Source organism: Phyllobates terribilis, unplaced genomic scaffold, assembly GCF_046119375.1.
Source record: "Phyllobates terribilis strain yellow unplaced genomic scaffold, ASM4611937v1 Scaffold_11__3_contigs__length_659146591, whole genome shotgun sequence".
NCBI classification, from domain to species: Eukaryota; Metazoa; Chordata; class Amphibia; order Anura; family Dendrobatidae; genus Phyllobates; species Phyllobates terribilis.
Window position 1 is genome coordinate 508,032,016 of NW_027362771.1, and position 144,179 is coordinate 508,176,194.

The following is a 144,179-nucleotide window of genomic DNA, read 5'->3' on the forward strand; positions in this document are numbered from 1 at the left end:
CCCTGAGGGTTCAGTCGCCACAGAGGTACTGCATCTCACCCAGAGGTGTGGCATCTCACTCTCAGGTAAGGATAGAGTGCTGCCCGGGACCCTAACACCTGCATCCAACACATTCCACTTCAGTGGGGGCAGGGCGAGATTGCTCCTAAGGGAGAGCACAGTCCCTGGTCCCTAGCTGAAGGGTGGAACTATGAAGTGAGTGTGGGTGGAGGACGTAGTTCAGGGGAGCACAGGAAAGGAAGTGATATAAAAAAGGGAACCATCTTGAAAGGACAGGTCAGTGAGAAGTGAGATCAGTCAGAGGAGGAGAGTGTGTGGAGCAGGAGCTCTGCTCAGGAGGAGGGCCTAGTTAGAGGCCCAAGGCTGTGAAGGAGAGAGGAGCAGGAGAGAAGGCTGCAGGAGGAACGAGGGGATCCTAGGGGTACGGGCAGTGCTGGAGGCCACCCGTATGCCCGAATCTGCAGGAACGTGGAAGGATCAGGCCGCAGAGAGGGGACCGGCCCCTAAACTAGTGGAGAACTACAAGGCTCAGCTAGAAACCGGAGGCTTCTGTACTTTTAGGGTGCAGTTGCCACAGCCACAATTACATCGCCAAAAAGGTGGTCACAGAGGGTCCAGGGGACTGCAGGTCGCCCGACAAGACCCGAGGCTGCCAGCTTGGGACACTGATTGTGAGGCGCAGGGCAGGAGGGTGAGAGCCAGCGCAGGAAGACGACTGAGAAAGGCACACAGAAAGGGGTCCCGTTAAGTGCTCTTGAATTACCTGAGGGATTGCTGAACCCCTCTCTGAGTAAGCACAGGACGACGTGGGAAGTTACATCGGTACCTGTAACTTGGATTGCAACAACTGTGAGTAAACCTTGAGGACTGCACCCCACTGTCTCCGTGAATTACTGTTGCTCCATCACCCCCTGCACTACACCGCAACATCCATAACAACTCAGCACAGCCCTGGAGCTAAGCTCTACCTGTGGAGAGCTGAACCAACTCTGCTGCATTTACACCAGCTCCAGAGGACCTGCTCTGCAGCGGCAGCTCCCTTTAGCCGCATACCACAGGTGGCGTCACGAACTTTATATAAAAACTCTAAATCCCCTGTAATATTCCCCTTTTTATTGACCGCCCTGGGTCACGGATCGGGTCACCGCCACTGTGACATCTCCCCTAGCAACGACCGGCCCGGCACCGAGTACCCCACGGCCCAGGGGGCGCGTCACATACATACAGAGACATAGTATAATGGACCCCACACAGCCCTTCAAACAGTATAATTGGCCTCCACACAGCCCTCCACACAGTATGATGGACCCCACACAAACCTTCAGATTGTATAATTGTTTGCATACAGTATAATGGGCCCCCACATAGCCCTCCATGAAGTATAAAGGCTCCCACATAGCCCTCCATATAGCACAATGGCCCCCAAATAGCCATTCAAATATTATAATGGCCCCCACATAGCCCTCCAATTATTATAATGGCTCTCCAAATATTATAATTGTCCCCACACAACCCTCCATATAGTATAATGGGCTCCACAATGCCTCCCATAGAGTATAATGTACCCCATAGTCCTCCATATAGTATAATGGTCCCCATAGTCCTCCGTATTGTATAATGCACTGCCAGTCGTCCTCCATATAGTATAATGCACTCCCCATAGTCCACCCGTAAAGTGCAATGTACCCCCATAGTCATTTATAAAGTATAATGTGCCCCATAACTCTCCATACAGTATAATGCACACCCATAGCCCTCCATATAGTATAATACACTCCCCATAGCTCTCCATATAGTATAATGCATACAGTATAATGCACCCCATAGTTCTCCATATAGTATAATACAGCCCAGAGTCCTCCATACAGTATAATGCACGCCAGATTCCTCCATATAGTGTAATGTGCACCTAGGCCTCTATATAGTATAATGCACACTACATAGTTCTCCATATAGTATAATGCATCCCATAGTCCTCCATATAGTATAATGCATCCCATAGTTCTCCATATGGTATAATGCACTCCCCTTAGTCCTCCATATAATATAATGCACTTCTCATAGTTCTCAATATAGTATAATGCTCCCCTCATAGTCCTCAATATAGTATAATGTAGCCCCCATAACGTGCACATACATTGCACATATACTAACTTATGCTCCAGCTCATTTCCTTGGTTTTGCTGTAGTTTCTTGTACCTTGTACAAACAAGGGCATGTTTGCCAAGTACCATATGTTACTACATGTACTATTACTAATTACTGTACTTATTTACTTACTATAGGGTTAATAAACTTCCATTTTTACTCAAAATGTTGAATAACAGTTCTCCAGTCAACAGTTTTGGATAATGTGAGTGTCCTTCAAGGTGCTGAGCTCCAGTGCGATGTCCTAACTCAGGGTCAATAATATAAAAAACACTTGTTGGGAATTACAAATATAGAACAAACCCTGTTAGTGGTTCCTGCACTTCCAATAAATCTGTACATGACATTTGCGTTATTAAATATCCCAATGACATAATTTTTCCTTATGGCCACATAATTTATAGCTCAGGTCTTCAACTTGGCAGGATGGACAACACCTTGATGTTGTCCAAAACAAGAACTCCAATTACAGAAAACCATTAATAAACCTGATGATGTAAGAATAGATGGAAAACTAAACCACATTCTAAAAGATGCTTAACCGAAATAAATTGTGGTTTGGCAGGATTAGATGTGGATAAGAAGACACATTGCATCCATAGATAATGCAGGAAAGTCTGAAGGAGGGCTACCAAGCAACAACTCTCACTCTGGTGGACCTGGACCATAGACTGGTCGATGCTTCCTCTTTGTGAAATCAGCTGTTTAGCTCTGGTTTTATATTAAAAGTGTTGTCAGTCATGAGAGAACCCTTTACAATTCTTTTACATCTTAGATTCTGCCTTAAATTTAAGAAAAGCAGCTATATGAAATGCGCGTTGGGGAAGCCAGGAGGGCACCTTTGTTCCTTAGTTACTATGGATAAGTATTTTATATTATATGTATACTAATTCCGGCAACATGGATACTTAACGGGTCTCTGCATGCACTACATGATTATTATAGACCTTCTGCACTTGCTTCCTATCTTCATAGGAAAATCTTTTTGGTGTATGTTGGGGCTCCTTGTTAACCATTTTTCATTCTATGCACATTGGTTTCTGGTTTCTGTTGCATATATATACAGGTGCATCTCACTAACTTAGAATATCATCAGAAAGTTAATTTATTTCAGTTCTTCAATACAAAAAGTGAAACTCATATATTATATAGAGTCATTACAAACAGAGTGACCTATTTCAAGTATTTATTTCTGTTAATGTTGATGATTATGGCTTACAGCCAATGAAAACACAAAAGTCATTATCTCAGTAAATTAGAATAATTAACAAAAAAGCCCTGCAAACGCTTCCTAAGCGTTTAAAAAGGTCCCGTAGTCTGTTTCAATAGGCTTCACAATCATGGGGAAGACTGCTGACTTGACAGATGTCCAGAAGGCAGTCATTGACACACTCTACAAGGTCCCAGAGTTCCAATTTTCATTTGGAAATCAGGGTCCCAGAGTCTGGAGGAAGAGTGGAGAGGTCACAATCCAAGCTGCTTGAGGTCTAGTGTGAAGTTTCCACAATCAGTGATGGTTTGGGGAGCCATGTCATCTGCTGGTGTAGGTCCACTGTGTTTTATCAAGACCAAAGTCAGCACAGCTGTCTACCACTTCATGCTTCCCTCTGCTGACAAGCTTTTTGGAGATGGAAATTTCATTCTCCAGCAGGACTTGGCCCCTGTCCACACTGCTAAAAGTACCAATATCTGGTTTAAAAACAACCGCATCACTGTGCTTGATTGGCCAGAAAACTTGCCTGAACTTAACTCCATAGAGAATCTATGGGGTATTGTCAATAGTAAGATGAGAGACACCAGACCCAACAATGCAGACGAGCTGAAGGCTGCTATCAAAGCAACCTGGGCTTCCATAACACCTCAGCAGTGCCACAGGCTGATCGCCTCCATGCCACGCCGCATTGATGCAGTAATTGATGGAAAAGGAGCCCGACCAAGTATTGAGTGCATTTACTGAACATACATTTCAGTAGGCCAACATTTTGGATTTTAAAAACATTTTTCAAGCTGTTGTTATAAAGTATTCTAATTTACTGAGATAATGACTTTTGTGTTTTCATTGGCTGTAAGCCATAATCATCAACATTAACAGAAATAAACAGTTGAAATAGATCACTCTGTTTGTAATGATTCCATATAATACAGGAGTTTCACTTTTTGTTTTGAAGAACTGAAATAAATTAACTTTTTGATGATATTCTAATTTAGTGAGATGCACCTGTATATGGATACATACTTCGATCTAAATGTGCTTTCCCCATACTTTATAGTGGACTATGTTGCTTCTCCTATTTTTCATGTTTCCTCCTTATTAGACCAATATATTTTATATGTTTTGTATTTTTAAATGTTTCAATAAATATGTATGTTTTAATTTGTGCCTGGTGGTTTATGGTTACTCCATTCTTTGGTGGTTCCACAAGTTTCGGTACAGAAGGCTGATTGTAGTGGAGGGCTAAAATATCTGCGCTAGTTTCTTTAGTTAGCCTCTGTTCTGAGAACCTCCTGTAAAATGTACATACACTGTGTGCACAATTATTAGGCAGTTTGTATTTTTGATTATTAATTTTATTGAACAGCTACAGTGCTGTCAGTCCATCCAAAAAGGTAATAAAACTGAAACCTGAATATTTAAGAAAGTAAAAGTGAGATTTTATCTTTCTGAAGAGAATATCTATGTGTGCAGAATTATTATGCAACTAAATGAAAAATGTAAATTTTACCATCTCAACTGTTTATTTTCATGTTCTAGTGAGAATAATAACCAAACAACCCAAAATGTACAAAAAAACATTACTGACATCTCTATAAAAAATATCAGTGACCAATATAGCCGGCCTTCTTTTCAATAACAGTCGTCAGCTCCATCCATTGAGTTTGTCAGTTTCTTAATCTGTTGACAATCAATTTTATGTTCAGAGAGGTGACTGTTTTCCTTCACCGCAAATCTCCCATTTGAGAAGGGCCCACAAGTTCTCAATAGGGTTTATGTCAATTGAGGAAGGGACCTTATCGTTATTCTTTCATCTTTAAGGCCTTTACTGGCAGCTTGTAGCATTGGCGTCTCTGCCCCCTGCCAGGCAGAGACGCCGTCCCTCTCACCGCCGTGCTCCCTGCCTGGCGTCCTCCAGCGCTCCTCTTCCTGCTTCTGCCGGCGTGCGCAGCTTCCCGGGCACTGTGCTTAGGGCGCACGCGAGTGCGCTCCCCCCCTCTTAAAGGGGCCGCGCGTGCCGCCCTAAGGAGTCCCCGGCCAATTGCCGGAGGTCCTCCCATATATAAAGCACCTCCTCCAATATGGAGGTGCCCGAGCAATAGTTGATGCACGTTGTACTTATCTCTGCTTCAGCCCTCAGGTCCCGCTGCTAGCCTGACTACTAGTCCTGCCCGCTAGCCTGACTATCAGTCCAGTCCGCCAGCCTGACTACTCCCCAGCCCGACAGTCTGTCTTCCGTTCAGTCCGCCAGTCTGTCTATGGGCTTTGCCCGCCTGCTTACCTGGAAGCACCTGCCTGTTACCTGTCTGCCTACCTGGAGGCTCCTTCCCGTCACTTGCCGTGACCACCTGACAGCCTACCTAGAGGCTCCCGCCTGTCACTTGCCGTGACCACCTGACAGCCTACCTAGAGGCTCCTGCCTGTCACTTGCCGTGACCACCTGTCAGCCTACCTGGAGGCTCCTTCCCGTCACTTGCCGTGACCACCTGACAGCCTACCTAGAGGCTCCCGCCTGTCACTTGCCGTGACCACCTGTCAGCCTACCTGGAGGCTCCTTCCCATCACTTGCTGTGACCACCTGACAGCCTACCTAGAGGCTCCCGCCTGTCACTTGCCGTGACCACCTGTCAGCCTACCTGGAGGCTCCTTCCCGTCACTTGCCGTGACCACCTGACAGCCTACCTAGAGGCTCCCACCTGTCTCCTGCTGTCTTTGCCAGTTCATCTACCCGGATATCTCGTCAGCCTGCCTGCTGTGCCCATCTGTAGTATCGGTCAGTCTCAGCCATCTGACCCGTGGGAGTCACCTGCTCTCTTACAAGGTCGTCCCCAGAGTAGCACCTGGTCCCTCTGCTCGGTCCCTCCCTGATCACGGAGTCGTTAACCGCCATACGACCTAGGTAGGTCCGAGTTGATACTTAGTTACGCCCCTCTGGGTCCCTCCTTGCACCGCAGCACAGAGGTTCCACCACCCGGATCCGTAACACAGCTAAGCAAAGCAGCAGAGACTCTGATGCTGTGATGGAGCATTGCCCTGCATAAATATCATGGTTTTCTTGAAAGATGCAGACTTTTTCCTTTACCACTGCTTGAAGAAAACGTCTTCTGAAAAGTGGCAGTAGGTTCGGAAGTTGATTTTGAATCCATCTTCCACCCATAAAGGTCCAACTAGGTCATCCTTAATAATACCAGCCCACAGCAGTACCCTACGACCACTTTGCTGGCATCTTAGTCAAAGTGGAGGTCTGTGCCCATTATTGATCCAGCCATGGAGGACACATCCATCTAGTCCGTCAAGAGCGACTCTCATCTCATCAGTCCATAAAACCTTTGAAAATTCTGTCCTCAGATATTTCTTGGCCCAGTCTTGACATTTCTCTTCTGTGTCTTGCTCAGTGGTGGTCGGGTTTCAGCCTCTCTTACCTCGGCCATATCTCTAAGCACTGAGCACCTTGTACTTCTGTGTCTTGCTCAGTGGTAGTCGGGTTTCAGCTTTCCTTACCTTGGCCATGTCTCTGAGCACTGAACACCTTGTACTTCTGTGTCTTGCTCAGTGGTAGTCGGGTTTCAGCCTTCCTTACCTTGGCCATGTCTCTGAGCACTGAGCACCTTGTACTTCTGTGTCTTGCTCAGTGGTGGACGGGCTTCAGCCTCTCTTAACTCGGCCATTTCTCTGAGCACTGAGCACCTTGTACTTCTGTGTCTTGCTCAGTGGTGGTCTGGTTTCAGCTTTCCTTACCTTGGCCATGTCTCTGAGTACTGAGCACCTTGTACTTCTGTGTCTTGCTCAGTGGTGGTCGGGTTTCAGCCTTCCTTACCTTGGCCATATCGCTGAGCACTGAGCACCTTGTACTTCTGTGTCTTGCTCAGTGGTGGATGTGACGCGCCCCCTGGGCCAGTGTTGTTTGGGGGATACCCGGATCCGGATCAGATGGGGGTTGTAGTCTCCGAGTGGCGGTGACCCGGTCCGTGCCCAGGGTGTCAAGCTCAGTGTGTGGCAGTCCTTATAGATGTTACTAGATGTTCTTTTATGTCGACTACGCCACCCGTTGAATTGCGGTCAATACGGCCGCCGCTGCAGCAGGGTCCGCTGAGGCTGGTGATGTGTGTGCAGCTCAGGTAGTATAACCCCCAACGGGAGGGGTATAGCCTCAGGGGGTCAGGTGTAGAGGATGGTGGTTGTGGAGGTGCAGTGAGGATGGTAATGAGACTCAGAGTCGGGCTGTGCAGTTCAGGGTCTTTACTTACTGCTGTTATGCTGGTCACTCCGGCCTTGAGTGACCGCCCGAGCCGTGCTGCGTCCACCAGGTCCTGGACTCGGCCAACTCCCAAGTAATTCTGGAGCGTGATCCTGAGCTCCCTTTCTGACGTTCCTTCTCTCTGGCCTTCCCCACCAGGGATCCACCTAAGTCCGGCTCCCTTGGGCCTCTTGTTGGTAAACCCTTGTCTCTGGGTTCCCTGACCCTATTCTTGGTTTGCCTTCCGGGTGGATTTAGTGGGTGGTCGTGGCAGATCCTGCCCACGACCTCCGGTCTCTGGCTAAGGATTAGGGCCCTCCACCAGCTTGGGATCCGGTACCCTTGTGCCAACTCTTCACCCGCTGATCTAATCTTGGGTTCTTGGAGTTCTCTCTTCTCCCCCTCTGGGTCCTTCTTTCTCCTCTCTCTCTCTGGGCCTTGGAGCTGCTCTTCTCCTCTGCTCTCTTCCTCTGACTCACTCTACAAAAGACTGACAGACTGACTGACCCTGATCTAAGATGGTTCCCACCTTATATACTCCCTCTATGTGTGAGCTCAGGTGACCAGCACCCAATGAGCTCCTAGCACTACCCAGACTGCTCCCCCTATCTGCCCCTACACTACTGGGATGTTCCACCCCCCCTCCCACTCCAGCCAGGGACAGACACTGTCGTACCTGCACATTTCTCTAGTGGGAGTACCATTGGTCTGTCCCCCGGAAATGGGATGTGTGTAGTGCATGCAGCCTACTGAGCTCAGTTCCACACTCCATCCTTACCCGGGAGTGGAATACCACACCTCTGACTTGAGGTGTAATACCCCTGTAGCAGCCGAATCCTCAGGGTGCTACATTCCCCCCTGGTAAATCACAGCACGTCCTCGGGCTGTTAAAGATAAAAACATCCAAAACATACAATTATTTTTCATAAACATCAACATATAAACATATAAAACATCATATATATATCAGCAATAAAACGTTTTCATAAATAACATTCTTGTAAACATTCCTGTCGCTGGTTCCTCCGGTCACGGTGCAACTTGTGACCGGGTAAAGTGCGACAGTCTCTTGAAGAAAAATGGTTTTCCCATAAAACCAGTAGGGGGCGCTTTAGGAAGCGCAACTATATACAAAGGGGATATGGCCGCTCTCAGTCCTCGGCCAGCTATTAGGAACTAGGGACACACGGGCATCAGTTCACACTTTGTCCCAACGGGGAACATATTTTAAATAAGTAACAGTTCTTGGTACCCTGACGGGCAGCTTTATACAGTCTCTCTCTACCGTACTTCAACGACGGCGTCCTCCTGCTCTTTCTTGTTGGTTGGTTTCAGATTCAGACCCGTCCGGGCCCTCTTGCTCCTCCTCACACCGCAGCTCCTCCTCCGTCAGGCGATGCACATGGAGGGCGTAGGGTCCTTTGGCACACTTGTGCCGGGTGAAGGTGACCTCGTCCCCTACATACAGGTCACGACCTCTGTGTCCCTCCGGCAGATGGCTTTCTACGTCTCTGCGGGTCACAAAGACGTCGCCGGGGGTATGATGGTCTCTAATGAAGCCCCACCCATGCTGCATGTTGAATTTTATCACAGTCCCGGTGGAAGGGGGACCATGAGCTGCACGGGGATTCCTCCTGGTCCGGCTCTTCTGCTCCGCGCTCCTTATCTGTGCTTGCTGTTCCCGGACCCGCCTCTCTCTCCGCTCCCTCTCGAAGACTTCGAGCTGCTGCCGGCAGCACTCTGCACGCTCCGCTGCGGCCGCCCGAGTCTCCTGAGTGAACCCCATGAGGTCTCCTCCGGTGGGGTCCCACTCAAACTGTGCCTCCTCCAGCGGGGGTGAGGTCCTCTTTACAGGCTTCGGAGCCGGAATCAGGGGCTCGCACATGGGCCTTGCTCTCTGGAGTTCCAGCTGAATGTACTCCTGGGGCCATACAAAGGGCTGCCCATCCGGGCACGTATGCTGGGCAAATAGATTTTCACCCAGGTGCGGCACTCTAGATGTTGAGGGCGCGTTGATGGTAGCGGCGCCCGGGTTGACCAGGCCTTGCGACCAGGCTTGGGGCACCCTAAAGGCAAAGGGCACCGTAAGAACGGCGGCGCCCTGGGTTACTCGGCCCTGCGACCAGGCCGGTGGCTCCGCGGAGGTAGGGGGCGCTGTTGGAATTGCGGCGCCCGGGGGTACTAGGCCTTGCGACCAGGCTGATGGTATTTCCTGCTTGGCCACGCTCGAGGTCGAGGCGTGTGACGTCACAGGGGTCGCGGCCGCGGTTTCCGGTTGAGGCCTAGTCGGCGGCGGTGACGATGCAGCGATGGGCACAGCAGGGGGAACTTCGGGCTCTGCGACGGGGAGCTGGGGCAGGCACGCGGTTTCCCGGCTCGGGGTAGAGACGTCCCCTTTACCTGCCTCCGTCCGTTCAGCTCCCTTCTCGGCGCCGTCTCCGGCCTTCAGTCCTCCTGCACCATCCTCAGAGGCGGTCTGTCTCCTCGTCTCGGGTGGCGTGCTCCGCTGTCGGGTTTCGGTCTGCTGGGCCATCTCTCGGCTCCACTCCGCCAACGTCTCTCGCTGTACCCGGGCCATCCTCCGTGCGAGGCTCTCCAGCGCAGTCTGTGCACACTCCCGGTCTCGGGGGAGCTGTGCCAGGACCTCCACTAGGCCTAGTGGGGTCGTTGCTTGCAGCAGGCTCCTGACCACTGGGTCGGTGCTGCCTGATTCTCCCTCCATCTCCGGGTAGGCTTTCTCTGGACTCCTCTCCAGACTTCTTGTCTCCGGGTGCGCTCTCTCCAGACTGCTCCAGGCGACACCCATCTTTGCTCTCTTGTTCTGTCTCCGCCCACATTGAGGGTGGTCCCGGGGCAACTTCAGTTCCAGGGGCAGTTCTCTTACGCTGATGGACACTTCCAGCATCACAGTCTCTGTTGGTGGGCGCGGTTTCCGCTTTTGGCGCCATTCTTCGACCTGGCCCACGATGGGAGGTGGCCTTTTGCCACCCTCTGGCACGCCCATAATGGCGTCCGCTCTTCCAAGGCGGGAAATCTTTGGAAATGGCGGGAATCGTCTCCCAGTGGCGGGAAACTCCATGGATGGCGGGAAAAAGCTGCAAATGGCGGACAACCGGCGGGAAACGACCTGTGATGGGGTCCGTTGGCGGGGACCCTCCGGAACCGGCGGGAGACTTCTTTTTAAGGTAACGGTGAACTTTTCTTCAGGCACGCAGTACCCGGTTGTTGCGGGCACGTAATCCTGCCGACTACGCCAAAGTTGACGCGCCCCCTGGGCCAGTGTTGTTTGGGGGATACCCGGATCCGGATCAGATGGGGGTTGTAGTCTCCGAGTGGCGGTGACCCGGTCCGTGCCCAGGGTGTCAAGCTCAGTGTGTGGCAGTCCTTATAGATGTTACTAGATGTTCTTTTATGTCGACTACGCCACCCGTTGAATTGCGGTCAATACGGCCGCCGCTGCAGCAGGGTCCGCTGAGGCTGGTGATGTGTGTGCAGCTCAGGTAGTATAACCCCCAACGGGAGGGGTATAGCCTCAGGGGGTCAGGTGTAGAGGATGGTGGTTGTGGAGGTGCAGTGAGGATGGTAATGAGACTCAGAGTCGGGCTGTGCAGTTCAGGGTCTTTACTTACTGCTGTTATGCTGGTCACTCCGGCCTTGAGTGACCGCCCAAGCCGTGCTGCGTCCACCAGGTCCTGGACTCGGCCAACTCCCAAGTAATTCTGGAGCGTGATCCTGAGCTCCCTTTCTGACGTTCCTTCTCTCTGGCCTTCCCCACCAGGGATCCACCTAAGTCCGGCTCCCTCGGGCCTCTTGTTGGTAAACCCTTGTCTCTGGGTTCCCTGACCCTATTCTTGGTTTGCCTTCCGGGTGGATTTAGTGGGTGGTCGTGGCAGATCCTGCCCACGACCTCCGGTCTCTGGCTAAGGATTAGGGCCCTCCACCAGCTTGGGATCCGGTACCCTTGTGCCAACTCTTCACCCGCTGATCTAATCTTGGGTTCTTGGAGTTCTCTCTTCTCCTCCTCTGGGTCCTTCTTTCTCCTCTCTCTCTCTGGGCCTTGGAGCTGCTCTTCTCCTCTGCTCTCTTCCTCTGACTCACTCTACAAAAGACTGACAGACTGACTGACCCTGATCTAAGATGGTTCCCACCTTATATACTCCCTCTATGTGTGAGCTCAGGTGACCAGCACCCAATGAGCTCCTAGCACTACCCAGACTGCTCCCCCTATCTGCCCCTACACTACTGGGATGTTCCACCCCCCCTCCCACTCCAGCCAGGGACAGACACTGTCGTACCTGCACATTTCTCTAGTGGGAGTACCATTGGTCTGTCCCCCGGAAATGGGATGTGTGTAGTGCATGCAGCCTACTGAGCTCAGTTCCACACTCCATCCTTACCCGGGAGTGGAATACCACACCTCTGGCTTGAGGTGTAATACCCCTGTAGCAGCCGAATCCTCAGGGTGCTACAGATGGGCTTCAGCCTCTCTTAACTCGGCCATTTCTCTGAGCACTGAGCACCTTGTACTTATGTGTCTTGCTCAGTGGTGGTCGGGTTTCAGCCTCTCTTACCTCGGCCATGTCTCTGAGCACTGAACACCTTGTACTTCTGTGTCTTGCTCAGTGGTGGTCTGGTTTCAGCCTCTCTTACCTCGGCCATGTCTCTGAGCACTGAACACCTTGTACTTCTGTGTCTTGCTCAGTGGTGGTCTGGTTTCAGCCTCTCTTACCTCGGCCATGTCTCTGAGCACTGAACACCTTGTACTTCTGTGTCTTGCTCAGTGGTGGTCGGGTTTCAGGCTCCCTTACCTCGGCCATGTCTCTGAGCACTGAACACCTTGTACTTCTGTGTCTTGCTCAGTGGTGGTCTGGTTTCAGCCTCTCTTACCTCGGCCATGACTCTGAGCACTGAACACCTTGTACTTCTGTGTCTTGCTCAGTGGTGGTCTGGTTTCAGCCTCTCTTACCTCGGCCGTGTCTCTGAGCACTGAACACCTTGTACTTCTGTGTCTTGCTCAGTGGTGGTCGGGTTTCAGCCTCTCTTACCTCGGCCGTGTCTCTGAGCACTGAACACCTTGTACTTCTGTGTCTTGCTCAGTGGTGGTCGGGTTTCAGCCTCTCTTACCTCGGCCGTGTCTCTGAGCACTGAACACCTTGTACTTCTGTGTCTTGCTCAGTGGTGGTCGGGTTTCAGCCTCTCTTACCTCGGCCGTGTCTCTGAGCACTGAGCACCTTGTACTTCTGTGTCTTGCTCAGTGGTGGTCGGGTTTCAGCCTCTCTTACCTCGGCCGTGTCTCTGAGCACTGAACACCTTGTACTTCTGTGTCTTGCTCAGTGGTGGTCTGGTTTCAGCCTCTCTTACCTCGGCCGTGTCTCTGAGCACTGAACACCTTGTACTTCTGTGTCTTGCTCAGTGGTGGTCTGGTTTCAGCCTCTCTTACCTCGGCCATGTCTCTGAGCACTGAACACCTTGTACTTCTGTGTCTTGCTCAGTGGTGGTCGGGTTTCAGGCTCCCTTACCTCGGCCATGACTCTGAGCACTGAACACCTTGTACTTCTGTGTCTTGCTCATTGGTGGTCTGGTTTCAGCCTCTCTTACCTCGGCCGTGTCTCTGAGCACTGAACACCTTGTACTTCTGTGTCTTGCTCAGTGGTGGTCGGGTTTCAGCCTCTCTTACCTCGGCCATGTCTCTGAGCACTGAACACCTTGTACTTCTGTGTCTTGCTCAGTGGTGGTCGGGTTTCAGTCTCTCTTACCTCGGCCATGTCTCTGAGCACTAAACAACTTGTACTTCTGTGTCTTGCTCAGTGGTGGTCGGGTTTCAGCCTCTCTTACCTCGGCCGTGTCTCTGAGCACGGAAAACCTTGTACTTCTGTGTCTTGCTCAGTGGTGGTCGGGTTTCAGCCTCTCTTACCTCGGCCGTGTCTCTGAGCACTGAGCACCTTGTACTTCTGTGTCTTGCTCAGTGGTGGTCTGGTTTCAGCCTCTCTTACCTCGGCCGTGTCTCTGAGCACTGAGCACCTTGTACTTCTGTGTCTTGCTCAGTGGTGGTCTGGTTTCAGCCTCTCTTACCTCGGCCGTGTCTCTGAGCACTGAACACCTTGTACTTCTGTGTCTTGCTCAGTGGTGGTCGGGTTTCAGCCTCTCTTACCTCGGCCGTGTCTCTGAGCACTGAACACCTTGTACTTCTGTGTCTTGCTCAGTGGTGGTCGGGTTTCAGCCTCTCTTACCTCGGCCGTGTCTCTGAGCACTGAGCACCATGTACTTCTGTGTCTTGCTCAGTGGTGGTCGGGTTTCAGCCTCTCTTACCTCGGCCGTGTCTCTGAGCACTGAACACCTTGTACTTCTGTGTCTTGCTCAGTGGTGGTCTGGTTTCAGCCTCTCTTACCTCGGCCATGTCTCTGAGCACTGAACACCTTGTACTTCTGTGTCTTGCTCAGTGGTGGTCGGGTTTCAGGCTCCCTTACCTCGGCCATGACTCTGAGCACTGAACACCTTGTACTTCTGTGTCTTGCTCATTGGTGGTCTGGTTTCAGCCTCTCTTACCTCGGCCGTGTCTCTGAGCACTGAACACCTTGTACTTCTGTGTCTTGCTCAGTGGTGGTCGGGTTTCAGCCTCTCTTACCTCGGCCATGTCTCTGAGCACTGAACACCTTGTACTTCTGTGTCTTGCTCAGTGGTGGTCGGGTTTCAGTCTCTCTTACCTCGGCCATGTCTCTGAGCACTAAACAACTTGTACTTCTGTGTCTTGCTCAGTGGTGGTCGGGTTTCAGCCTCTCTTACCTCGGCCGTGTCTCTGAGCACGGAAAACCTTGTACTTCTGTGTCTTGCTCAGTGGTGGTCGGGTTTCAGCCTCTCTTACCTCGGCCGTGTCTCTGAGCACTGAGCACCTTGTACTTCTGTGTCTTGCTCAGTGGTGGTCGGGTTTCAGCCTCTCTTACCTTGACCATGTCTCTGAGCACTGAACACCTTGTACTTCTGTGTCTTGCTCAGTGGTGGTCGGGTTTCAGCCTCTCTTACCTCGGCCGTATCTCTGAGCACTGAACACCTTGTACTTCTGTGTCTTGCTCAGTGGTGGTCTGGTTTCAGCCTCTCTTACCTCGGCCATGTCTCTGAGCACTGAACACCTTGTACTTCTGTGTCTTGTTCAGTGGTTGTTGGGTTTCAGCCTCTCTTACCTCGGCCATGTCTCTGAGCACTGAACACCTTGTACTTCTGTGTCTTGCTCAGTGGTGGTCTGGTTTCAGCCTCTCTTACCTCGGCCATGTCTCTGAGCACTAAACAACTTGTACTTCTGTGTCTTGCTCAGTGGTGGTCGGGTTTCAGCCTCTCTTACCTCGGCCGTGTCTCTGAGCACGGAAAACCTTGTACTTCTGTGTCTTGCTCAGTGGTGGTCGGGTTTCAGCCTCTCTTACCTCGGCCGTGTCTCTGAGCACTGAGCACCTTGTACTTCTGTGTCTTGCTCAGTGGTGGTCGGGTTTCAGCCTCTCTTACCTTGGCCATGTCTCTGAGCACTGAACACCTTGTACTTCTGTGTCTTGCTCAGTGGTGGTCGGGTTTCAGCCTCTCTTACCTCGGCCGTATCTCTGAGCACTGAACACCTTGTACTTCTGTGTCTTGCTCAGTGGTGGTCTGGTTTCAGCCTCTCTTACCTCGGCCGTGTCTCTGAGCACTGAACACCTTGTACTTCTGTGTCTTGCTCAGTGGTGGTCGGGTTTCAGCCTCTCTTACCTCGGCCGTGTCTCTGAGCACTGAACACCTTGTACTCCTGGGCCTCCAGGTAGGTTGCAGTTCTGGAATATAATAAGCTCTGGAGGATAATGGCTTCCTCGTCGCTTCACATTTGATTCTTCTCAATTCTTTGGCAGTTAATGTGCGTCTTTTTTTACTTAACACGTTTTTTGTGACCCTGGTGACTATTTGCAACAAAACTTTTGATGGTTCGTTGATTGCGCCCCAATATCTTAGTAATTTCTAGATTACTGCATCACTCTGTTAGACTTTTAACAATTTTTGGCTTTTTAGGGTCAGTAAAATCTCTTTTTTGGCCCATTTTGCCTGAGGAAAACAAGCTGCCTAATAATTCTGCACACCTTGATAAGGGGGGTTGTAGCCTCAGCTTCCCTCATTACACAAGCACACATCACCTGATCTGCTTCATCCAATAAACATTCACGTTTATACAGCGCAGAGGTGGAAAAATCTGCATTAAGATGATGATCTGGTCAAAATACTCACTTACCTAATAAGTCTGAACAGTCATAATGCCGGGGGGGTTCTCTCAAGCGGGATTTCACTTTGTTGGCAAAAGAAATGAGAGTCTTCTGCTCTGTGGCTTGATTTGAATCGGAACCAAATCATGCTACATTTTGGAAAGTGCATGAAAGGTATTCTAGCTGCAGTTTTCTCTAAGACATTATATGGGGTCTCAAGATCCAAACTGAATGAACTGATAACCAAAGTGGCTTTATTTTGGAAGCAAAAAGCAAAGGTCAGGCCAGGTTCACATTGCATTTTAGCCTATGGTCAGTAGCTCCATTGGGGCCCAGGTAAATGGGATTCAGACGTTTGCGTTAACAGGGCCATTGAATGTAATGATGCAGATAGAATCACTGTGTGCTCTGTTGGACATAATTTTTGGCTGTATTTGCCTATTTGAGGTGGGCTCCAAAACGCAGTTGATTACATCTCGGAGCCTACTTCAAATAAGCGGATACGGACGATAATGATGTCCAACAAGAACACACAGTGACTTTGTCTACATTATTACAGTGAATGGCCCCGTCAGCCCATACACCTAAATCCCATTTTCCAGGATTTCAGATGTAAACCCTAACAGAGCCACTGACCATACGCTAAAATGCAATGTGAACCCAGACTTCCTTACATCTCAAGATTGTGCTACTAGAAATCTTTTGCACGACTTAATTAGAAGACAAACTATACAGCAAGGGCCTTCAACACAGGCAGAATGATATTTGTTGTCCAAAATGTGCGGTGATCAATGATACAGCAAGTTGATTAGTGCTCATTTAGCTTCATTTTGGTGGGTTTCACCCATGCGACGTTCCCAATCTGAGTACAGACCACGCTGTCTGGAACGGTTGCCGGCCTACTGACCCGAACTCAGCAGATCCATAGACATATATGTAGTAGTGGAGTTCCGGCCAGGGGAACCCGGGGCTGGCCTGGACATCGCATCTGTATTTTTGCCATGAATGTCAGATGTGTGAAACTGGCCTCACATGTTTGTGACCGAACGATCGTTAGTGTGATTGCGTATTCTCATACAGTTGTATATATTGCTGGCAGCACATGCCTGTTTTCATTGGCCAATGTGCCGCTGACCAATGATGGTTTTAACTCCTTTACCACCTTGGCTTTTTTCGTTTTTTGCTCCCCTTCTTCTCAGAGCCATAACTTTTTTATTTTTCCGTCAATATGGCCATGTGAGGGCTGGTTTTTTGCATGACAAGTTTTACTTTTGACCAAAACAATTGGTTTTACCATAACGTGTACTGGAAAACAAGAAAAAAATGTCAAAGTGCGGTGAAATTGCAAAAAAAGTGCAATTTCACAATTGTTTCTTTTTTTTTTTTTTGCCATGTTCACTAAATGTTAACACTGACCTGCCATTATGATTCCCCAGGTCATTACGAGTTTGTAGATAACAAACATGTATAGGTTCTTTTTTATTTAAGTGGTGAAAAAAAATCCAAAGTTTGCAAAAAAAACAAAAAAGACGCCATTTTCCGAGACCCATAGTGTCTCCATTTTTCGGGATCGGGGCCAGGTGAGGGCTTATTTTTTGCGCACTGAGCTGATGTTTTTATTGATACCATTTTGTGGTAGATACGATCTTTTGATCGCCTGTTATTGCATTTTATTGCAATGTTGCGCCGACCAAAAAACTGTAATTCTGGTGCTTTGATTTGTTTTCTCATTATGGTGTTTAACAAACGGATTAATTCTTTTATATTTTGACAGATTGGGTGATTATGAACGTGGCGATACCAAATATGTGTATATTTGATTTGTTTTTATTGTTTTATTTTGAATGAGGTGTAAGGTGGGGGATTTGAACTTTTATACTTTTTTAATTTTTTTAATATTTTTAAAAACTTTTTTTTTTTACTTTTCACTGGCTTCAATAGTCTCCATAGGAGACTAGAAGTTACAATCATCCGATCACCTGTGATACACATAGCAAGGCTTCATAGCTGGGCGGCACTCATAGCATCCCGGCCATGATAACCATAACCATTGTCATGCCAACCCATCGGTGACCATGTCATGTGACATGGGAAGAATTATCGATGTGCTTCTGGTAAGTGCAAGTTAAATGCCGCTGTCAGAGACCAGATTCCACCCACACAGATCAGCTGTCATGTCCCCGGAAAGGTGCGGGCTCAGCGCCTGAGCCCGCATGGAGTGCAGGGATGCGACCTTGGCCACAAAAGAGCTTGTTTTCTTGGCTGTTAGTTGAACACTTAACATCTTTGCACTGGGCATTAGTCTGAGACTAAGGGCTTGTGCAGACGTATTTTCAACAAAACATTGGATCACACTCAAAACAATGTTATTCTGTGGGGCTGTGCCCATGCCCAATTTTTTCCCTTCGGACCAAGTCTGTCCGAGAAAAAAATCGCAGCATGCTCGAATTGCATCCAATATTTGGATCGTACTCGGCCATGCAAGTCTATGGGTCAAAGGAAAATATGGAACTGCACTCGGATGACATCCGATTTTCACAGACTGACAGAATGAAGAAGATGGAGAATTTTTTTCCCATCTTCTCCTCATTTCAGAAAATCGGATCACAATATGCTCACACTCTGATCAGAGAGTGATTAGCATAATCGGCCCGATTCTCTCAGATCAGAGAAAATACGGTGGTATCATCCTAGCCTGTTCTTAGAAGGTCTGTTCCTCTGATTTGGCCCATGTAAAAGGGTTTTAATAGGTGCAATGCTATGAAAGTCCTACATTGGGTGGGTTCCTAAAGCCCATTTTCCTCATAAGAAGGCCGCAATATTCTAAATACCAGGCGACTTAGAATAGAAGAGAAAACTGTTCACACCCAGCATTGAGCATTGGTTTTACTTCCAGATGGAGACAATACCTCAAAAGAAACATCAACCACAAATGAGTACAAAAATGATGTTTAATATCCAAGGGTTTTCTTTTAAATAACTAATATCCAGCCAATCACACAAAATTGCTATTAATTTAGAATACAAATAAATTAAGTTTTAAATATTACCTTCTCTTTCAGTGCAAGATATACATTAAAGTTACCATTTCTACAAAGTGACTGGTCATTTAGAGTAGAAAAGAGTCGTGGAAAACATTTAACATCGGCCGGTATTAAAGCTTTTGCAAAACACAAGTTGTAGGTCATAGCAGTACATTAATAATCGGGATCGGGGCTCATCATTGAATTTTAAAGGGTTTGCGCAAAAATAAAAAATGAAAGAAGAAATAAAACATTTATCAATTTGGTAATACAAAGACTTGTTACCTAGACATTATGGAGGAAGGTATGGCCTAAGTTTTCACAATGGATACTTTCATCTTTGGAGCTGATTTAGTAGGAATATTAGGGCCTTTCTTGAGATATATCAGAGTCCCAGCTAGTTTACGGCCACAACCCTTTATCTAAATATCAGAGTGATGGCAGAATGGCCTGTCGTGATCCCTTTGGCTACCAGCAGCCAGGGCACATGTTCCACCAATCCCCCCAGCCCACCCGGGATGTATTTTGGCATTGTTTTTTTTCACTATTATACCTTAATATACTTTTTAATTTGTTCCAAAGGTGAAGATATTAAATACAATCCTGTGAATAAATGTGTATGCAAAAATTAATTGAAAAATCCAATAACAGCCATGTGTCCTATTTATTGGAGTAAAGATTGCTACGGAGAATAGATTTCAAGCAGGTCCAGGTAATTCAAGCTATACGTCAAGTCAGTACTTAATAGAAGATTATGTCATTTCTGACCCCATTGTCTTTAAATAAAAGGTACAAAGCAAGCGGCCTCCTTCCCGGCTTTATGTAAGTATCAAACAATATAAACAGCACAGCATAAACAATTAGCAAATTATGGTTAATAATTAACATTAAAGAGGCTCTGCCATAAAATGTCACTAAATAAACCACATACATTATTAAATAGATCTTTTACAGCTGATGAGGCTGGTGTATTTACTTTGAGAATTCATCTTGGAATGGTTGTATTATGTTTTTTTAAAGTTTAAATCTCCTCCTCCCCTCTGCTGCTGAGATCTCACAATGCTCAGTACAAACTGCACCTGTGAGTGAGACTGGGTGGGCAAACATTGAATACCCTTGGACTCTTGAGGTATTTCATTCTATTACCGGACTCATAAAATGCTCATGTCAGGATTATACAGCCATTCGAACATGGATTCTGAAAGTGAGTACACCAGCCTCATCAGGTATATGAGGTCCATTAAGTAATGTAGGCAGTTCATAAAGGGAAATATGGCGACAGATCTGCTTTAAGATAAACCCTCAGTTCACTGGATGTTATTATTTTTCACGGAGAGTAATAGAGTAAATATAATGAAGGGAAAAAGCAGATGATGCTAAGCGGGTGTACAAGTTGTATAAGTATAAGAAGCCAAACAGATCAAAAAAATACTTCCAAATTTTTCACAAGTTTTAACTTAAGTTTTCTTAAACCCCCCTTTAATGAACTGTGACCTAAAAATATAGTAATAAAGAAAAGTAAGAACAATATTGTCATCCATTTCTAAAGAATATATTAAAGGGAATCTGTTAGCAGGGTTTGCTATGTAATCTGAGAGCAGCATGATGCAGGGGCAGAGTCCCTGATTCCAGGAATGTGTCACTTACTAGGCTGTGTTTTGATGTTTCAATATAATCAGTGTTTTATCAGCAGGAGATTATCACTACCGGACTAGGTGTCTTGTGCCTCCTGGTCCAACCTCACCCCCACAATTGATTAGCAGCTGTCAATATACAGTATACACAGAAAGCAGCCAATCAGTGATTTGGACGGGGTTATACACAGCTCAGCAGTCCAAGCTCTGCTAGATCGGCAGTAGAGAAAACTGTGATTCTATCACAACTGCTGCACCCAGTAAACTAAGTGATACATTGCTCGAATCAGGGTCTCTGCCCCTACATCATGCTGCTGTCAGATTACATAGCAAAAACTTGCTGACAGATTCCCTTTAAGTAGTGAGTGAATTTTATTCAGACAGTCTCGCTGCTTTGCCTGCTTGCGATGTACTGGTTTTCCTTTGCCGTGGCGTCACCACTTGACCCCTTTCACTAAGTACGCAATATCTAACTATTATACAGTACTTTACGCTGCAATAAACAAAGATTTGGCTGGAAAGAAACAACTAATGCAATTTTTTCTACCCGATATAACAAAGATTAGTGCAATTAAAAATATATGGTAGCAGAGTTATTTGTACTGAATGAAAAGTTCACAACCTAATTGCATTGGGTTCAGGCTTCCACTTATACTTTATTACATTAACTAAGGCAAATTTATACTTTGTAACCCAATGTTTTCCCTTATCTTTTTGTTTTCCTCATGTATAAGCTTTATACTTAACACAACCAAGATTAAACTATAGCAACCTCGATTCACACCTATCAATCTATGATTGCTAATGATTGAGGCAATCTCGGCTGCATGGTCAGCAATCAACCTGGCATTTCATGGCTGTGATACCATGAGATCTCCTACCCTGGCCGGGATGTCTTGTTCTTCTCTTATGCTGGCCATACAATATGCATTTTTTTTGGCCCCATGCGATGGTCGAATTGATGCATGGAGGAGCACTGGACATTACTGGCGATCAATACTCAACTGAGTCCACAAGATTGGGCCTCATTCACACGTCTATTTTTCATGTACGAATGCTATCTGTGGTTTTTGTGGGTGGCACTTGTACCTGTGATAGTCTATGGGGCCATTCACGTGGCCGTTATTTTTCTCGATCTGTGGAAAATCGCGGAGATAAGTCCGATTTTGATCCAAGGGTCAGATCAAATTCGGCCATGCAAATCTATGAGTCCGTGAAGAAATGACATCTAAGTGCGATCCGATTTTCACGGACTGTGACATAGGAGAATCTGTTTCTTTTTTTTCCTCCACGAACAAGAAAAAACCGATGACACTTGGACCAAAGTCTGATCAAAATAATCGGTTTGTTTTTCTCGTAGATGAGAAAAACTTATGTCTGATTGAGGCCTTAGAGTTTGAAGAATTGAGGGAAAATGCATATTATTACCTAAACACTTCACCCAATTAGATACAACGAGGTCCAGAAAGAAAGGGTATATTTTAGAGAACCTCGAAGACAGGGCTTGTATCTGACATGATGGATAATCGGCCTGAGCTCCAAAGTGTGTTTTGTCTACAAAGGTCAGAAGAAAAGGAACAGACTTTGGTCATGAACAGTAACGGGTTAGGGATGTAAAGGAATAAAAGTCAGAGAGGGAAAAATAAGCGTAATGATTAGATGCTGTCATAAATAATGAAAGCAAATATCTACTTTTTTATTGCAGATGTGCAATTAAAATAAGTACCGTAAATCTCAAAGAGGTGGTATATTGCGATTTTAAAGGGGTTTTCCCAAGAACAAAAGTTTATTTTAAACATTGTCTGTGTCTGATTGTGTACGTAACATACCACAGCTCCTGGGCAGGGGAGGAAGCAAAAGACAATACAGACATTACATGGGACCACAGCTCCAGGGCAGGGGAGGAAGCAAAAGAGTATACAGGCATTACATGGGACCACAGCTCCTGGGCAAGGGAGGAAGCAAAAGAGTATACAGGCATTACATGGGACCACAGCTCCTGGGCAGGGGAGGAAGCAAAAGAGTATACAGACATTACATGGGACCACAGCTCCTGGGCAGGGAAGGAAGCAAAAGAGTATACAGGCATTACATGGGACCACAGCTCCTGGGCAGGGGAGGAAGCAAAAGAGTATACAGACATTACATGGGACCACAGCTCCTGGGCAGGGAAGGAAGCAAAAGAGTATACAGGCATTACATGGGACCACAGCTCCTGGGCAGGGGAGGAAGCAAAAGAGTATACAGACATTACATGGGACCACAGCTCCTGGGCAGGGGAGGAAGCAAAAGAGTATGCAGGCATTACATGGGACCACAGCTCCTGGGCAGGGGAGGAAGCAAAAGAGTATACAGGCATTACATGGGACCACAGCTCCTGGGCAGGGGAGGAAGCAAAAGAGTATACAGACATTACATGGGACCACAGCTCCTGGGCAGGGGAGGAAGCAAAAGAGTATGCAGGCATTACATGGGACCACAGCTCCTGGGCAGGGGAGGAAGCAAAAGAGTATACATACATTACATGGGACCACAGCTCCTGGGCAGGGGAGGAAGCAAAAGAGTATACAGGCATTACATGGGACCACAGCTCCTGGGCAGGGGAGGAAGCAAAAGAGTATACAGGCATTACATGGGACCACAGCTCCTGGGCAAGGGAGGAAGCAAAAGAGTATACAGGCATTACATGGGACCACAGCTCCTGGGCAGGGGAGGAAGCAAAAGAGTATACAGACATTACATGGGACCACAGCTCCTGGGCAGGGGAGGAAGCAAAAGAGTATACAGACATTACATGGGACCACAGCTCCTGGGCAGGGGAGGAAGCAAAGGACAATACAGACATTACATGGGACCACATCTCCTGGGCAGGGGAGGAAGCAAAAGAGTATACAGGCATTACATGGGACCACAGCTCCTGGGCAGGGGAGGAAGCAAAAGAGTATACAGACAGTACATGGGATCACAGCTCCTGGGCAGGGAAGGAAGCAAAGGACAATACAGACACTACAGCAGGGGATCGCAGAGGATTCATTTTGTGAGGTAAAACAGTGTTTAAAAACAGGCAATGAAATGTTTTACCTCACAAAATGAATCCTCTGTGCTCCCCTGCTATAATGTCAGTATTGTCTTTTGCTTCCTCCCCTGCCCAGGAGATGTGGTATGTTCCTGCACGGTCAGACACAGACAATTTTTAAAATTAATTTTTGTTCATGGGAAAACTCCTTTTAATGGTAGCTCTCTCCAGAAATGAGCAACATATGTCACATCAGAGATTGTTGTAAATTATTCCTATTTAATGTCTGTGACTGCTTTCACAACCTCCCAGTACCCAATGAGGTGCACCAAGCTTTAAAAAAATCTATAATTTGGGAATCTGTCACTTGATTCATGCTGCCCGAACCATAGGTGGTATGAATCAGAGTCTGGTTATGTGTGTCTCCAAAATGCTGCGGCATTTCAAAGAAAATATCATTTGATGAGCTTCTCCCCATCCCACTCCAGGGGATTGACAGGTCTTTCCTTATATACACACATAGGAGAGACCTGTCAATCAAATAAAGTGGTGTGTGGAGAAGCTATCTGAGGGCCACGCCAGACCATTCCTATGGTTGCCGGCTCTTTAAACTATGTTTTTTCTGAAAAGCTGGAGCGTTTTGAAGAAATTAATAATTGATTGCGATCACATAGCCCGGCTCTGATTCATGGAGCATGAATCGAGTGATAGGTTCCCTTTAAAGTATGTGAAAAATAAAAGTTTTTGTAAAATTTATTGTATATCCTTTGTATATGGTTTTGTACAACTTATGCCTTTTGTATTATAGAATTTAGATGGGTATAAAAAAAAGGACAAAACACATGGGTCGTGATTCATCAAAGAGTTTTCCTCAAAAATCCAGCCTAAAACGCTTTGATAAGTTGCAAAATTTTTGCGACTTTTGGCAAAATGCCACAGCACATCTAATTCATATTGGGCTGTAACGTACCCGACCCCAGAAATCCTACTCCAGTTCTTGAATTGAGTAAGATTTGTGGCGATGCGCACACGCCACTTTTCAGATGCGTCTGATTCATTAAGAGGCATGCGGCTTGGACCAGAATGATGGTCTTGATGAATCACCAAAAATTTGTTAAGAACTAACATGAGCAGTGAGCAGTGTTTATGTATGTTCACCTCATCAACTAATATCTTCTGTGTTACCCTGCCTGTCTAGTCTCCCGCAGCACGAAAAGGTTATCATTCCATAATTACACCCCTTTTAGTGATGATCTAATGACACCCTTGATAACATTTATTGTACACAGCACCGCTGAAAAGGGAGGTATAAAAAGCAGCCAGGGAGCTCTGGCATTGTGTGGTAAAAAATCCTAAATAATTGTTTCCCAAAATGAGTAATTTTTTTGATGTCAGATTTCCTCTAAGCTGGAAGAAAGCTGTATGTACCATCTGACTGCTCAACACATGCTAAAACCTGCTTTACAGCAATGAATATGACTTACAGGCATCTCATCTCCTTGAATCCTCAGGTAAGAGCTGAACTAAGGAATGTAGACCAGCTGTTTTTTATATGTCTCCAGACACGGGATTGCGAGATCGAAACCCTCATCTCATAATGACTCACTTTCTCATCACTGTCTACAGTGGAAGCCATTAATTAGGACACCAAGGTAATTCTTCCTGCCATACATGCTCTTCCAGGGTACAGAAAAAAATTAGGCAATGAAACATACAAGAACTGAAGAAGGAAGGGTCCATTGAATCAATGCCCACCGTCCAAGCCATTCAGTGTGTAGCGTCGATGAACAATGAATGGGTTGTACTACTTGTGACTCATTAATAAATATGCTGAAAAAATATCTAAATTTGACAAAATAGTTTTTTTGGGCAAACATATGCCCTTTAGTCGGCTAAAATAGGCCATAGACAAATAACCAAGTTTGGGTGTTTATGTGAGTCTCCTTGTGAGTTTTACTGGACTGAAGATAATAGGCTAACGGAGATTAATACTAATGCACTGTATAGGTAATTTGATAACTAAATATACAAAAATAACATTCTTCACCTCAAGTTGGAAGATGTCAACATATTGACTCAAAAGGATTTTTTTTCCCGTGGATATCACCAAGCCGTGCCTAGATATACATCTATGAATATACTGAAATGCCAGCAGCATGGTATACAAGCGAATGGTCCATTAGAAGGAACACTTTTCAGAGTGTCAAAATGATAAAAAAAAAAGTTTTTATCAATGTCTTACCAAAAGACGGGCCCAAAAACTCATTGACTTACACACTGAAGACCCATCTGGCAGTATAAGAATTAAAATATTAGTCCGGCTCATAGTAGATGCCTTTGTAACAAAACACATTCCGCACTTGTAGCGTCAGTCTTTCTTATGCTGGACATACTCCATGATCCCCATAGAGTACTCGGAATCCTAATATATTTCCAGTGTGAAGTGTTGTCCTTCTCCATTCACCACTGCTTCACATTATGCAAGGCACGTTGGGTACAGTTCCCATGTCTTTGGATCATGGACCCCAGCATGTGTCCTGTTAAGAATATGTGTCCCAGCTGTAGTTGAGCAGGATGGGTCAGAAGGTTTCTCCATAGATGGGGAACAACCCTTGTTTTCCGCAGATCCTTCTCAGACCACTGCAAAGCAATAAGGAAAATACAAATATGAGAAGTCTTCATGCGAAAGCGTATTTAGGCAATTAGAAAGAAGACTAATTAAGATAGCAAACACTTGCATTTGCCCTGATAAGGCACTGAATGAAGGTTATCCATCTATGACCCAAAGATGATCACTATTTGTGACATTTATGCTGACCTTCATCTTGCCACCTCTCCAAGAAAACACTACAGTAGCTTCCTGGGTAAATATCAAACTCAAGTCTCCTTGTCACTAGGAATTCAACTGAAGCCGAGAAACTCTACGAGGTGATAATGTGATCTGTATGTTTAGAGATCGCTTAGATGAACATTTCAGCAGGTGGACTCAGACTATGGCCATATTCTTAACCTTAACATATTCTCAGATTGCTTGGTGTTGGCTGGTGTCATGGACTGGATCACTTCAGACGTGGCGTATGATCACAGAAAATACCCCATTATTGCTAAACGTAGTACTACATGTGGTATGGAGAATCATTTTTATGGAATTGTAAAAAAAATATATATATATATAAAATATATGCAGATATCATACACTCCAAACACAATAATTTATTAATTAACCCATTCATGCCAGTTGCTGTCTCAAGTGGGCTTCACAATCCAATGCCCCTTATCCTATGTGGACTACTGTAGGCTCATTGTACTTGAATCCAAAGTAATCCATGAGAATATTTCTGAACTAAGAGAATGGACTCCATGTAGGCACCAGAGCAACATACAAGCTCAAAGGAGTTTTTGGCTTAGTCAGACTGAAACTCAAGACCCTAGTGCTGCATACTAGTCTTCATTCCTAGGCAATGAACTACCATGCTGCCCTTAATTATTGAGACTGTCATCCTACTTACAGACAGATAATATATACAACCTTAAGGTCCCTTAATCTGGATTAATAATTGGCTAAATAAATGTTTGTATGTACGCTTGTTCCCTTTAATTACCAATATAAACATGCCTCAATCAGCTGACAAATAGTTAAAATGCTTTTTTGTTGGCTGATAGGATCGTTTATACAGTCTAAAAATTATCCTTGTCGCAACGCCTTACCCCTTGTAAACAGGGAACGTGTTGCTGGCAGTAAGCAAACGGTATGGGGACAGATCATTATTATCAATAATTGTGTTATCCCCATACAGTTTGTATCAGCCTATGTGAACGGGCCTTAAAGGGGTTTTCCCACGAAAAGTAAATTTTAATCAATAGATCTTGGAATAATAATAACTTCCACAATTGGATGTGTTTAAATAAAATGTTCCTGTGCTGAGATAATCTTATAAATGTGCCCCTGCTGTGTACTGTGTAATGGCCGTGTCTGACCGTACAGGGACATGGTCTGATCATACCACAGCTCCTGGGCAGGGGGGAAGCAAAAGAGAGAATCCAGACAGGACAGCATGGGATCACAAATGATTCTTTCTTTGAAGTAAAACATTGTTTAAAAACAGGCAAAGAAATGTTTTTACCTCGCAAAAAGAGTCAGCTGTGATCCCAGGCTGTAATGTCTGTATACTCTTTTGCTTCCTCCCCTGCACAGGAGATGTGGTACAATCAGACCATGTTCCTGTACGGTCAGACACAGCCATTACACAGTACACAGCAGGGGCACATTTATAAGATTATCTCAGCACAGGAACATTTTACTTAAACACATCCAATGGTGGAAATTATTATTATTCCAAGATCTATTGGTTAAAATTAACTTTTGTTTGTGGGAAAACCCCTTTAAAGAGGACCTGTCACCAGGAAAAAAGGGGTCAGTTTTTGATTTTATTCTTTTCCCGCTGCTCAACGGAGTACACCGATTTTTGTCTTTTAAATTTGCCAGAGATATGGGCCTTTTTATTTACTGCATATTTTTATGGTCTTTACCAAGGGGGCGGTGCTCACAGGGTATTAATGCAGAGCAGCTTGAGACACGCACACAGAGAATCCTGTGAGCCATGCTCCCCTTGGTGAAGACTATAAGGATTGCTAGGAAATGAAAATGCCCATATCTCTGGAACTATCTGGCGGATTTGAAAAAGAAAAATGGTGTATTAAGCGTAAAGTTGGCCACTTTTGACCTGGTGCAAGATCTTCTTTAAACGAGTGCTGATTAACTTCTATTGTAACATCATTATTTTGCTGGGAGGAGAAACAGTTACATGTTTAGCATTGGTTATGGCTCCTTATTACATCTTAAAATAAAAGAGAAAAAAAACTAATACCACACACATATTTATAAGCTTTGCCCATGTTTTGAATCAGCAAAAAAATGTTGGGACAGAATTTTATGACGATGATGGTGATGATGCATAACTGATGGCTATGAAGTAAGTGATCAGCAGACGTTACCCAATTATTATGGGACGCTGTCTGATAGCAGTACCTCTTACCCCTTGTGTCCTTTCTACTCCATAACTAGGAACTCTTCCTTAGGGCATGTGAACACGACCGATTATCTTGGTTTTCACGGGTAGCACTCATACCTATGATATTCTATGTAGCATCGGCGTCTCTGCCTCCTGCCCGGCAGAGACGCCGTCCCCCTTACCGCCGCGGTCCTGCCCCGGCGTCTTCTGGCCTCCCTGCAGCTGCTGCTGGTGCACGCAGCTTCCCTGGCCCTGTGCTTACGGCGCGTGCGCGCTCCCGCCCTCTTAAAGGGGCCGCGTGCGCCGTTCTAAGAAGTCCCCGGCCAATGGCCGGAGGACTTCCCCTATAAAAGGCACCTCCTCCAATATGGAGGTGCCCGTGCAAGGTTGTTGCTCTGTATGCTAAACTCTGCTTCAGCCCACAGGTCCCGCTGCCTGTCTGACTACCAGTCTAGTCCATCTGACTATCAGTCCAGTCTGCCAGCCTGATTACCAGTCCAGCCCGACAGTCTGCTTACAGCCCAGTCCGCTAGTCTGTCTATGGGCTTGGCCAGTCCGCTTATCCGGAGCCTCCAGCTGCTACCTGTCTCCGCCTGCCAAGGACACTCTCCAGCCCGACTGTCTGCCTCCGGTCAAACCCGCCAGTCTGCCTATGGGCTAGGCTAGCCTGCCTACTTGGAGAAATTGCCCGTTACCTGGAGGCTCCTGCCTGCACCTGCCGTGTATACCTGACAGCCTACCTAGAGGCTCCCGCCCGTCACTTGCCGTGACCACCTGACAGCCTACCTAGAGGCTCCCGCCCGTCACTTGCCGTGACCACCTGACAGCCTACCTAGAGGCTCCCGCCCGTCACTTGCCGTGACCACCTGACAGCCTACCTAGAGGCTCCCGCCCCTTAACTCGCCGTGACCACCTGACAGCCTACCTAGAGGCTCCTGCCTGCACCTGCCGTGTATACCTGACAGCCTACCTAGAGGCTCCTGCTAGTTTCCTGCCGAGTCTGCCAGCCCGTCGGCCCGGATCTCTCGTCAGCCTGCCTGCCGTGCTCATCTGCTGTACCGGTCAGTCTCTGCCTTCTGACCCGTGGGAGTTACCTGCTCTCATACAAGGTCGGTCCCCAGAGTAGCACCTGGTCCCTCTGCTCGGTCCTTCCCTGGTCACGGAGTCGATTGAGCCGCCGTACGGCCTTGGTCGGTCCGAGTTGATACCTTGTTACGCCCCTCTGGTCCCTCCTTGCACCGCAGCACAGAGGTTCCACCACCAGGATCCGTAACATTCTATAGTGTTGTGTATATGTCCAATTTTTCCTCAGACCAAGTGGTCCATGAAAAAAATTGGAGACATGTCCGATTTTGACCTAAGTGTTGGATAAAATCAGCAAAGCAAGTCTATGGGTCCGTGAAAAAAATCGCACTGCAATTGGATGACATCCAAGTGCGGTCCGATTTTCACAGAGTGATTGAATGGAAAAGGTGGAGAACCAAGAAAAACTGATGCCACTCTGATCAAAGTCTGATCTGAATATTTCTACGTGTGGAGAAAATCGTTGTGTGACCCTGAGCCTGTTCTTTAATTTATTTGGTGAACCCACAATACCTAAATATCTGCTCGCTCTGTGAAACGGGCGTCATTGCATAAAATAAACTAATTTGATAAGTGACTTTTTATGTCCTTGCTCATTTTGTAGAAAGTGGAAACAGGATGTTCTATAAGATGAAACTTGGAAACCAGAGGTTTTGGGTTTAGGGGTTGAAAAGGGCAGTTCAGACCATAAATCTGTGGCCTTCTGCCAGATGCAATTTAAAATCAGTGAGCGGCGGCGCTGAAAGGTTTCAGTATCCACAGTGTTGCTACGTTAAACTGTCGACGTGAGGACAACGCGGCCATTGTGCGGCTGAGTAAGCCGGGGACGTGCACAGAGTCACTTTGTCTCCTATGGAAACATGTGGAGAGATGGAAAGACTCCTCACCCACATGAGGTTCTGCTGTAAACTCAGCGTAGGGTTGAGCATGTTTCCCTGCCCTTGACATCAGCCAAGTCACACCTGTTGTTTTCCAATGTTAAAGGAATGGATAAATGGAAGATTATTACATGGTTCTCAGGCCGGCCACCATGAAAGGCTCCTGAGTCAGAAGAACATCAAAGTCAATTCATAAAGCTGCAAATACTGATGTGGATGTTAATAAGAATAAGAGCTTAATAATTAGGTGGTTATTATAATCCGTATGAACCATGTAAGTATCTGCTTCCAATTTCCGAATGGTTGTCGGAAACCACAAAATCTGTCTAACAAGATGTTCACCTCAATCTTCTTGATGGCCAGTCCCTCCCTAAGGCCGGATATAGGCATCACGCATATTTAAAGGGGTGGTCCAGGACTAGAAAAGACATGACTTCTGTCTACCAAAAATAGTGCCTAACCTGTCAATTGGCAGTGTGTGATATTGTCGCTCAACTCCAATAATGCTGAACTGCAATACCAGACACAACCCATGGGCAGATGATGACCTATATTTGGAAGAGAGTTGCTATTTTTTTGTAATTCTGAAAAGCCATTTTAACTTATATTAACCCTTGGTAGGATTGTTCAAGTTTGTATCCATCAGTACTAGAGTTGAGCAAAAAGACTTGCATGACTCTGGGTCAAGGACCACCTTGGCAGTCTGTGGCCATCAGACCAGAGCTCTGCGAACTTTGCCCGACCTGACATTCCTAGTGTCTCTTCTGATTAGTAGGCCTGGCTTGATTTCATTGTTGTGGCGCATGTACGCATGCCATCACTACTTATCAAATGAGGAGCTGTGGATGCAGGTAGAAGGAAGATCGCAAGGCTAAGGTCTGGCAGCCACAATGGTGGACAACCAATCTGGCCACTGGACCAGGGTCCTGCAAATAGTTTTCCTCAACTCTAATTACTATTAATTTTGTACTATTTAATTAACGGAGGTAGTGAAACTTAGATATTTTTCGATAGACTGAGTTTTTTTTAACTAAATGTTTGATGGTTTTCCAAAATGGGATTACATTTTCATAGTCTGACTTGAAGGTCTTGTTTATTGGTCAGAGGTCCCTAACTCTTAGTAAGCCAAATACAATAGATGTTGTTGAACCACTCTGATTATTAAAGGAATGAAAAGAGCCTATTAAAGATACAACCTATTGATTTGATTCTTGTCTTAAGGTCAAAAGTCAGTGAACTAGGAGTCATAGTAATAGGAGCTCATACGCTCTTTCCAAATATTGGCCAATTTAAATAGGCCACCAATCAGCCAATGAATGAGCAAAAAGGTCATTCGTTGGGTGATCAGATTTTATGCATGCACAAAAATCATTTTTACAGGTCACACAACGTCCGGTGTAAACAGGGAAGGTGAAGCTGATAACATGCACTATATATATACAGGTGCTTCTCACAAAATTAGAATATTATCAAAAAGTTAATTTGAGTTCTACAATCCAAAAAGTGAAACTCATATATTACATAGAGTCATTACAAACAGAGTGATCTATTTCAAGTGTTTATTTCTGTTAATGTTGATGATTATGGCTTACAGCCAATGAAAACACAAAAATTATTTTCTCAGTAAATTAGAATAATTAACAAAAAACACCTGCAAAGGCTTCCTACGCATCCCTTAGTCTGTTTCAGTAGGTTCCACAATCATGGGGAAGACTGCTGACTTGACAGATGTCCAGAGGGCAGTCACTGACACACTCCACAAGGAGGGTAAGCCACAAAAGGTCATTGCTAAAGAAGCTGGCTGTTCACAGAGTGCTGTATCCAAGCATATTAATGGAAAGTTGAGTGGAAGGAAAAAGTGTGGTAGAAAAAAGTGCACAAGCAACTGGGATATCCGCAGCCTAGAAAAAGGATTGTTAAGAAAAGGCCATTCAAACATTTGGGAGAGATTCACAAGGAGTGGACTGCTGCTGGAGTCATTGCTTCAAGAGCCACCACACACAGACGAATCCAGGACATGGGCTATAAGTGATGCATTCCTTGTGTCAAGCCACTCATGACCAATAGACAATGCCAGAAGCGTCTTACCTTGGCCAAGGAGAAAAAACCCTGGACTGTTGCTCTGTGGTCTAAGATGTTGTTTTCAGATGAAAGTAAATTTTGCATTTCATTTGGAAATCAAGGTCCCAGAGTCTGGAGGAAGAGTGGAGAGGCCACAATCCAAGCTGCTTGAGGTCTAGTGTGAAGTTTCTACAATCAGTGATGGTTTGGGGAGCCATGTCATCTGCTGGTGTAGGTCCACTGTGTTTTATCAAGACCAAAGTCAGCGCAGCCGTCTACCAGGAAATTTTAGGGCACTTCATGCTTCCCTCTGCCGACAAGCTTTTTGGAGATGGAAATTTCATTCTCCAACAGGACTTGGCCCCTGTCCACACTGCCAAAAGTACCAATACCTGGTTTACAAACAACAGTATCACTGTGCTTGATTGGCCATCAAACTCGCCTGACCTTAACCCCATAGAGAATCTATGGGGTATTGTCAAGAGGAAGATGAGAGACACCAGACCCAACAATGCAGACGAGCTGAAGGCTGCTATCAAAGCAACCTGGGCTTCCATAACACCTCAGCAGTGCCACAGGCTGATCGCCTCCATGCCACGCCGCATTGATGCAGTAATTGATGCAAAAGGAGCCCGGACCAAGTATTGAGTGCATTTACTGAACATACATTTCAGTAGGCCAACATTTTGGATTTTAAAAACATTTTTCAAGCTGTTGTTATAAAGTATTCTAATTTACTGAGATAATGACTTTTTTGTTTTCATTGGCTGTAAGCCATAATCATCAACATTAACAGAAATAAACAGTTGAAATAGATCACTCTGTTTGTAATGACTCTATATAATATATCAGTTTCATTTTTTGTATTGAAGAACTGAAATAAATTAACTTTTTGATGATGTTCTAATTTTGTGAGAAGCACCTGTATATACAAACCCTGGGAAAAATTATGGAATCACTGGGCTCCGAGGATGTTCATTCAGTTGTTTAATGTTGTTGAAAAAAAGCAGATCACAGACATGGCACAAAACTAAAGTAATTTCCAATGGCAGCTTTAGGGCTTTAAGAAAAATTAAAAGAAATCAAGATTAAAAATGTGGTACTCAGTAATGGTAATTTTTTTCAGACCAAGCAGAGGGAAAAAATGATGGAATTACTCAATTCTGAAGAAAAAAATTATGGAATCACCCTGTAAATTTTCATTTCCAAAACTAACACCTGCATCAAATTAGATCTGCTCATTGGTCTGCATCTAATAAGGAGTGATCACACCTTGGAGAGCTGTTACACCAAGTGGACTGACATGAATCATGGCTCCAACACGAGAGATGTCAATTGAAACAAAGGAGAGGATTATCAAACTCTTAAAAGAAGGTAAATCATCACGCAATGTTGCAAAAGATGTTGGCTGTTCACAGTCATCTGTGTCTAAAATCTGGACCAAATACAAACAACATGGGAAGGTTGTTAAAGGCAAATATACTGGTAGACCAAGGAAGACATCAAAGCGTCAAGACCGGAAACTTAAAGCAATATGTCTCCAAAACAGGAAATACACAACAAAACAAATGAGGAACGAATGGGAGGAAACTGGAGTCAATGTCTGTGACCGAACTGTAAGAAACCGCCTAAAAGAAATGTGATTTACATACAGAAAAGCTAAACATAAGCCATCATTAACATCTAAACAGAAAAAAACAAGGTTACAATGGGCTAAGGAAAAGCAATCGTGGACTGTGGATGACTGGATGAAAGACATATTCAGTGATGAATCGCGAATCTGCATTGGGCAAGGTGATGATGCTAGAACTTTTGTTTGGTGCCGTTCCAATGAGATTTATAAAGATGACTGCATGAAGAGAACATGCAAATTTCCACAGTTATTGATGATATGGGGCTGCATGTCAGTTAAAGGCACTGGGGAGATGGCTGTCATTACATCTTCAATAAATGCCCAAGTTTACATTGATATTTTGGACAGTTTTCTTATCCCATCAATTGAAAGGATGTTTGGGGATGATGACATCATTTTTCAAGATGATAATGCATCCTGCCATAGAGCAAAAACTGTGAAAACATTCCTTGAAAGAAGACACATAAGGTAAATGTCATGGCCTGCAAAAAGCCCGGATCTCAATCCAATTGAAAATCTTTGGTGGAAGAACATGGTCCATGAGAAGGCTCCAACCTGCAAAGCTGATCTGGCAACAGCAATCAGAGAAAGTTGGAGCCAGATTGATGAAGAGTACTGTTTGTCACTCATTAAGTCCATGCCTCAGACTGCAAGCTGTTATTAAAGAGGTGTTGCAACAAAATACTAGTGATGTATTGGAGTGATCTTTTGTGTGTTTGTTTTTCATGATTCCATAATTTTTTCCTCAGAATTGAGTGATTCCACAATTTTTTCCCACTGCTTGGTCTGAAAAAAATTACCCTTACTGAGTACCACATTTTTAATCTTGATTTCTTGATTGCTTTTTTTCAACAATATTAAACAACTGAATGAACATCCTCCGAGCCTGGTGATTCCATAATTTTTGCCAGGGGTTGTATATATATAAATATATATATTAGGACAGAGCAATATTAGCAATTTCAGCTAATTAGTAGAGATGAGCGAAGCCGAACTTAAAAGTTCGGGGTTCACACTGGACAGTTAGTGTCCGGTACTAAATGCCGAACACGGACTTCTCCCGGAAGTTCATTGCAATGTTTGGAGTTCTGGGAGGAAAGAAAGAGAATTTTCCAGCTCAAAAGTTCGGGTCCCTATTGTTTTCAATGGGGTTCTGGTTCTGGTTTAAGGTCGGGTACAGTTCTGGTACCCGAGCTGAATTTTGAAATAAAGTTTGGGTCGGGTACCAGAACCCAAACTTCTACAGGTCTGCTCATCCCTACTAATTAGCAATCGTTTTGTTCCCATTATTTCTCCTTGGCCTGTGGAAACAAATGCTGATGGTCTTGTATAGAGTCGATAAGTTCTCGTTGCCCTGAAATAGGCAAGTGTAAATGAACTATTAATGTTGTGCCAGGTAACTGATTTTGATCCTAGTCTTACATTTTAGTAATGGTATGGCATCCTTGGTACCACTGGTGCACAACCAAATATGGAGATGCCAATAGCTAGGGACACCGGAGGACAAAGGCAAAAAGAGGGCTCCTGGGCAAGAAATTTATGGGCCTTTTGCAGTCCAATAATGTGTCTATGACAGATGTTTCTTGCTACTTTGGAGCTAGAAGTGGGCCCCCTTACCTCCTGGGCCCATGTGCTTGCAGCAATGATATGTTCAACCATGGATAAGGAGCCATGAGGCAGGGGGCATGAGAGCATTGTTGATGCCAACACTTTAACTGCTTAATGTTGGGCAGATCACTGACTTGCTGCGGCATCTAGGTCTACCTATAGATATTTGTGGCTGAGTATTATGTAAGAATTAGCCAGAGATCACACATACTCCCTTCACACTCATCTCTTAAGCAGGTGTGATGTCCATTTACTTAAGCCTCCTTGTAATTAATGCTCACTCATCTTCAGACTGGGTGTCGAGCTTTTAATGCAATGACATCAGATTTGTCATTTGTACACTAACACTTATGACATTAGTTTAGTTAAGCAGCATAAAATATTCATCGCCCTCTGCCTCATTCTCACGTCATCCCTGATGCAGTTACCTGTCTCTGACTTGCAGCAGGAGGCTCCCCCTTTGAAGAGTCCATCTGGTTTCTCTTGCCGACACATCACTGATCGACACCACTCACGGTGCTTTTTCCAGCTGCAACAACTGTAACACAAGAGGGCATTCTAAGTGTACGGGAGGGTGATTATTATTTTTTTTTCTCTATTGCCTTTAAAGGTAAATGGTATTTTTGTGGTCTTTGATCCAGAGTCAAGATAAAAATCAGTAATGCAGTAAGCTCAAAGTTCTACTTGGTTGGAGCTTACCCTTTCTTGGTCACTTCTGTGTTTTTGGACAGGGGTCAACAAACCTTGCTGCAATTAGCTCAGATGCATTTTTTGCCTGTAAGGGCTCGTTCACGCAACCATAGTTTTGGTCTGATTGCTGTCCGTTGAAAAAAAATGGACATCACTCGGTCCAATATTATTTAATGGGGCAGTGCAGATTTTTTTCACTGACCAAATCTGCGTGTGAAAAATTTATTATAGAGCAATCCAAACAAAAATCATGTTTCTGTCTAACTATAGGACTTTCTTCGGATTAATAAATCACTTAAGCCCATGTGGACGAACAAATACAATATATCACTGTGGAAAGGCAGAAATGTTGTTGGAGAAAAGCGATGATTCCAGGGATGTGTCACTTGCTCAGCAGCTTGCTGTAACTTCAATACAGTCAGTATATTATCAGCAGGAGATTATCACTACAGGACTAGGTGTCATGTACAGGTCAGTCCAGCTAATCTGTGTATCAGCATCACCACAACTGATTGGCTGCTTGTTGACAATGTACAGTGTACACAGGAAGCAGCCAATCAGGAGTGTGGGCGGGGTTATACAGGGCTCAGCATTCTGGGCACTGCTACATCTACAGCAAAGAAATCAGAGATTCTTTCAAAACTGCACCAAGTAGTCCAGTAAGTGTTACATCGCAGGAATCAGACTCTCTACCCCTACGTCACAAAATGATAAAAAACTGCTGACTGATTCCCTTTCGGTAAAAAAAACATTGCCCCAAAGGTGGACAATCCCTTTAACAATATCCTTATGGTCACCTGAATGCAGAATTGTCTCAACTAGAAAATTTGCTTAAAGGAAAATGAATTGTCCTACTTACTGCATTAATATACAGCCCGTAATAAGAAGACCCGTGCATATCACTGCTACTGCCACCAGTGCTGTGATGGTGTTTTTCTTCTGACTTGCAGCCACAACTGCCAGGAGGTCGGCATGCTCACAGCGTTTGCCGGCAAAGCCTGGAAGACATCTGGAAGACAAGACGAGGACGCAATGTCAACGGCGGTCTAACTATCTTGTCTCTGTAATGGAAGCTTCTTCGCTATGCAACTCATACTTTATTCCAGATATGTTACACATCTTGCAGCATATATACAGAAGTTTGCTATCATATTCATTTATTCGACAATGTTATTAAATATCCCCATTGAAAGTGTAAAAAATAACAACGTCTTCTCCATGGAACTATTTATTTTGTTCTCTGAAAATTTTAAGAGTGACAGCCAACAGGGTAAAACTGTCAATCAAATAAATGACGTAAAACTACGCATAACGTTATCAGATCCGGTCTTTCCTAGTTATTCTATGAATGGCGAGGAAATCAAAGGTTATCTGTTTTATACTGATATCTAGAGGAGCGTAGATGAGGCAGCAGGTTTGAAGTCCATATTACCTTATTACCTAGCTACAGCGAAAAACTCACACGACCTTGTACCGCCCGTATTTCATGAAGCTTGGTAGCAACGGGAGACTAGACTGGGACTTTGAAGCATTAGTCTCATAGCTCACCATTGGACAGACTTTCATAGAAACTTTGTAAAAAGTTGTATTAAAAATGTACATATATATGTGAAGGAGATTAGAAACAACCCTGTGTAATTTGATGTTACTTTTGCCTTCTTTTTCCTCTTTTTGATAACTTACGGACAATATTAGGGAGTAAAGTAATTCATGGCTGCAGAATCAGACTACACAGGGCTTTCTTGTAGTCTGTTACCATGATAACACAAGTCTGCATTGTAGCTTTCTACATATACCAGTAGGATCATTTTATTCAGAATTGCTTCATTTTTCAGTTTAGATGCAATAAAAATTGTTGCAAAGGTGATATACTCCTGTGTAATTTGGATTTATTGATCTATTGTTGTACATTTTGCATTAATTCCAAATGTTTATGCTATAAATTATCCAAAAACATTCATCATTTTCAATTTTGTGACATATCAGTTACTTCTAAATAGCTCTTAAATGTTTAAAAAACATGGAGCTCATTGTATTTTAAACCAAACCCTAAACTCTCTGACTCCAGCCTATCTATTCTCATTGGCTCAGTGCACATTACTGCTGATGCCTAAAAATTAATTAATTCCCTGCATATGCAGATGATCAGACCAATGACTGTCCTTAATTGATTTTAAGGTTTAAAAGCAGATATTTTCTAAAAAATAAATAAAAAAAAGCAATGTTGTAAATGTATTTCATGACTTATTTTGCACTGATCTGATCTTAAAGGTTTTATCTAGGACTATTTTTTTTACTATGGGCTTGAGAACTATCAGGCAGGTAGGTTGCTAACTACCTGCCTGTATTGTGCCGGCAGAGATCGGTGCCGGGCACAACAGGCAGGTAGTTAGCAACAGAGGGGTCACAGACCGCTCCTGCCAGCGATTCAGCAGCTTCAGCTCACGTCACATCAACAGAGCAGCTGCTTCTCTTCCACTCTTCTCTGTTGACGGGGTGTGACTGCCAATATCCTGCTGATTGACAGCCGGCTCCCCGCTGCCTAACTGCAGGGAGCTGGCAGTCAATTAGTAGGACGTCGGCAGTCACGCCCCGTCGACACAGCAGCCCAGAAGAAGAAGAGCTGCTCTGTTGACATGGAGCAGCTGAATCATCGATGACCACTCCAAGCCAGCACCGGGTTGAACAGGCAGGTAGTTTCCTCTGTTCCAACTACCTGCCTGTTAGTTTTTAGGCCCATGGTATAAAAAATTAAATAGTTCTGGAAAACCCCTTTAAGTTGCGGTCTATATTATGAACCAGAGTTTCAATTATAATTCTACGGGTTACAATAGGAAACAGTCAGCAATCTTGTCAACTGACACTTCCCTAACAATTTAGCTGAGATCTTACAGTATAATGTAGTGGGGCAGAGGCACATTCAGGATGTAGAGTAGGGTGTGGGCCACCGTAAAGGGTACTTCCCAGGAAAAAAGGGTATAAAGTTGATAAGTATAGCATATAATGCCCACATTGTGCAGAGACTGAGTCCTTCAAATGGTTGCCTGGAACTTAACAATTAAAGAATGGATGAATAAACTTCAATACTTGGCAGTGGTCACTAAACCTTGTACAGGGCTGAAGAGTTCTGTGCTGTATATTGCTTATAGCCGGCTGCTGTTGGAACTGATTTCAGCTGATGGGTTGCGGTACCGGATGTCGGCTCCCACAGATCTCATATTGTTGACCTATCCAACAGTTGGGTCATTAATTGTAAATTCATGGACAACCCCTTTAATCAAAGTGAATAGCGAGTGCTGCTCTGTATGTAACTCAGCATCAGAACAAGATCAGTAATACAATGTATCTGTAAAGTTGTTCAACTTTTTGTATCTAAGCTATATATAAACTGTAAAAATGTGTAGAAAGGTGAACATACCGTTGTTACTGTTAACCCTGGAGCCATGTCAAGTAGACTAGTTTAATCCACTGACAAATTTCTAAAATTTGCACTCGGATTTGCCTTGGTGGCACATAGCTCCTTTTAATACAGCAGCATTTTCCATGTGCTGCATCGAAAATATTTAATTTGACAAAGTTTTGCTAAAATGAGAAAACTTCTATGAAAACATCAACAAGTCTATGACCAACTTCCTTGACACTGAGGTTTCCAATGCAAATATTGTTCAATAAATCCAACATATCCCTACTGTGATCCAGTGAATGGTAACTTACACACAGGCTGGTTCTTCTTCTTGCACTAGATACCTACAAGTTCCATGGAAGCAGAAATTAATGTGGGCATCTGGACAATCCAGAAAGTGAGACCTCACGGCAGCTGCAACTGGAGGATCTGCAAAAGATAAAAGCACATGATAATGGAGTGATGTAGATACATTGTACATATACTAGGTCTTTAAAAGCTTGTGTTGTTGCTAAATGTTTCGTATGCAGGATTACTATAAGTATTTAGACTTTTGGATATACTTTATGTGCCTTATATTTTAGGGTGCTGAACTCATCACATCAGGCAGATGATTCCTACAGCTTCGTATTATCATACTCTCTCTTAAGGCCCCCATACACATTAGACTATTGTCAGCCGAACCCACTGATAACGACGAGTTTGGCCAACAGTCTAATGTGTATGGGCTCGCCATCTGACCGATGGTCGGAGGGGATGTTGATCATGCATGTCCGATTTTGGATTGCATTGTTCTGCAGCTAGGCTGCCGGCCAAAGTGTAATTCGGTGGCTTTCTCATAGAGGACACAGGAGCGACACAATTGTCTCTTATTATGTGTACCGCTCACCCTATACATAGTATAATCATCAGCTGTCATTTATCTCGCTTCCCGATCTATAACATGCACGTCTGGCTCACAAGAGAAAACCTTTTCCAAAATCCCAATGCTCATTAATATAACAATTATCACAATTAGAACAGAACATATATTTTAGTTTAATCCAATGACGCAAATCAGAGTCTCACTTCATATTTCACATAAGAAATACATAGAAAAACATTGTGTAATAGTAAAAGCCCCATAGAGCTGTGCTGTAACCATGGAACAAGGATAAACTGTGACTCAGAAGTGTTATACGTCACATGGGTACCATATACTTTATGGAAAATGTCCTGTAAAAACATCCATAGGTTTTGTGACTGGTGAGGTCATCAGCTTCCACTGTAGTTATGTCAGGCCTGTAAAACTTCAGCTTTGAATTGAATGTGAAATGCAGAACTGGAAGTGGAGATATAACACCCTTTATATGAAGCCATAAGCTACTACGACAGCTGATGTGAAATGAGAGGGTACAAAAGAATAGCAGAAATGCATCCATACACTTTGTGATGGGTGAGGTGATCAGTTACATCTGTAGTTATGTCATTCTAGTTCATATTCCTGTCCAGCGGCTACACAGATGCCTCCACCCTGTGCCAGTCATTGCGCTGGTTGTCCATCCGCTACAGAACACATACAGTTATATGAAAAAGTTTGGGCACCCCTATTAATCTTAAGCTTAATGTTTTATAAAAATTGGTGTTTTTGCAACAGCTATTTCAGTTTGATATATGTAATAACTGTTGGACACAGTAATGTTTCTGCCTTGAAATGAGGTTTATTGTACTAACAGAAAATGTGCAATCTGCATTCAAACAAAATTTGACAGGTGCATAAGTATGGGCACCTCACCAGAAAAGTGACATTAATATTTAGTAGATCCTCCTTTTCCAAAAATAACAGCCTCTAGTCGCTTCCTGTAGCTTTTAATGAGTTCCTGGATCCTGGATGAAGGTATTTTTGACCATTGCTCTTTACAAAACAATTCCAGTTCAGTTAAGTTTGATGGTCGCCGAGCATGGACAGCCGTCTTCAAATGATCCCACAGATGTTCAATGATATTCAGGTCTGGGGACTGGGATGGCCATTCCAGAACATTGTAATTGTTCCTCTGCATGAATGCCTGAGTAGATTTGGAGCGGTGTTTTGGATCATTGTCTTGCAGAAAGATCCATCCCCTGCGTTAAAACAATCTTCAAATTTTATTTCATATCAAAAAGGAGAATAAAAATTTCCAAATGCTGGCAGTAAAACACTCTGACGCGTTTCTGGGGCTGAGCGCTCTATGACTAAGGGCATAGTCTTGGATACGGTACTCCACTGAGTTGAAGCAGGCATGAGATGATATAGTACGGTGAGATTTTTTTTTCTTTTTTCAACTCTTGTAACATTCTCCATTATCTAAACTTCCAACAACTGTCTCCAAGACTTTTCTAGTGCTGCGTCAGTTCTCTGGAATCCACTACCGCAGACAATCCATATCATTCCCAGAGTCCACAGTTTTAAGCCTACCATAAAAACACATTTCTTTAGACTGGCCTATCAAATCACCTCACAATTATAACTCTTCCCTGTTCTCTCCTCCTAAATTTTCCTCAGAATCTGGTCCTTTCTATCATCTGTTTCTCACATACTCCATGCACTCGATGGAATTCCGTATCTGGACATATACCGTATAGATAATGATGGATGATTGGTTCATGCAGGTTTACATGAATAACCTTATTTATTTTCAAAAATTCGTAGACAATAAGTAATTTTTATCCTTTGTGTCACTTCTACTTTCTTATACATTGTAAGCTCTTGTCATCAAGCCCGCACTACTACTAACTGCCTTTGGCTCGATCTCGAGCTATGGCAACTTGATGGATGAATGATTTGTTGGAAGATCGATCTTGTGCAAGCCTAGATAGGTCCACCAGGGCCTTATCTGCCGTTACATTGATAGTATCAAGCAATCGGGTTGATAGTTTTCCTCTGCTCCTTGTTCTTCTATTCTTCCCACCATGATGTCCTTCTCCAGTGATTGCTTTCTTTGTATGATGTGTCCAAAGTAGGCAAGTCGTAGCTTGGTGATCCTTGCTTCCAGTGAAATGTCTGGCTTGATTTGTTCCAATTTCTGACCTTATATTTTACAGGAGATATTTTGAAGTATAGATATGATAACATATGATGGCGTTAGAAACTTTCAGCAAATTTAGTTTTCGCTTTATTTTTCACTCCCAATCTTTCTCTTATGGTACCGAAATATGAATATCTCAGGGTTTCTGTTACATACTTACTTTACAGCATGATAAGTATCATAGTCCTGTTCACCTTCTGTACAAATAAATACTGCCTAAAGTACTGTTTCCCCTGATGCCCTATTATGAGCCCAGTACTTTATGTAACCCCCATGTGCCCAATGAGAGACTTCCAATCCTTTGGCTCCAGTAGAAGATAAACAGATATGGGGTTACTATATGAAGTCATCAAATACCAGACCAAATACCAGACCAAAGTCTGAGTTTTTTCCTTTTGCTGGAAGTCCTAAGCTGTGGGCTCAAGGATAGAAGCAATGAATTGGTGTCATGCAGCCGCATTGCTTTCTATACATATACTATACAGTTTGGCCATAAATATCATGGAACCAACCCACACAAATGCAATGAGAATGGAGGCTTACCCCAGGGTACCCTAATTAGTGGCATAACTTAAAGCTTGTGGCTCCAATCCAAAATCTTGAACAGGTCCCCAAACTATAATGGGTCTTTAAAGATAATCTGTCACCAGGTTTTTAATACCCCATCCGAGAGCAGCATGATGTAGGGGCAGAAACACTGATTCCAGTGATGTCACTTACTGGACTTCTCGCTGTTATCTTGATAAAATCACAGTTTTCTCTGCAGCAGATCTAGCAGTTCTCTGAATGCTGAGCTTTGTATAACCCTGCCCACACCACTGATTGGCATATTTCTGAATACACTCTACATAGGCAGAAAGCTGACAATCAGTGGTGGGGGCGGGGTTACATAGAACTCATGAATATGAAGGGCTACCTGTTAGCAGGTTTACTAGTCCTCTAGTGATAATCTTCTGATAAAACAGTGATTTTATCAAAACTTCAGCACTCAGCCCAGTAAGTGACACACCGCTGGAATCAGGGTCTGTGTCTCTACATTATGCTGCTCTCAGATTGTCAAAAAACTGATGACAGATTTCCTTTAATAGAATTGGTTTTCTCATATAGGCAAAATAGACCTTTGGCCCCCATTATGCTCCAGGGCGCATGTGTGGCTACACCTCTGTACCCACTATAGTTACAGACCTCACTTCATTATTTATGAACCCTCTCTGGCCTTCCATACTTAAAGAGATGTTGTCCACTTTCAGGAAATCTTGATCCCTGAGCACAGCTTGGTATAAAACAAACAAACTGTATTTTACTCACCATCCCTCGGTCCACCTCTGAGTCTCCGCCGCTGTGTTTAGCATTGGCGGCCATACTCACTTTCACGTCGAAAGTACGCATCCAATCACAGTGCTCAATGAAGAAGGACCACCCCCCTTAGAGCCGCTGAGCTCACTGATTGGCTGCCGCTCTGTCGACGTGATGTCAGTGCTACAGCCAATGGCGGCACGAGGAGCGTCGGCGGAAACTTAGTAGTGGACCGAGAGTCAGTGAGTAAAGTGCAGTTTGTTTTTTTCTACACTGAACTGCGCTCGAGTGATACCAATGTTAGCAAATACTTAAAGGGTGTGCAAGCACAGCAGTCGAACGCACATAAGAAGGCATTAGCATTATAAATGCCAGATACATAAAAGCAGATTTTATTTTGGGGCACAGGGACACCCATCTGTGGGGTGGGTAGACAGGTGTGATGGCAATTAGTAACACAGGGATGGTACCCCATATTAAAAATTCAAATAGGCCCCCTATGTTCAGTACTAGTGTCTGAATGCAGACTGTCCTTTAATGCAAATTATATACACATCTTCTGACTATGATTTTGTCAAAAAATATGATTAGTTTTCCCTACAACATACATATGCCATAGGGCTGACCTGATGCTTAGTAATACAAGTCAGTCCATTAATTCCTATAGGTTGCTATTAGCATTGAGGTAATGATCCCCCAATACGAGTCAGCTGCAACAGTCACATAAATTAAAGATCAGTCTCTCCACCATAATCCACGTACTTATAAATCAGCCGTCAGCCATTAGGAAAATCTTTCCAACAGACCAGAAGGACTGTGACTACTAACGTAATGAAGGTATGATCTAGGAAGGACCTAGAGACATCCGCCGTAATTTCTGTAATTTGATGGGTTAACTTGCTCTACCTGCAGTCGTCTTGGCCTCACTTTGTGGTTATATTGGAATTCGCTAAACAGCTTAGAAATTCCCTGGGTGAGGGGAGCTGACAAATAAGTAATCGTTTTATAAGCGCCAGGAGAAACCAGGTCATTCCACAATGATACTACTTGTTTTCTGAAGAATACGGGGTCAGTGTCACCTAGCACTCACTAAAAGCTGTTATCACTTAGGGTGCATTCACACTGGATGACTATTGTGAATGAGCGTTCCTAGGGACACTTGTTTCCCGATAATCGGCCACTCCAAACAGGCAGCCAATCACCCGACAAACGAGCAAAATGGTTGTTCGTCGGATGAAACGATTTTTAAGCTTGATTAAAAAATAATCATTCTCGGCAGCACATCGACGTGGGTAAACAGGACACGTGCTGCCAAGAACTATAGCAGCCTATGCGCACAGAGCGATCTATGATTTATCATTCTGATGCACATCATGTCTAAACAGGCTATTAAATAATCCGTGTAACTGTAAGTCGCCCAGTGTAAATGAGTCCTTAGGGCAAAAAAGTGATAAACATTGGTAATTTGTGCATAGTTGGGAGACATTCGAATCTATTAGTAGAACACAAAAATACTGAGGTTGTAGCCCATGTTTGGGGGGGGAGCATATGCTCAGATTGTTGGGGGACACTAAGAGAGACAGGATATTAACATCATAATTGCAACTTTTCAAAATGGGGTCGTTAAAGTGGGGGATTTTGGCACTCGAAGTGTGATGCCACAACCCTTCCCTGCCCTGTTCCTTTCTCTGAATGCACATGTGGATTCTGGGGCTAGGCGTCACAGCAATAAAGGAGATAAGGGAGCATTGCTTTCCAAGACACTTATGTGGTGCCCAGGAACTTTACCAAGTCTTTTAGGAGTCCGGGATGCCTTTTTAATCCAGTAGCATCCCATACATGTGTTGAGTTGGCAAGTATGATTTAGATGCAGAGATACAGCAGCAAGCTGAATCTTCTCCACGAGTGGAGAAAAGCCTAGCAATCCCTCCTACACCAATGACTCATACAAGAGGGAATGAGAATGATACAGGATATACATTAAACAGGTGATCATCTAAAATTACATAAAAACATTTTGAAAAGATTCTACCAGTGGAGATCTAAGATCCAAGAGCTACGAGCTCCAACAATTACATGGATGTAGCCATTGAATGCCCAGATCTTATCCTTATGGGCTTGGACTTGGTGGTCATCGGGATTGCTGGATTTCTATATTTTTCATCTGAAACTGGAGAACTCCTTTAATTTTGAAGGAAAAAGGTAAATAGTGACAAGTGAGCGAATAAATATTATTTACCCTTTAAAGGTGACCATAAAAGTAAAAGCTAGAGAAAGCTCGAATGATATTGCCAATTTTTGCAGGAATGACCCAAAACCTAATGTACATTGGAACTTCTTTGACAGCAGACACACGCCACTGCCAGGCCTCTCTTTTTCACCTCTACCCTCTGAAATAAACATGCATGCAATGCAGAGCATGCATGTGACGCGCCCCCAGGGCCGTGGGGTACTCTGCAGCCGGGCCTTCAGATGCTTGGGGGAAATCACAGTGGCTGGAGCCTTAGTGGTACCTAACCCTGTTGCTGTGGTCAGCGGTTGGTTAACCTGGGACTTGTAGTTCTCCAGGGATTCCGGTTGTTCCTACTGGTCATAAAGATCCCAGTAGGCGCGGACTCGGTGTCCGGTATATGGTTCGGGGTGAGCCTGTTATGCTCCTCTGCCCCCTATGCGTTTCTCCTTCTTCTCCTCAGTCTGCAGACTCTCTCATGCAGACTCCCTGAGTTCTGTCCCTGTCTGTGCCTGACAGGAACTCTCACTTGCCTTCTAGCCCGCTCCAGGCTCTCACTGGCCAGACTAGCCCGCAGCTTGGGCCTAGCCTGGCCTTCAGCCACACAGACTTCAGCTTATCTGGAGTGGCAGCATGGTGTCACACTGTCTGCTTCCCACTGACTGACTTCCTGAACTCCACCCCCCAGTATTTATATACCTGACAGGGCTTCATCTAGTGGACTTGGGTGGAGATGTCTGCATGTAGTGAGGCCACTGGGGAGAATTCCATCCATGCACCCCTCTGGGATCTGTGGCACCAGTGCGCAGCAGAGCGCCACACATGTTTATAGTGGAGCCACCAGTGATTTCACTTGTAGGACCCACTTATGTACGTGAGACGCACAACACCAAGCACAACATCAAACAAATCCCGTGAAAAGTCTAGAAAACTGGAGACAGAAAAGCAAATTAGGATTTGGGCATTCTGGCCACTTGACTACTGTAACTGACCATAACCTGCCACGTATAATGAATACAGTAGTTGGTAAAGTCAAGGTTATCCCCTTATCCTTCTACACCTAGTTTGGGATACTCTTGGTCTACACCTGCGGGTAAATATAGATATAAAACAATGTCAGGTCATTTGAAGACACAGGATATTATTTGTCGGGAACAATTGCAATTTTATTTACTTGCTTCCATTATTTTCGCACAGTCTGCTATGCCTGGATGGTCTTGGCGGGTTCACCAGGCCACCTACCAGGTGCATTGTCTTCCCTGCCCCCTCACTCCGCACCTTATTATTCCAGTAGTGATTAAACCCTGAACTTTTGTGACCACCTGTTTACAGCTGCTTTGAACTTTATCACAGATGTCTGTTTCTTTGAAGTCTTCTACTCTGCACAATAACCTGATTTATCAATATACTGGAATAGGTTTAACCCCTGCATTACTACACCAATAACTGTTTGACCTATCTATATACTGCTTCTGAAGGGAAGTTTTTTTCCTGTGGCTTTTTGTTTGATTCTTCTACTCGTCGTTCTAGACAAAATAAATGGCATTCTAATTATTTCCGTGGCATTTTTTTTTTGAGTGGCGATGTTAAAATTTCACCCAGAAATTGTCCATTGTATGTTACCGGGGTGGGGTTGGGGAAACGTATACATGCGCAGGAGGCATGTATTTGATGCCTATTCTTGTATTTGACGCCTATTTTTGTATTTGGTGCCTATTTTTGTATTTGATGCTGATTTTAGGGCAGAATCTAAGGCTGTATTTACACTGAAAGATAATAGTGAACAAACGTTCTCAATAACACTAGTTTCATGATAATCTTTTAACGTAAACAGGCTGAAGATCACCCCATGAATGAGCAAAATGCTTGGGTGAAATGATATTTTGAGCAGCACAAAAGTTAATCATTCTCGACAGCACATTGTCCTGTGTAAACAGGACTGGTGCTGTTGAGAACTCATGCAGCCTATGTGCACTGAATGATCTATCACGGATCACTCAGAGCGCATCGCATTTCGGTCTGCCTGTGTAAACAGGCATTTAAATGACCGTCGATCAGTAAAAGTTTACCAATCGGCAATAGTTTAGAGCCTCCGGTAAATGGACCCTCAGTGTAAACGGACCCTAAGTCAACATCTGTGTCACATCTGACCCATGTGAACAGGTCCTTGAGAAGGACAGATTAGGTGTTCCAAAGCATTAAAGTATTTTACATGCGTTGGATTATCCTATGGTTGGGTTAGGGCTCGTTTTGTCGAGTGTATTTTTGGTCCATGAGCGCAACGGAACACACACAGGCAGCACAAGGAACAATTGTGTAGCCATCATTTTTGAGTTTTCCCACTTGGAAAAAATTGCAGCATGTACCATTGTAGTCCATTTTACACTGGCCCGTTTTTTTTATAACCCAGTCTGAACTCAGCCTTAGTGGTCTTAGACCAGATCAATGACTATTAATACCATGCAGGGACAAACCAACCCACCAGAGCACCAAAGAATCCTTTGGTCGTCCCACCCACCAGAGCACTAAAGAATCCTTTGGTCGTCCCTTCTTAGACAAGCTGAAAAATAAAGCATTTGAGATTTTACATAAAGTTGGAAAATTACCGAGAGGGTGAACTAGGTGGTTCCAAATCTGTGCGCCCAATGACTCCCCATTAGACGTATTAGGGGATAAAAAGCAAAGCTCGGCATAAAGTCCTGCTTGTTTATCAATAATCCTTTAAGTTCCACGGCCGCCCTTTTAACTCTGCAGCATAGGATGCCCCAAATATAAAAAAAATACAGGCGATTTATTTTACTGGCAGCAGACATATTTGCAGACAAATCTTCCAAAAGACACAACCTACTTTTTAACATCACGCTGAGCAAACAAGCAGCGCTGTTAATGAAACGCTCTTTGAACCCTCTGGAAAATAATTCAACTACAAACAAGAATACACGCCTTCCTTGTATCACCTCAATGCACGGGCTGAGGAGAAGGATGGAAATTTTGCATTAATAACCATCCCCCTCCCCACGGGTGGAGGCTGGATGAAAAATACAGAGGCTTATCCAGTTTTTATTTTAATTTCTCTTATTTCTGCATATTTATTGAAGAAGAGGGTGAATGTAAAACCCCTTTTTTCTTAGGCAGGCGCCGTATAATCGGAAAACACAGGACGGTTGGGAGTTTCAGGTTTCAGCTCCTGACTTGTGAGCGGAAGTTTATGAATGAAGTCAGTGATAGGAGAGAGTGTATGTGTGGAGACACGTCACTTGTGATTATACTGCCATGAAAACTCATAGGAAGCATTAGGCCACAAAAATTCTAATGGCATGAGACCCGACCCATTATACCAGAGTAATGTCATCAGTGCCAGAGAAGCCATCGGAGCCTTGGCAGAGATATCTCTGTACACCCCATGTCGAGTAACACATACATTAATGGTGGGCGCCTTAGATGGAGTACAAGAGGTTAGATAAGCAGTAGTAAAAGCTTTAGGGTGCTACATTTTACCCTTTAATTATTTGTTCACCACTGTGTTCTCTTAAGTTACTGTACTTAACCCCTTCACAACTGGGCCATTTTTCGTTTTTGCGCTTTCATATTTTTCCTCCTCCTATTCCAAGAGCCATAACTTTTTTTTTTTAATTTTGCATGCTAAATAGCCGTATCAGAGCTTGTTTTTTTGCAGGATGTGTTGCACTTTTGAATGACACCATTTTCTTTATCATGTGATGCACTAGAAAAAGTTCCAAGTGTGGCGAAATTGTGAAAAAAATGCAATTCCATAATTGTTTTTTTTTATTTACCATGCTCGCAATATAGTAAAATTGAACAAGCAATATGATTCCCCAGGTCAGTTCGAGTATGCAGATACCAAACATGTATAGTTTTTTTTGTTTATTTAAGTGGCAATTTTTTTTTCCGGAGATTTGTATAAAAAAATTTCGCTTGTGTCGACATTTTCCAAGATCCATAACTTTTTCAATTTTTGTTCGATGGGGCAGGGTGGGCTTTTTTTTACACCCTGAGCAGACATTTTTAGATACCATTTTGGGGTAGATGCAATGTTTTGATTGCCTCTTATTGTATTTTTTGTAGTGTTGTGGCAAACCTACATCAAAGGGAGTCAGCATATAAGGTAAATGTACATCATATGCCGTAAGGGGTTAAAGAGGACCCGTCACTTGCCATAACACCAAACTTAGACATCCGTGACAAATACATGGACAGTGACGTACAGGATAAATATGCCTATCAGGTTGTTGAGTTCGGATCTGGAGACGGACGGCCAGTTTGCGCTTTGTGGTCCACACACAGACCATGTTTCATGGATGTCTTAGTTTAATCTTATATATGTCCTTTTTGAAATGCCACTATTCTGAATTTGGTATTGTTTTTCATTTTTTCCTTTGCCTCCTCATTGCTGAGATATGGCCCCGTCTTCACTCTATATAAATCTAGTTTTTTTAGCCAAGTGGGAGTGGTACTCAGCTCTTGTCTGTGAAAGGCTTCTTGAGGACCACACCCATTTGGTGAAAAAGACTAGGTTTATTTACAGGGAAGTGGAGGCAAGGGAACAAAAGAAAAACAACGCTAGATTCTGGAAAACAGCGGCATTTTCCCCGGGTATAAAAATTACATATTTATGGCAAATGACAGGTCCTCTTTAAAAGGAACCTGTCACCAGAAAAAACACTATTAACCTGCAGATATGCGGCTAATCTGCAGGTTAATAGCGTTATTAACTTACTGGGTCCCTTCACTTACTCGAACACTGCTGGGAGAAAATGAACTGTATTCCCCACGGGAGTGTTACAGTTTCAGTCACTGGGGAGGCACTGACGCGCGTTTAGTCACCGTTATGAGTATAGAGAGTGGCGACTGTAACAGCATCCCCGCCACTGACTGACACTGGCTTTGCATTAGGGACAGCTTTCAGTCAGGACCTGGGACGCGGGTTTAGCCGCAACTCAGAGCATGACTGAACCCATGATGGCGCCACCTCCATGACTGGAACCAGAAAGCTAATGGGGGGGAATAAAGTTAATTTTCTCCCTGCAGCGTTCGGGAAAGTGTGGGGGCTGGGCAGGTTAATAATGCTATTAAGGTTTTTCTGGTGACAGATTCCTTTTAAAAGAAAGATATCCTTTATACTCTGTTCACATTGAAGTTTGGATTCTAGGTTGAGGCTTCTGTCAGGTGATCAATCATTTGTGATAGCAAGGAGTGCTAATTTTGCTGTTGAAATAATGGAAACCCTGAAGGAACATACAGCATTATGTCAATAATGTCCCTTGGGCTCCATTTGGATTCGGCACACCGCTATGATTTGGAAGATATAATGCCAGTCTATACAAGGCATTAAATACAGGGTGGAAATTGAAGCTCACTATCATTGCCGTTCATATCCATCAGCAGTCTACAGGTTGTCAAATTGCAACAGTCTGTAGTTTGTGAATGAGGCTCAGGTGTCAGGATGTCAAAAAGCAGCCATTACTTTCCAACTCCCCTTCCGTAATAATAATAAAACACTCTAGTAAAAAGGTAACTCTGATATTAACTATGTACAAGTAGGACAATCCTTTTAGGGCATAGTGAATGACCATTATCGCTCCTTAAGTCCACAATTCTCTTCCAGATATCTTGGCTGATTTCTTTAGACTTTCCCATGATGCTACACAAAGAAGCAGTGTGTTTCAGGTGTGCATTTAAATACATCCACAGGTGTGTCTCTAATTAACTCAGATGTTGCCAAAAAACAGAAGCTTCCAAACACATGACATCATCATATGGGCAGTCCAGAATTGTTTAAAGGCATATTAATCTTAGTGTACGTAAACTTTAGACTTTGCAGTAAGTAATAAAAATGCCTTAAAACATTCTCTCTCTCTCATTATTCTGGCATTTGGCAAGTATTAAAAATTATGGTAATCCTAATTGACCTAAAACGGGAAAGGTTTATTCTGATTTCATGTCAGATATTGAGAAAAACATGCATATGTGTCTTTTTATATAGTGTATGTAAACTTCTGGTTTCAACTGTATATCTGCCAGCGGTGGCTTATCTCCAAGAGAACAAATGTATTGGCAGTCCGAAATTGGACATGCCATAGTCTCCTTAAAATAAATTGCCCCGGGCTCCCATACACATTAGACAGTCGGCGTGGGCCCATCGATATCGGCAGGTTCAGCCGACATTAGTATAATGTATATGGAGGGGTTTACACAGTCCTCTCAGTATTAATTAATGGGTATGTGTGTTTAAGGCAGGAAGATATTCGTCTTGCTCCGGTCTACCCAATGGATATTAACACTATATAATTGTCATTAATCTTTTGCAGAGTATATCCACATTCTCTAAGAGTTCTAAGATGGATTGCTGGTAGTTCCTTCCTACCATATTATAGATTTAGTCAATCTATATACTAATAATTGAATGAGAAATTCTTTGAACTGGATTTTTTTGTACAATTCTATAGAATATTTATCATTTCTGAGCCATTTATTCACTTTGATCCTGGATGGGACAGATTGTTTGCTTTGATCCAAGACATTTGCGTCCCAATTTTCCACTTGTGACCACATCAAATAGGCTTAGGGTCATTAATCATGTCTTTGAAAAAAAAACTTTAAACCTCTGAGGTGTCAGGTTTTCTTAGAAAGGGAGTACAAAAAAATGAAGGTGACTTCATATGAACTCATAAAATATAGTAGTAGTTAAAAAACCCATGTCATTATGATGGTAGGTTGTGATGTGTGTACGGACATACTCGGGATAAATTGTAATGTTCCTCTGAACTGAAATACAAACATGAACTCTTTCTATACGATAACTACAGTATGATCTAAATTCATTATCATTTGTAAGAAGCTTACAAGTAATATCCTGCTGAGTGTCTCTGTTCCAAATTAAAGCCTAGTGTCCCTCCCTCTAAAAATGTGACAACTAGTACATTGCCCATGTAATGTGGGAAGAGCAGGAATTCATCCTTCCCCTTCTCTATTATTATTTATTTAGTTAGTTTTCCGGTAACACTACATCAATTGCTGCATTTTGGAGCCATTTTTATATATATATATATATATATATATATATATATATATATTCGGATTTATAGGATTAATGCAAACATAACCACTCATTCTTAGTTGATATTCGTAAGACCCTCTCCATGTACTTGTTTTAAATGTTTGCATTTCTTCATAATAATGCTATATGTCTGTAAATTATTTATGGTATGTGTAGTTTTTCATTATAAGTTTAATAATTTTACCCGTTAAGAGGCAAAATTCATGGTTGTTTTTAGGGGTATCCTCTGCTTATGTCGCTATTGGGCGAAACCATCCTGAACTACAGTGATGTATGAAGGTGCGTAAGGCAGCCCATTTATTTCTCCTGACGCTCTTAAATCTGACCCATAAATATGCACTATCGACTGTGAGGGAAATAATGGATAACATACTAGTAGTGGTTTATCTCCCATGGGAACAAAACATTGTCTTTTTAAAAATCCAACATGCCCGATCCTCCAATCCCCTAACATCTGCTATTAGGGGATTTGGATGGCCCCTTTACACATTAGATCTTCAGCTGATCCTGCCATAATCAGTAGGTTTGGGCGAATTTTGTGTACTGAGTATGAAAACATTGGGCACAAATTATGGATTTAACAGGATATGATAAGAGCTGATGATCGAGACGTCATATATGTCACCAACATAGTCATGTACACGGCAATGATGACCACCTGCAATAGTCAGACCAGCAAGTCTTGGGTAACTAACGAGTTATTGTGGTACAGGTACCAGATATGAGAGCGATTGTGGGCATTACATTCAGAATCAGCCATCCATAACATACAGCTACAGTTTTGTAAAGAGAATTGGAAATTCCCATCTCCTATAATGCGACGACCCACCCCAGTCACTCTGAAATCCTCAGACATAATTTCCTTTGAAACAACTAACTGCACTTCATTCCCCCAATCAGTTTAGCCGGAGGATTATCAGGGATAAGAATGATTGCAGGAAGGAGAAAGGCGACCTGACAAATTACAGGGAACTCTATAATTAGAATAAAAAGCCGATTCATTCATTAGAAATTGTCTGGTGCCCACATGCTGGAGTCAGAACAGTTCTCTCTTCAGAAAATATAGAAGTAAATGATTTCTGGAACTGCCCTGTGTAAATGTAGACCACTGGGGCAACCACTGGGTGCTGCTTATGATCCGACCACAGACAAAAAGACGTGGGGAGTTGGTGTCGCCCCTTTAAATAATGATGTCATTTGATGAAGGGGTTCTGTTTGATACATATAAAAATCAATTAAACAAGTACTCCTCCTCCCATCAAAATTTATATCCTCTTAATATATTGCAATCATCATATTATATGGCACTGTGTACTTACAATTGCTCATTTTGCCTTTCTACCCAGTTAATTATTCTCTATTCCATTAGGTCTATGACATCAAGTGATTAAAAACTGACGAGCTGAATCCTTCTAAGCTCTATGTAGAAACAGGAGGACAATTTTCTCTGTACAAGTCATGAGTCACTGCAAAAGTCCCTGGCAGGAGGGGAGGAGGGAGCAGCTGGGTCAGGAGTTCAAGAGGGGAATGATAAATGCCAGGACAAGAGACTTCCTGTTTCTACATAGAGCAGAGAAAAGAGAAGAATTAGCTGGGTAGAAAGGCAAAATGAACAATTGTAAGTACACAGTGCTATATAATATCATGACTGCAATATATTAAGAGGATGAAAGCTTTGATGGGAGGAGGAGTGTTTCTCTAATGGGGCTTAAGCTGCTACCTGCAGCAGGAGGAGTCTATTACATGAGAGGTCTCCCTGTACAAGATAGCTTGGATATATATATATATATATATATATATATATATATATATATGGGACTGCCAGAAAAAGCCCAGTGCTGTACTTGGCTGTGACACCAATAGCCTTCTACTGGGTGCAGGTGTATGTCTGTATGCATTCGATTTAATCCTACGTGTCCTTTACATTTGTAGGGTTTGACCTTAGGAGAGGTAAATTTAAAGGTGTTATCCGGGACTATTTTTTTTTCTCATGGGGCTAAGAACTGCCAGGTAGGTAGCTGCTAATTACCTTCCTGTTCTGCCCGGTGTTGGCCCAGAGCAGTCACAGGCTGCTCCTGCTGGTGATTCCAGTGCTTCACATCAACAGAGCAGCTCTTCCTCTTCCGGGATGCTCTGTCGAAGGGGCGTGAATACCGATGTTATGCTGATTGACAGCTGGCTCCATGTAGTTATGCAGCTGGAAGCCGGCTGTCAATCAGCATGACATCGACAGTCCCGTCCCGTCAACAGAGCAGAGAGGGAAAGAAGCCGCTGTTCTGTGGAGGTGATGTCTCCGGAAAGTGCTGAATTGCCCGCAGGAGTGATCCGTGACCATTCTGACCCGACAAAGATTGGCACCAGGCACAACAGGCAAGTAGTTAGCAACGACCTGCCTGTAATTCCTTAGGCCCATAAGAAAAAGATTAAATAGTCCCAGATTACCTCTTTAAACTTTATAATGTAGGTTCCCATTTACAGGGTACGCCTTGTCATGGAAGATGGGCACACACAAATTGGCAAACTTGCATACTGAGTATCTCAATTCTACCAGTCCAGTCTGTATAGCAGTAATGCTGCTCAGAATTCATATATTCAATGTTCACATATATCTTAGTGCACTGCGTCTGCTGCTGCGCTTCTTTGTTTGCATTCGATTTAATGGCATGTTCTTTCAGATGCAGTACTATGGAGACAGCATTGCTTATATGGGGTAGATGTATAAAAATTGTGCCGTTACTGTGTTATTCTGCATATAACAAATTCCGCTAAAATCTAAAAAATACATCAAAGCTAAAGAATCCGTCTTTTAGGTAAATCAATGTGAACTGTCTTTTATATCGTAGGTTTTTGCCCCGTTTAGAATACAGGGTGGACTTGTTCCATACAACTGGAACAGCAATAAGGAACAGCACGGTTACAATGTGTTCTCCATGGAAGAAAGGTCCAAATACAGAAGAAAGGAAACTCCTCATAAAACTTGCAGTCTGGGAAAGGGTTGCAGCTCTGGCTGGTTAAACACACATGAGCGCTCACATGAGAGTGCTGCCTTTCAGGTGAGTTGTCATTATTTGCTCTGTGAATTCACAGGTGAAAATCTGCTCCAGCTTTAACCCTTTCTGCCAAACTTCCTTTCCAAAGGTCTTATTCAGACATCGTTTTTTTTCCAACATACGAGAAAAACGAAGCGTTTGTTTTGTTCCAACTTTGATCAGAGTGTGGTCCGAATGTCATCCGTCTTTCTTGAACATAGAGAAAAAAAATTACTTGTCCAACTTCTCCTATGTGACAGTCCGTGAAAGTCAGATCGTATTTGGATGGCATCCAAGTGCAGTCCAATTTTTTCACTGAACATTAGACTTCAATTTCTGTTTTTGTTCCGACGCTTGTATCAAAAATGGATGTGTACTGCTCGTTCCCCGAAAAAGCACGGACATGTGAATGGCCCCATTGGCTATCACAGGTACGAGTGCTAGATGTGAAAAAACGGATAGCATTCGTATGTGAAAATCGGACGTCTGATTGAGGCCTAATTCTTATTTCGGGCTGCCATTCCCACAAAATCATTTCTATAGAGTATTCCCTGTATAATGAGTTATCGTGCCCTTGATTTATAAGGAATAGACAGCTAGAACAGATAGCGGCGTAAGTGACAAAACTAAAGGGGTTGTTGGGAATATTGAAAAAAAAGTGCTAAGAGCAAGAAAGGTGTTAAAATAATAAAATAACTATTACCCATTAGATTTCCTGCTGCTCCAGCGCTGACGCTCTGGTGGTTCTTTCATTCACATGACCGCTGCAGTCAATCACTGGACTCAGGTTTTATGCTTTCTTGTCCAGCCCATGACCACTGAGGACTGTGATTGCTGTACTCACATGAATGAAGGATGTGACATAATCGCTGCAGGATCTCCAGGATGGCAGGGCTGGAGCAGCAAGGGGTTGAATAGGTTAATTTACTATTTTAACCATTTAATCTTCTTAGCTTGTTTTTTAATCATAGACTACCCCTTTGTTATGTCACAGTTGTGTATATAGCATATACAATCTATAGAGAAGGTTGAGTATGTTCATACATCGCGTAATGTATTATATATGTACTCAACCTAAAATACAGACAGTATTATAGCCTAGAGCTGCATTCATACTTCTGCTTGTTCTCAGAAACAGTGTACAAATTGGATGACAGACACATTTCATTGCATGATGCAGATTACTAGACAGCGCCTGGTGTGAAAATGACACTAATGAAGTTGCAAACCTCAGAAAAATAAGTCTGAATAGATATTGAAGAACGCTGACAGCTTTTAGCTCTGAAGCCCACAAAATTGTGAATGAAATAAATGTTGCTCCAAATGACCAGTATAAGATAAGAAAAGCCAGGTAGTTACAAAACTAGCTCAATCAATGTATATAAATTATATCCATAAACTGGATAATCTGTACACTTTAAGCCAGGGATGGGCAACATTTTTTCTACCAAGGGCCATTTGGATGTTTATACCGTCCTTCGGGGGCCGTACTAATCGCATGCTAACAAAGCCCACAAAGTACGTCCTGACGTCGTACTGGTGTCAGGGCGTAATCGTTCATTGCACGCGCCTCCGCGTTCAGTAGTGAACACTGCGTTGTACGTGCTCATAGAGCAAGAAAAAACTAAAGGGCCGGCGGACGTCAAAACATAGCTGCCGGCCCAAGCACTGCTGTCCCCGGGAATCTGCCCGGGGGCTGGATAAAAGGTCATCAAGGCCCATAAACCGCCAGCAGGCCTGTGGTTCCCCATCCCTACTTTAAAGGCACAATAATCAAAAGCTGATGGCGGAGCACGAGAGCAGCGGCCCTGGAGCACTGGAGGATTTAACAGGTTAGGAGCTATTTTATTTTATTTCCGCCCCTTGGACCATTTATTTTTTTTGCCAATCCCAGGCAACTCACTTTTTGGTATTGCTATGTGATATTCCTACTATATGAAATGAAACTGGTTCTTCTTGTCCTGACACGGTGACCATAGCCATTAAGCCATCGGATGGATGATATTGACTTCTGACGTAAACCGTTTGCGAATTTTCAACGTGAACAGTATATTTTGATACTCGCTCATAAAAAACTAATTTTTTTTTTCGGTTAAGACGTGTTTATTGGCAAAATGTGCGAGTTAAAATTTTGTGAAGGTGGACTGCTACACTGTCATTCTGAATATTTGTAGATCTAGTGTTACAGTATTTGCCCCTTGCTGTGCATTCTTGAACAGTAGAATAGAGATCTCAGTGTTCTAGATAAATCAGATAAAATACCAATGTCTACATAATGACAGGTAAAAGGCACGTGTTACTGCACTAGTGACAGCCAGGCCTCTGATCAGGGAATTCTTGTATATGCTACATGCAGGGTATTTCCTACTAAGGCCATGATGACTACCTCTAAGGCTCGGGTCACAAGACCGTTTTCTCTCCATCTGAGAAAATCGGTCTGATTAGCTAATCAGACTCTGATCAGACTGGGATCTGATTTTCTTGGAGGTGGAGAGAAAAAAAAAGTTTCTCCACCTTCTCTATTATGTTAGTCATCCAAGTGCGGTCCTATTTTTTTCACGGACCCATGGACATGAATGGGTGAGTGCCATCTGATTATTGGAGGCAAATACTGCATGCTGTGATTTTTCCCCAGACTGTAAATAATCAGACATGTGCCCCATAGAACAACATGGAGAGTAGTTCTATCCATCAAAACCACTGATGACACTTGTCCGATTAAAACAGTCATGTGCACAAGCCCTTAAAGAAGTTGTCCACTACTTTTACACTGATGCCCCATCTGTAGGATAGGGCATCAATGTCTGATTGGCCGGGGTCCCGCACCTGGCACCCCCGTTGATCAGCTGTTATCGGTGCCGGGGTGGCCAGAAGTACTTTCTTGCGGAGCTTGGCCGTCTAGTTGTAGTGGCCGCGTAGGAGGTGGATGTGTAGTACCCCGCGGTGGCCACTACAACTAGACGGTCAAGCTCCGCAAGCAAGTACTTCCAGCCGGCGGCCGCCGCCGCCACGGATAACAGCTGATCAACGAGGGCGCCAGGTGTGGGACCCCGGCCGATCAGACATTGATGCCCTATCCTACGGATGGGGCATCAATGTAAAAGTAGTGGACAACTTCTTTAAAGGTACATTTAGCGCATGACTGGTAGATGGCTATATAGAGGTGGGAGGATATAAAATATATTTCCTATTGTTACAGAAATGAAAGGAAATGTTAAATATGAAGAATATGATCTAGATGAAAAATAGCTTCTCATAGATTTTTCTTAAATGTGTGACTAGGTAGCTTCTCACCTAGGACAGTTATGGCATTTATGGCATGTCTGTAGGCCATCCCAGGGCTTGTTAGAATCTCATTTTCCACCTACGGGTGGAGGTCCCACAGGTGACTGTGCTATAATTGTTCTAGGTGGGAATACCCCAGTTAACTGGTATGTATCTGCAAAATTATGTGGAGAGACTCAAGCCTTACATTAATTTATTATGGCTATTGCAAGCCTCATTTGACCCAGTTCATCCATGAGCAAAATGGCTCCATCAGTGTTACACTTAGTAAAAGGGTCCCAGGCTTTGCCTCCAGGGACTGAAGGACCTAGTGCCCGTTTCCAGTCCACAACTCTTTCTTTGCTATAGATACAGTCCCCACCGGAAAGGAGAAGTCTTGCACAGTTTGTCTCCACCTAGTAACACAGGGTCTTGACCAACCAAGGCTGGAGCCCTTCTATTTGAAGCCGCCATAGCAGTCACATGGTCTGCCTCTATAGTATGTGTTCACTTGACATAAAACATAGAAAGAATAATTGTACAAGCCTAATTATATGAAGGTTACTTACCACTAACTGTGATTGCTTCTGTTGTGTTTTCCAATGCATGGCAAGCAGCTAAAAGAATACCTATAAAGAAGAACAAAACTCTTTTAATATGAGCACAAACCATCTAATACAGTGTATTCATATACAGACAATCTATCCCAACATTTTTTGACTATCGTAAGAGGTACATAGAACCTGTTGGCACCAGTTGCTTTACAAACAATGACGCTTATTAATAAAAATCACCTGGGGTAATTTGACCAACATCAGATTTTTTCCTTAGTTCCAAAAAAAATAAAAAAATATCCCTAAAATGTGAATAAATGCAGAAAGGTATGAGTGAGAACCCCAGTGTCCCATTCTGTCCATTCTGTGACTAGTGCTGTAGAAGAAATACTAAAAAGAAATATAGCTTACAGTTTTGCCCAGAAGGTGACATTATTTGCAACTTTTCCACATTAAGACATTGACCCAAATTTACTAACGCGGTTTAAAAGGAAGACAATGTAACAACATGCACCCAAACTGTCACAATGGCGCTCACTGTGGGTCACAGTTGGACCATCTGGTATAAATTTAGACACTTGCACAAACTTTTAATTGGCCTACTACTGGCCAATAATTCAGACCATAAAACTGGCATTGGCCAATACTAATTCTGGTGCCTTTTTAGAGTCTCTAAAACCATAACCCCTTTTCTAGACACTTTAGAAAACTGTCTAGGCAAACACACACATCTGGTCTTTTTTAGGCAAATCAAACCGATATTTAACTACATTCATCCGCGCTAAAAAGAAGGAGCAATTCACGCCAAAGGTTAGTGCAAAATTGGATGCTTACTAAAGATTTCAAGACGGTTCTTCACTTTTTGCAGCAAACATTGACATGTGTCCAAGATTTCAGTATCAGGGCTATAGAAATTATGTGAACTATGTGATGCTATCCATTCGCTACAGCTAGTAGAGTAAGCAGTGATTTCCGGGGAGCTAGTAGTCATTGATAGAATTTTATTTACAGTGGTACGACAGGCAGACAGCACTGAGTAGTTTGCACTGCTAATCAACCATCGCACTCTACTTGAAGCCTTAGATGCATGAGAGATGGCTCCACATGGTCTCTGGATCTGCCCTACGACCTAGACCTGCATTCCTTCTCTATGGTCTTAGAATGCAACACATCATTTTGACTTTCCTGTCTATGTCACGATGATGTTTTTATTGTTTTTTCATTCTACATCACGACCATCAAGGCCATGTTGCCCAACTTTTCGAAGAAACTCTTGTTCGAAAAGGTTTTTGAGCAAGGCTCACACCTTGAGCTGAAACCTTGTGTACCTTCGGCATGGAATTCATTTTTTTCAAGTTTATTTGCTTTGCTTAGAGTGCGACCACTCTTTCTCCCATATTTTATCATTATCCATTTGCCAGTGGATTTGGAGGACTGCACCCACATTTCACAAGACTGGTGCAACTCTACTTTCTTTTTTATTTCATCTATCTATCTATCTATCTATCTATCTGTCTATCTAATATATATAATATATATCGATCCATCTATCTATCCAATAAGAAAAAACAAACAAACTGGTGCAGCACTAGCAGTAGCAAACAGAGGACAACGGGTGCAAAACCCCCCAGGCAATACCAAACCTCAATAATATCCAGAAAAATAGAGGCAGCACTCCAAGGTCAAAAAAATATGTGGTTTCTTGACGCATTGTGATTGCGATGTTTCACTCCACATGTGAAACTTTCTCAAGCCTCAATTTGTTGGCTTGAGAAAGTTCCACATTTGGAACGAAACGTCGCAATCAGTTTCTCAGTCAACTCAATTATTTGAACATACTGTGCAGTGCTTTATTTTTCCCTGTGGAGGCGCTGCAGGGAAATTGATTATTTACTGCCAGGTTGCATAACAGATGATTAGTGGGAGCCCCATCAGAAGGACTCTTTGTGAACTGCCTATTGACGAGAAACCCTTCTAACAAGCAGGGGTCGTCCACATCAGACCATCCATGGACATTCTTGGACTATTTGCATTAACAAAAAATGTCAACCAGTACTCACAACCATATTGCGTCCAGCCCAGCACCAGATTGTCTATATTTTTTTAATAATTTAAAGAAAAATAGCATAATAATGAAGCCACTGTCTTCCCACTTTTATTGTGAAGTCCATCAAGTAGACTTAGCAAATTAATTCGGCTTGGCAGCAGTCAGTATGTGTTGGGGAAGATATTGCCTCTAAGAAGGTGAAAATTTCTGGAAAACTGTGATTCACGGTGTGGTCCGTCAAGTATTCTTTGCCAGTAAATTGGGTTTAACAGTGGTAATCTTAACTGTTATTGCAGATAATGGCTGCCTATTCGTGTGGTAGGTTAGCCAACTATATGTCCTACAACTGATGTATACCAAATAATAATCTCCGGTATATCTTCTTGTCTATTATCTTCCAGACCAAAGACAATCTAATTTTGGAAAACCCATTAACACAATTATATTTCCTACTGTCTGAGAGTGGGAAGTCAGGTGAGGACAATCCCCAATTTTTTTTTTCTTTAGTGTACCGACCTAAAGCTTCTAGACAATAAACGGCAACAGTTTGATCTGGAGCCAAGAAATCTATTTGGATGTTTCCCCTTAAGGAGAAGAAAATTCCCAGCTAGCAGTTTAATCCCATTTTCAACACTGGATTTAACCCTTTAACCTGGTCACAGCTGGATGCAGTTGGATCATATGCAAATTTAATGGCAGAGTATGTTTTTTTTTTCGTTTTTTTCACGTAGATACATTTTCCATTTGGAATGTATTAATTCTTAAGGCTCTTGTTGTATTGTCGAATGGGTATTGGACCATTGGGCTGAAGGGACAAGTGGACAATTTTTAGCAACTTGGTAAAATAGATTTAAATAGCAGGATAGGAAGTATTTCTGCGCTCTCCGGAATACAACACAAATATTGGTAATAGAATGGTAGGTTTATTGTCAACGCGTTTCAGAGTCCCCTGATTCCTTCCTCAGGACAACCATATCGGTGTCCTGAGGAAGGAGTCAGTGGACTGTGAAACGCGTTGACAATAAACCTACCATTCTATCACCAATATTTGTGTTGTATTCCAGAGAGCGCAGAAATACTTCCTATCCTGCTATTTAAATCATTGATTAGGACCTCGCACAAAATTATATATAGATCTGCTCAATTTCTACTTTCTTAAAAGAAACTGCAGGAAGACTAGGTACTATTTTCAACATGACAGGTTCTCTAAACGGAATTTCTTCTTTCAAAAAAATAGGTTTAAAATATCATACATAACAAAAAGAGCAGGTACTGACCCCACCCAGGTTCAACCCCAGCTCGGGTTTCGGGAGTTTTGGCTGTAGTGGTGAGGTCATGTTAACAGTGCGCATCACCGCTGTAGCCAATCACTAAGGTCAGTGGCTCATGCCATGTACTTCGGCGCAGCTGCTGAGCTTAGTGAGTGGCTACAGTGGTGATGCGCGCTGTCGACGTGATGTCATTGCTGCAGCCAAAATACTGAGACCAGGACAGCGGTGGGGAGCCGGGGTGAACCTGGGTAGGCTAAGTATCTGCTTTGTTTGTTATTTTAGGCATTCTAAAAAATTTGCGGTCAACTTTGTTGAAAGTGAAAATCCTCTTTTATACATTTGCAGGATTTTACTGTGCAAAACAAAGTTTCTTAATCAAATTGAGCCTTTCTTCAACCACACAATTGGATACTTCTGGTATTTTCAAGCCAGTGAAGGTTATAACTCAGCACCATGGTAAACAGCTAAAAGGGTTTTCCAGGCTTAAGATATTGGCGACCTATGCAATGGATAGGTCATCAATATCAGATCGGTTGGGGTCCAACATCTGCCACACCCAGCGATATTGATGAGGTTCAACACCTCTCACCCCTTTAAGATATTGGCGACTTATCCAATGGATAGGTCATCAATATTGGATGGGTTGGGGTCCAACACCTGTCACCCCTAATGATACTGATGGGATCCAACACCTGTCACCCCTAATGATATTGATGGGATCCAACACCTGTCACCCCTTAAAATGTTGATGAGCTAGCCAATGAATAGGTCATCAATATCAGATGGTTTGGGGTCCAACACCTATCACCCCTAACAATCAAGTGTTTTCAGCCCCTGCCACGTCTGGATGTTTTCATTGAACAAAGTCAAACACAGATAATAGGGGCTGAGGTCAATATGTAATAATGGCCACTACACAACATCTTGGGTGTTGAACCTCCACCGATCTCATATTGATAACGGATCCTAAAAAATAATCATCAATATAGCAAGCCTTTAATTTTTCGATTGCCTTGAACCATACTAAAAAAACTATCAAAATGCTTTACATAATGGACATAGAGTTTCATAGATTTTGCCTAGGAAACCTCCCTAAAGTTTTGCCAAACATCTCATTCAAAGTGAACGTGTCCTTTACTGGGTGAATTTTACATTCAGGTAACTCCACGCAGCGATCATTTTTCTTCCAGTCTCCGTCAGCTAATTACACTGCCACCATTAGCCAAGCCAAACAAGAGGAGGAGAAAGCTTCTGATTTACTTCTGCTGTATGTAACTGCTGGAGAAGTCGCTCAGGGCTTCTGGTCCTGGCCTTTGAAGTGGTTGGGCCTGGCCTGTGCCAAGTTGCTAAGCAATGCATCGTCCTGACGGGGGGGGGTCTCCAGTGCAAGATCTGTGCAGCTAGCTGCGTACAGTTTACAAAGAAATGTCAGATCGCATTTAGGTGGTATTACTTAACTCCTTAATAGGGAGGGAAGGATCCATCTTTTTTTAGCTACATGTAATGGTAAGTTATTACTTGCTCGTTAAAGGTACGGTCACTTTTACAGCTGAAATTCTCAGAATAATTCCACTTAAAGACTACTTTTAAAGACAAGCTTAAAGTCATACCAGATCGTATACATTATTAGTACATAATGGGTGCAAATGGGAAATATATTCTTATTGACACTCATGTTACGCAAGTGTTCCCCATAATCGGGAGCAGGCAGTTCCTGTGTTCTCTATGAGAAGTTGCTGTCAGACTCCTCTGGAAATGTCTTATCTCGGCTCCAAAGAAAAGGATCAGCAATTGTAATAACAACGGCCAGATCCTTCTCTCCCCCCAACATCATCTGTCTGGGAGAGACAATAGGCCCCATAAACATTGATCCTGCCAAAATCTATTGGTTCAGCAGAGTTTTATCTAATGTATATAGGGGGGTGTCTTAAGAGTATTGCAGGGGTTACTCCTACAAAACACATTTATCACCAGGGGTGGACATATCATTGGTGCAACCTGGGGCCGAAGAGTAAGAAGGCCAATTTCCACCTCCAAAGCAGGTGGAACTGCGCATTATGATGAGCTATTAAAATGTAAAGGGCCTGAATACTGTTCTTGTACCTCTTCTTTCTGTGTCCGCCATGGTTTATCACCTATTCATAATTATGTTAGGAGATATTATGTAATTGCTAGGCGTCCCCACACTGTGACTCCCGTTCATAACCATTTTCCCAGGACCCTGTACTGAATGAATCAGCATGGTCGCACACATGTGCTGCTGCTCCATTCATTATTTCTGGGACTGTCAGAGATAACCAAGCGCTGAACTTGTCATTATAGTCTTCTAACTTATTGGGATCCTTGAGAGAGTCTATTGTCACACCAGTGTACAAGGGGATCCTCAGTTGTGTCCAATCCCTGATGCAATGGTCACCCAAGGTCTGGCAGACAACAATCCCATTCTGAGCTGATTTTGGATCCACCCACTTGTCACAATAACCTGCTAGACTATAATAATACACTCAGAAGTAGATATGCAAAAGTGGACTGAGGATCCAAGAAACCGCAGTGCAACACTGACTGAACAGTACAGCAGTAAACAGATTTATCATTTTACAATTATATTGTTTTACCAAAAACTGATCTCTAAGGGATCAATTTCCTAATAATAATGATATTACCCTTTAAGAAGCAACCTTACAATAATACAGATGAAGGACTAGATTGTTTCTAATTACGGCCATAATTGTAACCTCCTTGGGCTAGGGTCATACAACCATATTTTCTCTCATCCAAGAGAATTGGATCGATTACGCTAATCACACTCTGTGATCAGAGTGTGATCTGATTCTCTCGGATGAGAAGAAGACGGAAAAAAAAATTCTCCATCTTCTCAATTTTGTCAGTCCGGGAAAATCTGACTGCACCTGGATGTCATCTGAGTACAGTCAGATGTTTTCCACAAACTCACTGACTTGCATGGCCAAGTGCGATCCTATATTCGGATCCACCTCGGGCATACTGTGATTTTTTCCTCAGACTGGCACAGTCTCAGGGAAAAATCGGACATGTGCATACCCTATTTAGTATATTATGGCTGTATTGTACAATATAAGCACATTTGTTCATTATTTTTTGTCTCCCTTATTTCCTCAATGATTGTAAGCTTGGGCCCTCACTCCTTTTCATATCTGAGTTATGTGTTATTCTGTGATATCTTTATTGTCTGTACAAGCCCCCTCTAAAATTGTAAAGTGCTGCAGAATATTTTGGCGCTATAAAACGAAACATTATTATTATTATTACATGTGCCCGGCCCCATTTAAAAACACTGGGATTGCATTCAGGCCAAAAATGGGGTCTTCTGCATGAGCCCATATCATAATTGCAACTTCTGGAGCAACCCACATTCTGAACTCTAAATTCAGCCGTATTACATTTGCTATTTATTAAGCATTCATACAAACATTCGTTTCCAGAATATTGAACCATCTAAACGTGGCCTGGTTACCACCTTTTAGTATTATCAGAGTACAATGGGATATGTACCATAGAAACAGGCAATGCAGCCTTTGAAGCGAGGAGGCCTAATTTTGATTAATTTTGATTGATCAAACCTCCTTTGCTTTTAGGTAGTGTAAACTTGTGCAGCCCTGCCCCTGAAGAACTGCAGTCTTTGCAAACAAAGGGATGTGGAATTGTCCAGCTCTTGGAAAAAGGGTGAAGAGAGTAACAGACATAAGACCATTTTGTCCTGGGTGGCAAAATTCATCTCTTTACTGACGGGTCACGTTTTATACTTCTTATAAGGCCCCCACTCTTTTGTGCTTGTATGAGTTATATAGGACAAGTATAGCATCTTCTTGGTTACTCCTGTTAACCCATACAGATGGCTAAATCTTATTTATCTAGTTATTTTGTACCAGAGCCAAATATTAAAATCTTGATGGGTACCAAGTCTCGTTGGACAATGGCCTCATGTATAAGTGCTCTTTTACTAGCGCAGGTTACACTTTTTATGGTATCTTGCCCAGTGTTGCCCACACATCCCAGGTCCAACAAGCTCTCACCTGGCAGTCTCAAAGCTGTCATTATTGCTTTTATGCAGGAAAATAATCTGCAATTTTGGAAACCAGGTTAGTTCCCATCCTCTCATTTGGTTTACTCTGGACTCCTTCCAGCCATCTCGTCTCTAATATTATTTGCAGGCAATTTTCCCATTGAATACCAGGCCATGTATTCACAAGATGAGTGACGGCAAAATACCAGCTAATAATTTACATGTATGAAATTCTGTCTAACAAGCTTGACAGATAACATTCCAGAGTGTCAAATCAGATGCCTTCAAAGGTAGCAATTATTTGACGGGAATCACGTGTAGAACCATAAGATGTGCAATTAAAAAAAAATCTACACTATATTACACTACTATAAATAGTATAATATATACAATATATACTGGATGGAATGCCATTACCCAAATAAGAAGACGTCTGCCACTTTAGGAAACGCAAAACTTTACCACCGTGGTGGTATTGGTGGATTACAATGAAGTGAATTGAAGAAAACGTCTTCAGGTTGTCATGGACATCATTGTCAATAGTCAACATCCCCTTTGGCTGTCAAGACTTGAGGACATTAGGTCTGTTGATGATATTGTATTGCACCATTGACCATATAGCTGCTTGGTCCTGCAGGGATATCATAAATAGTAACTGTCTCTAAACGGGATGTTTGGTAACATATGCTAACTTAGTTAATTACACCATTTTTGAAATCCAGGCCAGTGGTCAAGAAATGTCCCTTGTGTTTGCCCCTTTATTACAGCTGGTCAACTTACTCCCTGTTGTCCATGGCACCTATAATGATATCAGAATCTGCAGCCCTAAGGGCCATGTTATAGTTAAAGCACATGGATATGTGCCCCAGCCCTCCACCAAATAGGGGTCCTATGAGACCTTCACGACCCAACTTCAATGCCGACTTCAGAGCTTTGGATCCAATTGTTACAATCATAACTGGACTGGAAGAACCAGTTGTCCAGAGGTGCAAAAGAGTCTTCAAACACAATTATGCTAGCACTGTCATTTCACACATTACAAACTACCAGTGATATACAACAAGAGATACCCTGTAATTGATCCAAGGGGCCCTTTCAAAAGTTTGCTATGGGTCCAACATTTATAATTACATCCACTGTTCACTACTGAGTCTCCCACAACTCAGGAAAAGAGGGTCCCTAATAGCCTATTGTCAAGAGGTGGTTACACATACATGTTCTCCCTACTGTAAAGTCGAATGGGTGTACCAGTTTGGCAGTCTCCATAACACCCATAGACTAGTGCATGTGCACCCACCTGTCCCATATGCAGACGTAATAGTGCCTCATCTCCTCAGTTACATGGAGAACATTACAGTTTGTCTAAGCAAAGTAGAAGAAACAGTGTTTCTTCCATCTTGATTTGGACAAACTATGTACGCTATGGCCAACTAGCAAGTGCCGATAGGCTGCAGTGCTCACGTGACGTCACCGCTAGGTGTTAATGTCAGCAGCATAGCAGGGAATTCGGTGGAGACTACAGTGGAGCTGGGTCTACTAATAAAAGGTCTTCCAGTAGTTGCCCTTTAATACAGCCCTTACATCCATACATGAGAATATACTCATGGATCTTGCCATAACAACCAGGGTGAAAATACTGCACAATTTTAAAAGGATGTAAGTGGTTGCATAAAGCTGCCCATACACATAAGATAACACTTGGCTGATATTCACAATTTTTACTATTTTGGCTATTGGTTTGAAAAGCCTATGGTCAATAGCAGACTTTTGCTTGTCAAAAATGTGATTAGTCAGCTTTGATTTTTTTGGTGATTGTCAGCTCAAACTACACATATATGGCAGATCATTACATACGTTTAGTCTGGCATGATGAGGGTTCGTTGGATCACTCAAACGATCCAACAGATGATTGAGCCGATGCATTTTGGTTGATTATAGTTTTACGTCTATGCCTAACTTTAAAGTGGTAAATTAGTTATTTAACTTTGTCTAATGTTTTCCAATCTTCAAAGAGAACCTGTCAGCATGATTTTGTAATGTAAAGACATGGCAGTAATGGTGATGTAACGCACAATAAATTGATACCTTTGGTAAAGAAATCTGCTTTGTTGATCTTCATTAATCACCATTTGAAGATTTCTGCTAATTTTTGGTGCACAGGGGCCGGACTGTGCACTGGGTCTTCTCTCTGTCTGTGATTCCCTCTGCTGCTGCCTCCAGTCTGTGAATGACAGGTCACTGCTGAGACTTCAAACAGAGGAGGCAGCTCATTCACAGACTGGAGGCAGATGGAGGGGTCAGGGAATCGCAAACAGGAAGGAGAAGACCCAGTGCATAGTCCGGCCCCTGTGCACCGAAATCTAATTAGCAAAAAACTTCAAAGGCTGATTACAGAAGAACCACAAAGCGGATTTCATTACCAAAGGTATCAATTTAATCTACAGGGGTTGGACAAAATAATGGAAACACCTTGAAACAACAGCAAAAGTTAGTTTAATATGGTGTAGGTCCACCTTTTGCGGCAATTACAGCCTCAATTCTCCGAGGTATGGATTCATACAAGGTGTGAATTGTTTCCAAAGGAATTTTAGCCCATTCTTCAGTTAATACATCCTCCAGTTCTTTGAGCGATGATGGCGGCGGAAATCGACGTCTAACTTGAATCTCTAAAATCGACCATAAATGCTCAATAATGTTGAGGTCTGGGGATTTTGGGGGCCAGATGAGATGCTCAACCTCATTAGAATGTTCCTCGTGCCATGCTTTAATGATTCTAGCTGTATGAATTGTTGCATTATCATCCTGAAAGATGGCGTTCACTTCCGGGAACAGTGCTTGAACCATAGGATGCACTTGGTCGCCCAAAATGCCTAAATAATCTCGGCTGTTAATTCTTCCATGAAGGAATATCATTGGCCCGGCGGATCTCCACGAAATAGCACCCCAGATCATCACAGAACCTCCGCCATATTTTACGGTTGGGAGAAGGCAGTCTGTATGGAATGCTTCTTTCGGCTGTCTCCAAGCGTACACTCGGCTGGAGGTCGGAAAAAGGGTAAACTATGATTCGTCGGAGAATATCACATGTTTCCACTGCTCGAGGTACCAATTCTGGAGGTTTCTACACCACTCTAAACGCTTGGAAACATTTGTCATTGAGAGCAGCAGTTTTCTAATTGCAGCTCTTCCGTGGAATCCAGATTTGTGCAGCTCCCGACTAACAGTTTTCGTGGAAACTGGGTTCTGTAGGTGTTCATTGAGCACAGCAGTGATTTTCGGGGCCGTGGTCTTGCGATCTTCTCTCACAATTCGTTTTAGAGTCCGACGGTCTCTCTCAGTCAACTTCAACTTTCGGCCGGACCTGTGCTTTGCTGCAAACGCAGTCATTACTTTGGAGACAGTACCTCTTGACACGCCAAGCATTCGGGCACTTTCTGTTACACTAGCGCCTGTTATACGAGCACCATCAATTTGTCCTCTTTGAAAATCCGAGAGGTCTGCCATTGGTATCAGGTTCTCATCAATGTTATTACAATTCTGCAAACAAACAGTTAATTTACATACACATATCACATAACACAAATAATCAACGACAAAACATTACCATATGTCACGGTTTGCATGTTTATAACGTGTTCGAAGATTATGATGCCAAAATGTTAGGTGTTTCCATTATTTTGTCCAACCCCTGTATATTACAGCAGCATTACAGCTGTGTCTTTACAGTACATTACAAAATCGTGCTGACAGGTTCTCTTTAATATGTCCATATATCTCTTTAATATGTCCATATATAGAGTGGTCTACAGGGTTTATGCACCCCAGACTGCAAAAAACTCCAAAGACATAAAGGTCAATATCACTTTCTCTATAAATGCTATACATTAACTGTACAGTAACACCAGTGTGTCTCTGCCGGGCAGACTGACCTTTGAGTACTTATGCTCAATACTAAACAGGTTACTTTGTAAAGCTCCTGTGATGTCACCGCCATGAGATGAGTTATTATTGATGTGCTGTAAGGTGTGGAGCCTGGACATGGATCGGCAGACAGCCCACTCCCACCAGTGACTCAAACCAGATACACCTCCTTCTGCTCTCATTCCCAAAGAGGGGAGTTGTCACTAAACATTGTCTTCCTTACCGCCTCCCAGCCACGTGCTTCCAGGACAGAGAAACCTGTGAGAAACTGCCCTTCTGCTATTACAGGAATGCAGAAGGATAGGTGAGACATTCTCATCCAGCCCAGAAGGAGGAATGAGCTGACAGCCGCTAATTGCTGCAATTGTTTGTGCAATGTATATATAGCCAGAGAGAGACAAGCAGCTGAAAAAGAAGGTCATTTAACACAAAAAAAAAGATTACTAAAAAATATAAGTTATTATCTATTTGGCTTTTATATACTTAAAGGGGACTTGTCTGGGACTTTAACACTAATGACCTATACTTAGGATAGGTCATCAATGTCTAATCGGTGGGGGTGCAACCCCCTGCACCCTCGACGATCAGCTGTTTCCGGTGTCGGCTTTGGCCGGAACTGCTCAGTTGTGGAGCTGCACAGCACAGCGCTGTCAACCGAATAGTGCACATCCACCTCATTAATGTTAAAGTCTCGGACAACCCCTTTATATCATTGGGAAGGTTGTGTGATGTGCAAGGGACCATTATAAAAGGGTGGGCTGTAAAAACAGAACTCCTCCAAATTGAAAGGAGGTGTCGGCAGGGTGTTTGGGAAGGTGAGAGGAAGGTGGGTTCTATATATGATAAGAATGTTTCACACTATTACAACTTTACGTGTAAGTTTATATTGTTATATGTTTTTTTTTTCTTGGTTGAGGTTATTCTTTATATAAATTATGTTGTATTGTTATAAGTATAAAAAAATATTTAAGAATAAAAAGGAAAGAGACGGTCAGAAGTTGACCAGCGAAGCATTTGTGTTTGTCTGTGAATGAGCCTATGTGTACATACTATAGACCTCCACTATCACAATGTGGCACACTCACACCTTCCACAAAGAGTACCATCACCGTTGCCGGCAAAGGATACAATGGGCCTCAATCATTCAGTGCATGTAGTAATGGTGCTTAAGCAACAAGAGCATTTTCCATCTTACGAAGTGATACACTCAAGTGACAGACTGTGCGCTCATGACGAAAGATGGTTCACTAGCAGAAAAGCTGAATTGGTTATAATAGGGTTTCCACTATGAGTCATCTATGTTACTGTATATGACTAAGTTCTCAAGTCCTGAACTTAGGCGATTTTTACCCCATCAGATACCAATATACCAATAAGTATCTGTACCTCCATACAGTAACAATACATGCTAACCTGAGTGTTCAAGCATATAGAGAAATGGAAGCAATACTGTAGATGTTGGCCGAATAATCTTTTTTAGCTCTTAGATATTGTATCTACAGGTACAGTGCCAGGTGTACTGATAGTTTTGCATGACGATGACACTTGCAGCAATGTGTTATGGCTTTCCTCAGCTTTTCACGGAGATAGTGGATGAGAAATACTAAGCTAAAGGCACAAAAATCCTGTCTTGATTGGTACCAAAAAAACTAGCGTTCATGCCTTGCACCAGATGTAATATGTGCTGTAGATAAGGTGTGTGTGGCTTAAAGGTGTTTTAAAAATTGACAAACTTGACCAACATTTTGGTGCAAAATCTTTGTTTAAAAAAGGCCAACCTAGAGATGGTGCAACCAGCGTGTGTCATTGAGTAAGACTGGCACATCTTCAGCCTGCCTGGTTTGGGACAGTAATAAAAAATTTGCCCCATTTGCGTTAATCCAAATCCGCATTAATACCAGTGTCCACAACCCACCTGGCTTGAATAGTTGTGACCCTATGAAGAGTGAAGATAGCCCAACATGAAATGTTGAAGTGCTGGAGCAATTGAGAAGATTTACGCTCCAGGATTATAATCGGTGACTTGGCAAAGAAGTAAAATTTTACATAACTTTCTCCAACTTTATCATGTGAACAAAGAAAACTTGTATGAACTAGGTCTCATAGTTCTCCTTTAAATTTGGCCAAGTCTCAACAACTTTTCCTATTGAATTGACAAGCCATTATCCAATAATACTAGGCTGAGTAAACCGGTGCCTCCACAATGTGTAACTAATGGGTGGACTGTAATATCATTTTACACAGAAGTCTCTAAATATTTTACAGGCCTTTAGTACCGCATTGTATTGGTATTCCGGGAGAGTCATACAAGTCCATTTAGTTACACACTGTCATATAGATTCTTATGTTCTCCAGTCACCTGAACATAAGACATACACCAGTGTCATTATTTCTCTTAACTTAGGGAGGAACTCTGCCTTGCTTGGATATTAGCTGACACTCCACACATTACAGGCCCTTTCACATTTTACTAGCCTGTCCTATAAAACCTTACCTTCTGACCACATACGTCATTCATTTTTACACATGCTTAAAACTGAAGATTCCTTCATAAATCTTACAGCAATAATCCTGCTTCAGGAAGAAGACATTCATCTCAAGAGCTTTCAATCTAAAGATGGCCACCAATGACATGAGTTTTTCCTAAGACAGGCATCACCAAAAGTATCTGGTGGTTATTAAAAACAATAAAGATAATTTGTTGACAAAAGTTTCTGGTGGCTAATTTTTTTACCTCCCCCATAGAAAAAAACATGCGTCATGGACACATGACATGGAGGGTTTGAGTGGCTGTTAGTTGAACCCATAACTTGCTTAAACAAAAAAACAGATATGTAAGATACTAAGTTTTAGAAACTTCCACATTACTCACATAGATAGAGAGATGTGTATGATTGCATATACCCTATATATTTGTAATGGCAGGAAGTGGTAGGCAATGAGGTGGTTATCTAACCCCATTGAGTACTACTCCGACACACAGGCTGGTGGAACTCAACAATATCTTTATTTATGAAGAGGCACAGATCTTAATGGTAACTCTTACACGCAGGCCCTAAGAGTGGTGATTGCTACAACAATGCACAACCACTTAGCGGTACTCACAGGGATGTTTAGTGGCTTAATAACAAAAGGAGTTGGCAGATGTACAGTAGGTCCTTGGGTCACATTACATGGTATAGGTCATCCTTGCAGTGGGTTAGTCTTTTGCCTTGTCTCAGAATCATGTATTTAAGTACCTTGAGGTGTTCCCTCTCTTGCTATCTTAGACCTGTATTCACTCAGTAGACACCCTGTGCTTCTCCTGGCCCTTTTTAGTAGCTTGTGCCCTGCTCAGCTCATGCTCATTGTCTCTCCTTCTGGCCCAACTTGTTCCTTAGGCTACTCAATTCCTCATTATCTCTGTTAGGTTCTGTATTCTCTACAAATGCCAACTAACCGTAACGTCCAACAATCCCATTTTTTATATCCTTTTACCAAGAACGGTGCCGTGCCATTCTCATACATTCACATATTCCACATTATGACCTTTGAACTTGTGCAACAATCACTGTGCTCCACAATATTTTGCAAAGCATAACAGTATCTAATTATTGATAAGCTTTGTAAAGTAATGACATTTTTGTAATATACAGTTGTGCTCAAAAGTTTACATACCCCGGCAGAATTTTTCCTTTCTTGGCCTTTTTTCAGAAAATATGAATGATAACAAAAAAACTTTTTCTCCACTCATGGTTATTGGTTGGGTGAAGCCTTTTATTGTCAAACTACTGTGTTTTCTCTTCTTAAATCTTAATGTCAACCAAAAACATCCAAATGACCCTGATGAAAAGTTCACATACCCCAGTTCTTAATACCGTGTATTGCCCCCTCTAATATCAATGACAGCTTGAAGTCTTTTGTGGTAGTTGTGGATGAGGTTCTTTATTTTCTCAGATTCTGCCAGGGTATGTAAACTTTTGAGCACAACTGTACTTCATTACCTTAATTTGCCTCCTTCTCTTACAAACACTATGTTGCAGTACTAACTGCCTAGCTCAAGCTCCCTAAGAATCTGCTTTTAATGTCTGCTCAGCAAGAACTCTATTTACTGAGTACAGGACTTTCCCTGTTTGAGCCTCCTTGTTCCCCTCTCCCTTAGGCCGCAGTTAGACGGCCGTATAAATCGACCCGAGATCAGAACTCAGTGCATGGACTGGCCAGCGGCTTTCCCAACCCGAACATGACAGCTTCATGCGTTTACATGCAGCTGTCACGCTCAGGTCGGGAGAGCCGCCGGCCAGTCCATGCACTGAGTTCTGATCTCGGGTCGATTTATACGACCGTCTGGCCTCACCCATACTCAGACAGGAAAAATCCCTAACACAGACTGTTTATAAATAGTGAATGGATTCTTGCTGAACAGAAGTTCAAAGCAGGCTCTTAGGGAGCTTGAACTAGGCAGTTAAAACAGCCCTGGAGCATAGTGTTTATGAGAGAAGGAAGCAAATTAAGATAATGAAGTACATTACAAAAATTCATAACTTTGCGAACACTGACCAAAAATTGAAAAAAAAAATGGTATTGTAATTTACTTATTCAGGCCCTGTGGTACACACCAAGAATGTTTTCGGACAAGAAAAACTGTAAATATGTCTGTTATAAAATATCTGGAGAATATTTATTATTGCGAATTATACTCTATGAAGTACCAATAAACGACGTAGAAAACAATTTCCAGGAACCGTTTATTGCTTGGCACCTCATGACAAAGACACTAAACAATGGCAGACTGAGAGAACAATATAGCGTGATCGCTGATTATTACTGCTGCATTGCTCATTATATAGTTTTCAATAGCTCATCATTCCTCATGCACAGCACCTATGAATACATTCAAAGATTCAATTCACAAAAACATGGAACTATTCGCGGACATCAAGGGTGGATGGCAACTGCTGTAAGCTTGGTGACCAAACATAGATCAGTGGGAAGTGAAGTTATTCATGCAAGCACATACACGCACACAAGCCAACAACACGCACTAAATACTAGCTGCCACAATGCCAGGATATCAGAACATATTACTTATTAAAGGAGAAGTATATATTACTGTTATCAAGAACACATACGACACATATTACCCAACAATATGCGATCGGTGAGGTCGATCATCGGTGGGATCGATTGTTATGCTCAATCAGCAAAGTGAAAGGGCACATGGAAGGAGGACAAGGGGTACAAGAAAGGCACCAAACATCTCAAATGTGGAAAATATATATAAAATACCAATATGCGAGAAAAAGGTATAAATTTGATAAGATTCACCAAACACCATAGGTAAAAACATGATTAAAAAATACAAAAAATCCCCTAGAAAAAACACATGTATATCATAATAAATACAATGTATATAACATCATAAATATGGATGGACGCATACAAATAGGTTTTAAAAATCCTTTTGGTCTCTTCCCTCCGTGTGGACACCAGTGGTCTGTATAATATACTATGTTTCCCTTTATTCTCTTCAGGGATTGTCCGGCTTGAAACGACTTTATATTTTAGGTTATGTCGTGAATAGGGCTAAGGGACTTCCCTGGGAAATTACTATTATAGGTATTTATTTGGTTATATTTAATATCTATTTATTATTCTGTTTAGATCACTTTGTGATAATTCAGACCTACTGCGTCTATTTGTATGTGTCCACCCATATTTATCATGTTATATACATTGTATTTATTATGATATACATGTGTTTTTTCTAGGGGATTTTTTGTCTTTTTTAATCATGTTTTTACCTATGGTGTCAGTTTGGTGAATCTAATAAAATTTATACCTTTTTCTTGTATATTGGTATTTGATATATATTTTCCACGTTTAAGATGTTTGGTGCCTTTCTTGTACCCCTTGTCCTCTTTTTGCTCTCTACTTTAGTTTTATGGGGACTTTGGCACAACACCTTATGATTTAGACGTGGTGCCAGGTCAATCTCTTGGATTCACCACCAATCATTCAACATTTATCCAGCAACGTCTTTACACTGCTCAGCCACTAGGAGTGCTATAGTCACTGCCTTCTTCTGAGCGATCACTGATCATACCTTAGTAGCTGATCCTTCTGATAGACCATCATTGTGTTTTCCTGTTAAAGCTCCTTTCACTATATGTATAATAATAATCTTTATTTTTTTTATATAGCGCCAACATATTCTGCAGCACTTTACATACATTATCATCACTGTCCCCATTGCGGCTCACAATCTAGATTCCCTATCAGTATGGTTTGGAGTGTGGGAGGAAACCAGAGAACCTGGAGGAAACCCACACAAACACGGGGAGAACATACAAACTCCTTGCAGATGTTGTCCTTCGTGGGATTTGAACCCAGGACCCCAGCGCAGCAAGTATAGCAGTCAATGCATATAACTCACACTTAGATGAATGTGAGCCCCCTCAGCTTCAAGTGCGTTCAATCCACTCACCACCATTAAATGTGAATTAAAAGGGGTCCCCCAGTTTTGCATGAAGAAAGTTTGGTAAAACAAGCACTTTAATTTACCATTTATAACATATTTGTGCCATGATGATTTGATTTTTTTTCAACATGTTGTGTCAACTTTTGCAAAACAAAAGAATCCCTATAATGTGATTTATTAAAAGTGAAATTCCCCTTTAAGTGATCTGTCAAAAACGCAGTCGATGTTCTGTTCTTCAGAGGACTGTAATTATATTACATTAAGTTACTTGGCTAAAAGTAAAGAGACTTTATTAACTCAAAGTGTCGCCTCTTAGTAACTTCTGTCTTGTTGCCAGTATATATTGCAAGAGGCAGTAAAGTTATTAAAGTTAGTAGTAAAGCCGGAGTGATTGCTTAGCTTTAACATACCAATCTTTAAAATGTCGCCTATTATAAGTCAATGAATGAGCAAAAAACGGATCACAGACGGGCTACCATCTGCATGTCAAGTGTTTTTTCGCAGAGCCATTACAATTATTAAGATAGGAAACTGGATTTGACCTTTTATTATTCATTCAAGTAGTAAAAAATGGATTCCATATGGATATAAAAAACGCACACACTATGGGAGAACGGATGAAAAATTGTCTGATTTTTCTGGATGATTTTGCATACACTTGGCTGAACCCAAACTTTTAGTGTATGTAGAAATTGTACAGACAGTACCCATATGTTACACCTATACCTCCTGGCTTTCCAGCATCTAGGATCTAGATTACTAGAGGGGTTATCTCAACATTCTAAACGAGGACAATTTGCAAAGTGCTTGTTATTAAAAATCCTCTTAGAGCTCAAGGACAGAGGGATTTTTAATTTTATTGTTTATTGCTTGTTGCCTAGAATATCGGTAACCCCTGAATTTCACCGGTGGTGGCCGGTCTACACAAGGACCACAGCGCCGACAAGTTCTTTTCTACAGAGCTCCACACTGAAGCTATCCAGAGAGCTGGATCCATCGAGCTTCAGTGCCCCATCGCTCCTCCATGGCAGCAATGGCGAAGCTGCCCCATACAGCAGCCTCCCTTCCAGAGGGAGTCGGAGGAACAGTGTGCTCCTGTGCATTAAACATGACACAACCCTTGGATTATATGGGTACAATACTACTTGGCCACTTCACCACACAATGCCCACAATCTACAGGCCGTGGCATTGCTATGTGACTGTGGCTGTGTACTAGAGCACTTTTCTCTTTTCTTGTAATTAAGCCCAATTTGCAATACATTTTTTGGATAAAGAAGAGACTCCAAACGTCATGACTACACAAGGTCAGTATAAGAATAGGAACTCATATAGATGCTAAATGCTCCTCACAAAGCAATTCTGGAGTGGCTGCAGAAGGCCAGGGGTTAATCTTCTCCCCAGGATGATTGCTGGTTTTAATATCACCAAATTAAAAAACAAACAAGAGAGAACGGGCCGCACCTCTCGTGTCATCCTTTCTCTGAGTCACCAAGAGATGCCACCAAGGAAATGTAAGTTTCCCAGGACATAAGCCAGACATTTTCTGTAGTAGGGGATCCCTGTAACCTTCTGCGATATTCTAGGGTAAGACAAAATACACAGATATGTTCATCTTTACTCATCTGGGAAGTGCAATAATCATCACTGGGATTACTATCATTTATGACAAATTATTGGATTTTCAGGTGGAGTTTCATTATTCACTTAAGGAAGGCGCTCCAAGCTGGACAGTAAAATAAGCCATCATTACTGAGATTACAAGAGCAATTCCACACAAGTAACTTCTATTAAACTGACTGACTTCTAACCCTAAACGTAACCCTAAAGGTGGCCATACATGTCAGGCCGGTTTCACATGTCCAACCTTCACGGTCTCAGTACGCTCGTTCAGTTAACAAGGATTTTTAGTGATGTCTCCCCCCATACACAAGAGAGAGTTGAGGGGAGAAACCTGCTGCCCGACACCTACAATGGATAAGGCATATTACATTCAACATGCCATATTTGTTTTTCACCCAAAATAGGCCAAATGTATTAGATGGTTACCTAGTCGGTGAGTTGAGCCAGCTTAAGTCTTAGGCCACGGCCCCATTATCAGTATTTGGTCAGTATTCGGTCAGTATTTTTTCTCAGGAGTGGGAGCCAAAACCAGGAGTGGGTGATAAACGCAGAATTGGTGACTTGTTTCTATTCTACCTTTTTTCTCTGATTGTTCCTCACCTGGTTTTGGCTCCCACTCCTGAGAACAATACTGACCGAATACTGACCGAATACTGATAGTGGGGCCGTGGCCTTAGGCTGGGTTCACACTTCTGACAGTCAGGGTCCATGTCCAACCACAATGTTTCTCCTTCAGTGCAGCTCTACCTCCAAAGTACTGAATCTACATATATACTCATATGCAGCAGAGCTGATGATGTCACTTTGAACAATGTATGCTCCAATCATGATGGGTTAACGGTGTTTTCCTATAGAGACTATACATGTTAGATATCTGTTGGCCGACCAAGCATTTGTCCAACAGCTACTCGGAGGGAGGTACACTGCAGTCAGACACATCGAGCTGTAAGTTATCGGCCCAGAGAATCTAAGTATCAGATATAGAAATCCAACTTCTCAATCCCCAACATCTTTGATCGGCAGAAGGTCCAAACACATTAGATGACCGACCAACCATCTAGTGTGTAAGGCCACCTTAGGGCATCTGAAAGCAAAATTGTGTTTAGCAATCCTTCTCCCAGATCAATAATTCAGTTTGCAGCCTTTACCATATAACGAACCCCCTGGCCTAGGCACCGGCTTGTTGTTGACCTCCTTGGTTTTCATCATAAAGGAAAACATGCCCTACCAGTACCGCCAGTCATATAGGAAGACTCAACTCCAAGTATTTATTCTTTTTGATTATGTGGGAGCCGAATGGCAAATTCAACTTTGCTATTCTGTACTTGTGCAGTTTAACGGTTAACCAGGAAAGTCTGCTCAGAAATGTGAAATATTCAAAGATTTATTTCACTGGAAGCAGAGTCTATAGATCTACCTGTAGTTTCCTGTTGACCTGTCATAGAAATATCAGTCCAGAGGCTAAAGTAGCTCTGAGTCACCGAGGAACCCCCTGGGATACATAGTTCATAGACGAAGATCATTATATACCTTAAGTCTCTCTGCTGTATATAGGCTTATTACCCGCTAATCCAGCAAAAATTGAATACTTAAGGCGTCTGTGGGGGATAAAGATGTCATCTGCACATACCCTAAAACATACCATGCTCATATTCAAAGATAAGTAGTCTTATCAACTAAAAAGTCTAAGACTTGTCAATTGTCACTGACACTTGCAGATATTCATTAGGGGACTACCTAATAAAGCAATCTTTGCATAAAGTTTTCAAAAATTTTGAATTCACCTATTAAATTAATTTAACGTGCTTTTTGGTGCCAAGGTGAATAAAATGCTACCAAGCATGTATGCACCAAAATCCTATAATCACTCCTGACATGTCTATTCTGTCGCTGGACTTTATTCTTCTCTGGACTAATTCCTTTCTGTGCAGGCACGTGAGCAGTCTAAGGGCCTGTGCAGACGACCGTGTCTTTGGTCCGAGTGCCATCGGTCAATACATTGGATCGCACTTGGACCGATGTTATTCTATGGGGATCGTGCACATGTCTGATTTTTTCCTCGGACCATAAATCGGATTGCACTCGGTCAATGAGTTAGTCAAAAAAAAAAATTGGACTGTACTTGGATGACATCTGAGTACGGTCTGATTTTCCCAGACTGACAGAATGGAGAAGATGGAGACATTTTTTTTCTATCTTCTCCTCATCCGAGAAAATCAGATCACACTCTGATCAAACCCTGATCAGTCTGATCAGAGTGTGATTAGCATTAACGGATTGATTTTCTCGAATGAGAGAATATACAGAGGTGTGATCCTAGCCTAACACTAATTGGCTGTGGAAATGGACATTGAGGCAGCTTCACACAGTGCAACTTTCTATGTGTTTCGCCAATGGAGTCCACAGTCGGTAACACACAGAGCTATCCAGTGACCATAATTGAATATGTCCTTGTCATCATGTCACCGTTGTCTTCTCTATTTGACATAAAACAGATCAGACCCCTGGGATGGAGCAGGCACAGAAATTAGGTAGAAGGTTGAGGTGTATCTCACCAAAGGTGTCGATAAGAGATCAAACCTCCCAAGACCAACTGAAAAGCCACCTTCCTTTTTCCCATGCATGTAATATATATTTTTCATATTACTTGATCCTGGTTTCTGAGACTTATAGTTGCACTCTAAAGGATAAGTATAGCTAAAGCGTAGAAAAAGGTGTGTTATCCTATGGTATACAAGACTAGTGACTGTCTATAAGTGATGACATCACTGCTCACTGATTATAACATTGCTTAGAGGATTATCATAGTATAAACCTTACTCATGTTTAATCCTTCAGTAATGCAATTTTTTTGCTAATGTCCAAGCCAGCAGTACATATTGGACCCCAAAATCCCAATGAGATCCATATTGATCACATAACACCTGCCTGTCCATGTATAAAGACTGTATAATGAAACAGTTGGTTTCTCCACCCAATCGGTAGTAATTGTCAAGGTCATTCTATAATACTTTATCCGAATCACTATGTGTAACAAACATGTATTTCATCCATCAATGATAAAGAGATCAACTTTCATAAGTTATGTAGCCTTCAACCTGAGACATGAGGCGCCCTTTGACCTGGTCTCACTCATACCGACCATGGTTGGACAACTTAGGCCAGAAGATTGCATTGTGTAGCTCAGGGCCATCACTGGAGGTGACACCAAGAGCTCCAAGAGTAATGGTTGGATGTACAGGTCTTCTATAATGAGTATTTCAGAAGTTCATCAGATCTGAGCAATAATTTAGCACTAGTACCATGGATAGCTATATCAGCAGAGCCGATATTTATTAGTAGCTATGGAGCACTTTTCATAAAATGTAGCAAAACACCTAAACATGTATACTAAGAACAAATAGTCAAAAATCACATACTGGACCTCAAAATATAAATTGTTTCTGGGATGTGGCTAAAGAGGGGTACAGAGGTGATAATTGCACTCGATGCAGGTGATTAAGAGGACCTAAAGGTCCCTATGTTACATTATAAGACACCAGAATTATCAATGGCACATGTTAGATAGGAAATCGAGTTAAAGATTATGTGACGGACTTGATTTGTCACTGATTTCTCTTTTGATTCCAATAAAGTCTTTTGGTGTTCTTTGCTGAAGACATCAATCAATATTCTAAACAACATTTATCAAACGATGACCTACCTAAGATAAGCAGCATGACGTATCCTGTGGATGACAGCAGCATTGTCCAGTTGGGGATCTCAAATAGCCAGAACTGACCGCCAAGTTCCAAGCAGAGGTGGTGAGTTGGTGACCCTTCAGGTGACACCGACAAGGCTCTCCTAAAAGTGACGGACTCACCTTCTTACAAGACACAGCCAATTCAGTCTACAAGCACACTGGCTGCTTCCTCCATTGGCCAGCCCAAAGCATTCAGATAATGTGCGGCTCACAGCAGATCAGCAAATATTAACATCATAGGCAAATAGGAATCCTTGTGAGTGTTTCCCTATTCTTATCGTACAGTTGTTACAAAGTGTTTTCAGGGTGTGTGACTTCCATCCTGGAATCTCAGAGTATATAGTCAGGTGTAGTATATCCAAGAGCAGGAACAATCCCGGATCAGCCCCAGGAAGACTGGAGTAATAGTAGAAAGTAAGACAGGGTGATGAGAAATGGTCTGCGCCGCAGAGCAACAGCTATCCCTTTAATGATCCAGTTCTGGAGCAGTGCCTGAGGCTTCTTGCTGTTAGTTTTGGGTTCTTCTCAGTAAAGTTGTGCTGTATGGGTTGCTGGTACCAGCAGCCAGGTCTATGTTATGAGTGTCCTGTGCCTGAGCTCACAGCATTAGGTGACAGCGCTCTGTCAGGGCTCAGGCTGACTTCTTGCTATGGATCCTCCCCTTCCAGCTACAGACTCTCCTCTCCTGTTTCAGAAATTTACAATCACTGCTCTGTCATACAGGCTTTATAGTGGAAGAAGTTTACCACCATTTCATTCCAGAAGCTAATTCATACAACCATAAAAAAAATATACGAATCTAGAATAAGAATGTACAATTGTGTTCCGTACTGTTTCCATTATTTTCATGCAAATATTTCTTACATTTTCCCAAAATACAAACCTCTCTTGTCCCGAGGTCAGGTTTAAACGACAATATGAAAAATCGTCTATTTTTCATGCAGAAAAAAAAATGAAGATTTTTCATCCAAATGGTGTTTCGTACGTCCGTTTTTCATATCCGTGTGTCGTCTGAACGTCAGTTTTTTTTCTGGACTGAGGTCTAAGGGGTAACGTTTCTCCTTGTGGAGAGTAACATACCTGACCAGAGCTGGTATGTCACTCTCCACAAGGAGAAACGTTACCCCTTAGACCTCACTCCAGAGCCTATCACCTAGCCAAATCAGGTCTCATACTTTGCACTAACGAGGGACAATACCCTGAAACACCGTGTCTGCAAATTGAGATTTTGATTTGGCTTTTATCCTAAGTCATATTGCATGGCTCGTTAAAGGGTCGATAGTGACTTGTAGGATCGCTGCTTCCAACAGGAGGCGCTGTAGCGTTTTAGTTCTCTTCCTCTCTGAATAGGCAATTTGCAGTTTATTCCTGGATGATTTTTCATCCATATTGTGTTCTATATATCTGTTTTTGATGTCCGTGTGTCACCCATGTCAGTTTCTTTCTATATGATTTTTTGTCTTTGTTGTGTTCTACATGTCCATTTTTGATGTCCGTGTGACATCCGTATGTCAGTTTTTTTCTGATTGATTTTTCATCCCTATGGTGTTCTATATGTTTGTTTTTCGCGTCTGTACGTCATCCTTTAGGGTTGAGCAAATTGATTCACAGGGGCCCTGTCCAACAGCCAGGTCAATATTCTGTGACCGCTGGATGGAAGCCTTATGAACTGCTTTCTACCAGTTGGCACTCCGGCATCTTTTGATAAGCCGGCTTGGAGCGACGTCATTGTTGCAGCATGGCATGCACACAACCTTCTGCAATGCCCACTTATCCAAAGAGGTTTTGGTATATGCAACAGTTGTGGACTTCTTTGTTAGTGTGAAGGAGGACTTTATGCTGATCTGACAGTAGATGGCGATGTTGTGTAAAGTTTCATTGTTTACTCTTTTGTAAAAGAAAAAAAAGGTCTCTCTTGTACTTTCTGTTTTGTTCTTACTTCCTGGTGCAGTACTGTGTGACTGTGCGTTTTTTCCTTTACCTCATGTTCTGAGAAGTAAAAGCTTGTTACCCCATGTAATCTGCTCTGTGAAGTTTCTACCGCAACTGAGGGTATCCACAAGCTATGCAACAAGAGGAACTGGGAATTCCAGCAAGTAGGAGGCGCTTCGCAAAGTACCCACCCAGTGGCCATGGAACACTGACCTGGGTCCTGCGAATCTATTCACTCATTTGAGGAGACACAGATTAGATATTAGAAAAAACTTTTTGACAGTTAGGGTGATTAATGAGTGGAACAGGCTGCCACGAGAGGTGGCGAGTTCCCCTTCAATGGACGTCTTCAAACAGAGGCTGGACAGACATCTGTCTGAGATGATCTAGTGAATCCTGCTTTGAGCAGGGGGTTGGACCAGATGACCCAGGAGGTCCCTTCCAACTCTACCATTCTATGATTCTATGATTCTATTTCTATCATCCGTATTATTCAGTTTTGACATTAACAATTCAAAAAATAATAAAAGGCCAAGTACAGTTTCCTATGTATTCATTGTAATGAACCCATTAAAATCAGATGACATATGGATGCTATATGTATGCTATTCAATTTTCTCTGACTCACTCATTCAGGTAAATGGGCAAGCCTGTCCAAAAGAACAGATCAGAATTAGTGCATGTTGCGTTTTTTACCTCTAGCAAAATCATTCATGCGAAAAACCTTGGTCCATGTGCTGTCCATGTGGGGTTTGTTTGCACAAGGACTGAATACACATGTTCAGAGAAAGTTCCCAACTCAACTGCATTTCTCTTGACCAAAACTAACAACCTCACATATGCTTAGAAGGCCATTAGTTTGGGTCAGGAGATCCACAGTCAGAATGGGTATTGCCATTTATACAAAGCCCCATATTATGTTCGTCTGATTGCTGCTTAAAGGGTTAGTCCGTGACTTTTACATTGATGGTCTGCCCTTAGGATAGGTCATTAATATCTGACTGCTGGAGGTGAGGCAACTTGCTCCCCTTCCCAGATAAGCTGATCCCAGTACCGACAATGGGTGGATCTTGTAGCGCCGGCGTCCCTGCCCTCTGCTAGGCAGGGACGCTGTTCCCCTCACCCCTCTGCTCCGAGCCCGGCGTCCTCCTCCCGCTCTGCTGGCAGCGCGCGCTCCTTTCCGGCCACTGTGCTTAGGGCGCGCGCGCGCTCCCTCCCTCTTAAAGGGGCCGCGCGCGCCGTCCTAAGGAGTCCCCGGCCAATGGCCGGAGGACTTCACCATATATAAGGCACCTCCTCCAAAATGGAGGTGCCCGAGCAATGTTGTTGCACTGTTCACTACTCTGCTTCAGCCCTCAGGTCCCGTTGCCAGTTACCTGCCAGTTACCTGCCAGAATCCTGCCAGTTTGCTGTCTGTTTCCTGCCTGACATTCCTCCTACCTGCTTGCTAGCCTGAGGTCCGACGGTCTGCCTTCCTACTCCTGTCAGTCTGTCTATGGACCAGCTTGCCCGCTCACCTGGGAGCGCTGATCTGCTACCTGCCTGCTAGCCTACCTGGAGGCTCCGCCGTCACGTGCTGTGACCACCTGCCATTCCAGAGACTCCTGCCCGCTCACCTGGGAGCGCTCATCTGCTGCCTGTCAGTTGGCCTACCTGGAGGCTCCGCCGTCACGTGCTGTGACCACCTGCCATTCCAGAGACTCCTGCCCGCTCACCTGGGAGCGCTCATCTGCTGCCTGTCTGTTGGCCTACCTGGAGGCTCCGCCGTCACGTGCTGTGACCACCTGCCATTCCAGAGACTCCTGCCCGCTCACCTGGGAGCGCTCATCTGCTGCCTGTCTGTTGGCCTACCTGGAGGCTCCGCCGTCACATGCTGTGACCACCCGTTTATCCAGAGACTCTCGCTTGCTCACCTGGGAGCACACATCTACCATCTGCCTGCTAGCCTACCTGGAGGCTCAGCCATCACAGGTCGTACCTACCCTTTACCCAGAGACTGCCCCGGTCACTTGCCGTGACCTCCTGCCCGTTCATCCAGAGACTGCCCCGGTCACTTGCCGTGACCTCCTGCCCGTTCATCCAGAGACTGCCCCGGTCACTTGCCGTGACCTCCAGCCCGTTCACTCAGAGACTGTCCCGGTCACCTGCTGTGACTGCCTGCCCGTCTTCCCTGGTCGCCACCCACTCCCTTACAAGAACCGCCCCCTTGTATAGTAGCTCAGAGGTTCCGCCTCCCAGACCCGTTACAGATCTGTTCAGTTGCGGAGCTGCTCAACTCCGTCAACAGCATAGTGGCCGCTCCTGGGTACTGCACATCTGCCCTATTTGATTTAAATAGGGGGCAGATATCCAACATCCAGCCCCCGCCACTATACAGTGCTGTGCTGTGTCGCACCCGAACCGATCAGATGTTAATGACCGACTGAAAATCCCAGACAACTCACTGAAATATGAATCTAAAACAGATGATTTTTCAGATTTTCATTATGAATGCAATTATCTCAAGTCTCTGATCATCTAATGTTTCTGAGGTTTTTTTGTGACATGTAAGAACTTTCATGTGAATTGAACCATTTTTTCTTATATGGTCGTGGGCAGACAGTATTGCTCTTATTTTAAGCAAGGATACCACAAGGACATACAGCTTTTTGTGTCAGTGTGGTATCCTCGTCTACAGAAAGCACAATACAGTCTGCACACTGACTCCGTATTAATCAATGGGTCAATTCACATGAACGATTTTCTGCATAGACTCACGCAGGGTCGCACACTGTTAAAAAAAAGAGTTGCAGAATGTATCTTTTCAACCTGAATGGCGGCTGAGAATTGCTCTGGGAAATCAACAGAGATTCCAAAAATTGCATTGGTAATAGGAATCTGGAAAATTATGCAATTTAGATCCATATTATGGATGGGACATACAGGATTTTATTGTTGATGATCCAATAAGGGCCGAATAATAAAGACATGCAGATGTAATGCAGGAGTAATAAGGACATGCTTATGGATCGCCTTGTGGATGAAAGTGTGATTGCAATTCTTTTTTCCACCGTGGTATTCATATTCAAGGCTGGTTTTAGGCTAAGTTCCCATGATGAGATTTTGGTGAGTTTTTGATGTTGCCGGTTTTCTGCATCATTTCTGCACACATTAAGTAAAATAGGTTACTTGCATTTTTTTGAAAAAAAATACACAGTGTAAAAACTCACCAAAAACTTATTATGGGAACGTAGCCTAATGGAGAACCTGTCTAATTATGCATGAGTTTAATGAATGATGTCGGAATTAACATCACTAAAGATTCTTCTGGGAAAACTCGTTGATTACCTATTCTCCCTGGAGCACCATGTATTCTTTATTCTGCTGATCAGTGGTGGCCCCAGGGATAGGACTCTCAATGACACATCAATGAATTATAATTACTGATTGTTTCTTAGAGGAATAAGCCTATTAAACTAGACAAGGGTAATCCCACCCAAAGAAAATACCAGACCTTAGGTAAAAAGTTGTGCTTCTCCACAGCAGTTTTGTGGGTGGATTTGATAAGTTCTTAAATAGGTTCTCCAGATATCAAAACATAAATGATTTGAAAAGAAATTATCAAATCATATTTGCTTTGTCTGAGATGATAATCACTGCGGCAGATTAACATAGCGGCCTTCTTGTTACACAGGCAGAAACCTTCCCTATTTAATAGGACAGGAACCTGTGAGCACGTGAAGTAGGAAGCTCCGCTGCTGTGACCTGCCTGGAGATAGTCTGAGAGTGCTCCGTACAGGTTATCTCCAGGTCACAGCAGCGGAGCTTCCTACTGCACATGCTCACAAGCACCTGACCTGTCCTAAAATTCTAGGACAGGTTTCCATCAGTGTAATAAGACGGCCGCCATTTTAATATACTATTGTGATTACTAGGGATGATTGGACTCGTGGAAGTTTGGGTTCTGATAGCAGACTGGTACTTTAGTCCAAAGTTCGGTTCGGGTACCACAATTGTACCCAAACTTGAACCCCATTTAAAACAATGGAGACACGAACTTTGGATCTGGAGAAAATCTCTCTCTCTGCAATGGACTTCTGGGAGACGTCTGTGTTCGGCGTTTAGAATCGGACACTAACTGTCTGGTACGAACCGTGAAATTTTAAGTTTTGATTTTGCTCATCTCTAATGATTACCTCCTTAGACAAAACGAGTGTGATTCCCTAATTAAATGTATTTTGGAATTTATTTATAATGACATTTTCTTTGTTTCTTTAATTTTTTTTCTATTCTCAAAATATCCCCTTTAAGGACCGTGTGGTAGAAAATGACCCTAAATCACCAAACATGGGAGCCGCATTGAAAATTTTCACCAAGTTAAAGTAATCTGGGAAACGTACCACATAAATGGCAAATAAATACCACAAAGAGGACATACTGTGGTATCACCACTTAGGCTGTGTGCCCACGATCCATAATAGCAGTGTTTTGGACGCAGCGAAAATATGCTACGTCCAAAGCGCTGCTATTTCCTGATTGTGGGAACATACCCTTACTTGTAATGAGATTTCCTAATATCCCATTCACTACTAGAATAGCAGTAATTTTCAGCACAATAATGTTAGATGTCTGCTGTAGGTCTCATCAGACAGGTCCCATTAAGCTCAAAAGCGTTCACTTTCATCTAACATTTCCAGAAATCTATAACCTGTGAGGCGATTCCATCCATGGAGCCGAATGAACAGGTCTCCATATTCCCCCAGCGCCCTGCGGCACCAGTGCTCCTGCCTTGTCTACCTATGCACACAGCCTTGTTTGTATACACCATGTCCTGTATATCTTATGTATGTAACAAAAACTTGGTGTATGATTATGTCAATTTTAGGGTTATTTAAGTACAGATTTACTCTGGAGTACTATATAATGTTGAGGCACCCACTTGAAGGCATATAACTATATTGGCAAACAAAAATGTTCTTCACAGGAACCAATAGTCTTGTGCTGAACCCATCCTGATGTGAACCTCCTATATGGCCAAACCTACTATTCAGTCACTGTTTAGTGGTATTTTTGAGTGCCGTAAAAGATTGGGCAGTGTGTTGCATTGTAGGGCACCACATACCAATATTATGGGGCACTGATGACACTATTGTTTTTAATTTCCTTTCTTCCAAAAAATTGTAGTGGAGAGTGAATTTCCCTTTTTCGGCGCTCCCAAAGGATAAGGATGGTTTCAGATTTATTCTTTTTCTCAAAATCTGATTTATTCGGACACTATACTAAGAACAAACAACGCGTTTCTGCCAGCAACGGCCTTCATCAGGCATAATATGCACTTGTAAGGACTTTAAAGGAAGACAATCTTTATAGACTGGTTGCTCTTAAGATGTGATGTCATTTTTTTTCTTCTTTTTTTTTCTTCCCTTAACTTGGTTAAATTAATTAGGATTGACACCGCACCCCAATTAAGTTAGGAGAGTGGGTAGTTGTTCAACATTACAATCTAACACCATTCTGGGTTCTAGAATCGTATATTTTTTTTATATTAGAATGAACATATGTATAATAAAAAATTCCTTTCTCTTTTCATTTCCTTCCTTTCTCTTTCTATATATATATAATATATAATAGTCATTTTAAAATACATAGTTGTGATTAAAATATACCAGGCGGTGGTTATATAAAAAAATTACATGGAACTGATCATAAAAATACATAACAATTGTTAGTCTAGTACATAAAAATTCATAAAATATGACGGTTATTTTTACAGAAATGAGATCTTACAATAAACAAATATTTTTTCAGTATTGGTAAATAGGGCTGTGCAGTAATCAATATACACTTTTTTTTTTCATCACACAGTTTTCACTATATCATTAAGAGCATCTGGATATATGGTTTTCAATGGAAAGATCCAATACGACTCTTTTCTGTTTAGTTTCTGGATCCTATTTATGTCATTCTGTGATATTTGTTCAACAGGAGTTACCTTTATGTCTAATTTTTTGTGATGTTTAACTAAAAGGTGTCTGGACAAACTGTGTTTTCTTCCAAAAAATGGCACTGCATCCTTAATCCTTACATTTTTTTCTTATTATGGCCTAAAGTGCCTCTGCTCCCTTTCAGGCCCCAGGTCCAGGACCCACTGTATTATCTGCTAACTTCACATCTGTGTCCATATCTCCAAAATTGCTCATAGATATTAATTCTTGCTTCTATGACCACCCAATTATTATTGGGATTTTGTAAGATATGGATGAAGATTTTCTATTTTCACTGGTGGGTAATTGCTGCTAATTTTTGGGAATTGTGACCTTGAATATATGTTCCTGAAAATTAGATCCCCTCTCTGTGAATGAATGAATCCCACAGTTTGCCTTTTCAGAGCATCTACAATTTTTCTTCATCCTTATTGTCCCAATAATTTATTTTGAGTATGAAGACACTTCACATCCTTGGTAAATAACCAGCGGCCACCATTCTGCATAGAGAGCAGAAGAAATCATAAGGGAATCATTTCTATTGCTGAGACTCCACCTTGTGGTAAACTGCAGGTGTTGCACCCATATGTTACATAAGTTATACAATGAATTAATTCGAATAATACAGAAATGAAGGCAATGACTTTACATATTCTAATATTTCTGAAGTTTTAGACAAGCTTATTCAGTAGCAAATGTAGTTCCATTTTTTTCAGCCATTTCACGGATTCGTCACCCAACTTTTCCAACCTTCTGAAAGTAAATATGACAAATTATGGAACCATGTAGACACTGGTGATGTATGATTTTAGTAAGTTAAAATCTAGGAAATTTAATTGACTAACATTGTAAGAACTGTAAAAATAGCAATATCAAAGGGAACCTGTCATGTTGAAAATGTTATCTATCTGCAAGCAATATGTTGGAGCTGATCAGATTAATACCCATTTTTTGTGCGAAAAGTTTAAGTAAAACTTTCATTTTATTGATTGAAATCCCCGGTGTTTGTATGTAGGAGTCCAGTGGGCGGTCCTACTAGTGATTAACAGTGTTCCCTGTATGACTATGAATGCAGAGAGAGCTGTCAATCACTAGTAGGACCGCCCACTGGACTCATACATACAAACACCAGGGATTTCAATCAATAAAATACAAGCTATATTGGATCTTTTCCAACAAACCTATATATCATTCGGTTCATCTTCTCCTTCTCTATGCCGTGTTGTACCCAGATCGGATTGTATGACGGGTTCCCTTTAATTCTCATCCAATAAATTCCTAGAAATACATTTTTAAAATGTTCTGCCCAGAAACACCTGATTTGGGACCAATCAAACAGATTTAATTCAATATTATCATAAATTAAATAGAACATAAGAATTAGAATTTTCGACAATAATAACCACTTGCAAAACTGAGATTGAAACCGGATGCACTCCTTGATCTTCAGATATGTATCAATGACATGTCCACAGTCAGCATTAATGGGGGTTAATGAGTTGATACCTCTACAGATTAGACAATGAGACTACTCAAGTGCAATCTCCAAAAAACTATTTTTTTCAGTCTCTTGTTGGTGAAGGGTAAAAAAGTGGCATAGTTGGCCACTAGGAGCAGAAAGCAGTAATTGACATGTGTTGGCCAATGTCCCAGAAAGAGGATTAATTCCCATGTTGTACCGATATGTGATGGAATTGATCATCGATATTTAATAAGAGATTAATTTGGTTCTGCCTTCCAGAGAGAAAAAATAGAGCAATTTACTGTTAGTGGGGACAGGGCTATAATGGCCCTTAGAAAATTATCTATTTTATCTAAGCTATGATTTGGCCCTGAGTAATGGCTCCTGTCCTGTCGTAAACCTAAGCTAACCTGACCAATGTAGTGACTGTACTGAAAGGCAGCACTCGGCATTCTTTTTCATAATTAAAGGATGTAGTGAACATTTGGGGAGGTGGTTCCCATGGGTAATTTATTTCTAAATGGTTCTGCGGACACCAGTCATCTGAAGCTGACACCGTGAGTAAATTTTTCCCTGCAGATTGGAGCTCCAGGCCTCGGTTGTGCAGGAACCACAGCTCAGTCGCATTCACTTGACTGGAATCGTGGAGCAGTTGGCTGTGTTTAGCCGGAGCCCCCACTAACTGGAAAGCAATGGTGTTGGCAGCGGATTAATCTCTGTACTGTCCAGCCGTTCAACACTGAATATATATTTAATCAGGAACAAAGATAACATAGCTTACAACTGGTATTTCTTATAGCTTAGGATCTTAGCATCTTGTCTGTCATATTGCAAAGTGAAAGTAAAGCTGTGCTCCAGCTACACACCCAGTGAGCGGGAACTTCGTGCTTTTTTTCTATGTTCCTGCTTTTTTTTTCAATGTATTATTGGCAATATAACTATTGCTGGAGACACAAACTCATGCACTATTAAACAGTAGTAGTAAGTAGTTAATGCAATTTATACAATAATAAGGATTATTTCACCAAATGGCATATCTAATAACATGCAGCCACTTTTTGCCACAGAAAACCTGAATTACTCTCATGAAACATGAAATGTTTAATGGCAAGAAAAAGAGGTGCGAGTGTATAGCTATTGTATACATTCTTTTGATAGATCCATGAAATATACCCATCTAAGATAAAAAACAATAAATATTTCCCGCTTTTAACATTTTTTGCTGCAACACAATCTAAACATACATACCTCTCAACCGTCCTGGATCCAACAGGACAGTCCTGAATTTGGCCAACTGTACCAGGAAGCCAGGGTATGTCCCGACTTGGACACAGATCCAAATGAAGACAGTGGCAGTACAGGGAACCTCAGATCCCTGCTCTACCATTCCACATCAATAGACTGAAGGAATTCCAGGTCACGTGACATAAAAAAGCAACAGGACACACAAGTCTGCAAGGAAGCAAGGCATGCAAGCAATTCGGATACTTGTGTGGGGGCAACTGTGAGGAAATCATGCTGTGGGGGAACATACTGTGTGGGGGCAACTATGGAGTTATCATAATGTGTGATGGGGGCTGGGGGGCATCATACTGTGTAGAGGAATGTACGGAGGGAGCATTTCACAATATGGGGAAACTGGGGGCATCATACTGTATGGTGGTGACTGTGTGGGAAGGACTGTGGTGACATAATATTGTGTGGATAATGTACTGTGGGAGAATTACAATGTGTGGGGGCATCATATTGTATGAGTGGGGCTATCAGGAAATCATATTGTGTAAAGGGGAATGGGGGGCTGTGGGGGCTTCATACTGTGTGAGGTAGACTGGAGGGATCATCATACTGTTTGGAATAATGTACTGTGGGAGCATTAGATTGTGTGGAGAAATTGTGGGGCATCATACTATATGAGTGGGGCTATGAGGGAATCATACTGTGTAAAGGGGAATGGGGGGCATCATACTGTGTGAGGGGGACTGTGGGGACATCATACTGTGTGTTGTGGCAATGTGAGGGCATCATACTGTGTGTTGTGGCAATGTGAAGGCATCATACTGTGTGTGGTGGATACTGTAGAAGCCATCAAAGGGATATTGTACTGTGTGGGAACACTAATGGGCTTCATTAGGAGCAATATTTCTGTGTGGGCACATACAGTAAAAATGACTGGGCAAGGTTAGGATGTAAAAATTGCATCGTAGTATGTTTCTATCTTTCCTAACTTTCAATGTTAGGAGGTACACATAAATTATACAGTTTGATAGATAGCGACAGGACCAGTAATAGAGGATCGCTATATTATCTCAGGATTGCTCTCTTATGCATTTTAGGCCCCAAGAAGTCTATAGTTTGCTATTGCTTTTGGTAATTCCTGTTTTCAGGTCTGGAATTTCATAGAATGGTAGACAGGCCTGGTAGGCGGGCCTGTCATTCCCCTCCAGGTCTGATTTTCTGTATAGGTCTCAGTCAGTCCAATTGTGGGTTAATTTATTACTTGGATCTAGAAAGGTGTGCTGTGTGTGCACTTTAGTTGAAGAGGCAGAAGGTGTCTGTCCAAGAGACACTGTTACTGAAGACTCCTGGTCTCCAGATGGTGTTATTGGTGTGAGATTACACATCTTTTTTACTTTTTCGGGTGGTTGGTGGTAGGCCACCTGTATAGCCAGGGAAGCGGATGTCTAGTTAGTGCTAAGGCACAAATTAACCTGTGCCTGGATGTGAAGGCTTTACATCTATTCTGTACATCAATAATAAAGAACTGAACTGCTGTGCTCCTGTCTCTGACTGCATTGATCCCATTTTGCCAACAACTACGCAGCTAATCTTCCACAAGTTATTTGCAGGTTTACGTTTTCATCTGCTTGCAATTGATTAGTTGTAGCTTATCTTTTTCATGTATAACCAGATGTCAAACATATCCTTAAAGGGATATGTTTTGGCACAAGCCTACATCATATTAGCTAACAGTATAAATTAGCAGAAATTATTCTACTATATAGATGTGTCTACACATGACTAGTGTTGAGCGAGTATGTTCTATTAACCCTTTCGCCGAGTATGCTCGGACCGAGCTCCGAGTATTTACAGCTGCTCGGTGATATGGTTGAATCACTCCTGTGTGCATGATTTGCAACTGTTTGACAGCTTTATTACATGTGAGGAATGTGTAAGAAATAGACATTCCTCCCATGTATTAAAACTGTCAAACAGTCGCAAATCATGCACACGGGAGTGATTCAAACATATCACCGAGTAGCTGTAACTACTCGGAGCTCGGCCCGAGCATACTCGGACAGAACATACTCACTCAACCCTACACATGACCAAAATATAGACAGAAATGGGCTTTCTTCCAGCCAGGGTCATGGTACAATGTCCTGTAGAGCAGGTGATCAGTGACTCCTGGGTGCCTTCTATTTCTGTTAATGTTTGTGTTGTGGAATATGCTGACAATTATATAATTCAGCTATACGCTAAATTAATGGAGTCATTTCTTGAAATCATCTGTTTTCCACATCATGGTCTTTAGATGTCATTGAGGGATGTGTCTCACTTGGGACCTATCGATATGAACCAAAACGCAGCTTTCTCTGTGGTGGACCCATCCTATAAAAGTAAAAAGTAAAGTGGTGGGCTATCTGTTTATTTAGTACCTACTGACTGGAGAAGGTGTCACTGACTGCAAGGTCTACGAGCAAATGCAGATAAATGCGGAGGATCTCAAAAGCAAATCCTGTGATGATCAGCTGATTTCCGGTCAGCTTCAGTTTGTCCTCAGAACCCTTTAACCCTATTTCTATTGCACACACCGACTTTCTATAATATGACATGACATCATCACGTGTGGCCACATCATGTCCTCCTTAGACGAAAAGTTGAGACAACACAATATCCTAGGACGGTGGATTTCATAATTCGTTTATCTCGATTGTGAAATGAAGATATGTTGTAAGTCCTTCAGCACAAAATCATTCCAGGACAAATTATTCTTACTTCTTACAGTAAATATGCAGAAGCATCGTCCTTATTTTCTTCATTTTATCCACTCATTTTCCAACTGGGCTTTTCCCTCTGGTTAAAGGTTAATTCTCAACTGGGCAAATTGTCACCCATTTACAAAATGGGCTCGTAAAGATGACTGTTTAAATCGGACGAGTGCTATCCATGGTGTTGACGAATAGCACTCATACTAATGTTATTTTATGGGGCTGTGCACGTCTGATTTTTTCCTTGGACCAAGTGGTCAGAGGGAAAAAAATCACAGCATGTACGATTTGTCTCCGAGTATCAGATGGCACTCGCCCATTCATGTCTACTGTATGGGTCCATGAAAAAAATTGGACCAAACTCGGATAGCATCTTAGTATGGTCCGACTTTCATGGACTGAAATAATGGAAAAGGTGGAGAAACTTTTTTTTCTCCCAACCTCTGAGAAAATTGGATACCACTCTGATCAAACTCTGATCAGAGTGTGATTAACATAATTGGATCGATTTTCTCGGATGAAGAGAAAAGGGTTTTATGACCCTACCCAATAGGTGATAATTTACTGACCACTGGAGATCTGACCTCTAAGTTCCCCATCAATCCCCAGAACAGCGATCATAAAAATTCTATCCTGAGCAATGAGTGACTATGACTATATAGATTTCTTTTCACTTTGGAGGACCTGCCACAAGATGAGCAAATCAATTCGATATAAATCAAATTTGTGCCAAACTTTTGGAAATTTGCTTGACCCAGCACAGTTGAACAATTTGAGCTGCAATTCACGCAGAAGGTTGTATTAATCAGAAAAAGCTGACATGACCCTGGACATTGCTAGGCGGGCTTCCCAATAATGCTTTGCAGTTATCGCATCACATGATATAGTGAAGCCTATCATAGCCTATATAAAAGCCAACGTAGGGAATGCAGTGCAGCAACCAATTTGGGGTGAATCTGTTTGGTGTGAGGATTGTTACAGTTCACAGTTTAGCAATAGAAATAAGGAGAAAAAAACAAAAAAACTTTGAACATACTGTATAGATAGTGTGTGTGACAAAACAGCAGTGAATAATGGATAAGATTATTATTTATATAACGCCAACAAATTCCACAGCACTTTACAAATTAAAAGAGGATATGTACAGACAATAAAGACAATACAAAATATCACATACTAATATACAAACAGCGGCCTGCATGTTACTAAACAGTTGCCAGACAAACGGTCAACAATCCCATGCCTGCAACAGAATTGCCTACTTAAATACACTAAAAATATCAGGAGGACTACTGAGTAAGTATGGCATAAAAACAGCTTTTATTAGTACAAAGATATAAATAACATGTAAAGTACTTAATAGAATGACATAAAAATGTGAGACAAAAGGTGCAGTGTGCCAGGAGCCATGGCACCCCGCCCCACAAGTGCCCCCCCAGATAAGTTCCCGACAAGCAGGGTAATTATAGGACTATATGAAAGGGTCCAGGAGTGTTTGTAGAAAAGGTGCGCCGCTGGTGTGATGGCAGGTGCCCATGCTGCGATGGTTTTGGAGACTCCTGGCACATGTGCCATACGGCACACACAGCAGTGACGCATGCTGGTCACATGTTCCGACCCAGTCACATGATGGGTCACCTGTCCGGAAGGGGGGCATATTTAAGGTCCTGACAATTTTAAATGTGAATGCCTCTTGAGAAAGCCTGTCACATTGGGGACGAAACGCGCGTCGAGGCACTTGCCTGCCAAATACCTTTTATCCGTGGCTCTCCACACTACCCCTTACCCCGCCTTCTGGTAAGCCTCTATTAATATTCATGTCTGATTGAAGGGAGGGTATGACCTGGTTTTTGGGCTTTGTATATTTTCTTCAAACCCTCTTGGACCCTTGCATATAGTCCTATAATTACACTGCCAGTCGGGAACTTCTCTGGGGGAGCATTTGTGGGGCGGGAGCACCATGGCTCCTGGCACACTGCACCTTTTGTCTCACATTTTCATGTCATTCTATTATGTACTTTACATGTTATTTATATCTTTATACTAATAAAAGCTGTTTTTTATGCCATACTTACTCAGCAGTCCTCCTGATATTCAAAATACCACATACTGTAGTTCACCAGATACAGTAGGAGTGAGGGCCCTGCTCGCAAGCTTACAATCTATAGGAATTGGGGGGGAGCACAATAAATAAAAAGTGCTTGTAATGTACAGTAAAGTCATCATTATAAATAGGACATTTCAAATAAGCTGCATGATCCGGTCATCAACCAGTATTTGTACAGTTACCAAGTGCTATTGTAAGGTGCAAGGAGGATGTGGAGACAGGTGAGTAGGAGGGACCAGATTTTGGGGAAAATTTTGGAAGTGGGAACAGGGAAAAGTTAGATTAGTGAAGTGAGATGATAGGCTTGTCTAAAGAAATGTGTTTTTAAAGCATGCTTAAAAATGTGAGGGTAGGTATTAGTGGGATTGTCTGGGGTAGTGTATTCCAGAAAACTGGTGCAGCACAAAGTCTTGGAGACGGAAGTGGGAGGTTTGGATTATGGGTGGGTGAGAGAGAAGCGTTGTATTGTATTCTGTAAAGAATGGGCAACCAGTGCAATGACGGGCACAAGGTGAAGGCATCGCTGTAGCATCTGGACAGAAATATGACCCTGGCTGTAGCAGTCAGGATGGATTGGAGAGGAGAAAGTTTGGTTAGAGGGAGACCGATCAGTAGAAAGTTAAAATAGTCCAGACAAGAATGAATAAGAGCGACAGTGTTACGCTCCTAGGAGGTGCACATGGTTCGTGGACCCACTGTGCCACAAACCAGACTTACCCTGCAGGGGCAAGACTAAGTGACGCGCCCCCTGGGCCGTGGGGCACTCGGCAGCCGGGCCTCTGGCTGTGGGGGGATATCACGTTAGCTGGCCCGGTCTGTGACCCAGGGCGGTCAGTAAAAGGGGGAATATTTATAAGGGATTTAAAGTGTTTGTGACGCCACCTGTGGAATATGGCTAAGGGGTGCCGCCACTGCGGAGCGGTCCTCTGGAGCTGGTGTTATGGCAGCAGGGATGGTGTGGCTCTCTACAGGTAGAGCTAGCTCCAGGGCAGCGTGGGGTGTAATGGATGGTGGTGCAGGGGAGATGGGACCCAGCCGGGCCAGAGGAAGAACAGACACACACACCAGGGCTAGTTTCAGTACCTTTACTGCAGATGGTAGTCAGGTACGGTCCGGGGTACTTGTAGGTGGTGTGCACTTCTGGTCTTTCTCCCCAGTGAGCGGGTGTAAGGCCTCCTTTCTGTATCTTCCTGTCTCTCTCCCTGGAGCTTCTGACCTGCCTGGAACAGAGTCTAGCTCCCTTGATGTTTCTCTCACCCGTATGCTTGGCGGCAAGGGCTTTCCCACTGGTTACCACGATCCCTGGACGCTGGGGCCTTCGTGGTACCTAGTCCTCTGAGTCTGCGCTATTCACAGGTGGACTGAGGGATATGAAATCCTCCTCAGTTTGCCGGATTCCCTACTGGGCATAGAGATCCCAATAGGCTCGGGCCCGGTGCCCGGCTTGCATCAGGGGACGAACCCTCTGTAGTTCCTCTGTCCCTCATGGCTCTTCTCTTCTCTTTGCCTTCTAGCCCACTCTAGGCTCTCACTGGCCAGACTAGCCCGAAGCTTGGGCCTAGCCTGGCTTTCAGCCACACAGACTTCAGCTTGTTTGGTGCTGCAGCATCGTGTCACACTCACTGCTTCCCACTGACTGACTTCCTGATCTCCACCCCCCAGTATATATATACCTGACAGGGCTCCATCTAGTGGACTTGGGTGGAGATGTCTGCATGTATTGAGGCCACTGGGGAGAATCCGTCTGTACAACACCCAGGAGTTTTGTGACAGCCTGCAGCCGCAGGGCGTCACATAAGCAGCTACTTTGGTGTTCGCTAGAGCCTATAGTGGTGAGGTCAGGAATGTCCGGCTGGTAGCTGCCAGGTGCCACTCCAGGGCGTGTCTGGCAGTAGCAGCTGACCCAAGGATGAGAGACGTTAACTCAGATTCTCGGCAGGGCAGGACGTCCACTTGGGATAAGTTCAGACTGTGCAGACAGGACGGCCAGTGGGACAAGTTTAGACTATGCAGACAGGACGGCCACTGAGACAGGTTCAGACTGTGCAGAAAGGATGGCCACTGGGACAGGATCAGACTATGCAGACAGGACGGCCACTGAGACAGATTCAGACTGTGCAGAAAGGATGGCCACTGGGACAAGATCAGACTATGCAGACAGGACGACCACTGGGACAGGTTCAGACTGTGCAGAAAGGATGGCCACTAGGACAGGATCAGACTGTGCAGACAGGACGGCCACTGGGACAGGTTCAGACTGACAGGTCTTGGGATAGCAGACAGGTACTGCCAATGCGGTTTCAGGATACAGACACCGCCAAAGTGGTCACAGGAACAAGGACTAACTATACTGGACTAACAGGACACAGGATAACATTAACAAACTAGAGACAGGCACCTGGCAACATACAGTTGCACACGCCAACCACTTAACACTGAACTATAGGGGTTGCTCATACACCTCCCTATTTGGGAGGGTGCCTTTTATACAAGATGCCTCCCAGCTATTGGCTGGGAGACACCTTGCAGGAGATTACTTTAACAAAATGCCTCCCAGCTGTCAGCTGGGGGTATTTTGCCATGTGCGCGTGCTGCCTCTTTAAGAGCAGAGGAGCGTGCATACTAGGCACGCCGCCAAAGCTCAGTACTGCGTGCACAGAGGAGGAAGGAAGGCACGCACAGGGACCATGCCAGAGGGCTGGGAGGTGAGTAAGCCGGTGTCCCTGCATGGAGGGGGAAGGGGACACCATACAGAGATGCCAGCAAATGCGCTACAGACAGTAAGAGATTTTGCAGTTTCAAAGGTTAGAAAAAGTAGGATTCTGGAGATGTTTTTAAGATGCAGGTAACATAAACGAGTGGATATAGGGAATAAAGGAAAGTTCTCTGTCAAGTATGACCCCAAAACAGCGAGCGTGCTTCTTGGGAGTTATGGTTGGTTAGTAGAGGGAGAAAACATGAGAAGTTCAGTTTTGGAGAGATTCAGTTTCAGATAGAGGGAGGACATGATGTTAGAGACAACAGACAGACAATCCTTGGTATTTTGTATTAAAGTGGGGATGCTGTCAGGAGAAAATGTATATGATTGGGTGTCATCAGCATATAGATGGTACTGTAAATCAAATCTGCTGGTGGTTTGTCTAATAGGGGCAGTGCATAGAGAGATGAGGAGGGGGTCTAGGACTGAGCCTTGAGGAACCCCGATAGCGGGAAGAAGGGAAAGATTAGAGAAGTAAGAGTTGGCAAAAGATACAGTTCAGGAGTGATCAGAGAGGTAGGAGGAGAACCAAGAAAGAGAAGAGCATAGTAAGGAGGTGCTGGTGATCCACAGTGTTGAATGCTGCAGAGAGATCCAGAAGAATCAACAGGGAGCAGTGACAATTAGATTTAGCTGTTAGTGGATCATTAGAGACTTTAGTAAGGGCAGATTCAGTAGAGTGTAAAGAATGGAAACCAGATTGTAAAGGATCATGAAGAGCGTTATCTGAGAAATAGTGGATCAATTGAGAGACACCAAGCATCCCAGGAGGTTACAGATGAAGGGAAGATTAGAGACAGGTCTGCATTTAGCAGCACAGTTCTCGTGGGGGGGATGTTTTATTTTAGGAAAGGGGTAATGACAGTGTGTTTGAATGAAGAGGGAAAGAAACCAGAAGAAAGAGAGAGGTTAAATATTTTAGTTAGGTGGGCAGTGACAGCTAGGGAGAGGGATTGAAGGAGATGTGAGGGAATTGGGTAACTGATGCAGGTTATAAGGTGAGAAGAAGTGAGAAGCCGGGTAACGTCTTCTTCCATAACAGGTTCAAAGGTGGAAAGTGAGTTTGACGCGTGGGAGAGGGGGTGATACAGGCTCTAAGGGGATTGTGCAAAAATGTTGTGACAGATATGGTTGATTTTATTTTAGAAAATGGGTCTACAGATCGTCAGCACTGAGGTCGGTGATCGGGGCCTGTACTTTAGGGCTCAGGAGGGAGTGGAAAGTTTCTAAGAGTTGTTTTGAATTGTCGGCTAGTGATGTGATGAGGGTGCTGAAGTAGACTTGTTTGACCAGATGGAAAGCAGAGTTATAAGTTTTGAACATGAATTTATAGTGGATGAAGTCTTCTGCTGAAAATGATTTTCTCCACTGACGTTTAGCACACCTTGAGAAACGCCGAAGAAAATGTGTTTGCAGCCTGTGCCAGGGTTGTTGTTTACCATTTACCCATAGCCATAATGTGAAGTTAATTCTAACATTACTAAGGCTGTGAATGCATTAAAGAACTTGAAAGGGGTTGGATATAGTCCTAAGGGACACCAGAGTTTTACACAAGAGTGTTACAGGTGTTACCCCAGAGTGTTACCCCAGAGTGTTACCCAGAAGTAAAGCCAACGCATACTCATTATAGTACTTTGTTCTGCCCTTAGCAGAGTGGAGTGAACCAACCCTACGCAAAAATTAGATTGGTGGCATTGTGTGGCTGATGTAGGATGCGTCATCCACCTCAAGCAAGGCAGTAGGATGGAGATAGCATTAATAGGAGGTGCCAAGCAAGACCAGACACGGCCATCAGACCGGACCATGTCGTATTGACAGTGGTTATAGAAAGTATTTTTTTGATAGGGGGTTGCTGGACTGTGATAAACGAGGCATTAAAAGTGGTGGCTTTACTTTATTTTGTGAAATCCTGGTGACAGGTTCACTTTAAGAAACAAATTGCCATTATTAACCATTGCCATTGTGGATACATTGTCATTATTAACCCAGGAATTTGTATTTGATCATGTACATTTTAAAATGTTAATGTATAAATACGAATGCCACATGGATGTAAAATACAGACACACAGATGGCACACGGATGACAATACAGATACAAATCGCCAGAGTTTTCTGGATGAAAATCAAACAATTTTTCATGTGCTTGTCTGACCTCGACCTTAGTTCATTACTCCCAGGCTTGGGTTTCATTAATTTGATATTAAATTGAGACTCATTTATCAGCATCGTGTAGTATTGAAACAATAATAATCCTGAAGATGTACTTTTTGTTTCATACTAGCACATCTTAAGCCAATCACAATTTTATAACTACAGAAACATTTCAATGAGTCAAGAATGACTAAAAAGAAAACATGAACATTGTTGTCACGCTGATAATAATATTCATTATTTCTACATTCCAGGGTTCGGCTCGTGAAGGCTATTACATTCCTTACATGTACAAATCACAACTACAAAGCCTGAAAAAAAGAGATGATTCAGCTTCTTTCTCTTCTAGTAAACTCAATACAACATACACTATGGACATCTGACCATCACATGAGTATGAGCTTGTATTACGTACCTGTGCCGAATCCGGGCTTTGCTCCCCTCACCTGATCTCCAGACCTCTACTCCCTGTCTGCTGTCTCGAGGACCTCTACTACCTATTCCCGGTCTCCTATCCGCCTGCTGTCTCCAGAACCTCTGCACCTGTTCCCGGTTTCCTGTCCGTCTGTGGTCTCCAGGACCTCTGCTACCCGTTCCAAGTCTCTTATCTACCTGCTGTCTCCAGAACCTCTGCACCTGTTCCCGGTCTCCTGTCCGTCTGTGGTCCCCAGGACTTCTGCTACCTGTTCCCTGTCTCCTGTCTGGAGATGGGACATCAGTGCACTGAGCTAGTCCAGTGACCACAAAGGCCATTGATTGGCTGCAGCGGTGACATACATCTTAACTAGTGTTGAGCGAGTATGTTCTGTTAACCCTTTCGCCGAGTATGCTCGGGCGAGCACCGAGTAGTTACAGCTGCTCGGTGTTATGTTTGAATCACTCACATGTGCATGATTTGCAACTGTTTGACAGTTTTAATACATGTGAGGAATGTGTAAGAAATAGACATTCCTCACATGTATTAAAACTGTCAAACAGTCGCAAATCATGCACACGGGAGTGATTTAAACATATCACCGAGCAGCTGTAACTACTCGGTGCTCGGCCCGAGCATACTCGGCGAAACGGTTAACAGAACATACTCGCTCAACACTAATCTTAACTGAAAAAAAACAGCCTACTTGGTAGACTGAATGTGCTTGCTGCAGGCAATCAATGGCTTTTGATTTGCTGCAGTGGCCACCTGATGCCCTTGATGGAATAACAAGTTGGGAGTATATTTGGACTGTCATGGGCTCATTTTTAAACTAAGTAAAAGCAGTAGACAATCCCTTTAAATCATAATTTGGAAATGCTTTACACAAAGCAAACAAAGCTTATCTAATCTAGTATAAAATATAACATTTTTCTCTACTTTTGCATAAATCAGCAGTACTGGGGTACTTATACACAATGATAGCATAAGAGTCTGTATTTACTCATTCTATAGATTTGTTACACTAGATGTCCCATCGATCATCTTTTTCTGAAATACATTTTTTAGGACGAGAAAACAGGTGAGAAGCCACAAGGTCGCCCTCGGTCCCTATCACTGTGTGAACCAAGACTAGTTACTTTGCAAGCTAAACAAAGTTATCAATTCTCTTTGTCTCTTTCCTCACATTAAGGTGAAGCCGATGTTTCCCCTTGAAATTGGATCTGCTGAGAACCCTTTTGATGAAGACAATGATGTCCTTCCTCATTCAAGTGGAGCTCTCATCTGCAAGACAAAGAAGCTTTACCACCAAACAATCATGTCTGGTGTCACGTTCTTGTCCCAATGGACTTTTCTATTGCTGGAACATCATTCCTAACCATTCACAAACCCTTAGGCGTCTGATTTTATATGCATGGCCTATGACAAATTTCCACCACTCTTTAGGATGAAATGCAAACGATGTGGAACTGGAGGAATAACTAACTCTTTTGTCATTCCTCAAGAGAAAATATGTGAAGACAATCCAAAATATCACCAACTAAAGGTTGGCTAAGGTTGCTTTCATGGATTATCTTCATATACCTTTTAATATCATTTTACCATGGCTACTACTGGGTTAAATTTAGGAAAAAAAGTAAAAAAATGTTAAAAAAAAAATACTTAGTCTGTTGTACAGATATGTAAGGCACTACATTGTGGACGCTCCATGGTAGGAAGCTAAGAAGTCTAATAATGGCTCCATTAAGTGGATATTTATGTTAAAACTCCTTTAGATATACTCATCTTACCACCACAAAGTGCCCACATTTTCATAAAATCGACATTTGCTTTTGTAGCTCATAAGTACTCTAAAATGAGAACGTATTGTATACATTATTAAAGGGGTTGACAACCCCATCTGAATCCCCAGTAAAATAATAACATCTTTACTCACCTCTGGTGCGCAGTGTCATTCCCTCTGTGTCGTCACTGGCTTTCTCGGGGATTACATGACATTATGTCACACAATCTCTGCAGCCAATCAGCGTTGGCTTCACTCTCCCCCAAACTAGCATGTATCATTTATTGTTCCATTGTCCTCTCATTTATTGCTCCATTGTCCTCCATAGTAGTATAGCTGCCATTGTCTCAGTCTGGCACTACATGCTCTATAGTAGAGATATGTGGATGTGGCGCCCCAGAGGTTTCAGTCGCCACAGAGGTACTGCACCTCACCCAGAGGTGTGGTGTCTCCTTCTCTCAGGTAAGGAGGGAGTGCTGCCCGGGACCCCAACACCTGCATCCAACACTACACTGCTCCAGGCCGGCTGGAAGGGCAAGATGCATTGTGTTCTGCTGAGCCCTGTCCCTGGCTGGAGTGGGGGGAACCAAAGAGAGGGGGAACCAGTAGTGGGTGTGGGTGGAGGATGTAGAATAGGGGAGCACCATTATAGGAGGTATATAAAGGGAAGCCATCTTAGGGTGGCAGAGTGGAGTTGAGTGTGTATCCAGTGAGAGGAGAGGAGGGGAGCAGAGTCTCTTCAGGAGCTCTGCTCCATAAGTGGGGCCTAGTAAGAGAGGCCCAAGAGGGGAGTTGAGTGTGTATCCAGTGAGAGGAGAGGAGGGGAGCAGAGTCTCTTCAGGAGCTCTGGTCCATAAGTTGGGCCTAGTAAGAGAGGCCCAGGAGGGGAGCAGAGGAGAAAGGCTCCGGTAACATAAGGGATCCCAGGGGGTACGGTGAGTGCAGGACGGCACCCGTACGCCCGAATCTGCCAAGTGTCAGAGGGATCAGGCCGCAAGAAGGGAACCGGTCCCTGGACCAGCCGTGTTACTCCAGGTCTCGGCTGGAAAACCGGAGGCTTCTGCACTTCGATGGTGCAGTTGCCACAGTCTCACCCTAGTCACCGTGAAGGACATCAAGTAGGTCCGGGAACTCCAGGTTGCCCAGAGTAACTTCAGAGCACCCGATCGGGACTGTGTGTGGGGAAGCGCAGGGCAGGAGGGAGAAGACCCAGCGCGGGAAGTCGGTCTAGTAAGGAACATAAAGAAAGCGGGGTTCCTTCAAGCGCTCCTGATATATTTGAGAAAGTGCTGAACCCCTTGTCTGGTAGATGCAGTGCGACGCGGGAGGCTGACACCCGTACAGTGTACCTGAGGAACTTGAACAGAACTGTGAGTAAGCTCGGATGACTGCACTCCACTGCCTCCTTCAGTTATTTCCGCTGCGCCATCTCTCCTGCACTACAAGCCCCAGCATCACCACCATTTATACTACACTGCCCTGGGGCCCGCTCCACCTGTGGGCAGCCGTTCCAACCCAGCTGCCCTATCAACCGCCCCAGAGGTCTGAAGCAGCGCTGGTACCTATTACCAGAAACCACAGGTGGCGTCACGAACACTTCCTAAGAGCTACAAATCCCATATAAATATTTTCCTTCCCCTTTTTGTTGACCGCCCTGGGCCACGGACCGGGCCGCCGCCACTGTGACATATCCCTCCCCCGGCATCTATAGGCCCGGCACCGAGTACCCCACGGCCCTGGGGGCGCGTCATGGATCCTTCGTAATTCAAATTTGATGACTTTGCCAAATTTTTCCCCAAATTCGATTTGCGACAAATAAATTTGCTCGTAAAACACAAGTAGGGAAGAGAAAAGAGAGAAGGTCTTAAACTTTACAAGCAAAAGAGGATTCCTCTGACCATAAGAGCTTACATACTACAGGAGAGAGAGAGGACCCTGCTGACCAAAAGCTCTTACACTCTGCAGAAGTGAAAAAGAGCGAGGATCCCACTGATCAAAAGAGCTTACTCTCTACAGAAGTGAGAAAAAGAGAGGACCCTATAAGAGTTTACACTCTACCGAAGAGAGAGACTTACCCAGTGACTTTGAAGATGGAAAACGACTTTGCAGTACAAACTGGTCCATTCGGTGGGAACCGCTGATCTGTGGTGGCCCAGCTACTGACTACCACTGTACAAGGTATCATAATCCACTAAATTACTTAGCTGCAGGGCAATATGGGGAAGCCCAAGTGGCAATGCAAAATGTTTACCTGCTCTCTGATGCTTCAGCAGTGTGGGAAATGATGTCAGGCAAGTTTTAACTTTGCGAACTGTGAATTGAATCTCAAAGTGCTTAAATATGAAACCGGGAATTTCAGGAAATTCAATTAGGCTTGATCCTCTGCAAATTGATCCGCTCATATCTACTCTATAGTTATGGTATTGCCCTCTTACGATGACCTTACATCACTGATTATATAATGTGTAGATTTGTATATAATTCAATATATTACTGAATACATTGCATTCAAAATATCACATAGAAGAAACAAATGATGACTTGGCATGACAAAATTTTTAATGCAGTTGGCAAGAAATAGGTCAGGGTGATAGGAGAATAAGGGGTCAGTTATATTGATTCCTCTTTACCCTTGACTTCATTTTCCCATTAGAAGACCTTGGACATTTCTCTGGCAGAGGACACACTGAGCTCTATGTTCTGTGTCTACCATCAGAGGTCTGTGGGTCTGTCCAACAATGCTCTTGGGGTTAGAGATCAGAGCTGGTTCTAAAGGTTCTTAGATGAAGTCACTGGGGAAAATACAATAACATCACAGCAGCGGGCCCGGCTCTTACTTATTTGATGCAGCTTACTTGGAGCTAGGAAGAGTTCAACTTCAGACAACAATGAGTGGCAGTGATAGCAAACTCACTGCCCACTGCTTTTGCCTCCCAAGCATGGAAGTGAGCAGATTGAGGTTATGACATTTTAGTAGACAATCACAAGGAACTGAGCAGAAAAAAATGTGATGAAAAAGGTCAAGAAAAATAATGATTCATATAAGTAGATTGTATAACATTTTGATCCAATCCAAACCATACAAATATATTTATATTGTCAATCAAAAACATATGTATTTATTGTGTATGTGTAAGGAAGTGGAAGTGTTGCCCATGTTCCCCCTTGAAGATATGTAAATGATATATTTTAAATTATGATGTTTGAAATGTCTAATGGTTCATACTGTTAGTGATAGATTTGTGTTCTGACCAAGCACAAATAGTTAACAGGGACAGGTAAAGTAAATAGTTGGGACTAGCCCAGGGGTAGGAGCTAAGTGAGGGCACATCATAGAGTTTCCCGGTAGAATGTTAGATAGGGATGTGCCTGCAGCAGTAGCAGACCTTAGGTCTGGCTGAGTAGCAGAACCGCATGTGGTGGGTGCATTTGTGCCAAAAGGGAGACAACCGATCCAGGTAGTAAGCCCTATGAAGGAAGTGACAACAAGAAGGAAGTGGTTAGTGTCTGGAGTTGGTTCAGAGCGAAAGAGAGAAAAGAAGTATCGGAGTCTGGGGCAGGAAGCCTAGCAGGACGGTACGTAGTTTTTTGTCTGTCGGGAAATGGATGTAAGAGGAAGGATAAGCGAGACGAAGAGCAAATACCCCGTGTGGTGGTCCAGAGGCGTCAATAAAGTGGAAAGCTAAGTAGCGGCCAAATTGGCATAGAAAACTCTCCCAAAGGTGAAGGACAAGGAACCGTGGGTGGAAGTATAGTGACGCACCTCCACGGTCAGGGGGTTACTCGGCAGCCGGGCCTCTGGTTGCTGGGGGATATCACGGTGGCTGGCCCGGTCCATGACCCAGGGCGGTCAGTGCAAAAGGGGAATATTTTTATATGGGGTTTTTGGGATTGTTCATGACGCCACCTGTGGATTGCGGCTAAAGGGTGCCGCCGCTGCGGAGCAGTCCTCTGGAGCTGGTGTTACGGCAGCAGGGATGGTGTGGCTCTCCACAGGTAGAGCTAGCTCCAGGGCAGTGTAGAATTTGTAAGGTGCGCTGGGCGTTGTAGTGCAGGGAGGGAACGATGGCGCACATTAAAGAATGGACGGAGGCAGTGTGGTGCAGTCATCCGAGTTTTTACTCACAGTTCTTATGACAGTTCCACTGGTGCACTGTACAGGTGCTAGCCTCCCACGTCGCGCTGCGTTCACCAGGCAGGGGTTCAGCACTTCCTCAGGTAGATCAGGGGTACATGGCAGAACCCCACTTTCACGTGTTCCTATCTAGATCGTCTTCACACTGGGTCTTTCTCCCTCCTGCCCTGCGCTTCCCACTCTCAATCCTGCTCGGGTACTCTGAAGTCCCTTCTGTCCGTCGGAGTTCACAGACCTGCTTGACCCTCACGGAGATTAGAATGAGGCGTCGGCAACTGACTGTATAAGCCAGGAGCCTCTGGTTTTTCCAGCCGGGACTTGAAGTACACGACTGGGCCAGGGGCCGGTCCCCTTCTTGCGGCCTATGATCCCCCTGTCTTCTGACAGATGCGGGGCGTACGGGTGCCTTCCTGCACTCGCCGTACCCCCTAGGATCCCTTCTTAGAACGAAGCCTGCTCCCTGCTCCCCTCCTGGGCCTCTGACACTAGGCCCTACTTGTGGAGCAGAGCTCCTACTGAGACTCTGCTCCCTGACTGTTCTCCAACTACTAGTCTGATCTGCCACCCTAAGATGGCTTCCCTTTTTATATCCCTACCAAAGTGCTCCCCGTAACTATTTCCTCCACCCACACCCACTACTGGTTCCCCCTACCTCTGGGTTCCCCCCACTCCAGCCAGGGTCATGGCTCAGCAGGAACATACATTGCGTCTTGCCCTTCCAGCCGGCCTGGAGCAGTGTAGTGTTGGATGCAGGTGTTTGGGGTTCCGGGCAGCACTCCCTCCTTACCTGAGAGAAGGAGACACCACACCTCTGGGTGAGGTGCAGTATCTCTGTGGCGACTGAACCCTCAGGGGCGCCACAATAGGACTCTTGCTTGCTGGACTGTAGTGCCGTTACTGGAGATGTGGAGGCTCCCTGAATAGAGTGTGCTGGGCTATGTGGAGGCAGAAGGGTTTGACAAACTAGAGGGCGAGACTGACTCCTTGGTAGAGAGGAAGAAGCGTGTGATAGTGTTGCATTTCATAACAGAAATGTCCATAAAAATGAATACCTACTACCTGCTGTACATAGTTCCTCAAAAGTTATTATTCAGTAAAAATATGTTTATTTATGAACTATGGCCTCCCTTATTGAACTCAACAATGACACCATGTGGTCGGCAAGGGCGTATCGCCATCAAATAAGCAGAGAGAAATAGACCATAAGTGTTTCAAAAAACCCCAGGGTACAATATAGTTAAGAGACAATGTGATGACTAAAAAATAAGTATTTTATTAAACATATTTAACATATTTAAAAAGACACACATTGTATGATTCTATATATTAGCAGACATACTATGGGCAGGTGAAGCAACAGAGGGTAGATAGAGACACAGTTGGTATCAGATATAAACCAAAGATGCAGTCACATAGTCCAACCAAAACAATCAATTGGTCACAGCAAAAGGTGTGTAGGTCAGGTCACAATAGTAAAGATCATATGGCCCAAACAGAGGCCAAAATAATCAATCAAAAAGTAAAATCCTACAATACACAATAATGCAAGTATCACATGAGTAAGGCTGGATAAAGCATACTTAGTAACAGGTGAGAGATAACCAACAGTGTCAGGGGAATCCCCGACACGTGTTTCCGTACTTCCTCAGGGGGCAGTGGTGGGGTGTGTGTGGATACAAGACCTCTTATATATGTGAGTCGTCAGGAGACAAAAGTGGGTCTTGACCAATAGAGGCGCATAGCGTCACGCACCCCCGGACATTGGTGACAGCGGCGCGGTCTCAGGCAGCGTCGCGGAAGAGGGGAACTCCCCCATTGACATCACATGTTCCGGGGCGCCGCCCACCAGAGAGAGCGTCACAGTCACATGACCGCGGCACAAGGCGCATGCGCACAAGGTCAGCCCAAATAACAACAGCGGGAAAGAAGCCGGTCATAGACATGCAGGGGAGATGAGTGGGGAGGAGCAGGCGGTTAATATCGCATGAGACAGCACACATATACACTGTGTGCCGAATTATTAGGCAAGTTGTATTTTAGAGGATTATTTTTATTATTGATCAACAACTATGTTCTCAATCAACCCAAAAGACTCATAAATATCCAAGCTTAATATTTTTGGAAGTTGGAGTTGTTTTTTTTTAGATTTGGCTATCTTAGGAGGATATCTGTTTGTGCAGGTAACTATTACTGTCCCGAATTATTAGGCAACTTAATAAAAAGCAAATATAATCGCATCTCACTTGTTTATTTTTACCAGGTAAACCAATATCAGTGCACAAAATTTAGAAATAAACATTTCTGACATGCAAAAGCAAAAACCAAAATAATTAGTGATCAATATAGCCACCTTTCTTTATGATGACACTCAACAGCCTTCCATCCATAGATTCTGTCAGTTGCTTGATCTGTTTTCGATCAACATTGCGTGCAGCAGCCACCACAGCCTCCCAGACACTGTTCCGAGAGGTGTACTGTTTTCCCTCCCTGTAGATCTCACATTTTATGATGGACCATAGGTTCTCTATGGGGTTCAGATCAGGTGAACAAGGGGCCCATGTCATTATTTTTTCTTCTTTACTGGCCAGCCACGCTGTGGAGTAGTTGGATGCATGTGATGGCGCATTGTCCTGCATGAAAATCATGTTTTTCTTGAACGATACCGACTTCTTCCTGTATCACTGCTTGAAGAAGTTGTCTTCCAGAAACTGGCAGTAGGTCTGGGAGTTGAGCTTCACTCCATCCTCAACCCGAAAAGGTCCCACAAGTTCATCTTTGATGATACCAGCTCATACCAGTACCCCACTTCCACCTTGCTGGCTTCTGAGTCGGAGTGGAGCTCTCTGCCCTTTACTGATCCAGCCTCTGGCCCATCACGAGTCACTCTCATTTCATCAGTCCATAAAACCTTTGAAAAATCAGTCTTAAGATATTTCTTGAACCATTCTTGAAGTTTTATCTTACGTTTCTTGTTCAAAGGTGGTCGTTTTTCAGCCTTCCTTACCTTGGCCATGTCCCTGAGTATCGCACACCTTGTGCTTTTTGATACTCCAGTAACGTTGCAGCTCTGAAATATGGCAAAACTGGTAGCGAATGGCATCTTGGCAGCTTCACGCTTGATTTTCCTCAATTCATGGGCAGTTATTTTGTGCCTTTTCTGGCCAACACGCTTCTTGCGACCTTGTTGGCTATTTTCCATGAAACGCTTGATTGTTCGGTGATCACGCTTCAAAAGATTGGAAATTTCAAGACTGCTGCATCCCTCTGCAAGACATCTCACAATTTTGGACTTTTCAGAGCCCGTCAAAACTCTCTTCTGACCCATTTTGCCAAAGGAAAGGAAGTTGCATAATAATTAAGCACACCTTATATAGGGTGTTGATGTCATTAGTCAACACCCCTCCTCATTACAGAGATGCACATCACCAGATTTACTTAATTGGTAGTTGGCTCTCAAGCCTATGCAGCTTGGAGTAGGACAACATGTATAAAAAGTATCATGTGATCAAAATACTCATTTGCCTAATAATTCTGAACACAGTGTATTGTAGCTCTCAAAAGTATTTGTGTACATTTCCAGGATGAATAACAGAGGAATGAACAAAGTTCTAAAAAAAGAATGCTCAATATATCCCAGTGATTCCGAGATTATTTTTTCGTGACATATTTTACTTCATGATAGTGGTAAAATTTGTTCGATATGACTTGCGTTTATTTGTGAAAAAAACGGAAATTTGGCAAAAATTTCGGAATTTTCAAACGTTTAATTTTTATGCCCTTAAACCAGACAGTTATGTCACTCAAAATAGTTAATAAATAACATTTCCCATATGTCTACTTTACATCAGCACAATTTTTGAAACATAATTTTTTTTGTTAGGAAGTTAGAAGGGTTAAAAGTTGACCAGCAATTTCTCATGTTTCCAACAAAATTTACAAAGCCATGTTTTTACGGGCCACATCACATTTGAAGTGAATTTGAGGGGCCTATACCCAAAAGTGACATCATTCTAAACACTGCACTCCTTAAAGTACTCAAAACCACATTCAAGAAGTTTATTCACAAGAATTAATGGAATGTGGAAGGAAAAAATGAACATTTAACTTTTTATCACAAAAATGTTACTTTAGACCTCAATTTTTTTTATTTCCACAAAGGTGACAGAAGAAAATGGAACCCAAAATGTGTTGTCCAATTTCTCCTGAGTACGCTGATGCCCCATATGTGGGGGGGGGGGGGAATCTACTGTTTGGTGCAAGGCAGGGTTTGGAAGGGAAGGAGGACTGTTTGACTTTTTGAGTGCAAAATTGGCTGGAATCGAGAGAGGATGCCATGTCACGCTTGGAGAGCCCCTGATGTTCATAAACAGTGGAAACCCCGTACAAGAGACAACATTTTGGAAGCTAGACCCCACAAGGAGCTTATCTAGATGAGTAGTGAGCACCTTGAACCCCCTGGTGCTTCACAGAAGTTTATAACGTAGAGCCATGAAAATGAAAAATCACATTTTTCCCACAAAAATGTTCTTTTAGCCCCATTTTTTTATTTTCAAAAGGGTAACAGGAGAAAATTATTGTGCAATTTCTCCTGAGCTCACAGATACCCCATATGTGGTGGAAAACTACTGTTTGGGTGCACGGCAGGTGTGCTGTTCAGCTACTTGTCTGGAAGGACTTTTAAGCCTTTCCAGGAACATTTGTCTAATGTGATATGGTTTACTCTATCATCTATTATATAGAGATATTTTGGTTACAGTATTTGTTGTACTTTACTGCCATCTACTGGCCATTGTTATAATATGTTATTCACGTATTATGACTGTAATTTCCCATAATACCTCTCTTTCTGCTACTCCTCTTGTTTTTCTCACATCGTGTCTTGTGGTCAGTGCCATCTTGGCAACACATGCATCAGGAATGAAGAGAGGATTCTCCTGTTACCTCTACCCTCAACTCTCCATGTTCTACCTCATCTTCATCTCACCAAGGTACTGTGAATAAAACCTGTTAAAATTCATCACTGCATCATCCTTCCGGATTAACCACTTGCAGCTGGTCGAGAATAGGAGGCATGTACAGAGAATCTTGGTCCCATCCCTCAGACACATATCAACCAAGTACATCGGTGGCAGAATAGCACGGCTCAGGAAGGAAGGAGTGACGTTTTGGAATGCAGACTTTAATGGAATGGTCTGCGGGTGTCATGTTGTGTTTGGTGAGCCCCTGATGTGCCTAAACAGTGGAAATCCCCCACAAGTGACCCTATTTTGGAAACTAGACCCCTCAAGGAACTTATCTAGATGAGCATTGAACACATTGAACCCCAAGGTGCTTCACAGAAATTTATAACGTTGAGCTGTGAAAATAAAAAATCACATTTTCTCCACAAAAATGTTCTTTTAGCGCCAATTTTTTTATTTTCATAAGGGTAACATAAGAAAATGGTCCCCAAAAATTATTGTGCTATTTCTCCTGAGTATGCTGATACCCCACATGTGGAGGAAAACTACTGTTTGGGCACACGGTAGGGCACCATTTGACAATTTGAACGCAAAATTGGCTGTAATCGAGAGTGGACGCCATGTCGCATTTAGAGAGCCTCTGATGTGCCTAAACAGTGAACCCCCCAAGTGACCCCATGTTTGAAACTAGACACCTCAAGGAATGCATCTAGATGTATGGTGAGCACGTTAAACCCAGAGGTGCTTTACAGAATTTTTCAACGTTGATCTGTGAAAATGAAAAAAAAAATATTTTTCCCACAAAAATGTTGTTTTAACCCCAAATCTTTTCATTTCCACAAGGATAGCACAAGAAAATGGACCCCAAAAGGTGTTGTATAATTTCTCCTGAGTAAACCGATACCCCATATGTGGTCAAAAACTACTTTTGAGGCACAAAGCAAAGCTCAGAAGGGAGAAGCGCCATATTGCTTCAGATTTTGCTGGAATGGTTTGAGGGTGCCATGTCACATTGGCAGAGCCCCCGAGGTGCCAGAACAGAAGCAATCCCCCATAAGTGACCTCATTTTACAAACTACACCCCCCAATAAATTCATCTTGGGGTGCAGTGATCATATTGACACCACATGTGCCTCACAGAATTCTATACCATTGGGCGGTGCAGAAAGAATAATTAAATTTTTACCACTAAAATGTTGTTTTAGCCCCAATTTTTTTTTATTTTCCTTAGGGCTAGTAGGAAAAATGGACCTCAGTTTGTTGTAAAAATTTCTCCTGAGTGCGTCAATACCCTACATATAATCGGTAAATATTTTCAGGCACAGAGCAAAGCTCAGAAGGGAAGGAGTGCCATGACCCACTGGGACAGCCCCTGGGGTGCTAGAACAGCAGGACCCCCCATAAGTGACCCCATTTTACAAACTACACCTCTCAATCATATTTACTCCATGGGTGCATCATAGAATTTTATACCATTGGGCAGTTATGAAAATATAATTACATTTTTACCACCAAAATTTAGTTTTAGCCTCAGATTTTACATTTTCACATTAGTAAATTTACTAGTAAAAATGGCTCCAAAATTTGTCCCACAATTTCTGCTGAATGTAGATATACCCCATATGTGGCTGTACAGTACTGCTTAGTCACGGGGAAAATTGGGAGCAACAGAGCTCTAGTTGCCTCCTGGAGCGCAGATTTTCCTTGAATAGTTTGCGGACTCCATGTACAGAGTCTGTAAGTGCTAGAAGAGCAGAAACCCCCTTCAAGTGACCCCATTTTGGAAATTATACCCCTTTGGGAATTTATCTACAGGTGTAGTGACGATTTTGACTCCACGAGTGTTTTCCAGAAACAAGCAGCAGTGGATGTTGCTGAGTGAAAATTGCAAACTGCCATTGTAGTGCCCAGCACTTTTTGAAAACACATACCAAGAAAAAAAACAGCCTTACCAATACCAAGTCAGATTACAAATGCACTAGCAAGATGCAGCAGACCCCATGATTAAGGCGGGGGGCAGCACAGGTGCAAAATACTGATAGAAACAGCCACTCACAAACCTACCAATTCATGGAGGGGGTGGCTGCCTAGTAAAAAATTCACATAAATGAGGATGCCAGTCACACAGGTGCCCGTCTGAACAGGCGGGCTGTCCAGCACTATATGGGTGCACTATATGGGGTGCATTCATGTAGTGCTGGACAGCCCACCTGATCTAATAGTATGGGCATCATTAATAGGCTGTAAGCCAGACACTGTGCATTTCACGTATTTGTTTTATCGGGAACATTTTACATGACCTTTGGGATCACATTTATCCTGCTCTCTGCCCTGAGCACTTACTTTGGGGTTTCCATCTAAATCTCAGAGTGACATGATTCAGATGAAACCCCCGAGGCAGGGGCGTACATAGAAATCATGGGGCCCCATAGCAGAAGTTCTAATAGGGCCCTCCCCCCTCCCCAAAAAATTAAATAATTGCCTGGGTCACAGAAGAGCATTTCTCACAACTTTGCAGCCTTTACATAGTAATTTTCCTCCAGCTGAAGTCCTAGATTCCTCTTTCATTGCCCCCATAAAGTATTATGCAAACAAAAGTGCCCCCCAAACACAGTATGATGCCTCCATGGTGAATTCCTTCACATTAGCCTCCACATGCACAGTATGATGACCCTACTGTACCCCACATCAACTCCCAAGGCAAAGTATGGTGACCCCAACACAGTATGATCCCCCAACTGTGACCCCCACACAGCTCTCCATGCAGTATAATGGGCGTCTACATAGAGTATAATGGCCCGCACTAGCCCTCCAAACAGTATAATGACCCCCACACAGTATGAAGGACTCCACACAAATCTTCACACTGCATAATTCATTGCATACAGTATAATGGACTCCCACATATTATAATGGCCCCACATAGCCTTCCATATAGTATAATGCACCCCCCATAATCCTCCATATAGTATAATGCACTCCCCATGGTCCTCCATACAGTATAATGCACCCCCATGGTCCTCTATATAGTATAATGCACTCCCCCCATGGTCCTCCATACAGTATAATACACCCCCCATAGTCCTCCATACAGCATAATGCACCCCATGGTCCTCCATATAATATAATACACCCTTCATGGTCCTCCATACAATATAATGCACCCCCATGGTCCTCCATACAATATAATGAACCCCCCATGGTCCTCCATACAATATAATGGACCCCCATGGTCATCCATACAATATAATTCACCCCCATGGTCCTCCATACAATATAATGCACCCCCCATGGTCCTCCATACAATATAATGCACCCCCATGGTCCTCCATACAATATAATGCACCCCCCATGGTCCTCCATACAATATAATTCACCCCCATGGTCCTCCATACAATATAATGCACCCCCATGGTCCCCCACACAGTATAATACACCCCCCAGACTGTATTATGGCCACCGGTTACTGATTTAAAAAAAAGAAATACAATACTCACCTCTCCTTGTTCCAGCCGATACTCCAGTCCCCTCAGCGTGCAGTGTGAAGCGCTGGACATCTCAGAGCAGTGAGCGCCCTGTAATGACATCATACGTCGAGGAAGAATGATGGGGGTGGAAATGTCTTCTGACGCTCCCTCCTCCGTCATAATTGCTCGCACTGGGCCCCCCTCCGTCCATCAGCGTGAGCAATGATGATGGAGGAGAAAACGTCAGCAGACGCTTCCATCCCCATTATTCTGTGCAGGCGGCCGGGCAGTGCGGGTGCTAATGAGCGGAGGTGGGGCCCGGTGCGATGAGGGCCCACTGCAGGCCACCCCCGGCTCACAGGTCCCATAGCAGTAGCATGGCCTGCCGCCATTGGCGGTACACCACTGCATATATGCACACACACATAAGCACATACATATGTGCAAACACACACCTATGCATACACACATTGACTTACCCTCTCTGCAGATGATTGCACATGATGCATTTCTCTCTGGTGCAGCCTCTCATCTCCCAGGGCCTGACTGCAGAGCTTTCTTGCTAATTGCAGGGCTGAAGGCAGGAGGGGGAGAGCGGAGCAGTACAATGCAGAGCAGGGAGTGCAGGGGCCATGCTGTGATTAGCCACTCTGCTCTGCTGGAGCCTGGAGCTGGTGGACGGAGCCGCCTCCCCTGCTCTAACAGTGCAGACACCAAGTCATCTTCTGCTCTGCTGGACATAGTGCAGCCAGAGATGTAGACGTGTGTCCTTCTCCTGACTCCAGGCCTACCGAATCCTAGTCTGGAGGTTCTGAACGAGCCTGGTTATTTTCAACTGTATCTGCATCCTGAGGATGCAGATACTGTTGAGATTGTGATGTGGGATGGAGGGGTCCGAAGCTGTTTTACATCAGGCCCCCCTGTCTCACGGGCCCCATAGCAGCTGCATGGGCTGCCACTATGGACAGTACACCCCTGCACAGTGGCATCAATTTACTATGAGGCAGCAGAGTTATTCAGGACTCCATCTGGCCTCTGTTCAGTGGTGTCCTTCTTAGCAGAAGTGCACAAAACTGTGCACGCCTAAAAATATGGATACCGCCGCATCATAGGCCAGATGATGCCCACAGTGCCTTCATCTGCCTCATTATCTGGAATCTTCCGCTGGGGTTTCCGTCTGAATCACATATTTCAGAGGTTTACACGGAAACCCTGGTGTAAGCGCTCAGCGCAGAGCGCAGGATAAATGTGAGACAAGCCTTACTGCGATCTTTGGGAGGCAGAATGAACAAATCAACAGCATGTGAAGAATTGGTTTTATTTATTTTTTACACCGTTCTTCTTGATATAAGTGATTAAACGACTTTGTTCTTCGGGTCAGTGCGATTACAGCAATGCCAGATTTTTATCGTTTTTTATGTTTGGCTGCTACCACAGACACTAACAAACGCTTTTTATTGCAAAAACATTTTTTGTTTCACCAGATTATGAGAGCTATAATTTTTCCATATTTTGTTTGACAGAATCATGTGAGGGCTTGTTGATTGAGGGACAAGTTGACGTCTTTATTGGTACCATTTTCGGGCACATAAAGTTTTTTGATCGCTCACAATCGCTTTCTATTCAATTTTTTGGGAGGCAGAATGAACAAACACCAGCAATTCAGGAATTGTTTTTTTGCATTTTTTTAATGCTTTTATTGTGTGGTAACCTTGATAAGGCAGTTTTATTCTTCTGGTCAGTATGATTACAGCGATATCGCATTTACCGTATTTTTCGGACTATAAGACTCACCGGGTGGAAAATAGGAAAATATTTTTTTTTGATAAGATGGGGGTCTGTCTTACAGTCTGAATAGGTATCTTACCTGGAGGGGCGGTGGAGAGGGGGATGCCGGGCCTGGTGCTGGTGGCTTGCACTGGGCGCCTGGTGGCCTTGGTGCCTGATGCTGGGCGCCTGCTGCTGGTGGGCTGGGGGCCTGGTGCCTTGCGCTGGGCACCTGGTGGCTGGCTCTGGGGGCTTGGGGCCTGGGTGAGTGGTGGCTGGCACTGGGGGCTTAGGGCCTGGCTGCCTGGGTGAGTGGTGGATGACGCTGGGGGCTTGGGGCCTGGGTGAGTGGTGGCTGGCGCTGGGGGCTTGGGTGAGTGGTGGCTGGGACTCTGGGGCCTGGTACCGGGGCCGGTGTCTTGCTGTGAGTAGCGTGGCAGAGCGGCGTGAGCGGCTTCCGGTGAGCGCGGCCATTTTCTGAAGCTGTGATCTACAGGAAAATGGCCGCCGGAATGGCAGATGGGCTCCCAGGCAGATACCTCTTCTACTTCCGCCGCCACCTGCTGCTGATCACAGTCCACCACCACCGGTAAGTTACTTTTGGACCATAAGACGCAACCCCATTTTCCTCCCAAATTTGGGGGAAAAAAAGTGCGTCTTATGGTCCGAAAAATTCAGTATATCATTTTTTTATGTTTTGACCCTCTTACACAATAAAAACTATTTTATAGAAAAAAGAAAAAATAATTATTTTTGCATTGCTGTATTCTGAGAGCTATAACTTTTTCATTTTTCCACTAATGGAGCTGTGTGTGGTTTGCTTTTTGCAGAACAAGATGATGTTTTCAGTGATACTATATTTATTTACATTTGTTTTTTTGATTGCGTTTTATTCCACTTTTTGCTTGGCAGTATGATGAAAAAACATTGATTTTTGCCCTGTCTTTTATTTATTTTTTTACGGTGTTCACTGAAGGGGTTAACTAGTGCGACAGCTTTATGCGGCGAGTCGTTCCGGATGCAGCGATACCAAATATGTGTTTTTGTTTTTTTTTACATAAAAATACAAATTTATGGGTACATACTGTATATTTTTATTTTTATATTATTATTTTGTGATTTAAAAAAAAAATATTTTTACAATTTGCACCAGCATTGCAATGGTTTATAACTGTCAGTTTTGCACTGACACAAGCCCCTTAGACCATGCTCTCCGCATGGTCTAAGGGGCTTGCTGTAGCCTGGTGACCCGATTGGGCCTCCACGATGACATTGCGGGGGCGCCAAATTGTGCGCAGAGGGAGCCCCCTCCCTCTCCCTGCCTTCTAAATGCTGCGATCAATTGTTTTTTTATAAAGTTCAGCCAAACCCGACAGACCCGAAAATCTATGAGTCCGCCCATCCCTACTCATGTTGTGCTGTGCCGACAATCGGTCAGTCTAAACCAGGGCTGAATATCTGCGGCCTGGGGGCCACATGTGGCCCGCGATGCCATTCTATGCAGCCCTCAACCATATGGACAGAAAAATGCTTGACTGACAGGTTAACTGTATGTGAGCAGCCACACACAGGAGAGTAGTGTCCAGCAGCTGAGGATCAGGACTGGTAGGTACTAATGGTGCACTGTGTGGACATCTCTGGATGCCTCATACACCATTAAAATGGGATTTTTTCACCCATTTGACACTCCAGAAAGTCGTAATTTACTGGGTAATGTCAAAAATAAAGTGGAAAAAACAACAGCCCTGTGTGCACTAAGGGAGCTATTTAAAGAGTATTTAACTCAGGCTTTGATGTGGACTTAGGAACGGAATTTATTTCTAAATGCTTGTCAAAAAACTCTGAGTGAATGTACATACCCTGAGGCTACATTTCCACGATGAGTATTTGATACAGTCATGTGTGGATTACACGTGTTTTTAACCCCAGATTTTTCACATCTAATGCAATTCTATGGAGAAAATCAGCACATATAGCACAGCGTACTTGGAAGAGACATTGACATGTTGCAGATTTCACACACAAACCGCAGGTCAGTTTACGCTGTAATAAAAAAAAGACGATAGACTGTATGAGATTTCTATAAATTCCATCCACTTTGCTGGAACTGTAAGACGCTGCGGTTTTGACACAGCGAAAATACACACCTTCAAAAACTCATCGTCAGCACACAGCCTTATGCCACGGTCACACGTTCAGTATTTGTTCAGTATTTTACATCGATATTTGTAATACAAAATCAGGAGTGGAACAATCAGAGGAAAAGTATAATAGAAACACGGCACCACTTCTGTATTTATCACCCACTCCTGGTTTTGGTTTACAAACATTGAGGTAAAATACTGACCGAATACTGACCAAATACTGATTGTGTGCACGTGGCCTTAGAGTGCTGATTGGTGGAGGTAAAAGTCTGCAGAATTTGTACCTATCAAACATTTATGGTATATACAGTACAGACCAAAAGTTTGGACACACCTTCTCATTTAAAGATTTTTCTGTATTTTCATGACTATGAAAATTGTACATTCACATTGAAGGCATCAAAACTATGAATTAACACATGTGGAATTATATACTTAACAAAAAAGTGTGAAACAACTGAAAATATGTCTTATATTCTAGGTTCTTCAAAGTAGCCACCTTTTGCTTTGATGACTGCTTTGCACACTCTTGGCATTCTCTTGATGAGCTTCAAGAGGTAGTCACCGGAAATGGTCTTCCAACAATCTTGAAGGAGTTCCCAGAGATGCTTAGCACTTGTTCGCCCTTTTACCTTCACGCTGCGGTCCAGCTCACCCCAAACCATCTCGATTGGGTTCAGGTCTGGTGACTGTGGAGGCCAGGTCATCTGGCGTAGCACCTCATCACTCTCCTTCTTGGTCAAATAGCCTTTACACAGCATGGAGGTGTGTTTGGGGTCATTGTCCTGTTGAAAAATAAATTATAGTCCAACTAAACGCAAACTGGATGGAATAGCATGCCGCTGCAATATGCTGTGGTAGCCATGCTGGTTCAGTATGCCTTCAATTTTGAATAAATCCCCAACAGTGTCACCAGCAAAGCACCCCCACACCATCACACCTCCTCCTCCATGCTTCACGGTGGGAACCAGGCATGTAGAGTCCATCCGTTCACCTTTTCTGCATCGCACAAAGACACGGTGGTTGGAACCAAAGATCTCAAATTTGGACTCATCAGACCAAAGCACAGATTTCCACTGGTCTAATGTCCATTCCTTGTGTTCTTTAGCCCAAACAAGTCTCTTCTGCTTGTTGCCTGTCCTTAGCAGTGGTTTCCTAGCAGCTATTTTACCATGAAGGCCTGCTGCACAAAGTGTCCTCTTAACAGTTGTTGAAGAGATGTGTCTGCTGCTAGAACTCTGTGTGGCATTGACCTGGTCTCTAATCTGAGCTGCTGTTAACCTGCGATTTCTGAGGCTGGTGACTCGGATAAACTTATCCTCAGAAGCAGAGGTGACTCTTGGTCTTCCTTTCCTGGGGCGGTCCTCATGTGAGCCAGTTTCTTTGTAGCGCTTGATGGTTTTTGCAACTGCACTTGGGGACACTTTCAAAGTTTTCCCAATTTTTCGCACTGACTGACCTTCATTTCTTAAAGTAATGATTGCCACTCATTTTTCTTTACTTAGCTGCTTTTTTCTTGCCATAGTACAAATTCTAACAGTCTATTCAGTAGAACTATCAGCTGTGTGTCCACCAGACCTCTGCACAACACAACTGATGGTCCCAACTCCATTTATAAGGCAAGAAATCCCACTTATTAAACCTGACAGGGCACACCTGTGAAGTGAAAACCATTTCCGGTGACTACCTCTTGAAGCTCATCAAGAGAATGCCAAGAGTGTGCTAAGCAGTCATCAAAGCAAAAGGTGGTTACTTTGAAGAACCTAGAATATAAGACATATTTTCAGTTGTTTCACACTTTTTTGTTAAGTATATAATTCCACATGTGTTAATTCATAGTTTTGATGCCTTCGTTGTGAATGTACAATTTTCATAGTCATGAAAATACAGAAAAATCTTTAAATGAGAAGGTGTGTCCAAACTTTTGGTCTGTACTGTACTTGCAATATGCCATAAATGTCAGAGAAGGCAATACTCCTTTAATTGTTAGTGCGGACCCCGGATTAGTTCAGTATGACAATGAGAACCTTGGATAAAAAAAGGTTGTGCACCCCAGGTCCAAACAGACCTTTTGTCTCATTATGCTTAATGAACTCTATCTGGAGTACTGTCTGAATCCCGTTTTTCAGGCTTTCAAATGGGACCCATAAGAGAGACAGGAAAAAAGGCTCAAAAGTGGTGTGAAACCAGCCTAAGGCCATAACCCCAATATCAGTATTCGGTCAGTATTTTTTCTCAGGATTGGAAGCCAAAAACAGGTGAGGAACAATCAGAGAAAGGGTATAATAGAAACAAGTCACCAATTCTGTATTTATCACCCACTCCTGGTTTTGGCTCCCACTCCTGAGAAAAAATACTGACCGAATACTGATAGTGGGGCCGTGGCCTAAGACAAAGTTCAGGTTTCTGTTTGAGGCTTTGGTTATAAAGGGACAATGTGCTTGGTTTAATTATACACTGTGATATTCTTGCTTGATCCTGAAATGAAACTAAACCCAGTGAAACTGTTGAATACGACCATCTATGCATGTATGAAGTGTGTTGGTGAAGTTATGTTATACTGGACTTATCTCTGTGATCCGTAATGGTACCTGAAGTATGTGGCAATTACTTTGAGGCTCTTGCCCAAGTGACCCCTTGTTGTCAACAACACATCTGTAGAGGTGATGCCTCCCCCACATAAATAACACATAAACATTTGAACAAGCCAAAATACATGAGGTATGTAACCTATCACTATCCTCTGGTACCTTCCCTGCTGCCTTCAAACATGCCACAATCACGCCCATCCTCAAAAAGTCATCCCTCGACCCATCCGTCCTGTCCAGCTATCGCCCCATATCGCTGCTCCCATTTGCCTCCAAACTCCTTGAGCAACACGTTCACGCCAAACTTTCCTCCCACTTTTCATCTAACTCTCCCTTCGACAACCGACAATCCGGCTTCCGCCCCCACCATTCCACCGAAACTGCCCTTACCAAAATCACCAATGACCTACTCACAGCCAAAGCTAACAGACAGTTCGCTGTACTCCTTCTTCTCGACCTGTCCTCTGCTTTCGATACAGTCGACCACTGCCTCCTACTACAGATCCTCTCTTCCTTTGGCGTCAAAGACCTTGCCCTATCCTGGTTCTCCTCATACCTTTCTAACTGCACATTTAGCATCTCCCACTCCCACACTACCTCCTCACCCCGCACCCTCTCTGTTGGAGTCCCTCAAGGCTCTGTCCTAGGACCCCTACTCTTCTCAATCTATACCCTTGGCCTGGGACAGCTCATAAAATCCTATGGCTTCCAGTACCATCTGTACGCTGATGACACCCAGATCTACCTCTCTGGCCCAGACGTCACCTCTCTGCTGTCCAGAAACCCAGCATGTCTATCAGCCATATCCTCCTTCTTCTCCTCCCGCTACCTCAAGCTCAATGTGGACAAAATTGAACTCATTATCTTTCCCCCATCACGCATATCCTTCCCACCTGATCATTCTATCACAATAAATGACATCACTCTTTCCGCTGTACTGACAATCCGCTGCCTCGGAGTAACCCTTGACTCTGCCCTGTCCTTCAAACCCCACATCTAAGCTCTCGCCACCTCCTGTCGCCTCCAGCTCAAAAATATTTCCAGAATCCGTCCTTTCCTCAACCCTAACTCTACTAAACTGCTTGTGCATGCCCTCATCATCGCCCGCCTCGACTATTGCAACATCCTCCTCTGTGGCCTCCCTGCTAACACTCTCGCACCCCTCCAGTCCATCCTCAACTCTGCTGCACGACTTGCTCATCTTTCGCCTCACTACTCCTCTGCTAAGCCCCTTTGCAAATCGCTTCACTGGTTCCCATTCCCCCAGCGTATCCAGTTCAAACTACTAACACTGACCTACAAAGCCATCCATAACCTCTCTCCTCCGTACATCTCTGAACTAATCTCCCGATATATTCCCTCACGTAGCCTCTGGTCCTCCCAAGACCTCCTTCTCTCCTCCACACTTATTCGTTCCTCACCCAATCGCCTCCAAGATTTCTCCCGAATATCCCCCATCCTCTGGAATTCTGTGCCTCAACACGTCCGATTATCCACCACATCCGGATCCTTCAGACGGAACCTGAAAACCCATCTCTTCAAGAAAGTCTACAGCCTGCAATGACCCTGCTGCCTCCTCAACAACACCGAAGCTACTGCAACCCCCCAACCTACTGTCTCCCCCCCATTCCTGTAGAATGTAAGCCCGCAAGGGCAGGGTCCTCTTCCCTCCATACCAGTCTATCATTGTTAGTTTGTTTACTGTAAGTGATATTTTTGCTTGGTATGTAACCCCTTCTTATGTACAGCACCATGGAATCAATGGCGCTATATAAATAAATAATAATAATAATAAATAATAATGTAAGCAATTATGTATGCCAATAAATCCTAATCCCTTACCCTGAGTTATTATTATTATTATTTATTATTATAGCGCCATTTATTCCATGGCTTTACATGTGAAAAAGGGGTATACATACAAAAACAATTACAATGACCTTTAACAAAACGTAACGGCAACTGGTACAGGAGGAGAGAGGACCCTGCCCGCGAGGGCTCACAGTCTACAAGGGATCGGTGAGGATACAGTAGGTTAGAGTAGAGTTAGTCGTGCAGTGGTATGGTGGAGCGATGGTTACTGCAGGTTGTAGGCTTGTCGGAAGAGGTGGGTCTTCAGGTTCCTTTTGAAGGTTTCCACTGTAGGCGAGAGTCTGATATGTTGGGGTTGAAAGTTCCAGAGTAGGGGGGATGCATGGGAGAAATCTTATATGTGATTGTGGGAAGAGGAGATAAGAGGGGAGTAGAGCAGGAGATCTTGTGAGGATCAGAGGTTGCGTGCAGGTATGTACCGGGAGACTAGGTCACAGATATATGGAGGAGACAGGTTGTGGATGGCTTTGTATGCCAAGGTTAGGGTTTTGAACTGGAGTTTCTGGGCAATGGGGAGCCACTGAAGGGATTATCATAGAGGAGAGGCCGGGGAATAGCGGGGGGACAGGTGGATTAGTCAGGCAGCAGAGTTGCTGAAATCATTGACTGGTCATCAGGTTCTGAAGTATAAGTAGTAGATTACAATAAAAGGGGAATTATTGACTAGTGTATATAGACCCTTTAAAAATATTATTTTAATTAGAATAAGATAAAATACACCTAATAAGCCCAAGTGTGCAGTGAAAAAAACAAAAAAATGCTGTCTGATTCATGATATCTAGTAATTGATTAGCATAAGGCTGCGTGCCCACTATGCGTTTTTCAAGCTTTTTTGCTGCTGAATTTCCGTAGTGAAAACGCTTAAAAAATGCTTGGTAATACGTGCCCCATGGTCCCCAATGATAATCCGCATGTGCTGTGCACATGCTGCGGAAATTTCCGCTGCGGATTATCATTGCGGAAAAATACGCAGTATGTCCATTAATTTTGCGGACACGCAGCGTAATTGCCGCCATTGACTTGCATTGAATCGCTTAATATCCGGATGACTACATGTGCACATGCGGATATTAAGCGATTCAATGTGTGGATGGTACCCGGGTCTGGAGAAGAGGAGACTCTCCTCCTGACCCGGGTACCATAGTACCTGTTAAAAAAATAATTTAAAATAAAAAATAAACATTATATTCACCTTCCGATGTCCCAAGGTCTCCTGTATAATGCGTCCTGGCTCCCCGGCGTCTCGCGATGGTCTAAAAGGACCTTCCATGACGTCATTTAGTCATGTGACAGGTCACGCGACAGCTGACGTCGGCGGTCGCGTGACCTGTCACATGACTAAATGATGCCATGAAAGGTCCTTTTAGACCACCGCGAGCCATACAAGAGACCGGATACACTGGAGAAAAGACCGGGGGCCATCGGAAGGTGAGTATAATGTTTATTTTTTATTTTTTACCATTTTTAGTCTTTTTTTCAACTATTAACTTGGTCACACTATATAAATCCATGCCGGTTGTCAAGCACTTTTCCAAGTGATGCTAAAATCACTTGGAAAAGAGCTTGATAACCCGCATGCAGAAATGTATGCAAAAATGCTTGACAAACATTTCTACCTGGCAGGAAAAACGCATGTAAAATCCGCATGCGTTTTTCCTGCCAGGGAGATGCGGAAAAAATCTGCAGCATTTCTGCATCGTGGGCACTTAGCCTAATGGTTGTGAATGAAGATATTTCAACCAATGTAATAACCTCTTAGACTTCAATGTTTAAAGATAAAGTCAGCAATTATAGAGGTACAGGGAAATACATGGAAACACATTTCAACCAATGCAATAGCTTCTTGAACCTCAATGCATATAACCAGCAATCAGAGAGGATAGGAGCTATATTAATAAGATTAAACAATAGATATGAATCAGTACATGTAAAAACATGGATACTAAAGATAGAAACTATATTTGATAAAATGGTGCCATCCCAGGTTATATCACAGATAAACGGCCTATTTGTCCCTAGGATGTTAGCTAGACTGGTCCTGCCTAGCAGCGGAGGTTGTCACCCTAGAAATACGAGATTTGCTCCACAACGACTCGCCCTCACTTGCCCTAATTGTTCCTGCTAGGCACACAGATAAAATCCTAGTCCAGACAACATCGATACTATTCTAAGGCAAAGTACATCATAGAAAATATATACTGTATAAATGTTACTTTTCAATTTTGTCGTTTTGTCATGATGTCAGTCTCCATACCTCTATTGATACCATGTGTGTGGCACGTCCAGCACTGCCTCCTCCTCCGCATCCGTTGGGAATCATTCATTAGATGTGTTCACATAGAGCTAAGTATGCCATATTACCTTGACTCTTTTTGTTTGTTGGGCCGGGTTGGGTCTACATGCAGTTAGTCGCTCTTTTTCCTTTTGGGTAACTTAATTTAAAGCAGAATTATAGCCTCATTAATAGATTTGTCTTGATTCTATTTAGATATGTGACTATAGAAGTTGGTAGGAATACAGGATATTGACAGATATACAGTCTATATTTTGACTGTGATTACACTTATACCCTCATTGCTTATTAGGGATTGTCCTCATTTTCATAGTACTGTGGTCGCTCATGTGTTAATTATTTTATACCAACCAGCTGATTTTTTTGAGTGTTCCTTGATGTATTGATATATCGATGTGTTCATGTTTTAATATATGCTATGATAATAAAAATTCTTATTTTATAGAATAATTTTCACTCAATTTTTTGAACTGAGATGGCACTCAGTTCTTTTATGCATATGATAAATTTCTGTCAACTTTGATTAATTTATAAATCGGTCAACGAGTGTATGGAGGAGATCAATCTAGTTATGGATTGTGGAAGAGATGTATGCGACCAGAATGAACACTCATTTCCAGCAGATGTTACCACCTAGTACCTGTCGTTGTAAATGCAGCTAACAGCGGTATTAATAGGGAATAGAATAGGTTTTTTGTAGCAGCAAGGAGTATAAGGCAATAATCCCTGGCTGGATGCAAGTAATATGCTATCCCTAGTGCGATAGCTCACCTGTACACAAATCGCAGATAAGAGAGGTAATATTGTAGAATAAAAAATAGATTTTAACCGGCTCCAAAAAGTTTTTTTGGTACGTGAAAGCACCAAACTGGAGGAACGCAAGCAACCCTGCCTGCTTTGATGAATTTCTGAGTGCAGACTATATTAAAAAACATTAATCTGTCAATGATTTTTTGAAAATAGCAATCAAGTTATGGACTGTGGAAGAGATGTATGCAGCCAGAATGAACACTCATTTCCTGCTGATGATGCCCAGCACCTGTCCCTATTCTAAATGCAGCTAACAGTGGTATCAATAGGGAATTTTTTGTTTGTTTGCTTGCAGTAGCAAGAGTATAAGGCAATAATCCTTGTCTGGATGCGTGTAATACGCTAGCCATAGTGTGATAGCTCACTTGTACATGAATCGCAGATAAGAGAGGTAATATTGTAGAATAAAAAATAGATTTTAACCGGCCCCTAAGGGTTTTTTTTTTTGGTACGTGGCAGCACCAAACTGTGGAGAAACGCAAGCAAACTTGCCTGCTTTGATGAATTTTTGAGTACAGATCACCGTAAAAATTATGAATCTGTCAATGAGTGTATGGAAAAAAACAACAATCTAGTTATGGACTGTGGAAGAGATGTATGCGACCAGAATGAACACTCATTTCCAGCAGATGTTACCACCTAGTACATGTCTTTATTGTAAATGCAGCTAACAGCGGTATTAATAGGGAATAGAATAGTTTTTTTGCAGCAGCACGGAGTATAAGGCAATAATCCCTGGCTGGATGCATGTAATACGCTATCTCTAGTGCGATAGCTCACCTGTACACAAATTGCAGATAAGAGAGGTAATATTGTAGAATAAAAATAGATTTTAACCGGCTCCGAAAAGTTTTTTTGGTACGTGACAGCACCAAACTGGAGGAACGCAAGCAACTATGCCTGCTTTGATGAATTTCTGAGTGCAGACAGTATTAAAAAACATGAATCTGTCAATGATTTTTTGAAAAAAGCAATCAAGTTATGGACTGTGGAAGAGATGTATGCAGCCAGAATGAACACTCATTTCCTGCTGATGATACCCAGCACATGTCCCTATTCTAAATGCAGCTAACAGTGGTATCAATAGGGAATAGAATTTTTTTTTTGTTTGCTTGCAGCAGCAAGAGTATAAAGCAATAATCCCTGTCTGGATGCGTGTAATACGGTAGCCATAGTGTGATAGCTCACCTGTACACGAATCGCAGATAAGAGAGGTAATATTGTAGAATAAAAAATAGATTTTAACTGGCCCCGAAGGGGTTTTTTTTGGTACGTGGCAGCACAAAACTGTGGAGAAACGCAAGCAACCTTGCCTGCTTTGATGAATTTTTGAGTACAGATCACCGTAAAAATTATGAATCTGTCAATGAGTGTATGGAAAAAAAAAACAATCTAGTTATGGACTGTGGAAGAGATGTATGCGACCAGAATTAACACTCATTTCTAGCAGATGTTACCACCTAGCACCTGTACCTATTCTAAATGCAGCTAACAGCGGTATCAATAGGGAATAGAACAGATTTTTTTTGCTTGGTTGTAGCAGCAAGGAATATAAGGAAATAATCCCTGTTTGGATGCATGTAAAACGCTATCCATGGGGCGATAGTGTTATGATCTGCTACAAGCACTAAGGAAAGAAAGGAAATCTGTCTCTACAATAGAACTAAGCTAGATCCCTACGATGTAACGGCGAACCTGATCCTGCGATCAGACCCGCTAAAGTCCTCGGCTAGTCTGTACGAAGACCTATAGATGCAAGGGAGGGATCCCTACAAGAACTAGGGACTGGGATAAAGTTGGACACCTCCTAGCAGAAATTGTAGCAGTAAAAGACAAACACACAACATAGAACATAAAAGTCCGAAGACCTAGCTAAACTGACTGAGAAGGTAACTAAGCACCAGGCTAGCTTAAGAGTAGAAATTACAATGACGTCCAGCAAGGCCAGGAGGGCGGAGCAGGACTAAATAGGCAAAAAAGGTCATGTGAGAGTTCTAACAGTACCCCCCTCTTCTATGAGGATCCTCCGGATCCCCTAGGCCCAGGCTTATCAGGAAACCTCTTGTGAAATGCTCTGTCAAGTCTGGAAGCAGAAACATCATCCCCCCTCACCCATGAGTTATCCTCGGGTCCGAAACCCTTCCAAGCGACGAGATACTGCAAACTCCCTCTATACCGTCTAGAATTTAGGATGCGGGAAATTTCGTATTCCCCGTCCTCCACCACCGGAGGAACAGTGGCAGAGGCGTCTCCATCCGACACATAAGCTCTTTTCAACAGAGAAACATGAAACACCGGATTAATCTTCCAGGAGGTAGGAACCTCCAACCTAACAGCAGATTGGTTAACTACCTGAAGCACCTTAAAGGGCCCTACAAACTTGGGACCCAATTTTTTAGAAGGAATCCTCAACCGCAGATTCTTAGAGGACAACCAAACCATGTCACCAATAGCAAAAAAAACTCTTGCCGTTTCCTATCAAAGTACCTCTTAGATTTTTTGTTAGTCTCCTGAAGATTACCACGCACATCCGTCCAAACTCTCTCCAAATCACCGGAAAAACTCTCCTCCTCAGGCACAGCTGATACCAATTTGGAGAATGACCCAAAAGACGGATGTCTCCCAGAACAACAAAAAAAAGGCGAACAACCAGCAGAAGAGGATGTATGGTTGTTAAGAGCAAACTCAGTAAGTGGCAGAAACTCAGACCACCCCTCCTGATTGTCTGCCACAAAACAACGCAAGAACTGCTCAACATCCTGATTCTTCCTTTCTGTCTGGCCATTAGACTCAGGATGATATCCGGATGAAAACGACAAATGAACTCCCAACCTGTCACAAAAAGCATGCCAAAAACGAGCCACGAACTGAGGTCCCCTGTCCGAAACAATGTCAGTAGGAACGCCATGTAGTCTGACAATTTCCTTGACAAAGGCCTTAGCGAGTGTCTTAGCGCAGGGCAGTTTGATGAAAGGAACCAAGTGACACATCTTGCTAAAATGGTCCACGACCACCCAGATGACCGTGAAACCCTCAGAGGGGGGAAGGTCAGTAATAAAGTCCATAGCCAGATGTGTCCAAGGTGCACTAGGAACCTCCAGAGGGCAAAGCAACCCCGCTGCAGGAGTATGTGAAGACTTAGATCTAGCACACACCGTACATTGACGCACCCACTTAATGACTTCCTTCTGCTATCCAGGGCACCAAAAACTGCGACCCACAAGTCTCTTGGTCTCAGAAATTCCTGGATGACCTGCCAACCGAGATTCATGACACTCGACAAACAAATCTCTCCTAAAGGTCCTAGGCACAAACAACCTCCCATGGGGAGTGTTAGATGGGGCATTCTCCTGTGCTTTAAGAATCTCATCTTCCAAAATGGAGTCCAAAGCAGCAACCACAACACCTTCTTGTAAAATGCTCTCCTCCTCCTCAGCACCGACCATGGGAGAAAAGCTGCGAGACAAAGCATCAGCTTTAACATTCTTGGTACCCGGGATGTAAGTAACGGAAAAATTAAACCGCGAGAAAAAAAGTGCCCACCTAGCCTGACGGGCATTCAAGCGCTTGGCAGCATCAAGATAGATCAGATTTTTATGATCAGTGAAAACCTGAATGGGAAATTCAGCACCTTCCAAGAGATGACGCCAGTGTTCAAATGCGAGTTTAATAGCCAGCAATTCCCGATTACCAATATCGTAATTAAGTTCAGTCTCAGAAAATTTTTTTGAAAAAAAAGCACAGGGATGTACTCCATCCTTGTTTTTCTGAGACAACACCGCACCGCCCCCCACCGAAGAAGCATCAACCTCAACCAAAAACAGCTTAGTCACATCAGGCTGCATAAGGATGGGAGCAGAGCTGAACCTCTCCTTTAGAAACACAAAAGCTTCAATGGCCTCAGTAGTCCACTGAACCGCATTAGCACCTTTCCTGGTGAGATCGGTCAGTGGTTTGACAATAATAGAAAATTTTTTAATGAATTTTCTGTAATAATTGGCGAAACCCAAAAACCTCTGTATCGATTTCAAACCAATAAGCCTAGGCCATTCCTGCACAGCTTGAACTTTCACCGGGTCCATCTCAAAGCCCTCGCTGGAGATAATGTAGCCCAAAAAATGAATTCTCTGTACAGCAAACTCACATTTCTCCAGCTTAGCAAAAAGCGAATTGTCAATTAATAACTGTAATACCTCACGTACGCTCCGCCAATGAGACTCCAGATCCGGTGAATAAATCAAAATGTCATCCAAATACACAACCACATTTTTGCCAATCAAAGGTCTAAGGATGTCATTAATAAGATTCTGAAAAAATGCTGGAGCATTGGTAAGACCAAAAGGCATAACCAGATTCTCAAAATGACCCACAAGAGTGTTAAAAGCAGTCTTCCATTCATCACCCTCCTTCATGCGCAACAAATTGTATGCCCCCCGGAGATCAATTTTAGAGAACCACTTGGCCCCCACTAACTGGTTAAACAAATCAGGAATCAATGGCAGTGGGAAGGATTGCGTACAGTAATTTTATTAATCTCACGAAAATCCAGACAAGGACGTAAACCGCCGTCCTTTTTTTTAACAAAAAAAATCCAACAGCCACAGGAGACTTGGAAGGCCTAATGTGACCGGCGGCCAAGCTTGTCTGTATGTATTCCTCCAAAGCCTTTCTCTCAGGAATAGTAAGATTAAATAAACGACTTTTAGGAAAAGTCGCTCCAGGGACAAATTCAATGGTACAATCATAGTCTCTATGGGGAGGCAAAATTTGTGACTCCTCTTCAGAAAAAACTCTCCAAAAATCCTGAATAGGTACAGGTAATTCCCCTTTTTCCACCGCAGCAATACGTCCGTTACAACACTTGTCATAACACTTAGGGCTCCAGGACTTAATTTCATTGGTAGACCAATCCAGTACAGGATTGTGCAGTTTTAACCAGGGCAACCCCAAAATTACTGGAGAAGGCAAATTATTTAATACTACCAAATCCAAATTCTCTTGGTGAACACCATTAATAGTGAGGGGAAATTCACAGACCTTGTGAGTAACACTCTTCAAGGGAGAGCCATCGACAGAAACCACAGCAATAGGGGATGACAAAGGTTTGGGTTTTAATTTAAGTTTTTCCAAGAATCCCCCATCAATCATATTCAGAGTAGAACCACAATCCACAAATACCCGAAATTCAATTAATTCTTCCTGAGCAGCAGTAGTAGCAGAAATAAATGCACCCTTAGTATTTAAACAGGCTATACGGGCGTAACTGACCTTTTATTTTTCTTTGTTCATACGAAGCACACAGTTCTTAATAAAATGGTCAGATTTCCCGCAATAAAAGCACAAACCTTCAGAAGACCTGCGGTCTTTTTCCTGAGAGCGGGGTGCCATCGCCCCAATCTCCATCGGCTCTCCAATGTCAGTACAGACCCTCTCAAGACTCGGAGCTGACATGGCAGAGGATTTACTCTCATTAACCCTTGCACGCAGTCTCCTGTCCACCCGTATAGCTAATTGCATTGCCTCCTGCAAGTTTCCAGGTGTGGGATAAGCAATCAGCAAATCCTTAACCCTTTCACCTAGCCCCGCAAGAAACAAACTTTTCAAAGCTGAATCGTTCCACCCCACCTGGGCAGACCACCGACGGAAGTGAGAACAATATTTTTCCACATTACCTGATCCCTGTCTCAAACGTCTCAATTCAGTCTCAGCTGATGAGACACGATCAGGATCATCATACAACAAACCCAAAGCAGAAAAAAAACTATCCACTGATCTAAAGCTTGGATCACTAGGTTGGAGAGAAAAGGCCCATCCCTGAGGTTCTTTGAGCAAAAGTGACATTATGAACCCTATGCGCTGTGATTCATCACCAGAGGATCTGGGTCTCAAACGAAAATACAACAAACAAGCATTTTTAAAGGAAAAAAATTCTTGTTGATCACCAAAAAATAAATCAGGCAAACGTACCTTTGGCTCCACAAAATGTGCTCCAGAACAGCTACTCATGTGTTGTTGGAGCTCGGCCACCTCCAGAGAGAGTCCCTGCAAGGCGTTGAGCCAAATCCTGAACCGACACCATGATGGAAACTGGAAGTCTTTCCTAAGAGATATTTTTGGGCTGGACTTACTGTTATGATCTGCTACAAGCACTAAGGAAAGAAAGGAAATCTGTCTCTACAATAGAACTAAGCTAGATCCCTACGATGTAACGGGGAACCTGATCCTGCGATCAGACCCGCTAAAGTCCTCGGCTAGTCTGTACGAAGACCTATAGATGCAAGGGAGGGATCCCTACAAGAACTAGGGACTGGGATAAAGTTGGACACCTCCTAGCAGAAATTGTAGCAGTAAAAGACAAACACACAACATAGAACATAAAGGTCCGAAGACCTAGCTAAACTGACTGAGAAGGTAACTAAGCACCAGGCTAGCTTAAGAGTAGAAATTACAATGAAATCCAGCAAGGCCAGGAGGGCGGAGCAGGACTAAATAGGCAAAAAAGGTCATGTGACCAGCAAGATAGAAAAAACCTAACAGGAGAGTTCTAACAGATAGCTCACCCATACACAAATTGCAGATAAGAGAGGTGATATTGTAGAATATAGTATCGATTTGAATTGGCCTTCCCATTATTAAGGAGTCGGTCTCCTATACTGTTATTACGTATGCAAGTGCATGGGCTGCCAAAAATTAGGACGCACTCCAATACAAATTTGAAGAGACGTAGTGAAGGGCCTCAGACAAATTGTATTAAAAATTATTAAAGGGGTTTTCCCATGAGCAAAAATTCATTCTAATCAATGGCTGTGTCTGACCGTGTATGGAACATGGTCTGATCATACCACAGCTCCTGGGCAGGGGAGGAAGCAAAAGACAATACAGACATTACAGCACAGGATTGCTGTGAGCTAAAAATTTCACTGCCTGTTTTTAAACAATGTTTTACTTCAAATAAAGAAATGGGCACACACATGGCGTACTTTCACAAGCAGCTCAGGCAGATCAGGGTAGGTTTTGAGAAACTGCTGAACCACATAGTTGAGCACATGGGGCAGGCATGGTATGTGTGCGAGGTTGCCAAGCTTTAGAGCCGCCACCTGGTTCCGCCCATTGTCACACATGACAATGCCTGGTTATAGGTTCAGCAGTGAGAGACACAGATCTCCCTTCTCTGTTACAGCTTTCAACAACTCTGCAGCAGTGTGCGGTTTGTCACCTAAGCAGATTAGCTTCAGCAGAGCTCAACTAGTCAGGTGCTTTGTTGTCATGAGCCTGAACAAGCTGGTGGTGGTCGGCTTGTAGTTTTGCTGCCCCTGCTGATGCTGGAATGGCAGATGTTGCAAATGGCCTTTTTGGGTTAACTGGACAGTCTTTAAAAAAAGACTGACTCGGGAAGACCTAATAGTTGGACTGGCAACTTCCCTCATATTGGTGTTTTGGGGAACAGTTGTCTGCCTTGTGTCTGTAGCCTCCCCTCTCCTTCTTCCTGTCTGTTGTGGTGCTACGGCTCCCAGGCTTTCCCAGGTTGGGTCTGTGACTTCATCGTCCACCACCTCGTCTTCCATGTATGCACCCTGGTCCTCCTACTGACTTTCTGGTAGATGTGTCTCATCATCATTCACCTCTTGCGACAGTAATTGCACTTTCCAACCATCGCCTTCATGTGACCGTGGCTACTCAAATATTTGGGCATCGCTACATGAGATCTCCTCATGCTCCACTTGAAACGGACAGAGAGGCCAGAATCTATAAATGGAAATGTGAACGGCTCTTCGGAGTGTGGATGTGTGGGATCACTTGTTTCCAGACACTCGGCATGGTGGGAGGAAGAAGGATCAGGGTGAGGAATATGTGGTCCAGACTCACGGCTACTGAGCCTGGATGGTGTGGAAGACAGGGTGGTGGTGGCAAACTAACTGGAAGCATTATCGCTATCCAACCAACAACCTTTTCACACTGGTCTGGCTTCAAGAGTGGTGTTCCACAGCCCCCTAGAAAGTGGAACAGGAATGTAGGTCGACATGATGTGGGTGATTGTTGTGCTCCCTCAGCAGGCACAGTTTCATCTTGCCTATGGCCTCGGCCTCTGCGTGCACCCTCAGCATCACATCCACTTCCCCATTCCTTACCATGCGCCTTGCCCATTTTCAATAGAGTATAATATTTTGCAGCTTTCAAAAAATGTCAGGATTATTACTGCAGTAATATTTGATCACGTCTGATGACCAATTTTTTATGCAGTGGCGGTATAGCGATGCTATTGGCCAGCAACCAAGTGTGGATATGTTTTGAACGCACAACTGGCAGACTTTAAATGGAGTATAATATTTTGCGGCTTTCAAGAAATGTCAGGATTATTACCGCAGTAATATTTGATCATGTCTGATGACTAATTTATTATGCAGTGGCGGTATAGCGATGCTATTGGTCAGTGACCAAGTGTGGATATTTTTAAACCCACAACTGGCACACTTTAAATACAGACAGAGGAGCTTAATAGATTGAGGCAATATGGTTATAGTGGCCCTAGTATTCACAATATATTCCATATCTATAACAGATTGCCCACCTAAGGACTAATTCAAAAGGGGATCATCGTGTAACACTACACAAAAGGGGGGGAGGCCGAAGCACAAAAAATGATGATCCATAGCAATAACATAGTAAAAAGGTATAAATTTATTAGCAATAGGGGTGAAGTTACACACATAAGATACAAAGTATTAAAATGGCGCACACATTAGATGGAAAAACTCAGGATCAGGTAAGATGTACATATGGTTACAGATACACAGTCACCTAGACCTGAACTGACTTAAACAGATAACATTTGTAATATAAAGCATAGTTCATGGAGACCTTAAATTATATATAAACCATACTAAGTAGCATGACAGTAAGTCCCCAATAAAGAGTATACCTGTTCCTGGTATGTGTGTGTGACACCCCAGGGGTCTGGTTGCCACAGTAATAGAGATATTATGTCTGAGAGCAAGTGGGAGGTTTCTCTGGTCAGGAGCCCTAAGCATGCAACACTGCCCGCCCAGACCTGGGAGGGGAGGAATCTGCCCTTATAAACTGGGTCTGGGGCGGGATTAAGGGAGACAGAGCCTGCAGAACAAGCAGAGCAGTCAGAGCCTGGAGAGGGAAAGTGAGAACAGGAGCTCTGTAGGAGCAGCAGCTGAAGGCCAGGGGCTGTGAGCAGAGATATAGCTTGCCCTGGCTGAAGTTACTAAAACCGGACACAGGAGTCCGAGGCTGTGGGGACTGATATATACCCAGCAGCAGAAACCAACCGGCAGGGGATTCCAGGTCCTCTGGCCATAGAAGCCCGGAGGCTCAGTCACAAAGAAGGGACCAGCGCCGCCATCCAGGAGCGGAGGCTAACAGAAGGCCCCAAGTCACCACCCATACGGGTGAGCACCACACGGTATACTCAGGGACGTGGGCTACTTGTAACCGCTGACAGCAAGGTAGCCAGGAAGAGTGCAGATAAACGGGGAGGCCTACAACTCCACCTGGCCAGGGGAACTCCTGCTTGCTCGCAGACTGACCAGGCCCCTTATACTAGCCAGTACTCCCGGGAGGGTCTGCCTTGTACCATCAGTAAAGACCCTGAACTGCACCTCACGTCTCTGTGATTCCTTGCCGCACCAGCACCATTAGCACTGGGATTCTCACACCATCACTCCCATCATCTCTCACATTAGCTGCCCTGAGGCAATACTTCTCCCGTGGGGAGTTATCCCATACTCGGCTGCGCAAACAACATCAGCCTCAGCGGTCGGCAGCGCAGCGGCGGTCCCCACTGACCGCAATCCACGGGTGGTGTAGTCGGACATTTGCTATACATTAAGACTGCCACTGGTTTGACCACCCTGGGCACGGACCGGGTCACCGCCACACGGAGACTACAACCCCCAGCATTCTACAACAGGCCCGGTTCCGGGTTCCCCTGCACAATACAGGCCCAGGGGGCGCGTCAACTTTGGCGTAGTCGACAGGATTTCGTGCCCGCAACCACCGGGTACTGCGTGCCTGAAAAAGAGACTTTTATACTTACCTGTGGTGAAGTTTCCCGCCGTCCGGAGTCGTTTCCCGCCATCCGAAGCCGATTCCCGCCATCAGACGCCATCTTGGACCGTTTACCGCCGTCTTCTGCCTTATTCCCGCCATCCGCAGCTGCTTCCCGCCTTCGGACGCCATCTTCGGGACGCAGCACGGGAAGAAGAGGGGCGTGGACGCCGAAAGCGTGCGAGATCCGAAGCTCCGCCCCACGCTCTGACGCTGCGCAAGGTCCTGGAAGGGAGGAAGAGCGACGCTGACGTCATCGGAGCGCGACGCCAGGTCCTCAACCCCGACGATCGACTGCGGAGCCGCGGCCTACGGAAGAAGAGCATCGCAAGGTAGGCCACGGTCCACTAGGGGGGAGGAGGATGCCGGGTACCGAGGGGAGCTCCACTGCCACAGCCACCGCCAGCGCAACCGCTGCAGCAGTCATGTCATTCACCATGCCCTATATCCCGGGGGCAACCTGGCTACCCCAGTACTCAGGGGAGTCACATACTCTAAATGACTTTAGAGAGAGACTGGATAGCCTCTTCCAGGTGTACCCCCTCACAGAAGAGCAAAAAGTGAGCATCCTGGTGGCCCAATTAATCGGGGCAGCCCAAAGGGAGGTAAAGTCCTGGCCACCTGGGAGGAAGAGGACTGTCAGAGAAATACTAGCCCGGCTGAAAGACACATTTGATACCCGCACCTCAGCCGAAATAAAGCTCAAATTTTACGGGTGTAAACAGCGGGCACATGAGAGTATAAGAGACTATGCTCTAAACCTACAAGAGGCCCTGAGAGCCATTAAGCAGGCAGACCCTGACAGCGTGGGAAATGAAGATAAGCTGTTGACTGAACAATTTATTGAGGGTCTACTGTGCAATGCCCACCGAACCCAGTTGCGGGCAATGGCCTTACAGGACCCTGACCTGGACTTTGCACAGTTCAAGGACAGAGCCATCCGGGTGCTCCGAGAACCGGCACCAGGTGGCGCTGTGACCCACAGGCGCCCTGCTATCACTTACCACCAGGAGACGGAGCCCTTGTCTGCAGGGCCTGTGGGAGCTGATGCGCAGGCTTTAAACAGTGACCCGGCTACAGATCTGCACCATCAGGTCCAAGAGCTGAGAGCGTTGCCGCGCTAACCAGAACTGTGCAGTCTTTACAGGTCTCTTCTCCAGGAAAGATCCAGCTGGCATCCGGACCGGAGGACATCCCGTGGTGCCGACTGAGGAGGACCCCACCGGCCAGAGGAAGACCCAGCGACAGATACAACGAGGACAGACGACCCATCTGCCGCCGCTGCAATCAACCCGGACATGTGGCAAGGTACTGTCATTTAAACGGGCACAACCTGGGGTAGAGGGCCAACCCCCAGGCATAAGACGATCAGGCCCATCAAACTGGCGTGATAAATACGTAGGGGGACGTCCAATCTTGCCTGTGGTACTGGATGGCATTCCTATGAGTGCCCTACTAGACACTGGGTCACAGGTGACCACCATCCCGTACGTGCTCTTTAAACAGTACTGGAATGACTCGGACATAACCCGCTACCCAGATGACGACCTGAGTATCATCGCCAGCAATGGTCAGCCCGTGCCGCAGGTGGGATTCAAAGAGGTGACCATTAAGATCGGTAAAGTCGAACTGGCGGCACAAGGACTGATTATAGTGGACATAGACCGTCATGAGAGTCACCCTAGAATAACCTTGGGAACTAATGTGATCGAAAATTGTCTTGCAGAGGTGATTCTCATTTTACAGCAGGTTGCCAAGAACGCCAGTTCCGGCCAGCAGCGTGTGCTCCAAAAAGAGATCCGGGCACTGATGAAGCGGCAACAGGTGGAACTATCTGGTGGTGAGATAGGTAGCGTGAGAATGTGTGACCCGTTCCCTATTGCCATGCCCCCAAAAAGTGAGATGATGATTTGGTGCCGGGCAGCTATTGGTCTAAGAGGTAGAGACTACCAAGCAATGGTAGAACCCGTCTACTCAGACAGTAGGCCCACAATTTTGACAGCACGGGGGGTGGTCGATGTACGCCATGGGAGGGTGCCCGTTCGCATCATAAATATCGGGGAGAGAGAAGTACACCTGCCCCGGTATGCCACGCTAGCCAAATTGTTCACCATCAACCAGAACTTTGTACAGGCCGTGGAACCCTTGCCTCCATCTCAACCAGAGGAAGGTAACGGCTCTAAGAAACCAATGGAGGACTGGTGTCAGCAACTGCATTTGGGTACTGACTCCACTCCCTCACACCAGAAACAGGGAGTCTATCGGGTGGTTCGAGAGTACGAGAGAGTGTTTAGTAAACACCCGCTAGACTTCGGGCGAGTAAAGGGGGTAGAACACCACATCCCCACGGGAGACCATCCTCCCATAAAGGAGAGATACCGACCCGTACCCCCGGCACACTACCAACACGCCAAGGGGATGCTTAGAGACATGAAGGAGGCTGGGGTAATCAGGGACAGCTGTAGCCCCTGGGCAGCTCCACTAGTCTTAGTGAAAAAGAAAGACAGCACCATGAGAATGTGTGTAGACTACAGGAAGGTCAACCATATCACACACAAAGATGCGTACCCGTTACCAAGGATAGAAGAGTCCTTAGCTGCATTAAAATCTGCTAACTTCTTCTCTACTTTGGATCTCACTAGCGGGTACTGGCAGGTTCCTGTAGCAGAGGCGGACCGGGAGAAGACCGCATTCACCACCCCGATGGGTCTCAGCGAATTTAACTGTATGCCGTTCGGGCTCTGCAACGCACCAGGAACCTTCCAACGGTTGATGGAATGCTGTCTGGGACACCGGAACTTCGAGACGGTCCTGTTATACCTGGACGATGTCATCGTCTATTCCAAGACCTACGAGGATCACCTGAAACACCTGGCAGAAGTGTTCGAAGCTCTGGCAAACTACGGCCTAAAGGTGAAACCCTCCAAGTGTCACCTCCTGAAACCAAAGGTGCAATACCTGGGACACGTGGTGAGTGCTGACGGAGTGGCTCCTGACCCTGATAAGATCACCGTGATTAAGGACTGGCCAAGACCCTCCAGCATAAAGGAAGTGCGGCAGTTCCTCGGGTTGGTAGGCTACTACCGAAGATTCATTCCCGGTTTCACCAAAATGGCAGCCCCTATGCAGGACCTCCTGATAGGCCAATCTCGGAAAGCCAAAAACCAGAAGCCGCCCTTTAGGTGGGAAAAGCTGGAAGAGGAGTCCTTCTGCCAGCTGAAGATGGCCCTCATGGGGGATGAAATCCTGGCATATCCAGACTACAGCCAGCCCTTTATCCTCCACACGGACGCAAGCAACATCGGGCTAGGAGCCGTACTGTCCCAGATCCAGCAAGGGAAAGAACGGGTAATCGCTTACGCCAGCTGAAAGCTACGGCCCACGGAGAGGAACCCTGAGAATTATAGCTCATTCAAGCTGGAGTTCCTGGCAGTAGTGTGGGCAGTGACCGAACGTTTCAAGCATTACCTTGCCTCCTCCAAATTCAGCGTGTACACGGATAACAACCCGTTGACACACCTGGACACTGCAAGGCTCGGTGCCCTGGAACAGAGATGGATGGCCCGCCTGTCCAACTTTGAATTCACCATCAAATCCCGGGCAGGACGCTCAAATGCCAACGCGGATGCCCTCTCTAGAATGCCGAACTTACCGGACGTAGGGGAAGATCCAGAAGATCTGGAAGAAGTTGAGCTCCCTGCGTTCCACCGTCATGGGATTACCCTGTATTCCCACCGTGTGAAGGACAGGCGCTCCATGACGTTCAATCCCTTGCCCCACTACAACTGGGCGGAGACGCAAGACAGTGATCCCGCAGTCCATTTGGTGAAGGAAATGCTGACCCAGGCCGATGCCCGTCTTGACCCAGATGCTCCGGAGGAGACCAAGCAACTGTGGAAGGAGAAAAGTAAGCTGTTCCTCTACAGGGAGAAGCTGTGCCGGAGAATGGTTAACTCTCGAACACATGAGTTGACCTGACAGGTAGTGGTCCCAAGACGAGACACGGCTATGGTTCTGGAGGCATACCACAACGGAGCAGGGCATTTCGGATGGA

General features: G+C 43.7%; 1 protein-coding gene across 1 annotated transcript; it reads right to left on the minus strand.

Moving 5' to 3' along the window:
• Nucleotides 1-18,744: 18,744 nt before the first annotated feature.
• On the minus strand, nt 18,745-84,116 carry TGFA (transforming growth factor alpha). The gene is made up of 6 exons (XM_073653597.1): nt 83,414-84,116; nt 60,363-60,422; nt 40,164-40,281; nt 37,309-37,458; nt 36,188-36,297; nt 18,745-26,124 (listed from the first exon to the last, which is right to left on the minus strand). Exons 1-6 carry the CDS (start codon nt 83,454-83,456, stop codon nt 26,117-26,119), a joined length of 489 nt encoding a protein of 162 aa, XP_073509698.1. The 5' UTR covers nt 83,457-84,116; the 3' UTR covers nt 18,745-26,116.
• Nucleotides 84,117-144,179: the final 60,063 nt, after the last annotated feature.

Bases quoted from the DNA above. Each gene is read 5' to 3' on its own strand.
- TGFA (XM_073653597.1), bottom strand. From the start codon at position 83,456: ATGCTGCTGTCATCCACAGGATACGTCATGCTGCTTATCTTAG. The intron at 40,282-60,362 runs GTAAGTAACCTT...TATCTTTTGCAG, and splicing joins AGAAGCAATCACAGTTAGTG to ATCCTCCAGTTGCAGCTGCC. The intron at 36,298-37,308 runs GTAAGTAGGACA...CTTGTGTTACAG, and splicing joins ACGGGCTGTATATTAATGCA to TTGTTGCAGCTGGAAAAAGC.